At 39.3% G+C, this 144,179-nt stretch overlaps 1 protein-coding gene and 1 non-coding gene across 2 annotated transcripts; one reads left to right on the top strand and one right to left on the bottom strand.

The window, feature by feature from the left end:
* Positions 1 to 4,155: 4,155 nt before the first annotated feature.
* LOC126188406 (hydrocephalus-inducing protein-like) lies at positions 4,156 to 82,385 on the bottom strand. Its single transcript, XM_049930008.1, has 8 exons — positions 82,203 to 82,385; positions 82,018 to 82,103; positions 81,750 to 81,936; positions 69,727 to 69,962; positions 48,121 to 48,243; positions 43,514 to 43,597; positions 17,936 to 18,117; positions 4,156 to 4,478 (listed from the first exon to the last, which is right to left on the bottom strand). Exons 1-8 carry the CDS (start codon positions 82,383 to 82,385, stop codon positions 4,156 to 4,158), a joined length of 1,404 nt encoding a protein of 467 aa, XP_049785965.1.
* A 36,973-nt stretch (positions 82,386 to 119,358) lies between these two features.
* Positions 119,359 to 119,433, top strand: Trnas-uga (transfer RNA serine (anticodon UGA)). The gene has a single exon. It is a non-coding gene; the product is annotated as a tRNA-Ser (tRNA).
* The last annotated feature ends 24,746 nt before the right edge of the window (positions 119,434 to 144,179 follow it).

A 144,179-nucleotide genomic window follows, 5' to 3' on the forward strand; every position in this document is an offset into this window, starting at 1 on the left:
CAGCGTTGCAGCTTCTGAAAGAAGAATGTGGTATGTGTACAAACATAACTATGCATATAAGCATATTTTCATGGGTAGCATTTAAGACTTTTGGGGGTTATTTCTATTTTGTGTAAGGATTATTACCGATTAATTTAAGATGTATGTGATAAAACATCGAGGCACAATTTAGTGCAACGGATGAGGAAATATTGGCCATACAAATTGGAGATTGGAAGACAGTAACTAAATTCATTCTTTACAAAAGTGCAGAATTTAAGTTGTATTGTACTGGTATATAAGAAGATTTGGGGGAAATTTTGAGGTGTTATTTGAAGGTGTCACTTTTTTTATTCTGAACAGGTTTTTCATGTTATATATGAAGTTTAACTGAAATTATTGCCCTCACATATTTTGGTGCCTGGAGGACATCAAATGTCATTAAAAATTTTGTCTGTTGGAGTGGAAAGTGTAGTTACAGGAAAAGTATAAGCAAAGTATTTTAGGGTACATATCTTTGGGTTACTTCTATAATAAATGTTAACTTTGAAGAGTCTAGGTGTATGTATGTAAATTTTGGAGATAATTTTGGATAATGTTTATGAGGGTAAGTTCTGGGGTAAATGCTAAGTTTCTGATTAGATACAGTAAAATAGTGAGAGTTGATAAAATATTACTTGACAAATGGTATTGACCAAATTTCCTAGTATGAAACACATGTCTTCTAGGGGAACATGAACATGGGAGTTTAAAACATATTTTAGTTGATATCAAGTAATAGACTGCAGACGGTGCATGCATTTGGATTTTTGTGCAATTATGAAGGGGAAAATGTGAACACAGTACATTAATGAGATGTGAGTGGTTCTACTCACAATGGAGAAATTGTTTACACTTTGCCATCACAGGAGGAGGTCTGGACGACTATGGTTTTGCACTGGACCAGAAGAAGCATGTTGAAACAATCTTAGGCTGATTTACAGACTCACCATGTATATATAATGTGATGACTGGACTTTGATGAAATAAAGCCTATGTGGTGCCTCGAGCTATGCTAAGACAGCTGCAGAAACCTATGAAAATTCATCTAGTGGTTTAGGAGAAGTATGTTTAAACAGACAAACAGGACAGCATTACAGTTTTGTTATTAGTATATAAATGTAATTTAATTTATCTACTTTTCGAGGCAACAGCTCAGTTTAGGGAATCAATACTAGAAATAAGAATAATCTTCACAAAGATTTAAAGTCACTTACGTTGGTCCAGAAAGTTGTCCATTATTCAGAAACACGCAATTTCAATAACTTGCCAACAGCCCTGAAAAGTTTAATTATTACTTAAGTTCATTTTAAGATGAGCCCAAAGAATTTATTGGTGGCCAGTTTCTTCTACCACAGCAACTAAATTTCTTAGTAGAGCCAACTGATGTGTATATGATACACAAATATATCAAATAATGCATGTCTTATGTACAATCTGCCATCTGTACAAATTCTCTGAAGCATATAAGTGTTGCAAAATTATTTTTCTGTTTGGTTATGCATGGCTACAATAGCCTAAAAATTATCATATGTGCCTCAGTGTAGAGAACATTGTTTTCTGACAAGTTCTGTATCCCTTTTTAAGTGAAAACATATCTAAGATTTTTTGACTTATTCTGCACCCACCATTCACCTGGAATCTGTGGAAGATATATTAACATATCTGTTTTCCTCTGTCAATATTTTTGCTTATTCCTGTTTCCTGACAGAGGATCTCCTCACTATGGATCTATTGCAATGAGAAGTTTATCTAATATATCGTAAGGTGTAGATTAGGTCTGGGTGCATGAGCTGCACACAAGGCCATATGTGGGCATTGAGGGCATGAGTATTGCCATGCACGCACAACATGCATGCAGCTCATATTCTCTTATTTGCAGTTAGGACCAAAGACTGTCAATAAATACACAACCAGCAAAAGACACTTGAGTTTCTAGTCACATTAAAAGTATTTTTTCATTTCTGTAATTGTTACTTATTATGGCATGACACGGAAATGAATACTTATAATGGAATATAACATATGCATAGTATCTGCGGAAGTGTAGCGTTAAAGACCAATCCTGTGATACACAAAAGTGTCATCAAATGAATAAGTTATAACACTCAGTTGATAACACTTCTGTGGTCATGAAAAACAAATGAATTTATGCTAATGTGCATGCATCTATGAGCCGTCTCGTCACAAAAAACTGTGTATGTCATTTATAAGGCTGTAAAACAGTAGTGTTTTCCTATGTTTATCGGGGAGTGAAATTTTGTCTTTGATCTTTTACTCTGTTGACCACTTCATAAACCTTGTTCCACTTACTTCTGAACTCAAATGTACTGTTCCTGTGTTGATCAAAAGAGAATAAGGCAGGTACAAATGATCTTATGATACCAGCAGATGACAGATAAGCAACTGAGTGTCTGCAATTCTGTAGAGGTACTACACAGTCACAAAGAAACAAATTAAGAATAGTCTTTTCACTGTGCAATGACATAATGGACACAACAGGGCTGCAAAGTAATACATTGCATAGGTTGACAGCAGGTACAAGCTGTATGAAACATTCCGCAGCACAAATTTTAATTCATTTTGTCTGCTTTGATCATTACTGTAGATAATAAAAAGAGACTTAAATGTCTCATGCAAACATTTAATTCCAAATTCTGTTGTTCACTTGTGGAGGGTGGTACAGGGACCTCAAGAAAAAGGGAATAGAATATCACTCATGTTGACATAATTTCCTGGCACAAAATGACCTCTACATAAAGCGAGAAGCAAATATATCTACCCTAACTGGGATGTGTTAGAGCTGGCCTACTGATGTACTTATGAAAAAGAAATAAACATCTGCTTTCATCACTCTATAATTGTCTTTCAAAGTTTTTATACTAGCATCTGTATGTTGGAGTGAGATTGCTGACCATCAGTTGCCTCACTCCAGTCAGATGAATGTCAGTAGGCTATTACCCAGCTTCAATATTGTTAATTTCATTGTTGAAAAAACACTTCCACACAGATATGTGGCCCCAAACACTCTGCAGGCTTGAGCAGCTACTGAAAGCAACTGCCGGAAGCTTTCTTTAGGGTATTTCTTGTAAAATATTTCAATATTTTCTGCAGTGTGATTCTCTCCCTGAGCACATGACTGGAATAAAAGTCAATTAGCGCCAACTGAATTTCAGGAGGTGTACTTTCACATCAACTGCAAAGGAGTTGCAAAATTACTAAAATCAAAATTAAATCAATTTAAGTCACTAAATCTACTATAAAAGTTTCCCAACAGTACCTGTAGCACCATAACAAATTCATCTGTTCACTCATTGTTTTTCAAGTTTACTTTATTTCTAACTAGGGCAACATCCAAAAAAAGTGCAAATAACCTTTTTGAATGTTGCTTTATCCCCAATGATAACTTTCTTTTAAAAGCCAAATATGTGTCAAAAACACCAGTGATTAGTTGACGTCTACCCTGCTAAGCTGCGTTCAAGGCATTCAGGGGCTCTGTAAGTTCAGTTAGAAATGCAAAGTCTACTATGCACATGGGATCATCAAACTCTTTTATTGGCATTCTTTCATGTCCATGAATAATGTTATGTATTTATACAAGTTGAGGAAATGATCTACAACATCTCGACTCAATCAGTGTACTTCACAAAAATGCAACAGACTGCCATAATCACACTTCAGCTCAGCCAGGAAAGATTTAAGCTGTTTATGTCCCATACTGTGCGATCTCAGTTTATTAACTGTTTTTACATTAATGCCCATGATGCCTCTTATTTTAGCACATTTTGCCAGCAAATTAACATAATGTAGGATGGTATTTCCTAATGGACACTATCTTCTTTCACCTTTCTTCTGATCAAAACACCGCATTACAAAACAACACTAAGGGCTAGTATGCATTTCAATAAAAAAGTAGTTGTATTCCCACTATTATACTCAGCCATTTTTTATGTAGGGATCTTAGCTCTTCCTCAACCATTTTCCTCTCACTAATTCTGACCTACCAGGAATGCCAAAGAGACTTCAGCACTGACAATACTAATAACATGAAGTAAACTGGCCCACCCTGCTGTCTTGCCACACATGTTGATAACAAGCAAGCGATGTTAGCAGGGAGGTGGAGGGGAAACTGTTGGCCTAGATATCATGATCTTCCAACCAAAATACTGTTTTATCTAATGTATGCTTAGTAACATCAATTTTTATCACTATGTCACTGATTGCTACCTTGAATGGTGTTTCCTTAGAAGTGACAATGAGAGAGCTCTTTATTGTCCTGCAGTATTTATCATCCTTAAAAGCTGGATCAAACAGAATGAAGACCTCCAGTAATGAAGATTTTTCAAGATACACTAAATGATCTGAAAGTCTTCTGTTATCAACTGAGAGGTAAAACGGATACTCCACTTGCAGTGTAATAGTGATCGGAAGGTCTGTCACATTGGAAAGTATTACTGAATCTGGAAACATAAAAAAACAAAATGAACAATCTGACCAAGAATACTTAACTCTAACAACAACAAAATTAATTATCATAACAATAAAAATAATGACAAACATCATGAAGAGACCCAACATTTCTTCCCAGTAGTCATTACAGATAAAAAATAATGCTTGAGTACCCAATATACATAGCGGTATAAAGCTACCAATAAAAAGGCAGTCTGATGCAGTAGATTCAAATACAAATGCACATGATGACAATTTTTAGGGTGATTAGAAGAGCACCAAAGGGAAAAGTGAGTAGTGGTGGGTGGCTATTTATATATGTGATCAGATGAAAAAGGAAAGGACTGCTCAAATTTATAATTAAAAATAAATCTGAAAACTTGTTCACCAGGAATAAAAAGAAAAATTACTCAAACTGACACTGTGCAACGTTTACTACTGTAGTAGGGCTGTACAAGTAGTAGTTAAATTTTGTACCATTTGTAACTGGTATTGCTGATGTGCAGAACTGTTACAAAGTATTTGTTGGCTACTTTTGCTGTGGACCCTTCTCTTATTGAGTGTTATAGTTGACACAAATTACAGTTTACTTTATTTTAGAGCTCTTCTATCACACCATTTGCTTCATTTCCACTACATGAGGATCACAATGGAAAAAGTATTGCATTTTCTTAATGTGAACTCACATGGATAGTATAAACATTCGTAAAATAGAACTAATCTATTCATTCAGCTTATATCATTGTTTAATTTAACACTCCAACTAAGCTCTGTTCTAAGAAATACAAGTAACCTGAACTGATTGATCTTTTGACACCATCTGGACTCAATTCACTTATCCTATCTATTGCCTATGCACAATGTTTGAATTCACAGGTCTAGATCTGTTTCACATGTTACAGTTTCCACTCTACAGAAAACTGCTCTGTGCCATGTCTCCAGTTGTTGATTTGCACATTCAGCTTCATTGCTCAATCCAGCAGCTAGAAATTGGTTTTTCTGATTTCACTGCTGCAATAACATTTTTGTGTTGATGAAAGTATGCTAAATCTGGTACTGGAGTTTGTTTTTTAATAAATATATTACACTTCATATGAAGAAATGAAAACTTTAGTTTATCAAATAGCTAGTACAACAATAAACAAAAGTTTTCATTTTTTTCATCGGAAATGATGAACTATGGCCCTTGCCATTGCTGGGGTGGTTTTTGTACCTCAGTAATACAGAGAGCCATACCATAGGTGAAACAGTATTGGAGGCATATCTGTCTGGAGGTCAAAGAAATTTATGCCTCCTCAAGAGGGGGAACAGCCTTTTCAGTAGTTGAAGGGGCAACAGTCTGGATGATTGATGGATCTGGTCTCATAACATCAACCAAAATGGCCTTGCTGTGCTGGTACTGTGGACAGCTGAAAGCTAGGGGACATTACAGCCATAATTTTTTCCAAGGGCATGCAGCTCTACTGTGTGGTTAAATGATGATAGCATCCTATTGGGCAAAATATTCTGGAGGTAAAGTAGTCCGCCATTCAGATCCCTGGGCTGGGACTACTATGGACAATGTCATCTCCAAGAGGAACAACTTGGCATTCGAGTGTGGAATGTTGGATTCCTTAATTGGGTAAGTACATTAGAAAATTTACAAAGTGAAATGGGCAAGCTGAACATGCAGTGAAAATTAGTGAAGTTAGGTGGCAGCAGGAACAGGACTTCTGGTCAGGTGAATTCAGTGCTATAAGTACAAAATCAAATAATGGTAATGCAGGAGTGAAAATAAGAATGTGGGTAAGCTACTATGAGCAGATAGTGAATGCATTATCTTAGCCAAGCTAGACACAAGGCCAACACCCACCACAGTAGTACAAGCTTATATCCAACTAGCTATGCAGATGATAAAGAGATTGAAGAAATATATGATGAGATAAAAGAAATTATGCAAATTGCTCAGGAATTGTGAGGGGGGAGTGGAATTCAATAGCAGGAAAAGGAAAAGAAGGAAAAATAAAAGACGCATACAGGCTGGTGGAAAGGAAAGAAGAAGGAAGCCATCTGGTAGAATTTTGTACAGAACATCTTTAACACTTGGTTTAGTAATCATGAAAGAAAGCTTTATATGTGGAAGAGATCTGGTGACACCAGTAGATTTCACACTACTTATATAATTGTAAGACAGAGATCTCAGAACCAGGTTTTAGACAGTAAGAGATTTCCAGGGGCAAATGTGTACTCTGACCACTATTTCCTTGTTATGATCTGTAGATTGAAACTAACAAAACTGAAAGAGGGTAGGAAACTAAGGAAAGGAATCTGGATAAATTGAAAGAACCAGAAGTTTTCGAGAGTTTAAGAAGGAGCATTAGGGAACAAATGACAAGAACAGAGAAAAGGAATACAGCAGAAGATGAGTGGGTAGCTCTGAGAGGTGAGACAGTGAGGGCATCTGAGGATCAAATAGGTAAAAGACAATGCCTAATATAAATCCCTTGGTGGCATAGGAGCTATTGTAATTAACTGATGAAAGGCGAATACATAAAAATGCAGCAAATAACACAGGCAAAAGAGAATACAAACATCTAAAAAATGGACTCACAGGAAGTGCAAAATGGCTAAGCAGGAACGGTTAGAGGACAAATGTAAGGACTCAGAAGCCTGTATCACTAGGGGAAAGATAGACACTACCTACTGGAAAATTAAAGAGATATTTGGAGAAAAAGAGAAGCAGTGGTATAAATATCAAGAGCTCAGATGGAAAACCAGCCCTAAATAAAGAAGGGAAAAGTGGAAGGAGTATAAAGAAAGTTGGTTTTGAAAGGTGTGAATGTTATCAAACTCTCAGTTTAATAAGTCATGGTTGCAAACCACTAACAGAAACTCTTTACAGAAGAATGGAAAAACTGCCAGAAGCTGGCCTTGAGGAACATCAGTTTCGATTCAGGAGAATTGTGGGCCCACATGAAGCACCACTAACACTATGAGTTACCTTAGGACACAGATTAAGGAAAGGCAGACATACATTTATAGCAGTGGTAGACTTAGAGAAAGCTTTTGACAATGTTGACTAGAACACTCTCCTTGAAATTGTGAAGATAGCAGGTGTAAAATACAGTGAGTGAAAGGCTATTTACAAATCATAGAAAAAACAGACGACAGTTATGAAGAGTCAAGGGGCATCAAAAGGAAGCAATGATTGAGAAGGGAGTGTGACAGAATTGTAGCCTATCCCAATGTTAGTCACTTGTATAATGAACAACCAGTATGAAAAATTTGGAGTAGAAATTAAAGTTCAGGAATAAGAAATAAAACTTTGATGTTTGCCGATAACACTGTAATTTTGTCATAGACAACAAAGGACTTGGAAGAGCAATTGATATGTATGGACAGCATCTTGAAATGTGGATACGAGATGAAAATCAATAAAAGCAAAACAACAATAATGGAAGTTAGTCAAATTAAATCATGTGAAGCTGAGGGGATTTGGTTAGGAAATGGGATATTTGATGCAGTATATGAATTTTACTATTTCAGCAGAAAAATAACTGATGACGGCCAAAGTAGAGAGGATGTAAAATGTACACTTGCAATTGAAAGCATAGCTGACAAAGATAAATTTGTTAACACTGAATATAGATTTAAGAATTAGGAACTCTTTTCTGAAGATATGTGCCTGGAGTGTAGCCCTGTACGGAAGTGAAACATGGATAATAGATAGTTCACACTAGAAGAGAATAACAGCTTTAGAAATGTTGTGTTACAGAAGAATGTTGAAGATTAGATGGATAGATCATGTAACCAATGAGGAGGTACTAAACAGAATCGGGGAGAAAATAAATATTTGGCACAATTTGACTAAAAGAGGAGACTTGAAGGTACCACCACTTGAGTACTGGAGGGAAATATGGGGGTAAAAATTGTAGAGGAAGACCAAGCGATGAATACAGTGAGCCACCTCAAAAGATATAGATTGCAGTAGTTATTTAGAAATGAAGAGGCTTGCACAGGACGGAGTAGCATGGAGAGCTGCATCAAATCAGTCTCTGAATTGAAGACCACAACAACAACAATAAAATGATTCATAAAACAGATCTAACTTATTAATTCAGCTCTGATCACCATTTAATTTTACAATTTATCCAAACACTATTCTCAGAGTTGTTGGTAGGCTAAACTAGCTGATGCTGATGACACAGCTCAGGCACAATTCACTCATCCTATTTATTGCTTACAGCCCAAGATTTCTCACATGATTTTGAAGGTTTATCTGCTAAAGTTTTCTGAATTTTTCACCTGTGATAGGATAACTTCTTAGCTTTGTAATTAATTTCTTGGCTTTAATTTTTTATTATGATTTTTGTGCAGTCCCACCAGTACTCAAGCATACACACTTGATGCAGGAACACTGTATTCCAATAGTACTACTCCATGTAACTCACCATTTGCTACATTTTACACAATACACTACAGCAGATAAAACCAACCTGGAAGTTCAAAAGAGGTTCTAATCTTAGAAATTGATATCTAGTGTCATTCATTAATGAAGGGATATGACATTCAGCACTACTATAGGCTAGTGTGGACAGAACATGATGCATAACAATTGTTAGTTCCTATCTCCACAGAAATTTGGTTATTCATCATCATCATCATCATCATTATTATTTAAGACTGATTATGCCTTTCAGCGTTCAGTCTGGAGCATAGTCCCCCTTATAAAATTCCTCCATGATCCCTTATTCAGTGCTAACATTGGTGCCTCTTCTGATGTCAAGCCTATTACTTCAAAATCATTCTTAACCGAATCCAGATACCTTCTCCTTGGTCTACCCCAACTCCTCCTACCCTCTACTGCTGAACCCATGAGTCTCTTGGGTAACCTTGCTCCTCCCATGCGTGTAACATGACCCCACCATCTAAGCCTGTTCGCCCTGACTGCTACATCTATAGAGTTCATCCCCAGTTTTTCTTTGATTTCCTCATTGTGGACACCCCCCTGCCATTGTTCCCATATACTAGTACCTGCAATCATCCTAGCTACTTTCATATCTATAACCTCAACCTTATTGATAAGGTAACCTGAATCCAGCCAGCTTTCACTCCCATACAACAAAGTTGGTCGAAAGATTGAACGATGCACAGATAACTTAGTCTTGGTACTGACTTCCATCTTGCAGAAGAGGGTAGATCGTAGCTGAGAACTCACTGCATTAGCTTTGCTACACAGTTCTTTCACTATGTTTCCATCCTGTGAGAATATGCATCCTAAGTACTTGAAACCATCCACCTGCTCTAACTTTTTTCCTCTTGTCTTCGTAGATTTTCCTGGCCTACATGCATTACGCGGGCAACATATCTGGAAAAATAGGCAGGATTCTAGGACATCATAACATCAAATGTGTCTACCACCCGCTGCCAAAGCTCAAGTCCCTTGTAGGGACAGTGAAGGACGACTTAGGACTCCGGAAATCTGGAGTTTATTTCATACTGTGCGAGTGTGGGAAAGCATATGTGGGGCAAACCATTCATACGATCGAGGAAAGGTGTACTGAACACAAATGGCACACCGATCTCCAACAGCCTACAAAATCTGCAATCGCAGAACATTGCCTTGAGACAAATCATCGTATTAAATACGAGAACACAGAAGTCCTGCACAACACATCCTGCTTTTGGGACTGTGTATACAAGGAAGGAATTGAAATCCAGCTGAACGAGAACCTTATTAACAAGGACAACGGATTTCAACTCAGTCATGCGTGGAATCCAGCAATAAAAGTTCTGCAAGAGCAGTGGAAACGGGGCACCACACCCACTGAAGGTGGCATGCGTAATGACGCCCATCAGTCATCTCGTCAGCACAAACTACCCCCACCACTGCGGCCTGCAGATCCCTTGGTCCATATGCGGAGTCAGTGGAGGGGAGAGGCGACAGGTATATATACTACACCACCCACCAGCCTAGGACATCAGTCAACAGGAGTAACCTGATGATGATGGCACGTTACGCCGTCGAAAATTAGTTCTACAACGACCAGTCAACCCGGCTGCATGCCCGAGAGACCTTCAAGCATTTGTTCCTCCTATTTGGCACTCAATCCATTTACATCTCTTTCCCACTGACATTACTTTCATTTGGAGATCTGATCTAGGTCTGAAATACTATGGGCAAATATTTTTCATGAGTTTTTAAATTTCTACTAAATGCCTGTTGCAATTTTTGACAAGATAACTGACTGAGGAAATGTCTATAACTGCAAAATTCCATGGTAAATTGTATTCAGCCTTATGAAATGCTGGCAGTTACAATAAGGTAAGCAAAAATATTGAAAAAAATTAATGCAATATTGAAAGGATGATCATTTTCAATGAAAAATTACAAATTCATTAATCATAAGGCATGTCAAAACTAAGGTCAAAATTAATGCAAACTGTCATGAAATACATAGACACAGGTGCTGATGTACGTGTAAATAAGTTGATGTGGTCAGTAGCTTCTTCTAGTGCTTAAGTTTTAAGATACTATACTTTATTTTAAAGATACAGTGGGACTTGTTTTTTCAGAAAAATCTCCACAAACTTCTTTATTAAGAACTGTACATACTTCATCTCCACAAAATTCTTCATTAAGAGCTGTACATACTTCATCTCCACAAACTTCTTCATTAAGAGCTGTACATACTTCTCTTTGGGTGTTTATTGTGGTATTGTGATCTCTGTCTCTGTAATCTGTCTCATAACACAGGGCATTCCTGAACCAATACATTTAATTCCTCCACATACACTTCAGCAATTATTTTCCCTGAAGAGTACTACACACACAATGAAGAATGAAAGTAGTAGAGCAGGCGACAACTGCACACCACTTGGATTTCACAGAATTGTTGAAGACCACCACTGAACAAATTGTCCATTCTGCCACTCAACACCCAACCTCTGCAGTGGCAAGACATGGCAACATCAGGTCAGTGGACATCATTTGGCATATTCTGGCCAGTTGCTGTATTGTAAAATAATAATAATAATAATAATAATAATAATAATAATAATAATCCCCGTGGAGGCCCGGGAGAAGAATAGGGCTCCGGTATGTTCTGCCAGTCGTAAAAGGCGACGAAAAGAACAAACCACTAATAGGGCTAACCCCCCTTTTAGTGTGATTACTTGGTTCAGGACAGAACTAAAGAAGCCTCGGACAAGTGCCGTCATGGTCGGGGACGACACTTGAACCCTATGCCCGCCCACAATGGTAACGACACTGCTAGCCAACTGGAAAACGATTTAAATCCGAATAGAGGTGTTTTGCAGGATATGCTTCCTGCAACCACCCTAGAAGGAAAACAAAGACAGAGGATGAGATGGTCAGATGAAGTTAATCGACACCTCATGTTCTGTTATTACCAAGCAACAAACCTAGGAACCAACACAACTGGATACAGATCACAAGTATACACAACATTTATTACCAGATACCCGGAATTAAAATTTTTAACAGAACAATGACTAGCTGATCAGATCCGTGTAATAATCAAAAATAACAGGATACCCCAGTCAGAATTAGAAAACATCAAACAACAAGTACAACAAATACTGGAACAAAATAATGTGCAATCAGAAGAGGAAGAAAACACAGTAATGGACTCAAACATCCCAGAGCAAACAAACAAAGACCAACACGCATCAATTAAACAATCAGAGGAAAACGAAATCTTAAGACAGCCACCAGAACAAGCACAAATAGAACACGAAGAGAGACACGTGTTAGATATAGAAGAGAAATTTCAGCTGACATATATAGAATACAAAGACACAAATACAGACATTAGACCATTCTTGCATAGACCGCCAAATAACCCACAAGTCGAAACAACAATAAAAACTATCAACACAATCATACACAACAAAATAAATGAAAACACAACTATGGAAGAATTACAACTACTGGTTTATATAGGAGCACTCACTACACTAAATATACACACTAGGCAGAGATCAGAACAAACCAACACACAGAAGAAACCCACAAAACCAGCATGGCAACACAGGCTACAGATCAGAATAAGAAAACTGAGAAAAGACATCGGACAGCTAACACAATTTATAAGAAATGAAATATCAGACAAAAAACGAAAAAGGTTAGGTAAAATCTCACAACAAGAAGTGATAGAGCAATTAGGTGAAAAGAAGCAGAAATTACAAGCATTGGCCAAACGACTTAGAAGATACAAAAAAAGTGAAAATAGAAGGAAACAAAACAAAACATTCAACACAAACCAAAAGAAATTTTACCAGACAATAGATAACACACACATTAAAATAGACAATCCACCAAACATAACAGACATGGAACACTTCTGGAGCAGCATATGGTCAAACCCGGTACAACATAACAGACATGCATGGTGGATACAAGCAGAAACAGACGCATACAAGATGATACCACAAATGCCTGAAGTGATAATTTTGCAACATGAAGGCACCCACGAAATTAATTCTACGCACAATTGGAAAGCTCCTGGAAAAGATAAAATAGCAAATTTCTGTCTAAAGAAGTTCACCTCAACACATTCACATCTAACTAAATTATTTAACATAACAGCAGGAAACATTCCACGTGGGAAAAAATATATCTAAAAACAAAGATGATTTGACTTACCAAACGAAAGCAGTGGCACGTCGATACACACACAAACAAACACAAACATACACAGAAAATTCTAGCTTTCGCAACCAACGGTTGCCTCGTCAGGAAAGAGGGAAGGAGAGGGAAAGACGAAAGGATTTGGGTTTTAAGGGAGAGGGTAAGGAGTCATTCCAATCCCGGGAGTGGAAAGACTTACCTTAGGGGGAAAAAAGGACGGGTATACACTCGCGCACACACACACACACATATCCATCCACACATATACAGGCACAAGCAGACATAAATTATTTAACAGTTACATTGCAGACCCATACACAGTCCCTGATACACTTACACATGGAATAACTTATCTGATACCTAAAGATCAAGCAGACACAGCAAACCCAGCAAAATATTGCCCCATAACATGCCTATCAACAACATACAAAATATTAACTTCAGTCATTACACAGAAATTAATGACACATACAACACAGAACAAAATTATAAATGAAGACCAAAAAGGCTGCTGCAAAGGAGCACGAGGATGTAAAGAGCAACTGATAATAGATGCAGAGGTGACATATCAAGCTAAAACTAAACAAAGGTCACTACACTACGCATACATTGATTACCAAAAAGCTTTTGATAGTCTACCCCACTCATGGTTACTACAAATATTGGAAATATACAAAGTAGATCCTAAATTGACACATTTCCTAAACATAGTAATGAAAAATTGGAAAACCACACTTAATATCCAAACAAATTCAAATAATATCACATCACAGCCAATACAGATTAAGTGTGGAATATACCAAGGACACTTACTAAGTCCTTTCTGGTTCTGCCTTGCTCTGAACCCACTATCCAACATGCTAAACAATACAAATTATGGATATAATATTACTGGAACATATCAACACAAAATCACACATTTGCTATACATGGATGATCTAAAACTACTGGCAGCAACAAATCAACAACTCACCCAATTACTAAAGATAACAGAAGTATTCAGCAATGATATAAATATGGCTTTTGGAACAGACAAATGTAAGAAAAATAGCATAGTCAAGGGAGAACATACTAAACAAGAAGATTACATATTGGATAACCACAGCGACTGCATAGAAGCGATGGAAAAACAGATGCCTATAAACATCTAGGATACAGACAAAAAATAGGTATAGATAATACAAATATTTAAGAAAAATATAGACAAAGACTAACAAAAATACTGAAAATGGAATTGACAGCAAGAAACAAGACAAAAGCTATAAATACTTACCAATATTGACCTATTCATTTGGAGTAGTGAAATGGAGTAGAACTAGAAGCACTCAATACACTTACACGATCACAATGCCATGAGTATACACTCCTGGAAATTGAAATAAGAACACCGTGAATTCATTGTCACAGGAAGGGGAAACTTTATTGACACATTCCTGGGGTCAGATACATCACATGATCACACTGACAGAACCACAGGCACATAGACACAGGCAACAGAGCATGCACAATGTCGGCACTAGTACAGTGTATATCCACCTTTCGCAGCAATGCAGGCTGCTATTCTCCCATGGAGACGATCGTAGAGATGCTGGATGTAGTCCTGTGGAACGGCTTGCCATGCCATTTCCACCTGGTGCCTCAGTTGGACCAGCGTTCGTGCTGGACATGCAGACCGCATGAGACGGCGCTTCATCCAGTCCCAAACATGCTCAATGGGGGACAGATCCGGAGATCTTGCTGGCCAGGGTAGTTGACTTACACCTTCTAGAGCACATTGGGTGGCACGGGATACATGCAGACGTGCATTGTCCTGTTGGAACAGCAAGTTCCCTTGCCGGTCTAGGAATGGTAGAACGATGGGTTCGATGACGGTTTGGATGTACCGTGCACTATTCAGTGTCCCCTCGATGATCACCAGTGGTGTACGGCCAGTGTAGGAGATCGCTCCCCACACCATGATGCCGGGTGTTGGCCCTGTGTGCCTTGGTCGTATGCAGTCCTGATTGTGGCGCTCACCTGCACGGCGCCAAACACGCATACGACCATCATTGGCACCAAGGCAGAAGCGACTCTCATCGCTGAAGACGACACGTCTCCATTCGGCCCTCCATTCACGCCTGTCGCGACACCACTGGAGGCGGGCTGCACGATGTTGGGGCGTGAGCGGAAGACGGCCTAACGGTGTGCGGGACCGTAGCCCAGCTTCATGGAGACAGTTGCGAATGGTCCTCGCCGATACCCCAGGAGCAACAGTGTCCCTAATTTGCTGGGAAGTGGCGGTGTTGTCCCCTACGGCACTGCGTAGGATCCTACGGTCTTGGCGTGCATCCGTGCGTCGCTGCGGTCCAGTCCCAGGTCGACGGGCACGTGCACCTTCCGCCGACCACTGGCGACAACATCGATGTACTGTGGAGACCTCACGCCCCACGTGTTGAGCTATTCGGCGGTACGTCCACCCGGCCTCCCGCATGCCCACTATACGCCCTCGCTCAAAGTCCGTCAACTGCACATACGGTTCACGTCCACGCTGTCGCGGCATGCTACCAGTGTTAAAGACTGCGATGGAGCTCCGTATGCCATGGCAAACCGGCTGACACTGACGGCGGCGGTGCACAAATGCTGCGGGTCTGACACACCGGTGTCATTGTGTTCTTTTTTCCATTTCCAGGAGTGTAGAATACATCACATACATTCAGCAACAGAACGATTCACATTAAGCAGAAAGGAAGGAGATGTACAATACTAGCAAATACAGAATACACCAGAAGACATGACAATGTAGCAAAAATAATACATCAACAACTTGCCATACAACATAAACTAATAAAACAACATGTTCCCACATACAAGTATGCACCACAAAATGTATTGGAGAATGATGAATACAAATTATACTGGAACAGAACCATTATAACAGATAAAACAACACAACATAACAAACCTGACATCATACTCACCAATAGAAAGAAGAAATTAACACAACTAATCGAAATATCCATACCCAATACAACAAATATACAAAAGAAAACAGGAGAAAAAATTGAAAAATACATCCAACTGGCTGAGGAAGTCGAGGACATGTGGCATCAGGATAAAGTTGACATTATACCAATTATACTATCAACTACAGGAGTCATACCACACAATATCCACCAGTAGATCAACACAATACAGCTACATCCAAACATATATATACAACTACAGAAATCGGTAATTATTGATACATGTCCAATTACCCGAAAGTTCCTAAATGCAATGTAACATATACTGTACAGTTAAAAGGAAGTCATGCTTGATCAAGATCCGCTTCACTTTCCATTTTTAACCAGACATAACGTCTGAGAAAGGAAATAAATAACAATAATAATAATGACAACAACATGGGCAACTGAAAACATAGTGATATGCCATATGGCAGAAACTGTGGCATAAGAAACAGTGTAACATGTGACTCGTATCTGGGAGGAAGTAATCGAGATTTACAAATACTGCTGACCTGGCTCAAGCTGGATACAAACTGCATGGGGGGAGGGGGGGGGGGAGGAGGGGGGACCATGGTCAGTGACAAAATATGTTTGGTGCTCCATGTCACTACTAACTTTGCTCACGGAGAATAGAAGACTGGACGACTTTGAAAACTACCTATTTAGCATGAACTGCATGTGGAGAAGCCAACATGCAGGTACTGTAACAGTTCTGTTACTCCAAGTCTATGAGATAACAACTTGGAGGAATACAAAAACTGCCACCCCAACTCGAGTCATACACTAATTTTGTGTGGGAAAGAAAACATGTAACTAAATATTTCCAGCAGTCCAGCAGTAATGACACAGCACCTCAAGTCACATGGCATATTCATTAATTGGTAACAAATACATATAATATCCAACAGCTTTATACTGTAGATATCATATTGGTCTGCAATTCCCTCCAAAAATGAAACAGACATCATAGCAATAGGAGGAATCTTTTATTCTTGTATCAAAAATAAGAAAGTTGATTTCACCTGCAAGAAAAATTCTGGCTTCTGGTTTCTGTGATGCAAATGGAATTTTTGTTATTGTTTACTTTGCTAAAAGTAAAATAATAAATTGTGAATACTCCAAAAGCCATCTGGAGGAACTTGATGCAGAAATGTATAAGAAGAGACCTAATACTTTGCTAAAATCGAAATAATAAATTGTGAATACTCCAAAAGCCATCTGGAGCAACTTGATGCAAAAATGTATATGGAGAGACCTCATTTGAGAGAGAGAGAGAGAGAGAGAGAGAGAGAGAGAGAGAGAGAGAGAGAGAGAGAGAGAGACTGAAGTAAGTAAAGGCTTTGGATGAGGTGAGGGGAGAATAATCTCCATTTAAGATAATACCAATGACCACAACGCTACAATGGCAATTTGAAAACCGAGATACTACAAGTACGAATCACTTTAATATTCTCAATGTTCATAAAATGTGGCTTCCTCTGACTTCCATCTACTTTCATATCACCTTCAAACTTGCAGCAGAAAAATGATTAGAGTTAAATGCAGATGTTGTTACAGCCTTAGATCTGTATTTTGATGACTTTCCAGAAGCATACTTCAGGAATGGAGCCTCCTCTCCAGACAAGATATATTGGCCTAAACAGGAACTACACCAAAAAGTAAGTGTAGTATTTTCCTAAAAATACAGACAGTTAAGAGCAATAAATTTCTGCTCTTTTCTTGTACTGTCAATGTGGCCTTGGACCCATCAAACACAGCTTATCTTCCCCCTCCGGATGGCTATATGAGTGTTGGTACCATATACAGTGAGAATTCTACAATGGCAAACAATATAAAAGTAACACTGTATTACCTCTTAATATATCCAGGGTGTCGTCTGGCCCCATATCAACACGAAATGCCACATTTTCTTTGGAAAATTTCAGGACTGGTTCAATAAATGTAGCTGTAATTTCACACACTAGCAGTGACTGTTTCTTTTCTTTGTAATTAATTACAGCATGGCAGTATATCTTTTCTGTTTTCCTGCAGATTCTGAAAAAATGCAAGTCAGTAAAGTGAATAACTACAAAAAAACTTACCCTCAAAGTATGTATTGTTGTCACTCATTACTCACTTAAAATTTGGAACAACCATTAAAACCATAATTTGTGATGAATTCTACCATGACAGACTCTTACTTTTCTGATTGTAACTGTTATGGTGAACACTAATGATTGATATATTTGGAGGCTTTAAAGATATCATAGCTGAATATTATTCAGTATGTTATACATATTGCATTGATCCAACTGAGGTCAATCTCTGCAGTGTTCAAAACCTAGTGGGGAATCAAGTGTTTTGGAAGAAGAAATGTTAACGACCGATGCCAACATCATACTGCAGGTTACAGTTGTGTGATATTTGTCAGTCAAATGAAATTATAATATTTATTGAGAAAACACGTTGCCAAATCATTTGATATTCCTGCTCATGTTCACTATTCAGTACACAATTATAAAAACAGTTTAGTGACAAAATACACAAATTACTTAAGAGTCTCATCAGGTGAAATTACTTCAAATCACTTGTGTAAATGGTTCTAGAATATTGCTCAAGTGTGTGGGATCCATACCAGATAGGACTAACAAGGAAAACTGAATGTATACAGAGAAGGGCACCATGAAAGGTCGCCAGATTGTTTAATCCATGGGAGAGTGTCACAGAGATACTGAAGGAACTGAACTGAAAGACCCTTGAAGATACACGTAGACTGTCCTGAGAAAGTCTATTAACCAAGTTTTAAGAACCGGCTTTAAATGATTAATCTAAGAATATACTGCAATCCCCTACATATAGCTCACAAAGGGATTGTGAGGATAAGACTAGAATAATTATTGCACTCACAGGGACATTCAAACAATCATTCTTCCCATGTCCCATTTATCAATGGAACAGGAGGAAACCCTAATAACTGTTACAATGGGATGTACCCTTTGCCATGCTCCTCACAGTGGTTTGCCGAGAGTAGATGTAGATGTAAATGTAGAGGTAGAGCTGAATTCTATGATGAAATAGATGGGCAGGGACCATCCTTCTAACTACCAATAAAAGTGTCTGTGATAATAACTGATTTATTTTTTACCTTGCAAACTTTACGCCCAAGAGAGGTAAGTTCACAGAGTCCTGACGTGTGTGCCTTGTTGCACTTGCAACAGTACCTGTGGGGAAACTGCAAACAATCTACCCCAGGACATCCCAAGCTATTTTTAGATATTGAAAGATTTCCATAAATAGATCTGTTTCCAATGGATAATGGGCCAAATTACTATCAATGGCTTGCAATTAAGGTAAGGTCTCAACAGGTAATGCTATGTAATGATGACTAAATTCAAAGGAACTTGATACTGGACTATCCATTAGATTATACACACATTAAAACAAAACACGTTTCCCAGAACTCCTGAAGACAGGCGCTGACTATGGATATTGTATCATAGACACAGTTCCTTTTACTGTTCAGAGATGTCACTAAACCCACCCAAATATGTAAACAACCATGCACGAGCAGCACCTATTAGACGGAGGGGGTCCGATAGCTGATCAGTTCCAATCATTCCATCAGGAAGGAGGTACATGGCTCATGTTGTCTGTAGTTCAAACATGCCTAGATGGTCAATACCATGGTTTGATCATGTCAGCATTGTTACTTTGTGCCAGGAAGGGTTCTCAACAAAGAAAGTGTCCAGGCATCTCAGAGTGAATCAAATCGATGTTGTTTGGACATGGAGGAGATACAGAGAGATAGGAACTGTCGATGACATGCCTTACTCAGGTCACCCTAGGGCCCTACTGCAGTGGATGACCACTATGGATTATTGCTCGGAGGGAACCTGACAGTAAAGCCACCGCGTTGAATTATGCTTTCTATGCAGCCATAGGATAACGTGCTATGACTCAAAATGAGCACAATAGGCTGCACGATGAGCAACTTTACACACAATGTCCATGGCGAGGTCCATCTTTGCAACCACAGCACCATGCAGTGCAGTACAGATGGGCTCAACAATGTGCCGAATAGACTGCTCAGGATTGGCATCTCATTCTCTTCATGCACGAGTGTCCCATATGCCTTCAACCAGACAATCGTCGGAGATGTGTTTCAAGGCAACCCGGTCAGGCTGAACATCTTAGACACACTGTCCAGCACCATAACGACTGTACAATATGTTAATGCCATCCTCTGACTGATATTGCAACCATATCGGCAGCATATTGGCGAGACATTTGTCTTCATGGACAACAATTCGCACCATCATTGTGCATTGCTTGACTAGAGTGATCAGCATATTCTGCAGATATGAACCCTATCAAACATGCGTGGGATAGACAGAAAAGGGCTGTTCATGGAACGTGACCCACCAACCACTCTGAGGGATAAATGCGGAATTGCCATTGAGGAATTGAACAATCTGGACCAACAGTGCCTTGATGAACTTGTGGACAGTATGCCACGAAGAATACAGGATTGCATCTATGCAAGAGGACATGCCACTGGGTATTAGTGGTACCAGTGTGTACATTAATCTTGACCACCACCTCTGAAGGTCTCGCTGTATGGAGGTAAAACGTGCAATGTGTGGTTTTTATGAGCAATAAAAAGGGCAGAAATGATGTTTATGTTGATCTCTATTCCAATTTTCTGTAGAGGTTCCACAACATCTCAGCCCTACAGTTTGTAGTTTCGTATTTATTAATCCAAAAAAGTTTACAACTGGATTTTCAGTTTTGTGTGAAATTTTAGTTCAAAAGTAAAGTTTGTAACAGCACACAATGAAGTTTTTAAGAGTTAACAAACAAAAGCAGGTAGACTGCTAAGTATATGAAGATATACAAAAAATGAATGAGTTTGCAAAAAGAGATGTCAGTGTGCCAGGTTGTTATGAGAGTTAATAAAGCTTAACATGAAAGCCAATGCAGGAGCTGTTCTCAGTGAGCACCAGATAGTTCAGTGTACACTACAGACATAGAAATGCAGATGAGGAAAGGAAACTGCATCTCACCGACTGAACAGACTTCAGACTTGTTTGACAGCAAGTACCAATTGAACTTTTCACTGGAAATTTTTTGTATGCTTCATTGGATAGGATCAGCCGGAGTGGCCGAGCAGTTCTAGGCACTACAGTCTGGAACCCCGCGACTGCTACGGTGGCAGGTTCGAATCCTGCCTCGGGCATGGATGTATGTGATGTCCTTAGGTTAGTTAGGTTTAAGTAGTTCTAAGTTCTAGGGGACTGATGACCTCAGCAGTTAAGTCCCATAGTGCTCAGAGCCATTTGAACCATTTGATAGGATCAGGAAAGACTGAATGAGTACGTTTCATCTTAATAAAATGTACAACATGATGTCATGTGGCCATATACTAAACTACCAAAAGTAAATACTACGACAACAAAAATTTCATTATGAGAACAGACAGAGTAAAGTAACCACTCAAATACGGCAGACTAATGCAGATCAAGTAGGCAACATAACAGCACAGAAAACATCACTACTATTTTAGCTAGCTACGACTCTTTTTCCAGATTAAGAATGGGAGAGTGTTGTACCTGGAAGATTGTGTACCTAGGAACACATGATGTTTCCTGATCACTGTTTCAATCTAGTGACTAGTTTTAGAATCACATGAGGGAATGCACATTAGAAACCACTCTAAATAGTTTCTGGCATTATCTACAGTTTTTAGTGTTGTCAGACAAGAGTTTGTATGTTGCACAGCATTTGTAAATATCCCAAGTTCTACATGTCTAAGTGCTTTATAATGTAATAAAGATATTTGGAGGATGTTGTTAATACTTCAGTTACAGCATTTATGGCAAGTAAAATTCTGTATATTTTTAAATCTAGTTACATAACATATGACCAGGTCTGAGTGGTCTAAGATAGCAGACATGTGTGTGGTGGGTGTTCTTCCTTGTGTGAATGTGTGTGTGTTTTTGTATTCTGATGAAGATTTTGGCCAAAGCTTAGTGAGTAACAGTCTTCTTGTAGTGCCTCTCTGCAACTCAAAGTGTCATCATTATGGTTAGTAGCAAACTACCCTTTCCATAATTGTTCATTTTTTCTGGTATTGTAATTGTGTGCAATATTTCTATTCATTTGCAGGGGATTACTTACAACAAACCTCATGAGGCAATAAAAAACACTGTGAAGCATAGTAAAATGCCTAACTCCTTCAACACATCTAGAAGATGAATGTAAGTGAGCATCAGACATTACTCTTGCAGCACATTTTTAAGCAATAAAGGTTCGATGAGTTAACCCAGAACTTATTCAACGTCACAGCACTGAATCAAAATATGAAAAGCACATCAACTTAGCGATTTGTCTCTTTCAAAAGATTGGCAATTATAAAAAATGGAAACATGGCTGAAGTACATTTAAATATCTGGAAGTTTCCACCACAGTTATTTTCCTCAGCACATGGTTACACTTATAACTGGTGATGTAGTCCCTCTCGATGTTGACTCTTTTTGAAACTGAGTATGAGAACATTCACAGACAACATTCAATAATACTTCTCAGAATATTATTTATCACTTCTTCTATTGCTTGATGTATGTTTGGATTAATTAGAAAACTACTGACATTTGCAAAAAGAACTATTTCTCTTGTACATTAGCTGGAAGACAAACATTAGTGGACCTAATATTGAGCCTTGCACAAGCCCATAAACCATTTCTCCAAGTTAGAAGAATCTCTTCAACTTACATTAGTTGAATTATTAAGTATCAGATTTTGTGTGTTTTTTGTCAGATATGACATTATAAACTAGTTGGCAATTCTGTCAGTTACATAAAACCTCAGTTTATCTAGAAGAATATTGTGGTTCACGCAATCAAATGCCTTAGACAAGTAACAAAAAATACCAACTGGTGGAATTTTATTATTTAATACTTATAAAATTTAGTGAGTGAAAATGTAAATAGCATTCTCAGTTGAGCAAATGTTGTGAAATCCGAACTGTGTTTTAATGAGGATATTACTGTTGCTTAGGTGCTATAGAATACATCACCTTGTCAAATATTTTGGGAAATGATTGCATAAGTGAAACAGTCTTGTAGGTATTGATACCTCTCCTATCACCTTTCTTAAAGAGTGGTTTAACAAAGTCTTATTTCAGCGTCTCTGGAAAAATGCATTAAGCTGGTGATGCATTACATATTTCATATTAGATGGCGATATTATATGGGAACAAATCTTTAGTACTCTTTTAGAAACACCATCAATACCAGATGAGCTCTTATTTTTGAGAGAATTTATAATTTTCTTAATTTCAAAGAAGTTGGTGATAAATTCATATGACTGAATTTTGTACAAGTTGCTTTTTCACCATGCTGCTGCAATTATTTTCTTGAACTGTTTGTCAATATATTTTCTACCATATTTACAAGAATCCTGGAGATACTAGAAGGTATCAGATAGATTATATAATGGTAAGACAGAGATTTTGGCCGTGCGTTTCTAGGCGCTACAGTCTGGAACCGCGTGACCGCTATGGTCGCAGGTTCGAATCCTGCCTCGGGCATGGATGTGTGTGTTGTCCTTAGGTTAGTTAGGTTTACGTAGTTCTAAGTTCTAGGGGACTTATGACCTCAGCAGTTGAGTCCCATAGTGCTCAGAGCCATTTGAACCATTTTTTTGAACAGAGATTTAGGAACCAGGTTTTAAATTGTAAGGCATTTCCAGGGGCAGATGTGGACTCTGCCCACAATCTATTGGTTGTGAACTGTAGATTAAAACTGAAGAAACTGCAAAAAGGTGGGAACTTAAGGAGATCGGACCTGGATAAACTGAAAGAACCAGAGGTTGTACAGAGTTTCAGGGAGAGCATAAGGGAACAATTGACACGAATGGGGGAAAGAAATACAGTAGAAGAAGAATGGGTAGCTTTGAGGGATGAAGTAGTGAAGGCAGCAGAGGATCAAGTAGGTAAAAAGACGAGGGCTAGTAGAAATCCTTGGGTAACAGAAGAAATATTGAATTTAATTGATGAAAGGAGAAAATATAAAAACGCAGTAAATGAAGCACGCAAAAAGGAATACAAACGTCTCAAAAATGAGATCGACAGAAAGTGCAAAATGACTAAGCAGGGATGGCTGAGGACAAATGTAAGGATGTAGAGGCTTATCTCACTAGGGGTAAGATAGATACTGCCTACTCGAAAATTAAAGAGACCTTTGGAGAAAGGAGAACCACTTGCATGAATATCAAGAGCTATGATGGAAACCCAGTTCTAAGCAAAGAAGGGAAAGCAGAAAGGTGGAAGGAGTATATAGAGGGCCTATACAAGGGCGATGTACTTGAGGACAATATTATGGAAATGGAAGAGGATGTAGATGAAGATGAAATGGGAGATATAATATTGCGTGAAGAGTTTGACAGAGCACTGAAAGACCTGAGTCGAAACAAGGCCCCGGGAGTAGACAACATTCCATTGGAACTACTGACAGCCTTGGGAGGGCCAGTCCTGACAAAACTCTACCATCTGGTGAGCAATATGTATGAGGCAGGCGAAATAACCTCAGACTTCAAGAAGAATATAATAATTCCAATCCCAAAGAAAGCAGGAGTTGTCAGATGTGAAAATTACCGAACTATCAGTTTAATAAGTCACAGCTATAAAATACTAATGCGAATTCTTTACAGGCGAATGGAAAAACTGGTAGAAGCTGACCTCGGTGAAGATCAGTTTGGATTCCGCAGAAATGTTGGAACATGTGAGGCAATACTGACCCTATGACTTACCTTAGAAAATAGATTAAGGAAAGGCAAAACTACATTTCTAGCATTTGTAGACTTAGAGAAAGCTTTTTACAATGTTGACTGGAATACCCTCTTTCAAATTATAAAGGTGGCAGGGGTAAAATACAGGGTGCAAAAGGCTATTTACAATTTGTACAGAAACCAGATGGCAGTTATAAGTGTCGAGGGGCATGAAAGGGAAGCAGTGGTTGGGAAGGGAGTGAGACAGGGTTGTAGCCTGTCCCCGATGTTATTCAATCTGTATATTGAGCAAGCAGTAAAGGAAACAAAAGAAAAATTAGGAGTAGGTATTAAAGTCCAGGGAGAAGAAATAAAAACATTGAGGTTCGCCGATGACATTGTAATTCTGTCAGAGACAGCAAAGGACTTAGAAGAGCAGTTGAATGGAATGGACAGTGTTTTGAAAGAAGGATATAAAATGAACATCAACAAAAGCAAAACGAGGATAATGGAATGTAGTCGAAGTAAGTCGCGTGATGCTGAGGGAATTAGATTAGGAAATGAGACACTTAAAGTAGTAAAGGAGTTTTGCTATTTGGGGAGCAAAATAACTGTGATGGTTGAAGTAGAGAGGATTTAAAATGTAGACTGGCAATGGCAAGGAAAGCATTTCTGAAGAAGAGGAATTTGTTAACATCGAGTATAGATTTAAGTGTCAGGAAGTCGTTTCTTAAAGTATTTGTATGGAGTGTAGCCATGTATGGAAGTGAAACATGGATGATAAATAGTTTGGACAAGAAAAGAATAGAAGCTTTCAAAATGTGGTGCTACAGAAGAATGCTGAAGTTTAGGTGGGTAGATCTCATAACTAATGAGGAAGTTTTTTTTTTTTTTTTGTTTGTGGTTTTAGGGTGCAAAACTTATATGGTCATTAGCGCCCAGTAATGAGGAAGTATTGAATAGAATTGGAGAGAAGAGGAGTTTGTGGCACAACTTGACAAGAAGAAGGGACCGGTTGGTAGGACATGTTCTGAGGCATCAAGGGATCACCAATTTAGTACTGGAGGGCAGCGTGGAGGGTAAAAATCGTAGAGGGAGACCAAGAGATGAATACACCAAGCAGATTCAAAAGGATGTAGGTTGCAGTAAGTACTGGGAGATGAAGAAGCTTGCATAGGATAGAGTAGCATGGAGAGCTGCATCAAACCAGTCTCAGGACTGAAGACAACAACAACAACAACATTTACAAAATGATTATTTAATATATCTGCTATGTTGTACTCATCATTCATAGCCCTTCCACTTAGTTCAGTAGCAATATTATCCTGTTTTGTGGCTGGTTGTCCTGTCTCTTGTTTCACCATGTTCCATATAGCTTTAAGTATGTTGTTGAACTAGCTGTCTTCTGACATTCCTGGTTTTGAATAACTTTTCTTAGTAATTTTGAGTAATTTTTGTAGTTGACAACTCCTGCAAGATCTCTCAGGATTCACTTATGACATTTGTTATTTATTACCCATCTCAATTCAAGAGCAATTGCAATGTGCACAACTTCAATGCTAAGAGAAAGGCTGATCTTCACTATTCTGGCTTAAATCTAGCTTTGATATAGAAAGGGGTGGCATACGCTAACATAAATGTCTTTCGACACTTGACAACCAGCATTTAAAAAAAATTAAAAGAATTTCTGGATGACGACTCATCCTATTCAACAGATGAATTTTTGGGTATAATATGGTAAACACATTGTCATAAAAAATAAAAAAAATAATAAAAAAAACCTTGATTATGACGGATAACGAAACTGTTGTTAAACTGACATGTTCCACATCATTATGAAGCTTCATATTCATGATCTGTGGAATAAGTATTAATCAGATCTAATCTAATCTCACCAACCGATACATTTCCTTTTCCATTCACAAGATATTTTATTTTCTCTAGTGATGCGTGTATTTTTTTTTTATTTTTTTAATGTTTGTTTAATGTCTTCTCTGATTTGCTTACTTGGAGAGCTATTTCCAAATACAGATATGAATTCATCATAGAAAGATTAAATTTTATGGTAGTATTCACTTGAATATAAATTTTATTCCAGGTTATCCCTTGTAAATTATTCTGAAAAACATTAATCCCAAAGCCATGATTTATTCTTGTAACCACTAAAGAGTATCTATACCATAATGTACTATCTTATTTATCTTAACAACTGTGCATCATGATCAAAGTTTTGTTAGTGGGCTATCAAATGCTTGCTGTGCTTGCTGCATCTGGCAGATATCATAGTAAAAACAAAGATGATGTGACTTACCAAACGAAAGTGCTGGCTGGTCAATAGACACACAATACAGATAGCCGCACTGTAGGTGCAACCACAACGGAGGGGTATCTGTTGAGAGGCCAGACAAACGTGTGGTTCCTGAAGAGGGGCAGCAGCCTTTTCAGTAGTTGCAAGGGCAATATTCTGGATGATTGACTGATCTGGCCTTGTAACAATAACCAAAACGGCCTTGCTGTGCTGGTACTGCGAACGGCTGAAAGCAAGGGGAAACTACGGCTGTAATTTTTCCCGAGCGCATGCAGCTTTACTGTATGATTAAATGATGATGGTGTCCTCTTGGGTAAAATATTCTGGAGGTAAAATAGTCCCCCATTCAGATCTCCGAGCGGGGACTACTCAAGAGGATGTCGTTATCAGGAGAAAGAAAACTGGCGTTCTACGGATCGGAGCGTGGAATGTCAGATCACTTAATCGGGCAGGTAGGTTAGAAAATTTAAAAAGGGAAATGGATAGATATAGTGGGAATTAGTGAAGTTTGGTGGCATAAGGAACAAGACTTCTGGTCAGGTGACTACAGGGTTATAAACACAAAATCAAATAGGGGTAATGCAGGAGTAGGTTTAATAATGAATAGGAAAATAGGAATGCGGGTAAGCTACTACAAACAGCATAGTGAACGCATTATTGTGGCCAAGATAGGTACGAAGCCCACACCTACTACAGTAGTACAAGTTTATATGCCAAGTAGCTCTGCAGATGATGAAGAAATTGAAGAAATGTATGATGAAATAAAAGAAATTATTCAAATAGTGAAGGGTGACGAAAATTTAATAGTCATGGGTGACTGGAATTCGGTAGTAGGAAAAGGGAGAGAAGGAAACATAGTAGGTGAATATGGATTGGGGCTAAGAAATGAAAGACGAAGCCGCCTGGTAGAATTTTGCACATAGCTAACACTTGGTTTAAGAATCATGAAAGACTGTTGTACACAAGGAAGAACCCTGGAGATACTAAAAGGTTTCAGATAGATTATGTAATGGTAAAACAGAGATTTAGGAACCAGGTTTTAAATTGAAAGACATTTCCAAGGGCAGATGTGGACTCTGACCACAATCTAATGGTTACGACCTGTAGATTAAAACTGAAGAAACTGCAAAAACTGCAAAAATCTGTATATTGAGCAAGCAGTAAAGGAAATGAAAGAACAGTTTGGAGTAGGTATTAAAATCCATGGAGAAGAAATAAAAACTTTGAGGTTTGCCGATGACATTGTAATTCTGTCAGAGACAGCAAAGGACTTGGAAGAGCAGTTGAATGGAATGGATAGTGTCTTGAAAGGAGGATATAAGATTAACATCAACAAAAGCAAAACAAGGATAATGGAATGTAGTCCAAGTAAGTTGGGTGATGCTGAGGGAATTAGATTAGGAAATGAGACACTTAAAGTAGTAAAGGAGTTTTGCTATTTGGGGAGCAAAATAACTGATGATGGTCGAAGTAGAGAGGATTTAAAATGTAGACTGGCAATGGCAAGGAAAGCGTTTCTGAAGAAGAGAAATTTGTTAACATCGAGTATAGATTTAAGTGTCAGGAAGCCATTTCTGAAAGTATTTGTATGGAGTGTAGCCATGTATGGAAGTGAAACATGGACGATAAATAGTTTGGACAAGAAGAGAATAGAAGCTTTCGAAATGTGGTGCTACAGAAGAATGCTGAAGATTAGATGGGTAGATCACATAACTAATGAGGAAGTATTGAATAGGATTGGGGAGAAGTTTGTGGCACAACTTGACCAGAAGAAGGGATCGGTTGGTAGGACATGTTCTGAGGCATCAAGGGATCATCAATTTAGTATTGGAGGGCAGCGTGATGGGTAAAAATTGTAGAGGGAGACCAAGAGATGAATACACTAAGCAGATTCAGAAGGATGTAGGTTGCAGTAGGTACTGGGAGATGAAGAAGCTTGCACAGGATAGAGTAGCATGGAGAGCTGCATCAAACCAGTCTCAGGACTGAAGACCACAACAACAACAACATGTGACTTACCAAACGAAAGTGCTGGCAGGTCGATAGACACACAAACAAACACAAACATACACACAAAATTCAAGCTTTCGCAACAAACGGTTGCTTCATCAGGAAAGAGGGAAGGAGGGGGAAAGACAAAAGGATCACATCCTGATAGGGAATAAGGAAAGACGACAGTCAAAGTTCTGAATGGAGAAGAGGAAGATTGACAATACGGAAATAGTATTTGTCAATAACTTGAGGACCAAGTGTTCATCAAACACTTAGCATTGCATAGAGTGCAATGCCCTCTGAGGCTTCTTCGTTACTGTTATTTAATTGATTCTTCCGTACATACCTTTCTAAATCAATAATGTTCCTTAAATCCAGTAATTTGTGTGATTTTACATTCTCTAGTCTGTAAGCAATTCCATGTGGGTGGCTACAGTCATAAAAGGTCCCAAATATTCATCAGTAGACTTTTTTGTCCCAGCTGTAAGTTTTTTTTTTATTTCTCTTTGGTTTTCACAAGCACTTGTTCACTGATTTGAAAACAAGCTGGACTTGCCCTCGCATCATGTCTCCTTTTCCTCTCCTCTCTCTTATATTTGCTCATGCTAATTTATGTTCCATTGCCAATTCAGTATGATTAGGGAACTCTATCATGTCAAATAAGAGGTTAATAGGTCTAATTCCACACATTAATTCTACTGGAGCAAAACGAGTGGCTTCATGTTTTAGATGGTTAATCACTTCTTCGAAATATACTAAGTAACTGTCCAAAGCAGAACGCTTCTTGTGACAGTATGTTCTACAGAGACAGTTTAGTTCTTTCATGATACTTTCACACATCTTACCCAGTGGAAAATATGCAGAAATTTTTATATGTTCTATGTTTCTTTTGTTTAAGCATTCTGCAAAAGTGCTTAGAAATAAATTGTGGCCCATTATCAGATAATACTGCTTTCAGCACCCCAATGTTTACAAAAGAGTCTTTCTCTAGTTTATTCACAATTACTTTAGCATTGGCCTTTTTAAGAGGATAAGATCTTGCATACTTAGTAAAACCATTTGCTGGCGCAAATATGTACTCGCAACCTCTCCTTGAAACTGGCAAAGGGCCAAACAGGTCCACAGCTACTAAATCCAACCTATTCTGAGATTCCACTGAATACATTTGCCCCTGAATAATTATATTATTTGCTCTCACCTTTTGACATCTGTCACAAGATTCTAGTCTTTTCTGTACTCTTTGCCACATATTATCAAAAATTACTACTTCACTTAACCTTGCAATACATTTCCGAGCTCCATAATGTCCATATTTCTCAAGTACATAATCAATAAGTAAGTCCACGGGTTGTTCTGGGAAACAAATAGGCCAATTTTCATCAGTGACCTTTCTTCACCTAAAAATTATGTCCTTGTGTATCTGGTAATACTCTTGTCAACTTTTGAAAGTCAGGATGACCTAACCTGTTTTTTACCAACTTAAGATTATTATCTTCGTTTTGTTCCCACCTGAGATTTTTACAAATCATTTTATTGGTCCCTCTTCCTGTAACTGAATGACTGCCAGCAAAAGTTCATCACAATCCCATGTTTCCAAGAAATCTCCATCCTGCTCATTCTCCTTTACATATTGAGATAATACATCTGCCACAATGTTTTCACAGCCTTTTATGTGTTCTTTGTGATAATAAAATTGCTGGATATACATGGCCCACCTCCAAAGTCTGCTGTGTTTAAGCTGGCACATCTGTAGGTGAGTTAATGCGCTATGGTCACTGAAAACTAAAACTTTAGGGCCCAACAGGTATTGTTCAAATTTCTGTAAACCAAAAATGATTGCTAATGCTTCTAACTCTGAAATGCTGTAATTGTTTTCAGCTTGTTGCAATGACTGACTAGCAAAAGCCTAATTTTCTCTTACTGTTTCAATTCAAAATAATTCAACCCCCAAACCATAAACACAGGCATCAGATCAATGGTTTAAAATCTGACTATTCACCAGTGCCTCTTTGAGTTCTTCAAATGTCCTTTGACACTCATTAGTCACTGGCCACTGTGGCTGAGCTGTTCTAGGCACTTCTGTTCAGAACAGTGCTGCTCCCATGGTTGCAGGTTCGAATCCTGCCTCGGGCATGGATGCTGTGTTTAAGCTGGCACATCTGTAGGTGAGTTAATGCGCTATGGTCACTGAAAACTAAAACTTTAGGGCCCAACAGGTATTGTTCAAATTTCTGTAAACCAAAAATGATTGCTAATGCTTCTAACTCTGAAATGCTGTAATTGTTTTCAGCTTGTTGCAATGACTGACTAGCAAAAGCCTAATTTTCTCTTACTGTTTCAATTCAAAATAATTCAACCCCCAAACCATAAACACAGGCATCAGATCAATGGTTTAAAATCTGACTATTCACCAGTGCCTCTTTGAGTTCTTCAAATGTCCTTTGACACTCATTAGTCACTGGCCACTGTGGCTGAGCTGTTCTAGGCACTTCTGTTCAGAGCAGTGCTGCTCCCATGGTTGCAGGTTCGAATCCTGCCTCGGGCATGGATGCTGTGTTTAAGCTGGCACATCTGTAGGTGAGTTAATGCGCTATGGTCACTGAAAACTAAAACTTTAGGGCCCAACAGGTATTGTTCAAATTTCTGTAAACCAAAAATGATTGCTAATGCTTCTAACTCTGAAATGCTGTAATTGTTTTCAGCTTGTTGCAATGACTGACTAGCAAAAGCCTAATTTTCTCTTACTGTTTCAATTCAAAATAATTCAACCCCCAAACCATAAACACAGGCATCAGATCAATGGTTTAAAATCTGACTATTCACCAGTGCCTCTTTGAGTTCTTCAAATGTCGTTTGACACTCATTAGTCACTGGCCACTGTGGCTGAGCTGTTCTAGGCACTTCTGTTCAGAACAGTGCTGCTCCCATGGTTGCAGGTTCGAATCCTGCCTCGGGCATGGATGTGTGTGATGTCGTTAGGTTAGTTAGGTTTAAGTAGTTCTAAGTCTTAGGGTACTTATGACCTCAGATGTTAAGTCCCATAGTGCTAAGAGACATTTGAACCATTTGAACTAATTAGTCCACTTATAGGATATATTTTTCTTTAAGAGTTCCCTCAGACAAGGTGCATTAAATAACTGACCAGGTACAAATTTTCAGTAAAATCCAAAAAGGCCAAACATACCTTTTAACTCTTTTTCTCGTGGTCAGTGCTGCATAATCTCTAACGGCTTTTATCTTTTCTGGATCAGTCATGATCCCATTGCCACTGACAATATGTCCCAGAAATTTAATTTCTTCCTTCACAAATTCTGTTTTGTCCAGTTTCAGTTTCATTCCCCCTTTTTTAATTGCATCTAATACTTTGTCTAACAACATACAGTGCTCTTGCCAAGTAGGAGTTGAGATTAATACATCGTCCACATAAACACTAATTCTCCTAACCAGTTGGTCTCCTAGAACCCGGGACATTGCCCTAACAAATGCCCAAATGCAAATGTTTAATCCAAAGGGCACAACCTTATACTGATAACATCTCCCCTAAAACCGGAAATCTGTGTATTTTCGAGATTCTTTTGCCAAAGGTAGGTTCCAGTTACCACACGTTACATCAATGGACGTAAAAAATTTAGCACTTTTAAATTTTTTTAATAATTCTTCTATGTTCTCAGGCCTAGCTCTTTCTGGCAATATAATTTTATTTAACACTCAGGCATCCAAAACAAGCCTAATGGAACCATCCTCCTTAGGTACTACAACCAATGGGTTATATATACACTAATTGCCATCTCTATGACTCCCATTCAAGCATTTCATGAATCATATCTCGAACTGCCTCTTTATGTACTTCCGGAACAGCAAATGGCTTTGGAAAAAATGTGCATCCTCTTTTACAGTCAAATAGCTCTCATAATTCTGAACTAGTCCCAGTAGGTCTGAAACACTTCACAATGATTGTTCAAAATTTTTCTCAAATCATCCTTTTGTACGTCAGTCAAATCCGTTATTTCTTCTAATTTTTCATCGATCCTAAACCTGACATTATCTATCTCAGAAGGATCCACTTCCTTTATTATGTCCTATTCATTAAAGCCTTCGAGTAAAATAGCCACCCTCCAGTATCGTATTGGAATGTCATTGTGTTCTTCGTTTACACTTCGTCTTTTTCCAATGAATGGAATAACTACAGATTTTTCATGTACTCTAATAATCATATCATCTGTCCCTAAATTAACCCACCCTTCATATTTGTGTAAGAAATCAACACCTACTGTGACATAACATGCTCTTTCGCACATTCCACCTACCTCAATACTGCTGAAGATCTGCACAAATAACTCCTGAGTGCATAGACTTAAGAGATCTCAGAAAAGCAGTGTTGAAGAAACTGAGATTTCAAAACTACACGTCGGAGGCCGCTATCAGTACAAAAAGCTGAAAATAGTCTTGTGAACTCTAAAGAATAAATCAAAAATTGGTTGCTGTTCGAATTTCTAAGTTCAAAGGTCCTTTTAAACTTGCATTAGGATTTTTTATTGCTATTAAGCAAGATCATCAGCCCACATACATTTAAATCATTAAACTTTCTGTTCACAGTCCTCGTCACACTCAAACAGCCAGAACGTTTCCTACCCAATTCCGAAATCATTTACAAGACTAGCACAGTCAATAAACTGCTATTTACTTTTGCACTTGGCATTCAGTGGTTGTCTATAAATACAGTTTTTGGTCACCATAAATACTCAGTAAAAAAAATTTACTTAGTACTGCCATGCTTTTAGTTCAAAGTTTATACGCGCGATTTTCTCCAGAAAAAAATATCTCTCGACTCTTAAAATTTCACAAATAGTTAATGGTAAACACCAGCTACCTTTATCACTGTACCGAAACATGGGAGTCTCAATATCACTTCATTTCACACATAATGCGTTTGGACACTTTCAGCATGACTGGCTCCCTCGAAAGCTAGTCCACCACTTCCTTCTTCTCTCTGCCTCTACAAGCACCTCTATCTAATGTGTTAGGTGGCAAACCATCTCACTTCTTATTGGCTGTACAGAATTATGGCCAATCACAAGTGACTTTCAGGACGTGCCTCGTGCCAAAATCTAGCAAGAACCAAGCACTGCTCTCAGCTCATTGATGTCATTAAAATAAGCAACTCAGAACTCTCTTGTTAAACAAATAAAATGAAATAAACTTTATTCAAACATGCTTGGACAACTGTCATCCACTAGTAGGGGAACCACTGGTGGATTTATTCCCATGATACAAAGCTGAAACACTTGCAAGTTCCTATACAGAACTACAGCAAAATTATGAAAGATTTTCTAAAATGAGAACTTTCCAAATTTGAATCAAAACACTGAAGGTGTTATCATATCTTTTCATATAGTCATAGTTGGTGAACTATTAACATATAAAAACAGTTATTGACTTAGAACGTTATGTACCTAATATGAAGTTCCTCAGGCTATTTCTAGATCAGTTATTAATTTTTATAATTCCAGAGAATGTAACTACTCTGTAAGTGCCTCTCCGCTACTTTCACACCCTACAGTCACACCATATAGTCTTGACACACGTCTACAGAACACAGCTCGCCCGTTGCAGATCGTATAAGATTCTGACTGCTTACACTGGAACCCACATACGTTCATACAAGAAAGCTTTAATAGACAAATTGGTGATTGTGCCCTAGCTTAGACACCTCATTACCAACATTTCAACACTGAGTCCACTAGTAATCAAAAAATTTAATTCTATTTGTATTCCACTTACTATGATTGGTAGCAATATTTGCTGTTTAACAATCTTCTTACTTTTCCCAGAGGCCACCACAATTTTCAGCCCACTCACAAGCATTATAACAATTTTCTTACTTTTAGGGGGAGCATTCACAAAATTCTGGGACACTATACAAACTTCAGAACCAGTATCAATTAGACAAGGAAACTTTTCTTCAAACACTGTCACCTCAATTATAGGTTGTCCAATACATTCTTTTCTGACTACAGACTCAGGTTCATCTAGTTCTGTGGAAATTACACATACCTTAACTGGGTCCTCTTTCACTTCATTAGGAGGGGCACTATTGATAAATCAAAATATTTCTCTAGCTTCTCACCCTCTTTAATAACCTCTAATACCCCAACCCTCTCCAAGGTGTTGTCAGAATTTTCAAAATCATTTACTTCTTCCTCTTCTTCTGACCCTTCTTCCTCACTATTTGAAATTACTTCATTCAACCTATATACAATCTCCTCTGCTCTATTATATTCTTCCTTGGGTACCTCCACAACAGTTTCCCCGATAATAATGCTACTTCCATCATCTCTGGTAGGCCTCTCATCTGTTTTGCAGTGCTGATTCTCCCACACCTCCTGATCTAAATCTTCGCTTTCTGTACCTGGTTCCTCACTAACATGGTTCCTACGGTCTCTATTTTGACTTGCCCTTTCACAAGATGCTACTTCATTTCCTAATTAAACAAACTTTGTTATACTGCCACTCTCCCCTGTCCCATTGTTTTCTATAATACTCCCCTCCCCCCCCCCCCCCACCACCACCCACTATTTATTTGGTGCCTTCTTTACAAAGAGTGTCGCTAGTGGGTTTAACTTACGTGATTTCAGTCTGTAAATGCTAGCGCCATTACAGACTGCTTTCAGTTTCCCTCCTGTTTGACGTCACTGCCTCTGATGTTTCCTTCACCTGTCAGGCTGGGCCTACCCATTATGTCATTAGACTGCAGCTGACAGCAATCAAAGTATTGTACTTGGTCATTGAATCTATTTCCAACAGAGCCCCCTCTCCCCCTGTATCTGCCTCTATAACTGTTCGTACGCTGTATGCCTATTCTGTTTACATTTACTTCAGCTCTGTTGTCATTTGGTCTAACAGGAGACCTAAAATCTCTCCTAGTACTTTCTTCCTCTTTTAAAATTTTTTCCACCCTTTCCAAATAATGGATAAACTGGTCAATGTCATCCCTGGATGCCGATATTATCTTGTTCCTCCAATACAATGGTAACTTGTTTTCAATTCCCATGATAATTTGTTCTGCTTCAATCTTGGCATTTAAATATGACAAAGTAGTTACCCATTTCTGTACAAATCTTTTAATGCCCTCTCTCTTTGGATCACACTTTTCCCCTGACCAAAATTTATTTAAAACCTGCATTTGTTTCCGTTTTCCCCAATACTCTTCAAAAAAGGCTTGCTTAAATTCTGCTAATTTATCTTTTTTATCTGCGGCCAAGTTTCCTCAAATTCTTGCCTCTCCCATCAAATTTGAAGTAATGAATCCAATATTCTGCTTATCACTCCACACTTCTGGCAAAACCTCATCTAAATCACTCCAATATTCGTTAAGGTGAACATTTTTACTGAGATCAAATCATAAAAACTGGTGATGAGTAACATGGGCAATTTTAGATGAATCTACAACATTGTTAGATACTTTACAGCCACTATGGTTGTTAGCCTTTTGCTCTACTTTTGTTAGTCTACTTTCATGCTCAAAGAATTGCTCATTCACATCTGTACTAAACTGTTGGAGGTTAGTTTCAGTGTTTGTAATTTGACTTGCTATTTGCATGCCAAACTTCGCACATACATCTTTTCCATCTTTGATTTGACTTTCTAACATCGTATGACTTTCCTCACAGTGCTTTTCTACAAGATAGAACTGTTCATTAATTATGACTAATTCTAAACATAACTGCTACTTTGACTGTTGGTTGTCCTCAGCAACTTGCTCAATCTGTATAGTTAGTTCACTTTTCACTGTCACAATAGCAATATTACATTCTTGTGTGACCTCATTAATGTCACTTTTAACATTGTTACTGAACAAAGTCAGGTCATTTTTCCAAGACTATCTCAAATTCGAAATTTTATCCTCCATTTCAGCTCCCATTTCTGTTGACAAGTTAGTAAACCCCTGATCAACTTCAGTGTGTAACACATTTATTTCCAAACCTAATTTATTCATTTTGGTATCCATATCCATAGTTAAATTATTCATTTTAGCATCAATATCATTAGCTATTTTAATAATTTTTGTGTGAATATCAGAACTTACTGAAGATTTAATATCTATATCCATCTCCTTCATATGTTTGAGAATCTGAAACACTATCCTTTGGTTCACAAGCCCCTGACACTAGTTCTTTTTTCATTTCTTTAACAGTAACAGGTATATATTTAGCATCGGCTTCCACCACTCTCAGTTCATTATGTACACCACAGTTAGACAATATTGACTCAGGTAAACCACTGTCCTCTGTTCGTGATACATCAAAACTGAAATTACCTATCATTGAATCATCTTCATAATTTACATTACCTAAATCTACCTTCAATTTCTCATCTACTATTTCCTGATTCCTTTCAGCCATTCCGCAAAGTTTCTTCGCACACTCACACAATTTAAGTAAACACTACTTATCTTTGGCCTCGTCTGGCTGACTGCGCAGCGGGTCCATCTTCTGAGCTCCGCTTATGTCTGACCAGATTACAGGCCACCGCTTCTGCCATGGCTCCAACTGCTCCAGATGCTGGTCAGCTGCAGCTGCAATGCTGTCTCTCGAAGTTCCGTGCTCACCAACGTAGCCTGCCACCTTGTTCCACTGGCCGCCAATTCTTAATGAAAGTTCATTTGCACAAGTGTCTATTGTCCTATATAGTTCCTTTTACACATGCGTGTGAAAACTTCATGAGTTCAATGGACACTTTTCCCGGCTGATACACCAATTGCGGTGGGGCAGGGGTTTGCTCTCTTTGCAGGCTGCACATTAAAATTCACCTAACTCAGAATGGCATCTGCTCAGTCTCCCTTCACTCGGCAACATAGATATTTACAACATGATGTAAAAGCAGTGTTGATAAAAAACACCATCTAATATCAACAATTACTGAGGCCATGCAACTCTAGTAATGAAAGAAAGATCTGTAGAAAAACTGTCACTCAATTTTATCAGGCAGTAAGAAAATGGATTAGCTTCTGGGAAATGATGTCTGAAATTTCCATACAAAAATGCTTATTTTGTCCTTATAGCCAAAGAAACAGTAATATTCAGTCCATATTTAAACTGTTGGCTATTTTCTTCCAGTTCACAATTCATACACACATTTCATATGCACAGCAACCAGAAATCTGTCCAGACCCGACCTGAATTAAACAACATTTTCACAGTCATAAATTTCACCGCTAATTTGAGTTATTACATTCAGTCCTTCTTGTGGATTTCTAAAAAAGAAATTGCTCACCTAAAATGCTGCATGGTTGAATACTGAAACATGCCACATGGATACTATGAAGGCCAAATTTTCACACACAAATATCTTTCCAAAAAAACAATTCCAAAACTTGCAAACTTCACTAAACTGTCCATAAATGCAACAGTTATATGGCCAAGCAATCTGGACACAAGAAGCCAAATATTTCTTCATTTTACACATTATTTTGACTCACTCTAGTAACATGACTGTCCGCATTCAAAGCTAGCAAGCGACCCCCTTCTTCCAGCCTCACTCCCAGTATAACTATCAGGTAATGAGTGGGAACCATCTCAATTCTGATTGGCTGACCATACTCACTGCCAATCAGAATGCTCGCTCATGATCATACTTATTCCAAAATTGCCCTGCATCAATTCTTATACACAGACACATTTGCGTCAATCGGACATGCAAATATGAAAGTAATGTTTAATAAACGAAAACAAAATGACATCAATTCTGGAAATATCCTTTAGAAATAGTTTTTACTCCAGCTGACTTTCTGGCTGCTCTGTTACAACAGCAAACACACCTAGGCATACATCATCAACCAAGTGAGTAAATCCCTTAGGATCATTTTCTCACGACAGGCCTGTGTAACTCTTGCAGGTTACTTAAGATGGTATATAATGCAACATTGAAATTAAAGAAATGTCCCACTTACACACTCTCATTTACGCACATTTACTCCCACAACCATATTAGACACAAATAATAACTTTGTCTGATTTTTATATTATAAAAACGAAAAATAATTAAAGTTTTAATATGAAAATCTCAATTAATTCTGCACACTGAGAGTTCAGTTTATGTTATCCAGTTATACCAAAAGATAAACTATCATATTTCTTAACTGAATTTAATTCTCTAAGTGTCAGTTTTTTTACTTTTCAGTAATTTTTTTATCTCCAAAACTATGATAGTTACAATGTTGAAATTTTTATACAATATCTCCTGAATAACAAAAGGTAGTGCACCAATTTTGAAAATGATTAAATAATATTTAATATGATTTATTTATGTTCTTATAGGTGGTGAACCTACACATCCAGTAAGAGACCCTGAATAGCTTTCCCATGCCAGGCCTGTGTGTCTCTCAGTTAGGACTCTAGATGTCAGCTCCCAAAGTTACATGCAGCAAGCCATCCTAAAACAAATGTTCGCTCGGAAACAACTTGCGATGCTACACAGTCTCTGTAGTAAACAAAAATTAGGTTCCAGTTTCTGTAATAACATAACACTATTACTTATTACTTATTTCCAAGAGTAAACAATGAAGTCCAGCTGGCTGGACAGATGGTCACAGCTTTGTTCATTTTTGATCCCTGGCTAATTTCTCTGAGTACAGTATCTACTCTAAAAGATGCCTGTGCTCCTCATTACTTTGTGATATGTATAAAATTACCTGTTTATTGGAAATTACCATAGTTCCTTCATAAATATTAATTTTTAATTAGCTTTAGAAGTTCACAGTTTTTTATTTCTATTTATTTATTTTTTTCTCCCACCTAATGCAGGCATGAATAGACCACTTACGGAAGCTGATATCAAAAGACAACTGCTAAAAGTAATACAGGAGGGCAGTGATTTGAGTGACATAGTGGACTGTTTAGACAAGGAAGACCTTGACATTACCATAAATACTGACCTGTGTGTACCTGAAGCACAAAATGACAGTTCATCTGATTTCAGAAATATTGATGACTGAAACTGCTTTTCTTGTGTCATACTTTAGTGATACTCTGTATATAATGTATCTAGTGTTAAATAAATACTAAAGAACATAAATTTGTCTAATTACTTTCATGGTCAAATATCATGAATAGTCACTTTGAGTAGCAGGGTCCAGCTGGCTGGAGACAGGAAAATCTCTGCCCAGATGAGCAATAACAAAAATATACTTTTACAATGCTCATTTATCACATGTACATGCTATGTCTTTCTCAAAAAATATAAGAAATTATAGAAAATGTTTTTGCATAGGTATCAAGAGAATAAATACTGAAAGTTACGATGTTTCCTATAACTACTTAAAAGGTTAATATCCAGTTATAGCTTCATAAGTCTGTAAGATTCATGCACTCTTCCAAGGAGAATTTCTATATCTATTATTATAAGTGACATGGCTTCTTTTATGGGAATTTTTCTACAGAGGGTTTCGGTAATTTAGCCCATGAAACTAGTTTAATTTCTCCCAAGAGACCAACTGGAAGGCCTCCCTATTTCATCTGATGAACAGGTTTTAGGTGCTATTATTGCTGGTTGATGAAGTCTCTGAGCCAGGTTCAGTTTCTCAACCTGTTCCAGAGAAAGTCTCTTGGCCCGTGATGCCTGGGCATTCACAGATGGTGGGATTACTGGTAGCTGTAAGCTCTAATGTTAGGCATGTAATGGGGATCCTTAGGTTACGGCTGCCAAGGAGGGGAGGGAATCCACTGTGCACTCTGTTGTGCATACCATGAGGAGATATTTCAGATGAGGAATGAGTGTTTCCAGATGCCATGAAGGGTACAGGGTCCAGCCACCTGCAGGTGGTGACTCATGTTGGAACTAACAATGTGTATCACTTTGGATCGCAAGAGATTCACTCAGGTTTCAGGCAGCTAGCAGAAGTGCTGCAGATTGCCATTCTTGCTTCGGAGATGAAGGCAGACCTCACTATCTGTAGCATCATCAACAGAACTGTGGTCCTTTGTTACAGAGCTGAGTGGAGGATAAAGGCTACAGATTCCTAAACTTGCATCATAGGGTGATGGTTTCCAGGTTCCACTTAATAGGCCAGGGGTCAACTACACACAGGAAGCAGCTACATAGATAGCAGGGGCTGTGTGGAGGGGACTGCATGATTTATTATGTTAGAAGGTCTAGGAAAAATGCAGAAAGGACATCAGTCTGAATGTGTTCACAGTAAATACAGGACAGTAGACCTAATGACACTTAGTACTGTAGTTGTAAATTCTTGTACCTGTGTTGGGAAAGAACCAGAGCTATGAGCACTAATAATGGAAGCACTGAATCTCATATCTTTATAGGTCAACAAACTTCATTAAAGCATGGAATAAGTTGAGCTGAAATTTTTACAATGCGTCAAATATGAGGTGCATTCAAGTTCTAAGGCCTCCGATTTTTTTTTCTCTGGAGTGGAAAGAGATAGAAACATGCGCATTGTTTCAAAATGAGGCCGCCTTCATTGTCAATACGTCCCAGAGATGGCAGCACTGTATGGCAGATGGAATTTTACCGCCAGCAGCGAGAATGAGAACCGTTTTAAATACTTAAAATGGCGACGTTTTCCTTACTTGAACAGCATGCAATCATTCGTTTTCTGAATTTGCGTGGTGTGAAACCAACTGAAATTCATCGACAGTTGAAGGAGACGTAGTGATGGAGTTATGGATGTGTCAAAAGTGCGTTCGTGGGTGCGACAGTTTAATGAAGGCAGAACATTGTGTGACAACAAACCGAAACAACCTCAGGCTCGCACAAGCCGGTCTGACGACATGATCGAGAAAGTGGAGAGAATTGTTTTGGGGGATCGCCGAATGACTGTTGAACAGATCGCCTCCAGAGTTGGCATTTCTGTGGGTTCTGTGCACACAATCCTGTATGACGACCTGAAAATGCGAAAAGTGTCATCCAGGTGGGTGCCACGAATGCTGACGGACACCCACATGGCTGCCTGTGTGGCATGTTGCCAAGCAATGTTGACGCGCAATGACAGCATGAGTGGGACTTTCTTTTCGTCAGTTGTGACAATGGATGAGACGTGGATGCCATTTTTCAATCCAGAAACAAAGCGCCAGTCAGCTCAATGGAAGCACACAGATTCACTGCCACCAAAAAAATTTTGGGTAACCGCCAGTGGTGAAAAAATGATGGTGTCCATGTTCTGGGACAGCGAGGGCGTAATCCTTACCCATTGCGTTCCAAAGGGCACTACGGTAACAGGTGCATCCTACTAAAATGTTTTGAAAAACAAATTCCTTCCTGCACTGCAACAAAAACGTCCGGGAAGGGCTGCGCATGTGCTGTTTCACCAAGAGAACGCACCCGCACATCGAGCTAACGTTACGCAACAGTTTCTTCATGATAACAACTTTGAAGTGATTCCTCATGCTCCCTACTCACCTGACCTGGCTCCTAGTGACTTTTGGCTTTTTCCAACAATGAAAGACACTCTCCGTGGCCGCACATTCACCAGCCGTGCTGCTATTGCCTCAGCAATTTTCGAGTGGTCCAAAACAGACTCCTAAAGAAGCCTTTGCCGCTGCCATGGAATCATGGCGTCAGCGTTGTGAAAAATGTGTACATCTGCAGGGTGATTACATCGAGAAGTAACGCCAGTTTCATTGATTTCGGGTGAGTAGTTAATTAGAAAAAAAATCGGAGGCCTTAGAACTTGAATGCACCTCGTAGCATTCAGAAAGGACAGATTAAATACAGTTGGTGGTAGAGTGTTTACTGCTATCAGAAGTAGTTAACCTTGTTGTGAAATTTAAGTAGATAGTGTTAGGTACTTTAAATGTCCTACACATATAAATAAATATTCATGCTGTCTCTGTACAGCAAAGATACAGACATGTCACCACAGGGGCTGGGCAATTGTTTATTCGAAACAATTGACATCAATGGGGAGCCTACCCCCAAGGTAATTAGTTTCGATAGTAGGACCCTATCTGAAGCTGAACAAGCATATTCAGTACCAAACAGCAAGCTCTCATGAGCCGTGCTTTACAGATCTGATGATGGCAGCATAGTGTGCTGAAATCAGTCATCACAATAAATGCTGTACAACAGTGATCTCGTCTGTTTAAATTCTACTTCCACTTCTAAATGAATCTAAAGCATCCCCTATCTGGCCTCAGCAGCCAGAGAATGTGGTCATGTGTGTGTGAGTTGCATTTGTGTGATTGTGTGTGTGTATGCTGTCTGTTTCTGATGAAGGCCTTTTTGGCCAAATGCTCACTTTCTGACAGTCTTTTTGTCCTTTAATGTGACTCAGCATCTCCACTATATAGTGAGTAGTAACTATTCTTTTCATAACATTGATAAATTCATTAATCCTAAGTCAAACATTATCGTATTACAAAATATACATACTCTGAACACTCAACTTTCAGCAAAAGGATTTCTTGCTCTTTTGCAGCCAAATCAAACTTGCATGGCTCTACACAGAATACTGAACTGTAAAAGAAACAAGGTATTAACATAAATCCTGAAGAACAAACTTTCAGTGCAAGTAAAAATGCAAAAATGCAATTTTAAATCCACATCACTCAGTTATACTCCTTCATGATGAACAACTTACACCTTTTGTACATGATGTTTTACACTTTTATCTGATTCCATAAACTATTGATTTATTCACAAAAAAGCAAAATTTAACATGTTTCAGAGAAATAAGACAAGCCCTTTTGAAAGTAAAATATAACTATTTCTAATACAAACCTCATGGCAAACATACCAATATTCATTAAAAACTGATGATGCACAAAAAGTTCCCTGTACTATAAAAACACGCATAACTCATGTATATACAGCCACTATTTCCTTCCATATTTAGGCTTGAATAGGAGGCACCACCCGAAAATGGCTGTGCATGTGTGAGCTGTGCACCTGGTTTATAATAGCTTTCCAGAAAGACTCTGTTCAAAAGATTAGCAATTCACCATGCTTTCTACATACCTGTCTGTTATTTAAAAAGTAGCATTCAGTCTTTATATACAAATAATTGAAAATGTAAGTTTGTCATCAATCCAAGGTTGGCTTGAACACAACATTGCTTTACTAGACATGCACCAATTTTAGGTGGTGTCATTAATAACCCAATGAAAGAGTTGAAAGAAGTGACAGGTACCAGAAAAAAATCTAGGGCCAGCTGGATATTCAATGCCAGATCTTTGCATCTATAGCCTGGCACTTTCTCCCTGAACCACATAGCTACACATGAATACCACATTTCAGGAAGTAACACAGGAATGGGAACTGCACAACAAAGCAGTTAGAAGAATATAGGATGAGCAGTTCCACCAAATTCAATCACTATGTCCTAACAGTGTCAGTAATTATGGTACCTAATGAGTATGCATCTGTACTCATACATACTACTTAAGAGGAGTGATGCATATCACTGTGTCTCCTTGCCGATGAATGATACTGGCAACCAAATATTATTTATGCAATAATAAAATAGTAACATAACATGCTGAATATCTATGTACAGATACTCTTTGATGGTTTTATTTTTCTAGCAGAGGTCTTCAGCATGGGATGGCAATCATGGCAGCTTCACAAAGTAAGTATTTCATGGGTCACCATCTTGCCCTGGAGATGCACAGACATCCACAAAATGGTTATATTAATGACAGATTCATGCTGTTAGACACAGGAAATGAACTCTGAGGAGATTACTATGATTCTCTCAAGTACACTGAATTAGGGTGGTTGTTTAATGTAGTTTATGTATGCAGAACAAAATTTTCACTCTGCACCAGAGTGTGCACTGATATGAAAGTTTCTGGTAGATTAAGACTTTGTGCCAAACCATGATTCAACCTGGGGACCCTATGCCTTCATCAGCAATTTTTCTAGCAACTAAGTTACCCAAACATGACTCTTGATCCTTCCTCTGAGCTTTATTTCCATCAATACATCATCTCCTACCTTCTAAAACACACAGAAGGTCTGCTGCAAAACTTGCAGGACTAGCACTGCTAGAAGAAAGGATATTGTGGAGACACGACTTAGCCACAGCCTTAGGAATGCTTTCGGAATGAAATTTTCACTCTTCAGCAGAGTAAACATTGAAAGAGTGTTGTTTCCCATTATATACGTGAACTTAACTTACTGACAGGTTAAAACTGTGTGCCAGGTCAAGACAAAAGGTCCTGGGTTGAGTCTCAGTCTGGCACAGAATTTTTATCTGCCAGGAAGTTTCATATCAGTGCATACTCCATTGCAGAGTCAAAATTTCATTCTGAAAACATCCCCCAGGCTGTGGTTAAGACATGTCTCCACAATATCCTTTCTTTCAGGAGTCTGGTCCTCCAATTTTTGCAGAAGAGCTTCTGCAGTGGATTGTGCACTAATATGAAATTTCCTGGCCAGTTAAAAACTTTATGCCGGACTGAGACTTGAACTCGAGACCTTCGCCTTTCACAGGAAAGTGTTCTGTCAACTGAGGTACCCGAGAAGTTTTGTAACAGCACACACCTTGCTGCAGACTGAAAATATCATTGAGGAACCACCCCCAAGTTGTGGCAAGCCATGTAATATCCTTTTCTCCAGCCTTTCAAGTTTTTCAGCAGTGCTTCTGCGAGCTTCAGATAGTAGGAGATGAGGAACTGGCAGAAGTAAAGCTGTGAGGACAGGTCGTGAGTCTATGGGAAGTGTGCTTGCCCATGAAAGGCAAAAGTCCCAAGTTCAAGTCTCAGCCCAGCACAGAGTTTTAACCTGCCAGGAAGTTTAGTTCATGTATATACTGAAAAAAATGTATAATATATGATTTGTTAACTCAAAATTAGCAGAGGAAGTTCTTTACAAAACTTAGATATCAATTCTTGATTTTAAAGTAATCATGACAGATCTGAAGAAGAAATCTTAGAGAAAAATAATCACACACAAATAAAGATGATGATAAAGCACTGGACAAAGTAGTTACAACACAACATGAATACCAAATCAGTCGGTTTCAATCCAAACATGAAAAGATAATAAACACACAGCTTATTCCTGTTGAATAGTGCTAAAGGGACTTTTACAGATTTCCATCTGACAGTTGAATCACCAATAACAGTAATACCACATGCCCTCATTCCATGAGTCATTGCATAGAGTTCTGTAATTTAACCCAGGGCTTCACACAACACCAGATGGGTTGCCACCACCTCTCTATCTGACAGCCAAATGCTGGCAGTGAAAACTTCTTCCATCGTTAGGATTCAAAATGGCCACCTCCAAGTTGATCATCACTGCATCAAGTTGTATGTCATCTTTGGCTATTGAAGCAAATTGTGAAGTAGGTAACTGTTCATCTTGCGTGCACTTAAAAATACGCAGCCTGAATAAAAGAGATAATCTTTGTGCTTATGCATTCTTGTACAAAGTTCTTTTAACAAACTGGTGGCAGATATAAAGTAAGAAATTAGGAAACTCTGTAGACTAAAATAAGAATTAAAGATCTGTCTCATTAGCCACTACCCTGACAAATATTTATCCACATCCACCATCTAAGATGGGTTGATAACTGATGTGACTGCATAAGAAACTTGTTCTAAAATCTTATTGTACACAACGTTATTCATACACAGATGAACTCTGTACCAGAAATCCATCACTTAACTGAATATGTCTGACTAATGAAATTTTGTGTCACAGTGGACATCAAATGCAGACTTCCGGCTTTTCATATTCTGAAAGTTCAACACTGTGTTGTTCACTCAGACAAATCAAGTAGTGAAGTGCACATTTATCGGACTTAGTTCACAGTTTGAGTGTTTCTTCTGATCACTCATAGTTGTTCTTGCTACAGCAATAATATTCTTTCTTGCCTCTCACTCAACAGGCTCTTGTGGTACAATGTAACAAGAAAATAATGAAAAAAGAAAGATTACCTGTGATCTGCCATCTGCTTCTGAAATCTCAGATACGGTGTTGAAAAATAGCTGTATCTTATGGAACCTGAAGGTAAACAGAGCAAAAGTCTGTTTTCAGGTACCTAAAAGTTTACCACTGACTTAAGAACTCCTGCATGGATAAATAAATGCAGACTTATTCAAGATGTTCCACATGTAGATGAGCACTTTTCATGATTTAACAAACAGTATTTGTTGGAATTGAAAGGCTGTGATACTTCCTTAGCTCAACACAATTATTCAAAAGCTGCAGACATACCAAAATGATCAGGTTATGGCCAAAGAGAATGCTGTGGTGATGTGGGACTGTTGTTTGATTACCAGAGAAATTGCAGAAGAGGTGGCCATCAGCACTTTTTCACACATTCCACTGTGAGCAAAAATTTGGCCATGAAGAGAGTGTCGGAAAAATTTGTGCTGAAGCCTGCTGACAGCAGAAAGAGCAACTTCATGTTGAAGCCTCACAGGACATACTGGACTCCACAAACAGTGTACAGTAATGACCCAGAAACCAAATCCCAGTCATCACAGTGGAAGCACCTCATCACCAAGACCAATGAGGGCCCACCAAGTGCACAGCAATGTCAAAGTGATGCTGACTGCTTTCTTCAAACTCCGTGGTGTGGCACACCATGAGTATGCAACACAGTGTCAAACAGTACCAGGAAGTGTAGTTCTTAATGAGTCTTTTCTACATATGTAACAACTATTTACTACCTACTTTATTCAACAAGTAGTGAGATTTATCAACACAAGAACTGATGAAAATTATTAAATGACAAATACATGACACAGAAATGAAACATTACATATAACTTACATAAGTTCTTAAGCATTATTAGTAACTTGTGGTTCAGAGACTCTTTTGTATAATTCATACTTCTTTCTGTAACTTCATTGATAATAACACTTTTGTAGTTGTAAAAAGAGCACTAAATGAAAAATGTTTAAGCATTGTCTTTTAAGGTAAAAATTAATTAACCTTGTAAGAAGCATTAAATTCTAATAATTACTGCAACTCAAGTTGTAGCAAATTAATTTAAGTATAATTATGTATCTAAAAAATACACTCACTGTTTTGGGAATTCGACTGCAGATTTTGCATTATCTTTCATATCTGCCACTGGTGACCACACAAGCTGATGATGCCTTGTGCCCTTATTCTCAACAACAAACTCTTTTACAATCTTTTGTGATCTGAAACCAAAACATACAAGAAGCTAACAAAAACCACAATTGGTATCTCACACAATGTAATCTAAAGAACAACTGAAATACTGCAATAAAAATTTATATTTGTTTACCATGCATAAGTCCGTGTAAAGAAGGATGCATCATAACACAACTAAAAAGTCAAAAAACGTTAATTTAAGAGGATCGCACTAAAGGTAAAGCTGCATTTATGAATTTTTCAATGGGTGCAATGGAAACAAATTCCTTAATTGAAAGCAATAAATACACTTACACACATGGACATGATTTATTAATTAGGGATGCAGCACAGAGAAGAATGTGTTGAGAAAATATTACAAAACACAATGCAGATATGGTTACGACATAAAGAGAGATGCCGCAGAAATTGCATTATGCAATGAATTGATCGCCTATTTTTCATACAGTGTACATTTTTGGTTTTCATGGTATGATTGTCCTTTCCTAATGTATACACTGACTAACTCCACATCTCCAAATATTCTCTACTCAAAGAGAAGCTATATGATACTCTGATAAAGAAATATTACTACTCAGAGGTAGAATTCACAAAGGACAAACTAAAAATTAATACAGACTTTCACTGACCAATAGCGTTATTACATAAATATAATTGTTCATTCACAATAAACAAATTAGTGACTTTAGAATACTGCACTATCCCATTACTAGATTTTTACATGTGTAAGTAAACTATATTACAATTATTTTACATGTTTCTGTAGCCTCATCAGAGGAGTAATACCTGTATGTTATGAGATTAACAAATAATTATTCACTGATCTTCTTCTTTACTGGATCTGCGTACCACCATAAATAAATGAATGAAAAAGAAAAAAAGATGTAGCTTGAGGGAAGAAAGAAACACAGGTATCTGGTAAGCAAAAGAAAACAACTTTTTGTGCAAAACAAAACAGTTATATGAGAGAAATAAAACAACACACATCAATTGAACCGAACACAAAAAGGGTAACAAAAGAGACAAAAATAAGCCTCATGGTGGGCACAGAAGCCAAATGACTTAGTGAAGAATCAAATAGTCATGGCATGCGTACACCATTATCTCCAGTGTACTGTGTATAAATAGTTTATATGTTGTCATCCACATTTACTGATGAGTTTATATTGGTCACACCATAATGAAATGATGAGTATAATTTGCTAGTATTTTTACAAATTAAACATGTTCTTCCACAAGATAGGCTCACAGTGTCCATTTATTCAGCACCACTTGGAGACTGAAAATACATTACAAGAGTGTATATTATAAGATTTTAGTATCAGGTATGTTAAACAGAAACCACAGACCAATTAGCATTGTACTGCTATTACTTGCATGCTCTAAAACAAGTTGATATAGGGCAGTTTACTCAGAAATGAGATTATTTTATTTACTTAAATGAAATGAGCATGTGGCATAATTTTCCAGGAGACCCATCCGGGATTGTTGCTTTTAATTATGAAAATAAATGGATTTCTGCTGGGAGAAAGTTCTGATAACATTCATGCTATAATCAACATTATCAGCCATTCAGCACATTTTGATACAACCAGCCCTATCAAAATGTAAGGCACAGATGATACAATTAATACAACAGCTTTATGAGGAAATAAAACTGCGTATAAGTAGTTTACAATGCCACTTGCTAGTAAACTTATTAACAACTATGTGTAGGTTCTGGAATATTTATTTAACATACATATAAATGCTTAACTACAATAAATTACATTCATTTACATGCAATTATTACCAACATTTACAGTTTACAATTACTTATGGACTCTTTAAGCAATGACACTGGTATGCCTATTTATGGGCATATAACTGAATATTTCTAATTGTATGACTATTAGACATGACAGTACACCTACTCAAAGCACAGTTCTTGAAAATCACTCTCCATGTGAATCTCTTTCCCTTTTAATATACTTTTTAAAACCTTTTCAAACATGTGAAAGGGAATCTAGTGTGCGGTTTTCAGCATTCTTTTGAAGAATTTCAGGTATATATGTTTATGGCTATTTGTGTGTGTGTGTGTGTGTGTGTGTGTGTGTGTGTGTGTGTGTGTTAGAGAGAGAGAGAGAGAGAGAGAGAGAGAGAGAGAGTGAGAGAGAGAGGGGGGGGGGGCAGATGTAGCTATTTCATGCATCTAGTGCATCTATTTCTTGTAGTGTGTAAATTAACATTATTTTCAGCATTCTTTTGAAGAATTTAAGGCATGTATGTTTATGGCTATTTGTGTGTGTGTGTGTGTGTGTGTGTGTGTGTGTGTGTGTGTGAGAGAGAGAGAGAGAGGGGGGGGGGGGGGGGAGATGCAGCTATTTCATGCATCTAATGCATCTATTTCTTGTAGTGTGTAAATTAACATTATTTTCAGCATTCTTTTGAAGAATTTAAGGCATGTATGTTTATGGCTATTTGTGTGTGTGTGCGTGTGCGTGTGTGTGTGTGTGTGTGTGTGTGTGTGTGTGTGAGAGAGAGAGAGAGAGAGAGAAAGAGAGATGTAGCTATTTCATGCATCTAATGCATCTATTTCTTGTATTGTGTAAATTAACATTATTTCTTAGTCTAAGTATGTGATTTTATAAAAAATGAAAAAACTGAAATGACATCTGCAATTCTCTTTTGGGAACTACGAGAAATATATTTCTTCTGCCATTGGAAAATGTATGTCGAATCTGGGTACTTCCGCAAAGCATTATTCCTTATTACAGAAGAGTGTAACAGCAGTTTCTCACTGACTTTTTGTTTCAATTTACATAATAAGTAATACTGTACCTAATTTGTATATCCATCCCACAACAGTCTTTTGTTTATCACAAGCCCATGTAATTTCATGTTCTTATTCTCATACTTCACTGCTCTGAGACTGAAATTAAGTTCATCTGATTTTGTTTTGTTAATGGACAGCTGGTTGGCCACACAGAGTGATTAGTCATTTCTATTATGTTGTACTTTTTAACACTTTGTAAGAGTGATGCCAACATACAGCTTATTCTCACGAGGTATATGACTTGAGAAATCATTTATATAAACAATGAAGAGCAAGGGTTGAAGAAGCGACACCTGTGGTATTCCACATTTTATTTTCAACAACTGTGTTTATTGGCTATTGCCATATACTTGCTGAAGCCTGTCAGTTAGATAGGTTCAAAATGTCCTTAATAATTTATCTGTAATGCCATTGTGTGCTAATTTTATTAATGTAGTATTGTGTGACACAAACTCAAAAGTTTTGCTCAAGTCTACAAGTGCAGAACATGAAGCTTCTCTCTTTTCAACACCATCACACATAACATCAAATAGATTTGCTACCAATTTCACTGTTGACAAATTTGATTTAAATTCAAAAAGCCAAACTTATTACTATTCAATAACCAGTTATTTTTAAAATAGTCATATATCTTTCTATTATTTTTATACCACCAAAACAATCAATTTTTGACAATATAATGTAATTGGATGGATAGAAAATCTAGTCACTGAGTGGCAGCATAATATGCAAATAAAGAAGTTCATAATTATGCAAGCTTTTGGAGCCCATGGCTCCTTCTTCTGAAAGAAGGGTTGAAGAGAAAGGAATAGGAGTGAACGAAACTGACTGGAGTGGTCTAAGAAATGGGGTAGATTTCAGAAAAGTCACAAGGAACTGCTGGTTAAAGGAGACTTACACAACGAGATGACAGTCTTTCTTATGAGGAAACAGCAAGTCAAGGTGTGACCACAAGTAAATGACTTCACCTGCTGTGGGCGGAGTCTTTTACGTTTTGGCATCACGGCTTGGTGATGACCGGACCACCAAATAGGAACCACACTCTCCAAGGTTGAAAACAAAAGACAAAACAATTTTGTGACAAATGAACTATATGTTGTGTTCTACACAAATTCATGAGTCACTCTTAATGTTCTGTACACCCATTCAAGGAAACATATGTTTCTAAAAGAAAAGTATAGATATGAGTGGAAGCTATCTTCTTTCACCCCAATAACAGCTGCAGAATGTGAAGAAATCAAATCTTTCCTCAGTCACACATGGGATTTCAAGGGCACTGATTAGCCGGACCTCTACTTCAAATGAATCAACTACAGTGACCAGATTAAAAGAAAAAGGTAAATATGTCAGATATTACATCAGGTGACAGATCTCATGAAGTGTTCTGAATCAGCTTCAATTGCAAGTACCGAGCCAGCAGCAACATAAAACGCTAAACGAACATGAAAAATCACTTCATTTGGCTCCCAGTGTACAGGATGCAGAGCACTGGAGCAAAAGGAAGAAAATACGGGCTAAAAATTTGTAAAGTTTTGAAATTCAATGAATGATAAATTGTGGCATTGCTAAGAGCAACAAGAATTAAACAAAAGGAGAAACTATTTTTGGAGTACTAAACTGAGCAGTAGCTACACAGTGTACAGTTATACTAAGAAATATTTAAAGTCAAATGCATATCTGTAATATCTATACCCAAGGAGCCTCAACCACTATCCTCTCCTGTGGCTCCTGTCTCCGCTGCAGAAAGTATAGGATCTGTCATTACCCATCCACTTGACTGTGAGCGGCATTTCAATGGTAGAGTTAGACTTCCTGTACAGGGTGGACAGGGACCAGGGGGACTCGGGGTGTTTTACCAATCCCGCTAACCAACAAGTTTGAGGTGCTGTCTTTCACAGAAACTGAAACTGACCCAGTGAGACTCACCTCACCTGTTGTGGGGAAACCTGTTTTGCCAGGTGTCAGGTGGCGGCAAACGCAAAAGGGTAGGGGTCTATTAATTGTCGGCAGTTCAAAGATATGAATGACAAATAATGGTACTCCTTAGGGAAATGGAAGCAAGCGACAGGAAAGAACACCAGGTGCACTGAGCGTGTATGCCTGGGTGCCTCATTCAACCAGCTGAAGAGGCTATTCCAGCAGCCATTGATGGAAAAGGTTGGAATCAACTTCAGATTGTGGTACAAGTTGGAACAAATGATGCTTCTCATTTGGGCTCTGAAGCCTTTCTTGGGTCACTCCAGTGACTGGCAAAGAAGGTTGAGAAGATGTGCCTTGCATGTGGCATTTCAATAAATCTCACAATTTGCAGCATTGTCCCCAGAGCTGATAGTGGTCCTTTGGTTCTGAGTTAAGTGGAAGGACTGAACCAGAGACTTTAAAGTGATGTGACAAGTGAGGCTGGGATTTCCTGGACTTGCGTCATAGGGTTGAGAACTGGAGAACTGTAGGGTCCCCAAAAATAGGTCAGGTGTGCACAATTTTTTTTATTTTTTTTTTTTTATTAAGTCGACTCTCCAACCAATCCAAATATTGAAAGAAATGCCTCCCACAGGTGAGAGAATTAAAATCCTAATGGTAAACTGCCACAGCATTCGCAACAAAGTGCCCGAATCTGAAGCACTCATGAAAAGCAGTGAAGCTCGCATAATACTAGGTACAGTAAGCTGGTTGAAACCTGAAATTGATATCAGTAAGATTTTTGGGAAAAATTTAAGTGTATATCAAAAGTTTAGGCAAAAGGGAAATGGAGATGGTGTATTTGTCACAGTAGACAAAAAACTCGAATCCACTGATATAGAAACTGAAGCTGCATCTGAGATTGTTTGGGCAAGACTCAGTATCAGGGGTGGACATAAAATGATAATTGGATCCTTCTGTCACCCATTAGACTCATCTCCTGAGGTAACAGAAAACCTAAGTTCCTCAATCATACTGTGATCGTTGGCGGAGACTTCAATAATCCAACAATTAACTGGGGAAACTACAATTTTGTTAGTGGTGGCTGTGGTAAGACATCCTGTGATAATTTACTAAATGCCTTCTCTGAAAACTACCTAGAACAGATAATTAGCAACCCTGCTCACAATGGAAATAAATTCGATCTAATGGCAACAAATAGACCTGACCTCTTTGAGTATGTTCACATCGAAACTGCTATCAGTGACCATGACATGGTTCTGGCAACAATAATTACCAAAGAACAAACGACAACTGAAGCAAGCAGAAAGATTTATATATGTTCAGTAAACTAGATAAAAAAATCAGTAGTGTCATACGTCAGTGAGGAACTAGAAACTTTCAGCACAGGACTGGAGCATGTAGAGGAACTCTGACTCAAGTTTAAAAGAATAGTTGACCTGCACTGGATAGATATATATCCAGTAGAACAGTTCATAATAGAAGGGAACCTCTGTGGTATACAGGCAATGTAAAGAAACTTCTGAAGAAACAGAGATTATTGCATAATAGGTGTGAGACAAAGTATAGGGCTATAGATAGAGAGATGCTGAACAAAACATGTTCGGCTGTAAAGAGAGCAATGCATGTTGCCTTCAATGACTGCTGTATCAGAATATTATCAAATGACAGTTTACAAAATCCACATAAATTCTGATCACACTGGTAGCAGTTACTTCTGTAAAATACCTGGGAGTATGCGTGCGAAACGATTTGAAGTGGAATGATCACATAAAATTAATTGTTGGTAAGGTGGGTAACAGGTTGAGATTCATTGGGAAAGTCCTTAGAAAATGTAGTCCATCAACAAAGGAGGTGGCTTACAAAACAATCGTTCGATCTATACTTGAGTATTGCTCATCAGTGTGGGATCCGTACCAGATCGGGTTGACGGAGGAAATAGAGAAGATCCAAAGAAGAGCAGCGCGTTTCGTCACAGGGTTATTTGGTAACCATGATAGCGTTATGGAGATGTTTAGCAAACTCAAGTGCCAGACTCTGCAAGAGAGGCGCTCTGCAATGCGGTGTAGCCTGCTCGCCAGGTTTTGAGAGGGTGCATTTCTGGATGAGGTATCGAATATATTGCTGCCCACTACTTATACCTCCCAAGGAGATCACGAAATTAAAAATAGAGAGATTTGAGCCTGCATGGAGGCTTTCAGACAGTCATTCTTCCCGCGAACCATACGCCACTGGAACAGAAAAGGGAGGTAATGACAGTGGCACGTAAAGTGCCCTCCGCCACACACCGTTGGGTGGCTTGCAGAGTATAAATGTAGATGTAGATGTAGATGTAGATGTAGATCATATGTAAAGACTGACAGTGGGCCCAAAGTTAGTTTCCAGTCCCTAGCAAATGAGATGGTAACTGAAATTGGGTGCAGCAAAGCAAAAGCTGAAATGCGTAACTCCATTTTGAAATGTTCCTTTACAAAGGAAAACCTGGGAGAATTGCCCCAATTTAATCCTCGTACCACTGGAAAGATGAATGAAATAAGTATTAATGTCAGTGGTGTTGAGAAACAGTTGCAATCACTGAAACTTAACAAAGCTCCAGGCCCCGATAGAGCCCCTATCAGATTATATACCTAATTTGTGGCTGAGTTAGCCCCTCTTCTCACTACAATCTGTCGTAGATCCCTCAAAAAACAATGCTCAGTTCTTGGAAAAAGGCATATGTCACACCCATCTACAAGAAGGGCAGTAGAAGTGGTACACAAAACTACTGTCCAATATCCTTGACATCAATTTGTTGTAGAATCTTAAAAAATGTTCCAAGCTCAAACATAATGAGGTATTTTGAACAGAATGACGTCCTCAGTGCCAACCACTGGTTTTCAAAAATATAAATCATGTGAAACTCAATTTGCACTTTTATCACATGACATAGGTACCAAGAGAAATTTGTGACTGGATTGAGGACTCTGGTAGGGAGGAGACAGCATGTTATCTTGGATGGAGAGTGATCGTCAGACATAGAGGAACTTCGGGTGTGCCCCAGGGAATTGTGATGGGACCCTTGCAATTCATGATGTATATTAATGACCTTGTAAACAATATTAATAGTAAAATCAGGCTTTTTGAAGATGATGTAGTTATCTATAATGAAGTACTGTCTGAGAGAAGCTGCATAAATACTCAGTCAAATCTTGATAAGATTTCAATATGGTGCAGAGACTGGCAACTTGCTCTGTATGTTCAGAAATGTAAAATTTTGCACTTCACAAAATGAAACAATATAGTATTCTATGACTATAATATCAATGAGTCACTGTTGGAATCGGCCAGCTCATACTAGTACTTGGATGTAACACTTTGTAGGGATATGAAATGGAATGATCACATAGGTTCAGTCATTTGTAAGGCAGGTGTTAGAAGTCTGTTTATTAGCAGAATTCTGGGGAAGTGCAATCAGACTACAAAGGAAATCGTTTACAAATCACTAGTGCGATCCATCCTAGAATATTGCTCACGTGTGTGGGACCCTTACCCGATAGAACTAACAGGGCATACTGAATGTATACAGAGAAGGGCGGCAAGAATGGCCACAGGTTTGTTTAATCCTTGGGAGAGTGTCACAGAGATACTGAAGGAACTGAAATGGTTGACTCTTGAAGGCAGATGCAGTCACAGGAAACACCTGTTGACGACACAGACTTATGACATTGAAATATTGTGTTGGGAAGACGCAGACCACCAGCAGTACAACCGATTCCATGAGATGACAAGTTTTCTCTTGTCCCCTTTCGCAGTTAACTCTTCCTTTATGGCTCACATCATACCTCAAAACAGGATCCAACAACATGGAATTAACCACTCTACCAGCAGGTACTGTGAACATAGTAAAATGTCTATCATTGAACTAGCCTGCAGATGCACAATGTCCATCCTTTCCATAATGCATGTGCATAAATAAAACATACATCCAAACAGTAGGTTACAATAATTCATTAAAAAAAATAAACTTCTTAATAGTAATTATCAGCATTTGTCAGTTAGTAAATGCTTGTACAATGTATCATGTCACTGAACTGATATATTACACTACACATTGTTAAATGTCCACATCTGAAACACTTCACCGAAGTGATATGAAGGGAGTTACCACCAACTACAAATGGCGCATGACAGCTAGCCACCTAAAATCTACTGCCAAATTTAACAAATGAGAATTGTGACACAAGTTGAGGGACTAAATGAGAATGCCTCATAATTCTCATCAATCAGAATACAGTGAAATCTCGGTTATTTGAGGTAACTGGGACCAAGTACAGCTCAAATTTGTGAAAAATCAATTACACAAACACTGTCAATTTCAGAGACCTTTTATTTAAAACAGATTTGGACATTGATGTTATTACAGTACACACAGTTATTTCATCAGCTAATATGTCACTCAGAATTTGTTCCAGAAATATTGTTCTAGTAGAAACTCAGACTCTAGTAGAAACTGTAAACACATACCCATTATGTAACCTACTATACAATTGTTTATAATAGAAGGAAACATTCCACGAAGGAAAAACACATTTAAAAACAAAGATGATGTGACTCACCAAACGAAAGCGCCGGCAGGTCGACAGACACACAAACAAACACAAACATACACACAAAATCCAACAGATTCTATAAAATACAAACATATGACAAGTCATCCAGAAAGTTAGCTCTATTTAAGTACTATAATGACACTGCCGGGCTGCCACCTTTTTGGTAACAAGCTACAGAAAAACTGTTGGCTAAGCCAAGAATAAAAACCATTTGCAGTTGGTGAACTGTCTGCTAACAGTGACAGGCACTGACAGAATTGAAACTGCCACTACATATAAGAAAGTTCAAAATGACTGAAAGACATGTGGAAAAGATATAGTGATTAAAACGAGCAGACATTTTTCACACCACTTCGACATTTGGTGCAATTTTCATAAAAATTACTAATAAAACACTTTTACATAAAATACTGTTAATGTTAGCTGTAAGAGGATGCACTATGCCCCCCCCCCCCCCCAAAGAAAAAACCTTCATCTTTGCTTACTTTCACTACTGCACATATTTCATAAAAAATAATCAATAGATTTGGTTTCTGTAGGGTCTGTTCTTCACAGCGCAGTCCTGCCACCTTTGTAGAAGCCTAACATCAGCTGGTGTCCTCACATTGTGTTTCTCCACATAGCACAACACTAACTATAATTCCATCGTTCCACCAATATGACTCACTTTTTTGCACTGGCATCATCCTCTTCCTCATCATTAGAATTTCTGTTTCCTTTATTTACCATTTCCACATCAACACTGTCAGGCAATTCATACTGATCTTCTTTGTTCACCCACATTTGCACTTCATTGCCATCTGCATTTTTATACCCAGAAAGATGCTGAGTAAGATCTAAAAAGTTCATTTTTGTTTTCTTCCAAAAGAGTGCCATTGTTGCTTTCATTATTTTTTTGTTTTCATTAAGCTTCCCAGGACTTTTTTGGTGTTTCTGATTTTAAATGGCCCCAAGCTTGTGCTACTCATGAGACAACCTCCACCAAATTAATTTTTTCAGGAGCAGCTGCTTTAATTAGGGCTCGGTTTCCGTAGAGTGCAGAAGTGAATACAACTTCCGCCGACGCAATTTTTTCAAATACTCTGGCATTCCTTGGTCCACAGGTCTGAACAAGGCTATTAGTATTGGGAGGTAAAAAATTTGGTACAATGTTCTTAAGCCTTGGGGTGACATCTTGTGTTGCCTAGAGTAAGTATTGTCTTGAGTGGTGATTTTATAATTGTTATTAATTGTTATGTGTGTTTTTGTTTCTGGCACAAATGTGTCAATAAACCACTCCTTAAAATGTGAGACATCCACACATGCACGTTTTTTATTTTATACTGGTAAGGCTGATGTATATTTTTGAATGCTCTTGATTGGCAGATGTACCAGTTAACAAAAGTGGCAATGCAATTTATTTCCACTTTTGTGATATTCTAACATAGTAGTCACCTGTCATCCACCTTGAATTAAACAGAGACTGAGATTTCCGGGCTCATATTACCAATGTATTATTGTACCTGCAAAATAGCTTTTTGTAAGCTATGCCTCAATGTAGTGCTGCTGAGCGTTTACACAATATTGCCTGCTGAGTCACCTGCAACTGTCAGAGCCAGCAGGGCAGTTGGAAACACTCGATGCAGTAATGAAGTCTGCATGTCACTCCCTCAGCTCAGCTGACAATAGGCAAAGTGCTGACCTTTCATGAGCACCAGCTCACACTCAGTACAGTGAGAGTGTGGAGATCCCTCCATGCTCGTGGCAACTGCTTGCACTTCAAAACTTTGATCACTGAAACCGTCACGTTCACACCTTATTTCTTTTTAATATATCACAACACAGGACAAACATAAATTCTGGTACTTGTGAGAATAAACACCAGATGTTATTTACTACTTTTAACACACAAAGACATCATCTCAACAGTGGGCCAATATCAAGATGGTAGCCATCATGGCAAGAAAGGAACTATTAGTTCTGAAAGTTTTCTATAGGTGTCTATCAAACGACTGATATTTCTGCCGAAGATAAGTATTGACCATCAATTTGGTAGCACAATTTTATAATTTATAAAACTGGCTTGATGATCTTTAAAAAAAATGTGATATTGGAACATTTTAATATTATTGAATGACTGTGATTCAGACTGTTTATATTTAGCAGTTGTCAAGAAGTTAAAACAATCTTAAATTGGAAGTAATGTGACCACTATTCATAATTTATCTGCATCAACCACCAGGAAAAGTCAGGGAGTTTAAAATATTAAACAGGAAACACTTTCTCAATGTTCTGAAAAATATTATTTATTTGATGATGAACTGACTTTCAGTTTCTTAGGCCATCCTCATAAATTTCGGGTGTATTATATTATTTGAGAGTTGTAGCATCACGCTTCAGTACCTGAATAGTGTAAATTCACGTAGTTGTCTATCTTCTGTTTTTGTTTTGAACGGCCAGTGTCTGTTGGTCACAGCTAGTGTGCTCCTTGCCACCGCTGGATAAGCAGCTGCCAGCAGCAAGTCATATACTCCTAGCTGACTTATTTGTTACATAGTTTAATTCTTAATTTCTTTGCGTGTTTTTGGGTACTTGCATTGTTTAATTCATAAATTTCTGGCGTATTATAGTATTTGAGAGTTGTATCATCGTGTTTTAGTACCTGAATAGTGTAAAATCACGTAGTCTCCTTCTGGCGCCGAGCAGTGTGTCCCCAGTGTGCAAGTAACAGCATTACTGCATTTACAAGGCAATCTTGTATTTTAATAACTGTTTAAATTTTGTGTCGAATTGTTTGTGCTCTCTGTAGATTAGTTCAGACGTTCTTTGCACAACAGTTTTTAGCACAGATAGGGACTGCAACTGCTGTGTTCGGATGCAGGATGAGTTGGCATCCCTTTGCTCCCAGTTTCAGGTAGTCTTGGCTTCGGTCACACAGCTTGAGGCTGTTTCCAATGGGCATCACTGTGGGGGTCCAGATGGGGGTTTGTCAGGGAAACCAGCTTGTCCCACGCATCCCCCGATCGGACTACGGCTGTGGCTGCCTGGGATACTGCCCACATTGAGGCTGACCCCTCACCCATGGTAGAGTGGGAGGTCGTCTCGAGGTGTGGCAGGGGGTGAACGACATTCCGGAGGGCTGAACGGAAGGCCTCTCCGGTTTGTCTGACGAACAGGTTTCAGGCTCTGTCTCCGACTGATACTGATCTTTGGCCGGACATGGCTGCTTGTCCTGTTCCAGAGGTTGCCCCTCAGTCTGCAAGATCCGGGCGGTCGCAGAGGGTGGGCTTACTGGTAGTTGGGATCTCCAATGTCAGACGCTTAATGGGTCCCCTTAGGGATATGGCAGCAAGAGAGGGGAAGAAAACCAATGTGCATTCCATGTGCATACCGGGGGGAGTCATTCCAGATGTGGAAAGGGTCCTTCCGGATGCCATGAAGGGTACAGGGTGCACCCATTTGCAAGTGGTCGCTCATGTCGGTACCAATGGTGTGTGTCGCTATGGAATGGAGGAAATCCTCTCCGTCTTCCAGCGGCTATCTGATTTGGTGAAGACTGCCAGTCTCACTAGTGGGATGAAAACAGAGCTCACCATCTGCAGCATCGCTGACATGACTGCCTGCGGACCTTTGGTACAGAGCCGCGTGGAGGGTCTGAATCAGAGGCTGAGACGCTTCTGCAACCGTGTGGGCAGCAGATTCCGCTGGATAGGTCAGGAGTCGACTACACGCAGTAGCCCCCCCCCCCCCCCCCCCCAAAGGTTAGATGGCTTCAGTCAAGTACAGAAAGGGCAACAGCCTCAAAGGGTGCGGGGCAAAGTCAGGATGTGTGAATTATAATGGGTGGAGGTTACACCCAACAACCGAGCTAGATTAATAATTGGCTCCTTGTACTGACCCCCCCTCACTCAGCAGCATTAGTGGCAGAACAACTGAGAGAAAATCTGGAATACATTTCACATAAATTTTCTCAGCATGTTATAGTCTTAGGTGGAAATTTCAATTTACCAGATATAGACTGGGACACTCAGATGTTTAGGACGGGTGGTAGGGACAAAGCATCAAGTGACATTATACTGAGTGCACTATCCGAAAATTACCTCGAGCAATTAAACAGAGAACCGACTCGTGGAGATAACATCTTGGACCTACTGATAACAAACAGACCCGAAGGTTTGGACTCTGTAAGTGCACAACAAGGAAACAGTGATCATAAGGCTGTTGCAGCATCCCTGAATATGGAAATAAATAGGAATATAAAAAAAAGGAGGAAGGCTTATCTGATTAGTAAGAGGCATATTTCAGACTACCCAACAGATCAAAACGAAAATTTCTGTTCCGACACTGTCAATGTTGAGTGTTTATGGAAAAGTTCAAGGCAATCGTAAAATGCGTTTTAGACAGGTACGCGCCGAGTAAAACTGTGAGGGACAGGAAAAACTCACCGTGGTCAACAACAAAGTTAGGAAACTACTGCGAAAGCAAAGAGAGCTTCACTGCAAGTTTAAATGCAGCCAAAACCTCTCAGACAAACAGAAGCTAAACGATGTCAAAGTTAGTGTAAGGAGGGCTATGCATGAAGCATTCTGTGATTTCGAAAATAAAATTCTATGTACCGACTTGACAGAAAATCCTAGGAAGTTCTGGTCTTACATTAAATCAGTAAGTGGCTCGAAACAGCATATCCAGACAGTCCAGGATGATGATGGCATTGAAACGGAGGATGACATGCATAAATCTGAAATACAAAACACCTTTTTCCAAAGCTGTTTCACAGAGGAAGACCGTACTCCAGTTCCTTCTCTAAATCCTCACACAAACGAAAAAATGGCTGACATCGAAATAAGTGTCCAAGGAATAGAAAAGCAACTGGAATCACTCAACAAAGAAAGTCCATTGGACCTGACACGATACCAATTCTATTCTACACAGAGTATGCAAAATAACTTGCTCCCGTTCTAACAGCCATGTACTGCAAGTCTCTAGAGGAATGGAAGGTTCCAAATGATTGGAAAAGAGCACAGGTAGTCCCAGTCTTCAAGATGCGCAAAACTATAGACCTATATCTCTGACATTGTTCTGTTGTAGAATTTTAGACCATGTTTTTTGCTCATGTATCATGTCGTTTCTGGAAACCCATAATCTACTCTGTAGGAATCAACATGGATTCCGGAAACAGCGATCGTGTGAGACCCAACTCCCTTTATTTATTCATGAGACCCAGAAAATATTAGATACAGGCTCCCAGGTAGATGCTATTTTCCTTGACTTCCGGAAGGCGTTTGATACAGTTCCGCACTGTCGCCTGATAAACAAAGTAAGAGCCTACGCAATATCAGACCAGCTGTGTGGCTGGATTGAAGAGTTTTTAGCAAACAGAACACAGCATGTAATTCTCAATGGAGAGACGTCTACAGATGTTAAAGTAACCTCTGGCATGCCACAGTGGAGTGTTATGGGACCATTGCTTTTCACAATATATATAAATGACCTAGTAGATAGTGTCGGAAGTTCCATGCGGCTTTTCACAGATGATGCTGTAGTGTACAGAGAAGTTGCAGCATTAGAAAATTGTAGCAAAATGCAGGAAGATCTGCAGCGGATAGGAACTTGGTGCAGGGAGTGGCAACTGACCCTTAACATAGGCAAATGGAATCTATTGCGAATACATAGAAAGAAGGATCCTTTATTGTATGATTATATGATAGCGGAACAAACACTGGTAGCAGTTACTTCTGTAAAATATCTGGGAGTATGCGTATGGAATGATTTGAAGTGGAATGATCATATAAAGTTAATTGTTGGTAAGGTGGGTAACAGGTTGAGATTCATTGGGAGAGTCCTTAGAAAATGTAGTCCATCATCAAAGGAGGTGGCTCACAAAACACTCATTCGACCTATACTTGAGTATTGCTCATCAGTGTGAGATCCGTACCAGATCGGGTTGACGGAGGAGACAGAGAAGATCCAAAGAAGAGTGGCACGTTTCGTCACAGGGTTATTTGGTAACCGTGATAGCGTTACGGAGATGTTTAGCAAACTCAAGTGGCAGATTCTGTGAGAGAGGCACCATGCAATGTGGTGTAGCTCGCTGTGCAGGTTTTGAGAGGGTGCATTTCTGGATGAGATATCGAATATATTTCTTCCCCCTACTTATACCTCCTGAGGGGATCACGAATGTAAAATTAGAGAGATTTGAGCGTGCACAGAGGCTTTCAGACAGTCGTTCTTCCCACGAACCATACGCGACTGGAACAAGAAAGGGAGGTAATGACAGTGGCACGTAAAGTGCCCTCCGCGACGCACCATTGGGTGGCTTGCGGAGTATAAATGTAGATGTAGATAATGTCACAACCCCAGAGAAAGTTACATGCAATTTTTACAAATATGAGGTTCATTGAAAAAGTTAAGAGAACCTTTTTTGTCTTAAAAATGGTAACAAATTAAAAAATTATGAAGTATGGAAATGGAAGGTTAGTTCATATGTAAACATTACACGTAGGGAAATGGATAAACACACACACTGCCATAACGATATAGCACAAGAAAAAAGACAAAAAAAGTTTGTCATTGTAAACATATTTCACTGTCAATTGCAACAGTTTGCAATAGTACATTACAAACTATGCACATTCCATGGCATCAGAAGTCTCCCCAAGAATGCACAGCAATGTTAAATATGTGATGCTACATGGCAGCCCTTTACAGGCAAATAAAGCATGAAGAGAGACCACAGTGTGACTTGAGCAACCATTCAGAATGGCTGTTACCTGACTCAGAGTTCTTATGTAAAGACTGCAATTCAGCATGGAAGGAGTGCATCATTTGTTGTCATTTGGAGAGTGAAGTTTGATCACGGGTCACGTTTAAGGGCACGTGCATGTTAAAGGGCACACACACGGCGACTGGTGAAGCCGGTTCATCCAAGAAGGGGGTGAGAATGAGATGAAATATGGTAGCGGGAGAGTGGTCAGTGACAGGTCACCCCACGTGAACCTGTCAGTAATGTCATGAGGGTTTACATCATTCCAGCACGCAGCTTCAAGACTATACTTTATCAACTCTTGCACTGATTACACACAAATGCTAATTAGTACAACAAAGTACAAAAAGGCAAATGAATGAGGCGATTGACATAAATCAGCTGAGACACTGAAATTTATATGAATTTTACATTGAAAGATATTAAATAAACAAATCTGCAACATGTGCAACTTACTGAATAATTTATAACTTTTGAATGAACTCAAGTACAGAGCAGAGCAAGTGCTCATTTTAAAGATCTAATCAAAATGCAATGACTCACACACTTGTATATTTTGCAGCATCATTATTTCACTGGTAAAACACCAATTTTATTAATTTGTTGCTAATAATTAGGTAAGACAAATAATACAAGGCAGATACATGAACAGCAAGGCACTGTATGATAGTGTGTCATTACACACATTTCAACATGGTTATCTTGTGATATTTGTAATTATTATGACATGTTGTCTTTGTTTATTAATCATTTCTGCATAGTTTTGTCCGTATTTGTTTAACCTTTGTATAGATGTATATTCTGATCAGTGCTTCAGAAAGACTTATAAAGAACTGTAATGTTATTTAGTGGCATAAATGGACAAAACTATTTATGCATTCTGCAAAGATAATTGCAAAACATTAATTCTGGGCAAACTAATGCAGCTACAAATTTGTGAAATGTGTGGTTTTTTTTATGAGAATTAGGATGTGCATATAATGGTGCAAACAAAATTAAGATTGCTCTTCTATGTAAAAATTTATGCAAAGAAGTGGTGATCAATGGAAAGCAGTTACGTGATGTAGCTTGGATCAGGGGTATTTAAGCAGAACTGACACGAAGCTCCTGAACTGACTTCTGTGCGGCTTTTCCAAGGCCAGACCTGTGTTGTTCGATGCAACACTTTGGTGTTAGTTTTTTGCAGTCTCAGAATTGTTGAACTTCACCGAATTTTGCATATGCATCCAAATGGAAGATAGAACTTTTCGCAAAGAAACTGAACTTAGGATATTTTCAGAGTGAAACACACCAGGGACTTGTGTTTTTCACGTATTTTGTCTTTGGGTGATCATTTTTGTAAGGAAATGGGACTTTGCTGAAATGTCACAGCTGTGGAACTCTTTTTTCCATTCAAGGGCTGCCACACTAGCCGCTGAAGTGATACTGTGGGCTGTTGTTTATATATGTGCTAGTGTTGAGTGAACTTTATATCACTGAAATTAGGCTATATTTTAGCAAACTGATCAATTTTCTAAATATCACTCGATTTTTTTCAGCATTAAGCAACTTTTATTAAAATTTATACCATGTTCAGTATCACTACTGTGGGCTTGAGCAATAATTAAAATGGCATGTAACTGTTTGGAAGATACTACCAATGAACTGTATCCAGCTAAGAATAAAAACTTGTGAATTTTAAGGAACTTAACACACGCATTTGATTCATCATTTGACTTCAGTCTCCTAGGCTGTACTCTGGTTAACATTTGCTCTCGTTGGTCAGCAGCATCAAGAGTACTATATTTATGCACTTTAACAGGTGTTAAGACCACGAATCTGGAAAAAGAAATGGTAGGAGATCATACTAGAGTTAGATGATGAGAGCCAGTGAGCAGAAGCATTTGCAGCTCCAATCCATTCAGCTGACAGTCACAATGGATGCTGCAGAATCACAGCGCTATACTGGTATTGAAGAAGACAAGGATTTTACAAGAGGAGCTACACGTGTGTAATGTTGCTGCAACCAGTATGTGAAGTGGAAAAGTAGACATGTCAGTGCATCTAGAAGGTTATGAGGAAGGAGACAATATACTTGTAAGAATCATCACTAAAGATGAATTTTGGGCCAGGGACTATGACCTGGAACAGAAATGCCAGTCTGTAGAATAGCATCGTCCACTTGTATGACACAGGCACAAATTTTGTTGCAGTCCCTCTCCTGTCAAGTTAATGGTTAGCATAGCCTACGACATTACAGGACTGATTTTGTGCAATTTTGCCCCTTATGGAGGAACTGTTAATGCACTGTACTGTTGTTTCACTTTCCTGCAATGACACCCATAATGGGAGAAATGTCCTGAACATCTACTTGGTGCATTAATTATTCCGGACAATGCGAGACCCCATATGACAGTGTGTGTGTGTGTGTGTGTGTGTGTGTGTGTGTGTGTGTGTGCAGAATCTCCTCATGCAACAGGGATGGGAAATACAGGATCATTCACCATAATTGCCAGACTTATCACTTCACAATTCTGACCTCGTACCAAAACTGAAACAGCACACAAACTTTTGAACATGTGAAGACATTGCCACAGTAGTGATGCATGGGACCTGATGATTTACTCATGGTGAGGCCAAGGGTATTCAGCATCTTCCACTGCGTTGACAGTGTGTGATGGATTTGTTGGGAGGCCCTTTTGCAGGACTCTAAGGTGTCATAGGTCCATGTTGGTCGTCTATACTATTGTATACTGTTGCAACTGACAGTAGAACACATTTGAAATGACAAAATTTGTTTTGTATTTCTTCTCCTTCTAGATCTTTATTGCAGTGTGTGTGTTCATCCAGCTCCCTATACGTCATGTTTACGTATGAACTAACCTTCCATTCACATATTTAAGATTTTTTTAATTCATTACCATTTTCAAGACAAAAGATGGTTGCCATGACCTTTGCAATGACCCTTGGATTACTACTAAATATACAGAAAATGTATAAAATGATGAGATACTAAGCATTTGTAAAACACACTGTTACATTCAGAATTTTTTAATTCACTACCACTTTCAAGACAAAAAATAGATACCATGACTTTTGCAATGACTCTCAGATTACTGGTAAATACACAGAAAATACATAAAACGATAAGGTACTAAGTTTTTATAAAACACACTGTTACATTCACAAGTTCCACAGGCATCATTAAGCATAAAATTCAACTTTAAAAGCAAAATCATACAAGATTCCATTAGTCAGTGCTACCAAAATTTCACAGATAATGGATAATACAGTGTCATATGTTGACAGGCCTTTTGAAAAACCAAACTTACTCTGAAACAGAATGTTATTAATGTTCAGGTGATGTACAAGTACCCTGTGCCTCAGTTTCTCTAGTACTTTGGAGAAACTTGTTAAAAGAGAGATAGGATTTCAGTCTGAAACATTAGTTTTTCTTCCTTTTCGACAAGCAGCTTCGCAATAGCATGGATAAATGCTTATTGTTACAATTCAATGAATATAAGTTACAGAATAACACACATTAATTCAGAGCACTATTTTAGAATCTGTGTAGTAATCTGGTGAAATCCATAAGTGAAATAAGCAGGAAAGCAAATCATACATCTATACAGGGTACCTCAAAATAAATGTTTATATTTGATCTCAAAACAAAATAGGGGCCAAAGTCTATTAACAAAGCCTGTAATTATTATTGAAATACACAGTTTGGGAATTAACTTCTTAAAAATAATGTCATTTAAATGAAACCAAGCATGCTTATGGCACTTATTTAAATGATGAACAGAATATTGCATGAAGACGGCATGTAGACACGGGGATGGCTGCCACTTCACTCCAAAGAAGTCAGATTACATTTTAGATTTGACATACACACATAAAAAAAATCTATGGGGCTCAAATCTGGACTGTATGGAAGCCAATTTATGTCACCCCTCTTGGAAATCAATTTAGCAGGGAAAATTTTATGAACTCGCAATATAAACACATCGTATATGTATACTGCTGCTCCACCTTGCTGAAACCATGATCTTTGGTTATGTTGCTGTTGTTACGGTCTTAGTACAGAAACTGGTTTGATGCAACTCTCCATCCTACCCTATCCTGTGCAAGCTTCATCATCTCCAAGTACCTACTGCAACCTACATCCTTCTGAATCTGCTTAGTGTATTTATCTCTTGGTCTACTAAATTGGTGATCCCTTGATACCTCAGAACATGTCCTGTCAACTGATCCCTTCTTCCCGTCAAGTTGTGCCACAATTTTCTCTTCTTAATTCTATTCAATACCTCCTCATTAGTTATGTGATCTACCCCTCTAATCTTCAGCATTCATCTGTAACACCACATTTCGAAAGCTTCTATTCTCTTCTTGTCTACACTATTTATCGTCTATGTTTCACTTCCAAACAGGGCTACACTCCATACAAATACTTTCAGAAAAGACTTCTTGACACTTAAATCTACACTCACTGTTAACAAATTTCTCTTAAATGAGAAAATTTTGCAATTAAGTCACGAAAAATTATTTCACATTGTCACATAATGTTCCAAATTCACAGCAACTGCACAATTGGTCTCATCCCCCACTTATTCCTTCAGCCAACATCACAACCCATACAGAACCTACTGGTGAATGAAGGGGTTTCTCATGGTTCTGTTTAGGATTTGTTGCACTATGGTAGAGCAATTTTGCTTACTGACATAACCATTCAGGTGAAAATCAGCATAGTCAGAAAAAAATATGTTGTTAAATGAAGGACACTCAGTCATATCATTAACAAACTGCAGCCTATATCTGGCATCCTGAGGGTTTTATTTTTGCACCAACTGGATTTTGTAAGGGAGTAGTTTAAGGCCTTTCTGCAGAATTCAGTGGAGTATTGACCTATGCACATTTAAAGAACTTGCACGCTTATGAATGTAGAGGTTAGGATCATTACAAACAGACTAATTTACATCCTTCACAGATTTGCCCATTCTTGATGGCACTGAGCACCTGGATTTCAGCTTGGCCAGTGTTGGACCAGTCTCCTCAAACGTTTTGACCCATTTCCAGATAAGGGAAACACTTGGAGCATCATTTGCATCACACAATCCACGATTGGTGCAAAATTTTCTCCACGCTACAGTCCCCAAATCACTGTCTTTGTAAAATTCTTGCACACAGAGTGCAACAGAATGCACAATACACTCCTGAGAAGCACTCCATATCAACTAAATCCTAAAGGCCATAAACATATCCCGCCCCCCCCCCCCCCACCCACCCACCCACCCACCCACCCACCCACACACCCACCCACCCACACACACACTCCACTGATTTGTTATGAATGCACAGAGAACTCTTCAAATATGAACTTTCTTTTGAGACATCATGTAAAATTGTAAGACATTAACTAAGTGCACATAGCATTCAATCCTTATACAAACCAAACAATACTCACATGTACAGTAAGCCAAGATCCACAGTAGAAATAGGAGGTTCAACAGTTATACTGGTTCCAATTCCAATTGCTGTTAAGTTTACAGTAATGGTTCTGCTGTTTGTGACTTTTATCTCCATGGTGTCACTGTAGTTACCAGTATCAGTCAGATATATCACAACTTCAATAAGTTTGGTTTCATCTGGATTTATTATAAAACATGTGGGGCTGATGCTCCAAGGTGATTTGGTTTTGATCTAAAAATTGGAAAATGTGAAAACTTAAAAGATATTCACACAGACAAAGGAAAAAAATAGAATATCTCTTCTTTGCTCTTCTTAGAAAGTGAACATACACATACATGGAGAGAGGGGTGGGAAGGAGAGAGAAATGAAGGGAGGGGGGGAAAGAGATGGAGGGAAGGAGGAAGGGGAATGGGGGAGAGAGAGAGAGAGAGAGATGAATAAACAATATAACAGAGTCAGTCTGAAAGTTTTGAAAAGTTCTGTTCTTCCTAGAGGATACTTCCCTATATTGTCAACACATTTCCATTCAAGATGTTGTATTGAATGTTGCATTCTGTCACACCACCACCATCAAAAGTTTAATGTTAAGCCAACTCATAGAGACTACTCAGGAATGTATCTTACACAAACAAAACTACTTTCTGGGAGCCAAAACATTTAGAAGACGTCTTTTTCTCATTTCTGAAAAATGTAATAAATAAAATCACAACTTAATTGAGCAGTAGGATAGATATGAAGGTTTATCAAGCAGGATTTCAGTATTTATGACATGTTTTTCCTTGTGTTAAGCTGACTGTTTTGGCTACATTATGTACTGCAATACCTTTATTGATGAACAGATTGCCAACAGTCACTGGGGAATGATGAATATCATGAGAAGAGTTACAGATACATGAATGCTGTTAAGTTGCTGAGTCAACTGGTAGGCTGCATTTTGCACAAAGAACAAAGCCAAATTACAGAGATCAAATCTGTGAAGTAAATTGTGCCAAAGTTATAAATAATGAACCTTACACTCTGAGGTTTGAGAGTGTACTAACCAAGTAATAAATAAAACTGATCCACGTCACACAAATATGACATTACTTGTAACTTCTGAACAATATGCCTCTTCAGACTCTGCAAGACACAGAACAGCGGTGTGTATGATACAAACTAGAATAATATAGAGAGACAGTCAGCACTGCTCAGCACATATACATACCAAATTCACCGGTAGAATGTGTGGCAGAGACTGCACCATACACACACCACACACAGCAGCCTCCAGAAGCTGACCCACACTGACACAGCTGGCGACCGATTCAAACACACATATGTGGCGACACCACTCTCAACACAGACACCACTCTCAGCACACACACACTCACATGCACTAGTAACAGGATACTGTACAGGTGTGGTATTTTCAGCTGGGAAGCTTTCTAACATGAAAGCACATGAGGAAGATCTTAGGGATGTCTACCAATCGAATTCTGAGAGACTATATTGATCTGTTGTCAGGTACAGTAAGGACTCTCTCTGATCATTTTTTTCCTCAGTGGCAGCTGTAGCTGGAAGCTCAGACAGGATTCAATGTTCAAGAGAATTTCTTTAGCAATGGAAAGAGGACTAAAAATGCCATATCCAGTTTCTTGAGGCACTTATTAATATTCAAATTTTATTTTAAACATAGAATATTTACAACAAAACATTATTTCTCATGCTCCAGCTCTATGGATAACTACAATCAATTAGCACGTGGAATACAATTATTTCTCCAAATGTTCATAAATTGTTTAACTTTTTACAACAGATTAAATAGGCTATGGTTATCACTATTATATGGCATTCATGGAAGTGTGACAACACTCCAAGTCATTCTCAAAATATGCAGTGTGATGCTCACAAATCCTTTACACTGCAAATGGTATCCACAGAGTGCATCAGAAAAGTGTTTTCGCCATCTTAGCATGCTGACTGATAATAATAAATTAAAAATATAGATCTTGAAAGCAGTATGTGAAAGAAACTTCTGTCTTCTTATTGAAACTAATCTTACACAAAATACCCCACTATCATATAATAAGTTGACAACAAAACCAGAAGTGAGAATATTATTACACCTATGGATTAGTTTGTAATCAAATATGGCAAAAGAAACTGATGATCCACTTGAATACTACATATACTGCCACTGGTTTTCATGGAGGTAGTGATCACCTCATGATGTGCTAAAATAACTGTAGTTTCCACAACTGTTGCAGTCAGCTTTCATGATGGAGAATAGATTGTGGATACCGCTTTATACACATCATTTGAATAGGCTGGCAGCCTATATACTATGTTTTGTTTGGGTGACAGGATCAAAAGGTGTGCTGTTATATACCACTCCAGAGGAATTATGTGTATCCTTTGTGTCCTTACAAATGAATGATACCCACAAATGAAAATCCTAAAAAATGTTCACATAGAAGAGGGCCAAAATATTGTGTGCACTTGTTATTTTATTTGTATTTGGATAACCACACCAAGGGATGACACATATAGTCAAAATGCAAGAAATACTACTGCAGATACAGACATATAACCTCCAAGCATCACTGGCTTACTTGTAGAAGCACAACGTCCTCAATGAACATATAATTCTGACAATAGATATAATGATTAATCAAAAATGAAATGTCATTATGATTCTATCATTCTTTGGACAGATTTGTATGTAGAGGTTTAGTGTTGGACATTTTGACTTCACAGAAGCTCCATGGTATAGTTAACGTTGTATTCATTGACGGACTATATATACAGGGTGTTAACTAATATGTGGGAAGTTCATGGAGAATGTTTCTGCATACATATGGTCTTCTTCTCTTTTTTTTTGTAATTACAGACACTATTTGGTTTTTAAATGTTTGCTTCATTTCTATCTTCTCTTTTTTTTCATTTTGGTTCCACAGGTACTTTTTCTTTTTAAATGTTGTCTTCTGATGGCTAAACAAAATACTCAAAATGTCTATCATTAGCTCTAACACAGGCTTCTAAACGCCACATCGTGGTTTATCTTACTCGCTCCCACATTCCATGTAATGATTAATAAAACAAATGAAATGTCATTCTGATTCTGTCATTCTTTGGCTGGGTTTGTATGCAGAGGGTTTGGGTTGGCCATTTTGACTTCACAGAAGCCTGATGTTATCTAGTTAAGGCTGTATTCACTGATGGAATATATATACAGGACATTAACTAATATGTGGAAAACCCCTGGAAAATAGATAGAGGACTTGAAATGAAGCAAAAATGTTCCTGTACACATATTGTCATCTTTTCTTTTATTTTGTGGCTACTGAAATGGGACTACCTTCCCAATCCTATGTGAAATTCCTGCCTCATGTCAACATTCTCTGAAGAGGTCATTTTAGCTTGAATTTTGACTTTCTAGACTTTATACTATTATGTCTATACCCAATTCCAGAAGTGAACTGCCCTTTAAAAATTAGTACAAATGAGTTTATTATCCCAGATTAAATTTCATATTAGTATGCTATCCGATTAATATTTGCAGCTAAGAGGTGTAAACCGCTTGTTAATAACCCAACTTCCAAATTTTGTGATATGAACTGTGCAGTCATATTGCACCTCATATTCTTGAAAATTTACTTCTGTTCTATTTCTGAAAACCCATGATGTTTATTCATTATGATTATTTAAAATAATTGCTCTACTCGAGAGCAAACAAAAATACAAATTTTAATTCAATGTGATTTGTTTAGAATTTACTAAAATGTAATTTAAATTGTTGCACTGTAAAATGCATTGAAATTGTGTATAAAATTAAGTATACTTTTCCAAACTGAATATCAGGACTTGTAGGGCAATATAGGGCCCATTTTCTGATGTAAGTTAATAAAATCATCTCATGCCTTTTAATTGTTATTTTGTAAATCTTACATTTAACAATGTATTCAACTGTTTAGTTTTATATAAAAGGAAGTGGTGCATGAGCTATGAAGTCAGTCTGCATGATCGTCTTTTGGAAGCTATTTGTGTGAGAATCTTTCACAGGCTGTCAGATGTCCAGTGTATATTCTGCCAATGTACATGATATTCGGTCACAATATAAGACAAGAAAAGTGTTATACTCTGTGTTTTATTTAAAAATTAGCACAATAGTGATGCTGAATGCTGGACTTTCTAACACAACAACCCCAAGGGTATCAGAGCTGAGTATTTCATCATATGGAGCAGCAAGTTACTGTGTGAACAATCATTAACTGTAACTAAAATTTTCTAATTTTCGTTCATCTTTGTACTTGGTAGAGGCCCAAACTATTAAGTTGCTCCAATGGTATGATTGAGAATTCATTATTACTACTGTTGAACTACAGACACAACTAGAGAAACTGTATATTTTTTCTCACTCAGCATTAGTGGTAATTAAAATGCTTCCCTCTTCTCACACATTTACGGATGGCATTTTACTACAGACACTATTTTGTTTTCAAATGCTTGCTTCACTTCTGTCTTTTTGTTTTCAAATTTCCATCTAGTTTCCACAGGTGGTCTCCCCCCCCCCCCCCCAAAAGAGCTAAAGAGCTGTCTTGTGATGGCTAAATGAAATGCTCAAAATGACTACCATTAGCTCTAAAACAAGTTTATAAATGGCGTACTGTGGATTATCTTGCTTGCTCCCATATTCCAGGTGTCTGCTGCATCAGATAAAAACCTTCTTGAATACAGTGGTGAAGAGCTTGAACATTTGTAACATCACACTATGTCCTTCAAATTCCTCCAAAGATAAAAGTCCGATAGATTCGGGTCACAGCATTGAGCAGGATAAGATGTTGTCACCCCATGAACAATGCATTTACTTCAAATATGGAGATTTAAAACTGTTCTTGCTCGCAGAGCAAAATGAGGGAGAGCCTTGCCATGCATGAACTACACACTCTGATGTAAGTGTAGTGGGAAGTCTTTCAGCAAAATATTTAAACATTTCTTTAAAAATTTCTTGTAAGATGCTACAGTCAGTGCTCCACAGAAAATGAAATTTCGAATGAATCTGTCTCCAGTTACACCAGGCCATCCATTATGGTAGTCTGTTATTGACACTTTATTTGCGACACTGCACAAGGACTGTCATTCGCCCACACATGAGCATTGTGAAAGTTCTGCACTCCATTCCTGGTAAACTTTGCTTCATCAGTGAATAGTACAGTAAACACAAAGTGTTGGCCAGGAGCACACATCCCCAGTAACCAAATATAAAAGAGCTTTTCTGAACCAAAAATGTTTCAGTAAAATCTTGTAACCTCTGTAGTTGGCAAGGATAAAGGAGTTCCTTTCATTAGACTTTACACACTGTCACATGACTAACATTCGCAGTTTCTGCATTTCCGTGCTACTGCTGTCATTATTGTCCTCAATATGATGAAGTACTCAATCTTTTAAATCTGGTGTTTTAACAATGAAATGATATTTTCTAGAAACAGCCTGTATCCATAATACATTCATAAATTCTTTGAAGGGTGTTACTGTTTGGTAAATTCCTACTAGGAAATCTTCTAGCTTTAGATAAATTGCAATCTGCAGGTTCATACATTGGGTGCATGGCAATTAGAATACATTTTAGCCATAAATGTACAGTAAACATTAGTCCAATAAGAATTTGATCAAGCAAGCACCACACCCATGACCGGAAGTAGGACATAACTCATCAGTCACAAGCTGAAATCAACAACACACGCTTGTTCGGGGCTGCCCCTGTCAGAAATAGGTAACTCGATTCCTGGTGGGGGAAGAATGTTCAGTACACACTAAACACTAGTCCAATAAAAACTGCAGAGTTTATTTCCACTACTGATTGTGTTTGCAATACTAAAAGCATTTGCTTATTTCCTATAGTACAATGGTTAATAAGATAAACATAACAAGACTTTGACTTAACACATCCAAAAAGAACAACATTTGAAAAGAAAAAGAACCTGTGGAACCAAGCAGGAAATTTAAAAACAAAATGAAAGAAATGAAGCAAACATGTAACAACAAAAAAGTGTTTGTAACTACAAAAATCAAAAAGTCTTCTACCCATTAACTAGAGGTTTCCCACTTATCTGTTAACACCCTTTTTATATAATAGGTGTCGGTCTATTATTCAAGTAACTGGACCAAGTCTTTCATCATTGCATTCAATGCAACAGTTGGGAAAATAAGAGGTAAAGAAGAACAATATTAAACCTTCATTGAAAAAATCATGCCCAGGCACAACCAAGACCTACAGGTGTGGGGATATCAGCTGCTTATTGCTGAGAATATTTCACATGAATTTTTAATGGTAGTTGAGTCAGAGGGGAGCTCCTAACATACTGTAATGCTGCTTGGATATTAGCTGGTGGCACCTCTGGCACATCAAACTGACATAAAAGTAATTTAAGTTTGACTTATTAGTGTACATGTTCTTAGTTCCTTTGCTGTAACTCTGCAAGCCATACAGAATGCTGAGAAATGACAGGAAGCTCATTTCATTGGTCAAATGTAAATGTGTAATCGGAATTCTCATAGTATTAACAGGTCATAAATAACTTGATTCTCACTGGCCCTTTCACACACTGCAGCCACCAAGGGTTGAAGTTACCCATAGGTGTTTCCATAGATCATACATATGGACCTACTCCTCCTCATCTCAGAGTGCCTAGCTTGACATGAGAACTCACATCAGGTAAATGGCTTTAACTCTATTAAGCTCCACTTTCCATCCTTTGTGCAGCCTGCTGGCTCCTCCTCTACTCAACCACTGTTATGATAGTCATGTAACAGACCAAAGTGGATCTGCCCTACCTGTTCTTAACCACTTCTGACATTAATACAATTTTTTTCTTTATTCTATCTTGTACTATTAATACAACATATGTGATAATTACACAAAATAGCAACTTTCTAATTCATATTTTCCTTCATTAATATTTATTATCCACTCAATAGTTTTCACACTATGGATGATAATACCCTTTGATTTTTCTGGAAATATTTTCTTTAAAGGAATACTCACGATATACAGTACAGGAAAACAAGACAAAATTGTCAGTGAGCAAATAATTGTTTATTTCTTAATAGGGATGGACATGATCAGCCAAAAATGGTCACATACCCCTGCCATTTTTCACACTATGGATCTAAACTCAGTCTGAAGTTGGAAACAGTGTGAAACAAGACTCATCTGACCAAATGACTGACTTCCATTGTTCAATTGTCCAGGTACCATGATTTCTGTTACAGGCATTTGCATGCTTCATGTACAGTCTTTGAATTTCAACTTGCCCTACAATTCCCAACTTATAGTGCTTCCTATCAACTATTTTGGTGCTGAGAGGATTCGCAAATGTGACATTCAGTTCTGCAGCGACTTTTGCAGCTGCCATTCTTTTCATTGACTTCTTCTTCTTCTTTTGCTAGTGCATTTGCCCCACATTTTGCGCAGGGTCAGCACAGTTAAGGATGGATTTGGTGTGGTTAATTTTAAGGGGTGGCCAGATGCACTTCTTGCCGCCACCTCGTACAGCCCAGGACAGAATGAGTGTACCCCACCTGTCTGCGTCTAGTGTAAGCCATGGAATAGTGCAAACATGTCCAGATGTCTGCGAGTCATGTAACTGAGGCGGGACGTGGGGACCAATCCAGTATTCAGCTAGTGGGATGTGGAAAACTGCCTAAAAACCACACCCAGGCTGGCCGGCACACCGGTCCTCATCAGTAATCCGCCGGGCAAATTCGATCTAGGGCTGGCGCGCCTACCCCAGTCCAGGAAGCAGTGCATGCTCTAGCAATGCAAGGGGTACCCAAACTTGCTATAGAAGTCTGTAAATCACTCAACGGACAGTATTTTCCAGTACAGGTATTTAGTTCATTCTAAGCAAGTGACAATTCGTGATGTCATAATCGAGACATGAGTTGACTGTAATCTGAATCCGTTTTAGCAAATAGTTTCTCTCAGGTGATAAATTTTATTGATTATGAAATACAAGTTCTTGAAGTTTATTCAGAGTTGGAAATGTTTAATTAATAATTGCATGCCATAATTTATCTGTTTAATATAAAGGTGTTCTGATTTTTGTAAGCATAAAAAAAGTGTGAATTTATGTATGGCTTTTACTCTGAGATGAGTTATCACTTGGAGTGCAAAAGTGTGCATGTGCAGTTGACTGACTTGTGTGTTGGATTTTATTTTTAGATTTTCACTCGGATAAAGACAAATCCAGTTCCAGTTAGACTTTGCATGGGATTGCATTATTACAAAGGATTCATTTGGCCCATTAGGAATGACTGAAGCTTGCATGCTTGATTTAAAGTGCGTATCACGCCAGTGCATAATCAGGCTGTCCTGTGAGTCACATGCAATATTTGCCAATGTGCTTGGACTTAATGCACTAAGTTGATTTTGAGACAAGTACTGATTTTGACAGGGATGGACCAAAAGTTTCTTTAAAATGTTACTTTTTAATTGAGACACATATCACCATTTTGATTATGTTGCCTAGCAACACTTTAATGCAGCTTAATTAATTTATCAGAATGATTTGCGATGCAGTAAGTCCCATTACATACACAAAATGTTACACGTGACCGCATGAGAGTATGAGAGTGTTTCTCTTTCCATAAATGCCAATAAACTGGCAAGTGTTGTTTTGTCCTCAGCCAGAGAAGCTGCCTGTAATGACTACAACACAATGTTTGACTACAAAAGTGAGAAGTGTTAGTATTTAAAAAAGCCAGTGGCTAAATTTTATGACAGGCTATAAGGAAAATGGACTGTATGTGCTGGATATGTGTGGTCACCAGAAAAGAATAATCAAATGAAATTCATGACGTCCTCTGAAATATTGTAAGTGTATCATGAAAGTTTTTCTCAGCAAAATAAACAACACATCGAGAATATCTTCAAGAAACTAAACATCAATATAGAAAGCTGAATCATGCATTTTGTGATGGTCATGCAGTACATAAGATGCATAGTAAATCATTCCAGTTACTAGTGAATTAATCCAAATATCAATGGAGCAGTGAGTACAGTTGTTTGATGATTTTTGTCAAAAATGAAGAGCATGATCTGCATAAACAATTTTTGAATGAAGCTCAAGCCAAAAGACATGCTGTTAAACAATTTACATGTAATGGAGACAAAGAATTTCATAACAAGACAGTTAAGAAATTGCTCATAGATTAGTGAACAAAATTACTGATTCCTCCATTATACACTGATTAATGAAATGGTGTGGCCAAACATAAAAACAGTACAATCATTGAAGCTGCATATTTGATGCTGAATGTAAGTGCACTACTGAGAGGATTGAGGGCAGAAGCTTGCAGTTTAGAATTCTATATCTCAAATCATACAAGAAGATCTTCAATTTCAAACAAAACCACTTAGAAAATGTGGTAAGTCTATATCTCAAATCATACAAGAAGATCTTCAGTTTCAAACACAACCACTTAGAAAATGTGGTAAAACTGACCAGTTCATCATCTCAGAATTTTTGGCACTGATTGCTATGTTCATATAATCAAAACTATCCATTCAAAGTTTGTGACAAAACTGTTTTTGGACAGCTTGGAGGTGTGTCAATGACAAAGATTTATAATCAGGATTCCTTCTAAAAGGAATGAGGTCTTGAGTCATGACATAAAATTTAAGCCAGAAGTAGTTTGTAGTTTCTGCAGTGATCATGTTAAATTCAATATTTCTCTGCAAGAATTCCCAGGACTGAAATGGTTGGATGTGATATCCAAAGCAGAAGAGAGCAAATGTTATAAGCAATCTGCTTCCAAAGTAAGTCAAAGTGAAGAAAAATTTGGCAAACTTGATTCTAGAGGAATCCTAATATAAAGTATCAGTAACACAATCAACACAATCCTTGAAAGCAGAAGCTTCTAAATTTCCTGAAGACTGTAAACCAGAGAACAGTAGACAATGAAGAAAGCCAGCCTGCACAGAAGGTGGTGAGTTCTTTACGCTAACAAATGTTGGTGCTGGTGAATACAGAGATACAAACTTGCTCTGAAGCACTTCAGTCACTTGAGAAGGAGAAACAGATGCGAACTACTAATGAACAAAATGAATCACTTAATAGAAGCAGTACATGGGTGTTTGTTAGGCATCTTATGAAAAGCAGGAATTGATTATGAAGTTGACTTTAGTCCTCTAGCACTCTATGACACAATTCTTTGCTATCATAGCTGGCTTTAAGGAAATGCTGTTAAAACAATTTTGTGTGACAACAGCCTTTTTAAATGGAACAGTTGAAGATGAAGTGCATAAGAAACAACTAGATGATTTTAAAGATAATACAGATTGCATGTGTCTCTCAAAATGAAGTATCTATGGACTCAAACAAGCACCACACTGATCAAACCACCGTTTTATGGAAGTCATGGAAAACGCCATGTTCTGAAAACCGTGCTTCAGATCATTGTTTGTTTTTAATCACAAGCAGAAATTACCACTTTTCTGAAGACTTTACAATGTGTATTTTGTACAACAACAGCTACTCTTAACAGTTTCCTTGGCGTAAAAATAAAACAAATTCGAGATGGAGTGATAATGCTAAGTCAAATAAGATTTTGAACGGTACATTTCAATATCACTTTAACTATCATTGGATGTGTAGAGAATGACCAAAGTAAAGGACTTCTGTCCTCTGTCCCCTATCACAAGGCCAATGGACATTTCAAGTTTTCTTTCAAGGACCTCAACCAGACATAACTTTTGCGTTGAATCAACCAGCTCAAGATATGGGAAAACCATCATTGGAGACGTGTACTAAGTGAAATGCATATTCTGAAATCTGAAAGGGACTTTAAATTATGGAATTACTTAAGACAGAGAAGAAGATTTGAGAGCTTACGGTGACACTCAGTTCACTGGAGACAATTAGATAAGTTATTACACAACCAGCATTGTGGCAAAGTACTCTGGTGGGACAATATCATCGACAAGTCAGTTGCACAAGGTAGTGGCTATGTCCACCAGTTAAGCAGAAATTATTTCAGCAACTGATGGAGCCAAAAAACTAATTTGATTGTGTCACTTAACAAGTAAATTAGCTGAACTGCCAGAGCAACATCCAACACTTTACACTAATAATGCCAGTGTATTAAAACTAGCAAAAATCCCTAAATGTTGTTGACATTAAAATCATAAAGAGGTCCAACAATCCAATGTCCATGAAAGATTACTGAATGGTGAAATACATTGGAATATATAAACAGAAAGAACCAGTTAACTGATAAAATCTTCTGACAATGCCACTTAAATGAGTTCAGTTTAATTTGCTACATGCAGAGACTGGCATGCAAGGAGTCAAACAGTAATTCTTTGTTTCTATGTTTGATTGACTTTTTTTCCTTCTGAGAAACTGTTGAAATAAACAAAAAAGTTTGAGGGTTCACTGTAATGTGCTACTTCATATTATTTTTGAAACATCCTAGATTTTTATTAAAAAGCTCTTGAAATATGTTTTGGTATGGGTACCTAACAGTTCATATCCTGTGAATAAAACCATTCAGAAATGAAATTAAATTGGCCAGACTTAAAAAATTTTGCAATGACCACCACAGAAACCTTCACGGACTTGAGCATTCATTGTAATCAGGTGAATGGTATAGGATCAGATGCATAGAAGACAAAAAACAAAACATTCATTCTTAAATATTAATGTTCTGTCCAGTAACTGAAAAAACGGTATCAGCACCTGCATTGGTGGAGGGGAGAGGGGGGTGCAGGCACAATAATACTCTTACAGAATTATAAATTACTTGCTAGTACTTTCAAAAGTATTTAATGTAAATTGACATATGGTCATAACTAGGGTGACTGATTGTACAAACTATAGTAGCGCGCATACGTGCAGGCACCATGCAATTTTTTTTATAAAAGCAAAGTGTGCTAATTAAGTTTACTCCCCTATGTACTCTCAAGGGATAACTGTTTTCCACTGATATCACATCCTACTGCTTTATTTGTATTGTAGTAAAATAGATGCAACTCACAAGAGTAACTTCAATAGCAGCAGGAATTGGTCCATCATTTATGACTTTGATCTCTTTCACAGAAGGCTTCAGGAGAAGAGTTTCATTCCAAGGCAAGTCAAGAGGCACTACAGAAATGACTGGTCCTTCACCAACACATATAATGCAACAAGACACAGATGGGCGAGAGTTTCCCATAATTAAAAAACTGAAACAGACAACTGTTAATGAAAGACACAATACTGGCATGAAAGAAGGTAGTAAAGTAACAAAAATAGAGTTGGTATACCAATAATGTTGACTTATGTCATGACTAAAAATAAGATTTTTCTTAGAATTCTGAGTATTTGTAAGATAATAAAATTCAGATAGATGCTAAATCACAATGAGCATTACAAAATGTGGTAATAACAGGGACTATTAAAACGTTATAAGAGATGCATATCACAGGGGTAAATAACATTTAAATAATACTGGAAGACTCGATTGCAGAGCAGTAAACTTGGGGCAAAATTTAGTTAAGAGATGCAATTTAAAATCTGTTTTCAATAAAAAACACAATCTATTGCAAGATTCATCAGTAATAACAGTTCTTATCTTTAAAATTTTAACACATTCACCATAAACTGACCTCTCCTTATCAGATTTGCACCACATTTCAGAGTTTCGCCTCCATCACTGTTAGTGGTAATTTATGTAATTATTGTAAATGGTACAACACAAAACTAGTATAACTAAACTGTATCTTATGACCTCATCAGTAGAACATTAAAGCCCAATCATCCTCCCATCCCAGAATCACATATAATGAAAAATACACATGGTATGGTATTTCTGTGTTCTTAGAGTGGCAAACAGGGGAAAACTGAAGTATCTGCTTGCATATTAAGGCCTTTCTGGGGACCAAAAATGTCCTTCTAAGGATCAACATGGACTCCCCAGGTAATGACTGTATGAATCACAGCTCGCACTGCTCATCCACATGACCCAGGACACAGTTGATACCAGCACCATGGTTCATGTCACGTTCACTGACTTAAAAAAGGGTGTGACAGAGTTATGCATTGTCAGATAGTGAAAAAATATGAGCATATAGATTATCAAATCAGCTTTATGATTTGAATATAATAGAGGGAAACATTCCACGTGGGAAAAATATATCTAAAAAGAAAGATGATGAGACTTACCAAACAAAAACGCTGGCATGTCGATAGACACACAAACAAACACAAACATACACACAAAATTCTAGCTTTCGCAACCAACGGTTGCCTCGTCAGGAAAGAGTGAAGGGGAGGGAAAGACGAAAGGATTTGGGTTTTAAGGGAGAGGGTAAGGAGTCATTCCAATCCCGGGAGCGGAAAGACTTACCTTAGGGGGAAAAAAGGACAGGTATACACTCGCACACACACACATATCCATCCGCATATACACAGACACAAGCTTGTGGCTTAGGGGGAAAAAAGGACAGGTATACACTCGCACACACACACATATCCATCCGCATATACACAGACACAAGCTTGTGTCTGTGTATATGCAGATGGATATGTGTGTGTGTGTGCGAGTGTATACCTGTCCTTTTTTCCCCCTAAGGTAAGTCTTTCCGCTCCCGGGATTGGAATGACTCCTTACCCTCTCCCTTAAAACCCAAATCCTTTCGTCTTTCCCTCTCCTTCCCTCTTTCCTGACGAGGCAACCATTGGTTGCGAAAGCTAGAATTTTGTGTGTATGTTTGTGTTTGTTTGTGTGTCTATCGACCTGCCAGCGCTTTTGTTTGGTAAGTCTCATCATCTTTCTTTTTAGATATACAGCTTTATGATTTGATTGACGAGTTCCCTGCAAACAGAACACAGCATGTTATTCTCAATGGACAGGGATTTTCAGGCACAAAAGTAACTTTGGATGCATTCTGAGGTAGTGGTGATGATAGACAGGTGGACAACATCAAAGGCTGTGCACAGATTGTTATTGCTCACAGGCAAGTTATTATGCTGGAAAACTAAAGTGAATTACTGGAAGATCTGCACAGGATCAACATTTTATGCAAAGACTGGCAATTGACACGCAACATAAACAAATGTAACATATTGTGTGTAAATAAGCAGAAAGACTCATTACTGTATGATTACATAAATGCTAAACGATCACTGGAGGAAGCCATACCCATGAAATGTCTGGGCAGCATTCTTATAGAGAGGTTTAAGGAAATGACCATATAAAATTAATTATAGGAAAAGTATGGTTGATGCCAGATTAAGATACATCAGTAAACCACTGATTCTTTAAAGAATTTAATTCTCACGTAAAAAATATCTTGAAATATTACGAGGGCAGTTCAATAAGTAATGCAACACATTTTTTTTCTGAAACAGGGGTTGTTTTATTCAGCATTGAAGTACACCAGGTTATTCCCCAATCTTTTAGCTACACAACACTATTTTTCAACGTAATCTCCATTCAATGCTACGGCCTTATGCCACCTTGAAATGAGGGCCTGTATGCCTGCACGGTACCATTCCACTGGTCGATGTCGGAGCCAACGTCGTACTGCATCAATAACTTCTTCATCATCCGCGTAGTGCCTCCCACGGATTGCGTCCTTCATTGGGCCAAACATATGGAAATCCAACGGTGCGAGATCGGGGCTGTAGGGTGCATGAGGAAGAACAGTCCACTGAAGTTTTGTGAGCTCCTCTCGGGTGCGAAGACTTGTGTGAGGTCTTGCGTTGTCATGAAGAAGGAGAAGTTCATTCAGATTTTTGTGCCTACGAACACGCTGAAGTCGTTTCTTCAATTTCTGAAGAGTAGCACAGTACACTTCAGAGTTGATCGTTTGACCATGGGGAAGGACATCGAACAGAATAACCCCTTCAGCGTCCCAGAAGACTGTAACCATGACTTTACCGGCTGAGGGTATGGCTTTAAACTTTTTTTTGGTAGGGGAGTGGGTGTGGCGCCACTCCATTGATTGCCGTTTTGTTTCAGGTTCGAAGTGATGAACCGATGTTTCATCGCCTGTAACAATCTTTGACAAGAAATTGTCACCCTCAGCCACATGATGAGCAAGCAATTCCGCACAGATGGTTCTCCTTTGCTCTTTATGGTGTTCGGTTAGACAACGAGGGACCCAGCGGGAACAAACCTTTGAATATCCCAACTGGTGAACAATTGTGACAGCACTACCAACAGAGATGTCAAGTTGAGCACTGAGTTGTTTGATGGTGATCCGTCGATCATCTCGAACGAGTGTGTTCGCACGCTCCGCCATTGCAGGAGTCACAGCTGTGCACGGCCGGCCCACACGCGGGAGATCAGACAGTCTTGCTTGACCTTGCGGTGATGATGACACACGCTTTGCCCAACGACTCACCGTGCTTTTGTCCACTGCCAGATCACCGTAGACATTCTGCAAGCGCCTATGAATATCTGAGATGCCCTGGTTTTCCGCCAAAAGAAACTCGATCACTGCCCGTTGTTTGCAATGCACATCCGTTACAGACGCCATTTTAACAGCTCCGTACAGCGCTGCCACCTGTCGGAAGTCAATGAAACTATATGAGACGAAGCGGGAATGTTTGAAAATATTCCACAAGAAATTTCCGGTTTTTTCAACCAAAATTGGCCGAGAAAAAAAAATGTGTTGCATTACTTATTGAACTGCCCTCGTACTTTAGTTAAAATTAATTTAATGTGCTAAATATTTGACTTTAAGCATATAAGCAAGAAAAAGATTAGAAAAGGTTTGAAATCACTGTATATAAAAGGCAACGTCCTGACAGACTGACTGACTGAGTGACTCATCATTGCCCAGCACAAACTGCTAAGGACAGAAGCTTGAAATTTGGGGAAGGTGTGGATCTTACAGAACTGGCAACATTTAAGAGGGGATTTTTCGAAATTCCAACCCTAAGGAGGTGAAATAGGGGATGATGCACTTTTTTAAAGAATTTTGCTATTAAGGAATGGGTGTAAACTTGCTTTGAATATATATCGGTATTAAAGAACTACTGAAGTATTTTTAAAGCTACGTGTATGAACATTGGTATTTGACTTCTCAGTTACAAATAAAAAGGATGGTATTTGGTTTCTCAGTTATAAAATAAGAAAAAAATATGCGTTTCAGCTTTTTGGGAAATTAAACCATTTGGGGGACAAAATAGTGAGACTGTCTCAGTCTTGGAACTTACTCTGAGGATGGATGGATGATACACGTTCGAAAAATCAGTGGAAGAAATTTTACTTGCGTGGCTGCATGCCTGAAATTTAATGGACTATTCATTAGACCACAAAAAGGTATTTGACTTTATAATGGTACAGCCTCCCCCAGGACTCATATGAAATGTCTGATAACACAGATAGTAATTGGACAATTCAGGGTTTCCTAAGGGCTTGTATGTGTGTCTTTATATATATCACTCTGTCCTATTTGATAAAAAAAAACTTGATATTCATAGAAAAAGCATGTGGAATGTTCCAGAAGGACATGCATTGTCATAATTATTGGTGGATTGTTGTCACTAATACAATTATGTACATATACTAAATTAAATAACTAATCAAGAAATTGAAGTAATACGTCCTTAGCAATAAATAACTAGAGACTAAAGAGATGTTAGCATGAAAAATAAATGCTTCTAATTCACAAAATGGTAATCTAAAAATCCAATAACAGAAGACCTCACTATCTTGAGAAACAGCTTAAAAGTTATTACCAAACAATGCATTTTCATTTGTTATTTACTTTTATGTCTTCCTCTGCAATTAATATTCTTTGTAACTACATTCCTAATTAACACTCCGATTGTTTACATCTCACAGTTCTCCAATTTCCAGAATTTGAGGTCTTATTTGTGCATTTTATGTATGTAATCAGATAAACCATAAGATCTGTACTACCACTGAATGTTAGTAACCAAATCCAAAATGTAATTGATTATGTAACTAAAAAAATACAAGAGACATTATTGTAATTAAAGTTCAGAATGATTTTCCTATGGAAAACTAAAGATATTACTATAAAAGGTTCTCATTCAATATTGTATTTTATACCTTATTCAGCTGTAACATCAGTTTCTTTACATTTTGTAAATTTTAATTGTAACATCAAAATTGCACAAAATTAATAATGCTTTATTTTGGAAGTTATTGTTAAAATTATATACAAAGCGATGCCGCGACAAGTCAGTTTTGAAGTTACTTTTGGAAGTCAAAAAGATCAGTGAAGTCTGTCCATGTTTTGTTTACATGACAAGTGTGTAGTTCGGATGTCAATTAATGTGAATAAATTTTGTGAAGCATGAAAATTTCGCATTCATTCATCAATTGACCAGGCAGAAGAAACTAAGTTAAGTAACATTCAGCATGAATAATTACAACTTCTCAGTCAGAAATAAAAATATACATATTTCAGTAATTCTGGAAATTCAACCCCTAAGGGAGTGCAATAGAGGATGAAAATTTTTGAGAAAATGTTTTGTTACAGTAAAAGAATTTAAAGCTAAATTTATGAAAATTAGTGTTTCATTTCTTGGGTAAATAGAATAAAGTATTTATTACGGGATGAAACTTGCTACTGAAATATATCCACAGAAACACAAAAGGCATGTTTAATAAAAACTTTGCACTCCAGTCACAGGAATCGCTTTTTGGTCAGAAGTTCATTTGGAAGAGAGTTAGTGTGAACAGCTTAGCAATCTGATAACAACATAAAGATTCAATTAAATGAGAACAGAAAAGTCTCTGCACGTCATACAGTCTATGCAAGCGAAGCAGTGGGCGCTAAGCTAGTCACATACAAAGTTTGTTGGAATTTGCTAGTTCTCTTGCTATGGGAACACTGGATGGATCAAGTCTGAGCAATTTGTGCTTCATTTTGAGCAAAAGTTAGTTTGTCATGCAGCTTAATATTTATGATGTCATATCTCTTGAATTAGGTGTCATATAATAACATAACTTTGCGGACATACTCACTGGCATATGTAGATACTATCTAAAAAATCTGTTGTAAATATACTTAGTGATAAAAAAGTAACTAATAAAAAGTTGATGCTGATGCTGAAGTTTCACTGCACGGGCAGAAAAACTATATAAGGGATAAATTTCTTTCCTTTTATCATTCATTGGATGGATATAGACTGGGTATTTGCACATGGAGAGTTATGCTGCCTTTAGGACATTTACATAGTTTCCAGCTGTAATAATTGTCTTACTGTGTTAAACCTTTAACATACAATTATACTTCTTAATGAGTAGATTATGAAATCATTTTAAGTTTTAGAAGTCACTCAGTAATTATATGAGGTACTGAAAATCAAATTTTTGTTGCCCTTGGAAGCCATTAGATAGGGAACCTGCAACTGGGTCTGGGAGATCATTCACAGGGTTATTGTGTTCTGTGGTTTATTAGTCTCATAACTTACATAATGTAAATCATTTGTTTCAATTACAAGAGACACATCAAAGTTTAACTAAAATTTCATTGTCAACAGAGAACAGCTGTTAAAACAGCATAATAATAATAATAATAATAATAATACAGTTTTGTTATATATATGTATAATAATATCTAACACTTATTTACCCTTTGCTCAAATTACCATTTCATCCTTTACAAATTCTTCTACTGAATAATAGCACTTCTCCCACACAATCTCCTGTAGCCTTGTTTTTAGAATATCTGGCTTCATATTAAATATATTTTGCCCATTAAGTTGTTATGCAGGGGAACATTAATAATACCAACATCCTGCAGGGCCAGAATCCTCACTGGAAATGGAGGAAAAATTTCCTATGAACATGTGTCCAGAAATGCATCGTTGCCACAGTAGATGGTGCTGATGACTGACTGTTCCTCTGACCATGTGCTATGTGCTCCTTGTGTGTTGCAGGTTGTGTGGTTGACACAGCATTCTGTAAGCAGCACAATGGTCTGCAATTCATGTCAGGAACAAGCCGAGATGGTGTCTGTGTTTAGATTATATTAGATTTACTTCCATTCCACTTGATCCATAGTAAGGAGGTCCTCCAGGATGTACAACATGTCAGAGAAACAATAATACATTACATATATTTACAACTAAAATAAATAAGTTTTTTTATGTGTGTGGCCAATCAGATGGAAACAGACAAGTGGCAGCATGAACATACCAAAACAAGTCCCCTCACTTACACCACCGACATTCCATAACATTTAAAGCCCTTTTGAAGCATCTGTATCAGCACGAATCCTTTCAGACAGCTATGGTGTAAGCCAAGCACAATTACGTGTAACCTGCATGACAACCATCACTATTCCTATCACCTGCAATCCCATGGAGGCCACTTTGAACATGTGTTGTGATGTGGATGCGATGCAGCTCTGTACTCTGTTAAAGGACATTTTGTTTTTGTTCCAATCATACTGTCCATTTCCAGACATAAGTCCATAGGACCTTTTTTCCTCTATTTCCTGTCAGGAATCCATCCCTTCAGTTTGTCAATATTATTAATGTTCACCCTGTACACAGAGTGTTATGAAAAGGTACGGCCAAACCTTCAGGAAACATTCCTCACACACAAATAAAGAAAAGATGTTATGTGGACATGTGTCCAGAAATGCTTAATTTCCATGTTAGAGGTCATTTTGGTTTCGTCAGTATGTACTGTACTTCCTTGATTCACTACCAGTTGGCCCAATTGAAGGAAGGTAATGTTGACTTCGGTGCTTGTGTTGACATGTGACTCATTGCTCTACAGTACTAGCATCAAGCACATCAGTATGTAACATCAACAGGTTAGTGTTCATCACAAATGTGGTTTTGCAGTCAGTGCAATGTTTACAAATGCGGAGTTGGCAGATGCCCATCTGATGTATGGATTAGCACGGGGCAACAGCCATGGTGCGGTACATTTGTATCGAGACAGATTTCCAGAACGAAGGTGTCCCAACAGGAAGACATTTGAAGCAATTGATTGGCATCGTAGGGAGCACGGAACATTCGAGCCTATGACTCGCGACTGGGGAAGACCTAGAACGATGAGGACACCTGCAATGGATGAGGCAATTCTTCATGCAGTTGACGATAACCCTAATGTCAGCATCAGAGAAGTTTCTGCTGTACAAGGTAACGTTGACCACGTCACTGTATGGGTATGGAGAGTACTACGGGAGAACCAGTTGTTTCTGTAACATGTACAGCATGTGCAGGCACTGTCAGCAGCTGATTGGCCTCCACGGGTACACTTCTGCGAATGGTTCATCCAACATTGTGTCAATCCTCATCTCAGTGCAAATGTTCTCTTTATGGATGAGGCTTCATTCCAACGTGGTCAAATTGTAAATTTTTACAATCAACATGTGTGGGCTGACGAGAATCCGCACGCAATTGTGCAATCACATCATTAACACAGATTTTCAGTGAACTTTTGGGCAGGCATTGTTGGTGATGTCTCGACTGGCCCTCATGTTCTTCCACCTTCACTCAATGGAGCACGTTATCATGATTTCATATGGGATACTCTACCTGTGCTGCTAGAACATGCGCCTTTACAAGTACGACACAACATGTGGTTCATGCACGATGGAGCTCCTGCACATTTCAGTCGAAGTGTTCATACGTTTCTCAACAACAGATTCGGTGACTAATGGATTGGCAGAGGCGGACCAATTCCATGGCCTCCACACTCTCCTGACCTCAACCCTCTTGACTTTCATTTATGGGGGCATTGAAAGCTCTTGTCTACGCAACCCCGGTACCAAATGTAGAGACTCTTCGTGCTCATATTGTGGACGGCTGTGATACAATACGCCATTCTCCAGGGCTGCATCAGGGATTCCATGCGACAGAGGGTGGATGCATGTATCCTCACTAACGGAGGACATTTTGAACATTTCCTGTAACAAAGTGTTTGAAGTCACGCTGGTACGTTCTGTTGCTGTGTGTTCCATTTTTCAAACTTTTAATTTTGAAATGTACCATATGGGTTTCTGACTTGTTAAGTTTCAACCCATTTAACTGGAACCAGTTTTCTTGGGTATCCAGTGTGCTTACAACAGAGCTCAAAATTTTTTCTGCATTATTATCTTCAATTAAAACACAAACACTGTCTGCAAACAATATTGATGGGCAATTTAGATTTATGGGTAAGTCATTTACATACAATAGGTGCAGAATTGATCCCTAAACGGAGCATTGAGGTACACCTTCTGATACTGTACTCCATTCAGAATAATAATCCATGGAATTGAAGTGATAGTTACCCTTTGTTTTCTGCTGTGTGAGTATGAGATGAGCCAATTCAGAGCATTGTCCTTAATCCCATATTTGTCTTAGTTGCAAATAAGCACGGCATGGTTCATGGAGTAAAATGCTTTTGTAGGACCACAGGAGATACATGCAACTTTATTCCTCTGATCCAATGATTTGCGTAACTAATAAAGTTATTCACTGCACCTAGAGAGTTTTTTCCTGGTTGAAATTCAAATTGCTTGATTATAATAATACCACTTTTTTACAATAAGATATTTGATGTGGTATAGAGTTACTTTCACTAACACTTTTGACAGGGCTGGAAAAATAGAAGTAGGGGAATAGTTTCCCATGTCTTCCCTTGACCCTTTCTTGAACCTAGGTCAGCCATCAGCATACTTCAACACATCATGAAAGCATCCCTGTTCAAAAAATTGGTTGATTATTTTAGTTAGGGGTGGTGATATGGCATACATTGGTTCAATCACTTTATTGGGTATCACCTATGAGAAGTCATAGGGTCAGTATTGCTTCACATGTTCCTACATTTCTCTGGAATCCAAACCGATCTTCCCCAAGGTCAGCTTCTACCAGTTTTTCCATTTGTCTGTAAAGAATTATTGTTAGTATTTTACAACCATGACTTATTAAACTGATAGTTCAGTAATTTTCACATCTGTGAGCACCTGCTTTCTTTGGAATTGTAATTACTATATTCTTCTTGAAGTCTGCTGGTATTTCACCTGTCTCATTCATCTTGCTCACCAGATGGAAGAGTTTTGACAAGGCTGGCTCTCCCAAGGCTATCACTAGCTCTAACAGAATGTTGTCTGCTCCTGGGACCCTGTTTCAACTTCTTTCAGTGCTTTGTCAAACTCTTCATGCAGTATCATACCTCCCTTCTCACCTCAATCTACTTCCTCCCCATTTCCATTGTATGGTGTATAATAATTGTGTGTAGTAATTATGTGTTATCTGGAGTTGTTCAAAGCAGAGATCTGACAGAAAAATATGTAAAAACTTCTTATTGATTAAGTGAACAATTTAGAGATTTTGACACGTTAAGCCACAATATTTGGATGTGACAGCAGTTGAACAAGGAGGCCGATGACCAGAGGAGTTTGCACTGCAGCAGTCAGCACTTCAACAGATCAACAACCAACCAGATTGGCAATGCTTCCAAGGAGAACGACCGGTGCAGTTCACACATCAGTGGTCAAAGCTCCAGGAACTGTCAGCAGACTGAACTCATGTGAATGACATATCTGATGATGTAGAGGAGGATGACAGGGCAATGCATGACCATTCCAGCACAGATGTAACACAAGGCATAGAAATAAAACATTGGTCATGTTTCTGCCCAATGTGAGAAGCATAGATAAATGATGAAAGAGTCAGTCACTGCCCTACAAACTTTGTGACATTGGTGAAAACACCAAATAAATATCTCTGATAAATTGGCATGAGGTGGTCCTTTGAGGGGAGATAGAAGAGACAAAGAAACATTGCCTGGACAGACAGACTGATGGTTAGTTAGAGAACGTCATACTTTGCTGCAACGACTTGGTCACTACACTGGTCAACAGAAGAACATGTCAGTACTGCACCAATTGGTCAACGCAGAAGATGCCATCCCAGATGTTACCAAAAAGAAGTTTGTGTGGTACTTACCCTGGTGGCTGGTGAGAACAAAGGGACTGCTGCTTCACCAAATGGGTCACCTGTGAACATAGAGCTTGATGAACTCTACCAGAAGACACAAAACCTGAGGGTTGCTGGTTCAATTCCAGGACAGAGCACTCCGCACCATGCCAGAGCCACTTGTTAAAAATGCAATCAGCAAATTCACAAGGAGAAGACCATGCCACTGCCACAGAGGGTCACAGATACAATAATGAGTGAAAGAATAGTATGCCACCTGGCATTTGCTGCAACACGAGACATCACTGTACCAGTGGTCACTGGAATTTGCATGCTATGTCTCCTTGCAGTACCATTGCTTTCAGGAATTGAGCAAGTTAAAACATATTGTATTACTCTGTTTCTGTAAAGTGTCTTGGGTGTCAATAAAAGACTGACAATGGAACCACCAATGTTTCACTCACCCCTTAACCACTGAGCCAAGAGCCCAATCCACCATCCACAAAGTGACGTTTTCCCTCCCACCATCCCTGACAAAATAATGACTTTTGCTTCCCTCTTTCACCGATGCTCAGTATCTAGTGACACTACATCCTGAGCCACAACGCCATAATATTGCCCTCAAGTACATCTCCCTTGTATAGACCCTCTACATACTCCTTCCAGCTTTCTGCTTTCCAATCTTTACTTAGGACTGGTTTACCATTTGAGCACTTGATATTCAAACAGATGGTTCTCTTTTCTCCATAGGTCCCTTTAATTTTCGTGTAGGCAGCTTCTATCTTATCTGTAGTGATATAAGCTTCATCCTGACATATGTCCCCCAGCCATTCCTGCTATGCCATTTTATGCTTCCTGTCAATCTCGTTTTTTAGATGTTTGTATTCCCTTTTTCCTGCTTCATTTATTGCATTTTTATATTTTATCCTTTCATCAATTAAATTCATTACCTCTTTTGGTCCCAAAGGATTTCTACTAGCCCCATTTACCTACTTGATTCTCTGCTGCCTTCACTATTTCATCTCTCAAAGCAACCCACTCTTCTTCTACTGTATTCCTTTCCCCTGTGCTTGTCAATTGTTACTTAATGATCCCTCTGAAACTCTCTACGATCGCTGGTTCTTTCAGTTTATTGAGGCCCATCTCCTTAAATTCCTGCCTTTTTGCAGTTTCTTCAGCTTTAATCTACAGGTCATAACAAGAAATTGTGGTCAGAGCCAAAATCTGCCCTTGGCAATGTCTTACAATTTAAAACCTGGTTCCAAAATCTCTTTCTTACCATTATATAATCAATCTGAAACCTTCATGTACACAACCTTCTTTCATGATTCTTAAACCAAATTATAGCTATGATTAAATTATGCTCTGTGCAAAATTCTACCAGGTGGCTCCCACTTTAACTCCTTTTCCCAGTCCATTTTCACCTACTACTTTTCCTTCTCTTCCTACTATCAAATTCCAGACCCCCATAACTATTAAATTTTCATCTCCCGTAACTATCTGAATGATTTATTTCATCATGCATTTCCTCGATCTCCTCATCTGCAGAGCTAGTGGGCATATAAACTTGTACTGCTGTGGTGGGTGTGGGCTTCATGTCTATCTTGGCTACAATAATGTGTTCACTATGCTGTTCATAGTGGCTTATCTGCATTCCTATTTTCCTATTCCTTATTAAACCTACTCCTGCATTACCCCTGTTTGATTTTGTATTTCCAGCCCTGTACCTCCTGCCAGTGAACTTCACTGATTCCCACTACATCTAACTTTAACCTACCCATTTCCACTTTTAAATTTTCTAACCTACCTGTCCAATTAAGGGATCTAACATTCCACACTCCGACAATAGAATACCATATCTGTTTCTCCTGATAACGACATACACCTCAGTAGTCCCCACCCAGGTATCTGAATGGGGGACTATTTTACCTTTGGAGTATTTTACCCAAGAGGATGCCATCATCATTTAACCATACAGTAGAGCTACATGTCCTCAGGAAAAATTATGGCTGTAGTTTCCCCTTGCTTTCACCCGTTCACAGTAACCACACTGCAAGGCCGTTTTGGTTGATGTTACAAGGCCAGAACAGTCAATCATCCAGACTACTTCCCCTTCCAACTACTTAAAAGGCTGCTGCCCCTCTTCTGGAACCACACATTTGTCTGGCCTCTGAACAGATACCCCTCCTTTGTGGTTCCACATATGGTACAGCTATCTGTATGGGTGAGGCACGCAAGCCTTCCCACCAATGGCAAGGTGCATGGTTCATGGGGGCAGTACTGAAATATATGACATAAATGACTGCATCATTTGATTCCACAGACTTAGAAGCTTACATTTATTATACTGCCAGGGGACTATAGACCTGAGTATGCAACATAAATTTCAAAACAAATTAATAATTTTCAGGTTTTTTTCCTTTTGTTATTGTGTCAAATCTTACTTCTTGTCGAATTTCATAATCCTAAGTCATCAGGAAGTATCCTAAAGATTTTGATGAGTAAGTCTGCAACTATCAAAATCTGTTACATAAACGGCTGTATCTTTTGATTGCCCCTTTAGAAACTTCAATTTTTTACTGCACCAAGGGACCATATGTGGCATAAATTTCAACTTGATATGTCTAGCTGTTTCTAAGAAAAAGGATTTGTAACAGTTGGACCGATGGACAGTAACATTTGGACAGACAGACAACAAAGAGATCCTGTAAGTGTTCATTTTTACCAATTAAGGTATGGAACCCTAAAAAGGAAATAAACAGATTGCACAGATTGGAAACATAAGAAAATTTTGAATACTAATACTTCATTCTCCTCCTGTAACAGGTACTAGCACTTTTCACCTCCCCTCACACCTGTAACACACAAACAAAATTTGTTGTACTGTTGATATCCATGGTAGGTGAATTATGGAAGGTTGGGATGGGATATGGGCTCTCTTACTTCAGGATTAAATCCCCAAAGAGACGAACAATGTGGCAGGGGGAAGTGTTTATAACCACCACAATGCTGCTTCTCCCTCTCTGTTTTCTTACTCTGCACATAACTCCACACCTGCCTTGTTTGTTATGCAGCCCCGGACTACAGTTACAAAAACCACAACTGACTCCTGCAAGGGTATCTTAAGGCCACCGTTTGCCTGACTGTGAAATGATATTAAAGTTTGGCCAATCCACAGAATTCCTTCCTTTACCCTTTTTAAGTGAGACAATATAAGTGTTATTCCTGCAAAAACATTGGAAGCATTTCCATAATTTTAAGAATATTTTAACAAATTAACACAACATAAAACTTTATTTGTAGATGCTTCAAAATTTTGATTCCATCCCTGTTCCAAGAGGTATCACACCCAATTTACAACTTTCAACTTAATCAATACTTAATTTAATACGTTTTGTTGCTTTCTATTCCATAATTGTTCTTGTGGCCATTCAGTCCATTTGTTTTCAAAGCCTCAAGGAGAGGTCCCTGTGCAGTTAAAACATATGTTGGAAATGATGTATGCTGGCAGTTATGGAAGTATGAATCCAGTTAATTTTATTGGAAGACTCTTTTTGCAGAACTGATAGTTATATGCTTCTCCCATTGTCATTTACTTCAGTTTTTAAGTCACAATGCGTGTGCGAGCAATTGTGATATGCTACATATTTTGCTGCCCCCCAAAGAAAAAAAAACATAGGCTTTTGGGATGACAATTCCCTAAAAAACTTCAAAAGATGCACAGTGTTTTTCACTGTGTGAGCAGTAGCACCATCTTGTTGGAATTGTGAGTAGTTGCTTTCACTTTTCTTTACCTGGCCAGTAAAATTGTGTCATTAAATAATAATGTTCACTGTTCAAAGTTTCTTCAAAAATAAAGATTCAATAATTCGCTGTCTGGATAACGCTACTCACTTTGCAGTTTTCTAATTATGCAAAGGCATTTCATGCAAAGCATGAGGATTCCCCATTGAACATTTGCATTTGTTTTGTGTGTTAACATGACTAGAGAGGTGGAATTAGGCCTCGTCAGTGTAAACGGTGACATCAACAATATCAATGGTGCTACTCCCATAAAAGATGCAAACCACATAATGCATACACTTTTCATGATCCACGTCTTTCAATCACACACTAGTGTCACTTTACACAGGAACAACTTCAATCTCCCCTCCTGCATTATGCATAGCTGCAGGCCCAATAACATTTTATTCTGCCAACTTGCCCAATGACTTTGCAGGACTCTCCTGCAAGGAGTCGGAAATATCCAACAACTTCTGTTCATTTAGTTTAGATGATCTTCCAGTTCGTTCAGTGTCTAACATCAGATCTGTCTCTTGAAATTTACCAATAAGTAGATGAACCACATTATGGTGAGAAAAAAGCTCTTTACATGAATTTCTCATCAAATGCCTCTGGTACTAAATCTCTGTATTTATCACCTTGTCGAAACACGTTTTATAAGAAAAATATGTTACCCAGTTGAAAGTCTGTAATTTAAAAACAAACTGAATGTCTGAACACTAGACATCACAGTCAATAGCTTACACCAACTGAACTAAATAGTTATAGGTTACAAAACAACAGAACAAATTAAAAGACAGTGCATTCTACTAACTTGTGTTCTACCAACTCTGATTCAAACTAGAAAAGTAATCCACACCCACAGTCAGTAGCTCAGTGCACAGCGACTTTCCGAATGCACTGTAGATTTATCATATACACTAGCATTTGTGGCACCTAATCCAGTTGCTTTCTCTCAACTTCAGGGATTACTTAATGGTAATATTATGTTTGAAATGAATGTGGGCACGGAAATAACATGTGACTGCCAAGTTTCAACCAACATGTGTAACTTCCAGTTTTGTAATAAGTTTTATAATGTCTAAGATATTATGAAAAGATTAGATTGGTTCTCTCTGTAAAGATGACACACTGAGCTGCAGACAGACACAATGAAAAGATTGTTACACATACGCTTTTGGCCTAAGCCTTCTCCACAAAACAACAATGCAAACACATTTACACAAGCTAGCACATCCCACACACACCATGTATCTCCAGCCACTCCAACCAGACTGCCAAAGAAATGTGTCAAATGGGAGCAACAATCCAGAGCACAGCAGGGAAGGGGAAGGGATAGCAGGGAACAGATGGTGGAAGGAATCGGCACTGCCTACCGGAACATGCGTGGACTAGAGATGGTAGGACTGGTCTGCCTGGCACAGCATCAGGAGATGTGGGGGAGGGAAAGTGGGGTGGTGGAAAATGGGAAGCAGGAAGGAGAAGAACAGAGAAGGAGAGAAGACCGGTGGGTGCACCACCAGAGGGCAGCGCACAATGAGGGCAAGGGCAGGTGAATGACGATGAGATTACAGGACAGAGGGGGGTGGAAACATTTGGGTGCAGGGTGGAGGCTCAGAGTGCTACTGTAGGTTAAGGACATGATGATTTTGGGAGCGGAGAATGTGTTGTAAGGATATCTCCCATCTGTGTAGTTCAGAAAAGCTGGTGCTAGAGGAGAGGATCCAGATGACTCGGGATGTGCTGTGATCTTTGAAATCAAGCTTGTTATGTACAGCTGCATGTTGTGCCTCATGGTGATCTACTTTGTTCATGGCCACAGTTTGCTGACATCCATTCTTTCTGGTGGACAAGTGGTTAGAAGTCATACCAATACAAAAAGTTGAGCAATGATTCCAGTAGCGGTAAGCAACATGGTTGCTCTCACAGGTGGCCTGTCTTCTGATGGGGTAGGGTAAGCCTTTGACAGAAATGGAATAGGAAGTACCGGGTGGGTGGATTTGGCAGCTCTTGCACCTGGGTTTTCCACAGGGATTTGATTCCTGTGGCAAGGGGTTGCAATTGAGAGTGGCACACCAATGGACTAGGCTATGGGTGGCTGATGGGATGCCACTTTGGGAGGGGTGGGAAGGATCTTGGGTAGGATGTCCCTAATTCCAGGGCATGATGATAGATACTCAAAGCACTGACAAAGGATATGGATCAGTTTGTTTGAATCTGGGGTGGTACTGGTTAATGAAGGGGGCACTCCTTTGTAGCAGTTTCTTGGGGGTGGTGGGAAGACTGAATGTGTATGGGTATATGGACAGGAAACTTGTTTGCAGACTAGGTCTGGTGAATAGTATCTGTCTGTGAAGGCCTCTGTGAGATCTTCAAGATACTGAGTAAGGGAGCTCCCATCACTGCAGATACGCTATCCCCAAGTGGCCAAGTTGTATGGGATGGATTTTTTGGTGTGGAACAGACAGTAGCTGTCAAAATCCAGGTACTGCTGGTGGTTGGTGGGTTTAATGTAGACAGAGGTGTGGATAGAGCCCTCACAGATAAGAAGAACAGCATCCAGGAAGGTGGCACGTTGGACTACGGAGGACCAAGTGAAGTGGATTGGAGAGAAGATGTTGATGCTATGAAGGAATGAGGACAGGGTTTCCTGGCCCTGCATCCAGATCATGACGATATCATCAACAAATATGCACCAGACCAGGGGTTTTGGGTTTTGGGAAGCTAGCAAGATTTCCTCTAGACAGCCCATGGACAAGTTGGCATAGGAGCATGCAGGTGCCCACAGCTGTACCACAAAATTCTTTGTGTAACTCCCCTTCAAAGGAGAAGTAGCTGTGGGTTAGTATATAGTTAGTAAGATGTATGAAGAATGAGGTAGTGGGTTGGGAGTCTGTTTATTCTTTCTGCCAACCTCCTTTTCCATAAGTTCATCTGCTCCTTTGAAATCTTTCCAAACTTCACTAATTTCACTTTTGAAAGTATTACACAATTTATTTAGTTGTTGCCCTACTTTTACTAGCAGATCATGGTGGTTAGTATCAATTTTATAATTTAAACTATTCAGTTTTGAGGTCATTTCATCCTTTAATGCTTCATTAGTAGACTCCATCTTACTTAAGTGTTTGCTATTGGATTCTATTTTATTGCACAATTCTTTATTATTAGACTCAATCTTACTGTTCAGTTCTTTATGATGCGATTCAAGTTTAGCAAACAGCATTTGCATTCAATTTGGTGCCTCTACATTGCCACTTGCCATTTCCACTAGTTGTAAAGGAGTTTCTATCATTCCCTGACTTTGATCAATTTCAGACATACTGAGCTCAGTTTCATGATCTGATTGCTCTATTAATTCTACCATTTCCGTTTTGACCTCAACTTCAATTACCTTGTCATCAGAAAATGCTTCTAATTCTGCAGTAACACTGAAATTCATTTCAGATTCTCCTTTTGACAAATCATATTCTGATTTTGCATTTATTATTTTGATGGAAGCATCCAAGTTAATTCCAGTTTCTGATTCTGATTATTCATCATCAGAGACTGTATCCATCTTAATTTTCACATTATTTTCATCAATATTTTCCATTTTTAGTAGCCTATTAGCAGCAACTAACAAATACTTTAAATATTCTCAAATTAATTACTTGACTTTAATGAATGGTTGCCGGTGCAGTGCACCAGCAAAAGTGATCTGACGAGTCGCGACGTAATGCAGGCAGCAGAAGCAGCAGCTGTGAAAGTGAGGATGGCACCTAGTATCACCTACTGCAGTAGCTTCAGGGGAGATGACGTGGGACTGAGCACCAGTGAACTATGATTATAAATGAAAGTTCTGAGTTCTAACTGATTGATACATTTCATAAACTTTCACATGCACAACATAGTAATAATCCTAATAATAGTAATAATAATCATAATGTGTAGGCTTTCACAGCCAGCATCTTCATTAGTTAAAACTTCCAGGCTGAGAGGCCATTGAGTTTTACAGATTGACAACGGCCTCTCCACCCAGGAAGTTTTAACTAATGGGTAATAATAATGTCTCTATCATAAACAGCACTATGAGAAGTTCAGAGGTGACCTCTACAATAAGTTCCCATTAAATGGTCTTTCACCCTGACTTCTAGTAAAGTTAATTGCTCACAACAAAAGTGGAAAATAATGTCACCACTTGCCACACAGTTTTGTTAACATTATGAGCTGCATACAAACAATTACTTCCATGAAATCTAAGCGTTCCAGGATGGTGTACAGTCCTTGTGAGTTCCATTCCTATTTGTACCGAAAACAGGTGTTTAGTTGCCTCCTGACTGTGATGTCACCCATAGCAGCACGTGAGCCAGCATTTGACTGACATGGATCATATGGCAGCTGAATGCAAAGTCAAGTCATTTGTGAAATTTAAACAATCCAGGACAGTGTACAGTCCTCATTATTACTAAAAACATGAATTTATTAGTGGCCAGGTTATGACATCACCCAAGGCAGCGCATATGCCTGCATTTGACTCATCCGGACTGTATGTTAGCTGGGTCTGAAGTTAAACTGTCTTTTCAAAAATCTAAGTAATCCAGAACAGGTTACAGTCCTTGTGAGTTCCCTTTCCACTCTTATTGAACACACGTTTACTTGCAGCCTCGCTGTGACATCACCAGAGGCAGCACATTTACCAACTTTTGACTGACACGGATTGATTGATAGCTAGGTGCAAAGTGAAGTGAAGTCACTGCCTCTCAGGTTGTATTTATATATGGGTGCAGTGGACGGCTGAAGGGAACACCTGCGATCATCCGCTCTATGCCCCAGTACCAGTACCTAAATGACCGATTTCTCAGACTAGTATTATTTAATAACTCAGTCATGAATTAATTTAGAATCTTTGTAATTTTGTATGAATGGAGTTAAGTTCGTTTAGACTGCCTGCATTTAATCTTTGTCATCTAGAATTTTTAGAATGGAACTGGCAGTAGAACATGACCTCTGAACTACATCTTTAGGAGACCTTGTATTGATTGGTATTGCATCAAAGTTTTGAAACTTGTTATATCTTCATTATTTAATACATGGAATCAACTGCTGTAGTCAGAACTGTCTATAATTAATATAACTGATGAAACTTCCTGGCAGATTAAAACTGTGTGCCGGACCGAGACTCGAACTCGGGACCTTTGCCTTTCGCGGGCAAGTGCTCTACCGACTGAGCTACCCAAGCATGACTCATGCCCCATCCTTACAGCTTTAATTCCACCAGTACCTTGTCTCCTACCTTCCAAACTTCACAGAAGCTCTCCTGCGAACCTGCAGAACTAGCACTCCTGGAAGAAAGGATATTGCGGAGACATGGCTTAGCCACAGCCTGGAGGATGTTTCTAGAATGAAGTTTTCACTCTACAGCAGAGTGTGCGCTGATATGAAACTTCCTGGCAGATTAAAACTGTGTGCCGGACCGAGACTCGAACTCGGGACCTTTGCCTTTTGCGGGCGAGTGCTCTACCGACTGAGCTACCCGTACACGACTCAAGCCCCATCCTCACAGCTTTAATTCCGCCAGTACCTTGTCTCCTACCTTCCAAACTTCACAGAAGCTCTCCTGCTTCTGTGAGCTGAGCTTGTCACCACAGTGCTTGAGATGGATAATACACTTAAAGAGTTTTGGAGTTCATTTTGCAATCACAATACAACGAAAAAAATTTCCATAGGGATACATATACATTTGTTCATTATGCATATTTCTTTGTATACAAAGGAGTATTTGAAGCTGCATGATATCTGCACTGTGAAAATATAAGAAGTTCCTGAGGAGTATTTTGTTTGTATAAGGTGTCTGTACACACCCTGAATACAGAATTGAAAATATGGTCTGTAAAGAAGCAGAGGTAGGTTCTAAAAAGATAATAGCCTATCTCAACAACCTTCAAGAAGCACACCCTGAATACAGAATTGAAAATATGGTCTATAAACAAGCAGTGGTAGTTTCTAAAATGGTAAAAGCCTGTCCAGACAACCTTCAAGAGAGAACAGTGGAATATAAGTAAATATATACAGAAAAAAGAACACTATCAGAATTGCGGTCAGGAAAACTCATGCAGAGTCTTGGGAAATGTTTGCACATACTAAGTGAGAAATCACTTTTAGGAACCACATAAAATAAGTGAAACAAGTTCTTGAAAACTTTTCTCAAAGCTTTACATCCCCTGTAAAGACTGAAGTTTTGCAGGTAAAATCCACATATATTATAAAAATGGTGGTTTGTGTGTGTGGGTGGGGGAGGGGGGGGGGGTGCCATCTCCTCCTGCACCACCAGAGTCACTTCAACCAAATGTGGTACACATATTCCTTACTGTCAGGCAACAATCAGTGTGGGAGTAAGAACCTCCTACCTATCATAGTTCAGCAGATCTGATGTCATAAACAATGGGTTGTGTGAGAAATTGTCACATCATACATGACATTTGAATGTTATTACTTATTTGCAATAAAGTTTTCAGGCAGTAGCCACATATGCCGTTAAATGCACCTATATAAGTATATCACGGTTCCATACATAGTTCAGAGGATACAATGTCATAAACACTCAGATGCAAGGAAAACTGCTGTATTATGCATGACATTTAAATTTATTAATTCTTTCCTCTAATCACAACACATTCTGCAGACAGCATCCACATATGCCACTGAATGTACCTACAAAATTATATCTTTGTATGACACACAGGTCAGGAGATATGATGGCTTAAACTATAGAGAGGCATGAAAAACTGTCACATCATGCTGGACATTTAAATTTATTACTTCTTTTCTACCAACTCAATTTGCAACATATTTCACAGAGTATCCACATATGCCACTATATGTACCTACTTAAATACACCATTTTATAACACATAGTTTGAGAAATATGACATCACAGACACTGAGATCCATGAAAAAAATGCTGCAACACACATGACATTTTAATACATTTATTCTTGACTACCAAGACACACCTACAGTCAACTTAAAGAAATCGCTGACACCTGGGAGTACTTATAACAACTTTCAACAGCAAAGTGCAAACTGGTGTAGCCAAAAAGCAATAGCCATCTACAGAGCTATAAAGAGGCATTGCCAAAGAGATGTTTACAAAATCGTGTCATACACATGCAACGCAACTGTGAACAGTGTACAGAAATTGTCTGGGATCATGTTTCTTAATGCGGATACTGTACTTAATACATATGTACATTATGCATAGTTCTTTGTGTGGCTGTTCCATATTTCAAAGGTGTCTTCAGGAATACATCGAAATGAAGTTTTCTTTTACACTTAACTATGAATATAGCTCAGGCTTTTGTTTAAATTTCTAACAGAAAACTGGCAAAATCAATATCTGGGCAATGCTGGGTTTGTGAGTTAGAATAACATCTAAAGTAAAGAATGAAGAAGAAACTGGTCACACCCTAATAGACAAAACAGAAGCAAAATATTGCACAGAATACATTAAAGAGACTTTTGAACAAACCCAGCTATAAACATTAAACATGGAAGATTGGAATGTGTGTTAAAATGTACAAAAAAAATTGAAAGGAAGGAGCTCAGATGCCATAAACCCCAAATTTCATATACAGTGTGTATACGTGATGAGCTGTTAAAATACATTCAATATTTCCTTACTGCATCTAATAAGCAAATAAATTAGTTAATAACTGTTTACAAAGTCTGATTAACATATGAATGAGCACTTTCATTACTAGCTGTTGTTTTTTTTATCTTCGCTGCTGTCGTGGCCTTCAGTCCAAAGACTGATTTAACGCTGCTCTACACATTACTCCATCCTGTGCAAACTTCTTCAAATCTTAATAACTACAGCAACCTACACCTTTTAAAGCTGCCCACCATATTTATATCTTGGTCTCCCTCTACAACTTTTACCCAAATACTTCCCTCTGAAACTAAACTCCTTTAAGTCTCCTTTTTTACTCAAGTTTTGCCACATATTTATTTTCTCCCCAATTCTTCTAGTATCTCCTCATTGGTTACTTGATTTACCCATCTAGTTCTTGGAATGGAATAGAAAAAAAGTACTTACATCATTGAAACTTTTTTTTATTTTCAGTGTAGTCTCCTTGTAGATTAATGCACTTGGTCTGATGGTATTCCAGTGCTGTGATCCCATCTTGAAAATCAGTTTCCTCCAGCGCTGCATAATGGTTGTCTACTCCAGCTATCAATTCTTCATTTGAAGTGAATCTTCGTCCACCAAGAAAAAGAAGTCTTACAGAGCTTTCAGAGTCATATCAGGTGAATAAGGTGAGTGTCACAACAATTCATACCTTAGTTCATGTAATTTTGCCCTGGTGATAACACATGTGCAGGCGCGTGTCAAGAGTCACGGCATCCATTGTGAAGGTATTTTTTTTCATTTATAACATCACTTAAAATGTGATATACCCTTTCAGAACATCTGGCAAGCATGACATATTTCACACACTTTCAATTGGCAATCCCCCATGACCATTTTGTGCACTTTTGCAGCGATTTCTGGAGTAGTGACACATCTTGGCCAACCACTGCGTGGATCATCATCTAAGCTCTCCCGACCAAATTTAAATTCATTTGTCAACTTGGCAATGGTTGAATATGAAGGAGCAGAGCCCCCAGTATATTCTGGAAATTGGCATGAATGTCCTTTGCTTTCATACCTTTCTTTACGAAATACTCGATCACAGCTCGAATCTCGGTTTTCTCTATCTTCGCAAATCACTACATGGGAACAACAACAGAGCCATGTCTCACCACAGCTCTCTTACAAGAGCACTGACATGACACATGTTTACTACTGATTACATGGTACATAGATGTATTAGTGTGCCTTTTAAGTGTACCACTAAGGGTTTCATTTTTCTGTAAGTAATATAGCATAAAACGCGAAAAGATTGTACAGTCGGATTTTCTGTATATGTTTTGCTGCAGCAAATCTATAGAATTTCATTTAGTTGTTCTTTGCTCTCTCTAGCAATTTAACTGTAGCATACCTCTTCATTATTTAACTAGAATTTCCGGAAAGTAGCATAAAGTTTAAGTTGTTGTTTCAGAAACTTTGTTTACACACAGTTGCGTATATCCCAAATTTGTGGAACCATATTTTCGTGTTTATCTGTAATTTAACTGACTTATTCTTAATAAACTATTACGTTTATCATGAGTGAAAAGTGCTTGACTTGCCATAGAATTGTTAGGTCGGGGCTTTGGTGTGATGGATGCTGTAGTTTTTTTTCATGTGGGTTATTGTAGTGGTGTGGGAATAGGGGAAGTAAATGAGACTCATCAGTCGTTTTGTAGGATTTGTAGTAGAGATAGGAAGATACTAGAACAGGAGGGAAAAATTGCCGCTCTTCAGGCTGAGTTAGACAAGGCCAGGGGAGATCTTGACAGGTTAAGGAGGGAGAAGGGTAAAGAGAGGTAGGAAGTGGCAACAGGCAACATGAGTAACATGCCTAGAACTTTGTCTGACAGCTTCGTGGTGATTGTGGAAAATAGATTTGACCTGTTGCTTCAGTTAGAAACTGTTGAGCCTCAAGCAGTTGCAGGTGAAGACAGGGCACAACAAACTTTCAGCAGCAAATTGAAAAGTAAGAAAGTAGGGAAATCAGTAAAGAGAAAGAAAGTGTTGTTGTTAGGTAGTTCCCATGGAAGAGGTGTTGGCCAATTTTTGCAGGATGAACTAGGATCAGAATACCAGGTCACCAATTTTTTTAAACCTAGTTCTTGTCTGGAGCTGGTGACAGAGGATTTAGGATCACTTTGCAAAGATTTCACTATGGAAGACACTTTGGTTATAGTGGGTGGGGCAGGTAACAGTATTAACAGAGATCCATGTTCCAGTCAACATTGTCAATAACTTCCTCCAAGTCCTCAAAACATATAAACATAGGTTTTTCTTTCCATAACCTATCTTCCAAGATAAGTTGTAGGATCAGTATTCCCTCATGTTTTCCTCCATTTCTCCAGAATCCAAATACATCTTTCCAAATGTCGGCTTCTCCCAGTCTTTCCATTCTTCTGTAAAGAATCAGTGTTTGTATTTTGCAACCATGAACTATTAAACTGATAGTCCAGAGCTATTCACACCTGTCTCCACCAGTTTTCTTTGGAATTGGAATGATTATATTATTCTTAAAGTCTTAGGGTATTATGTCTGTCTCTTACATCTACCACACCACATGGAAGTCTTGTCACAGCTGGCTCTCCCAGGGCTATCAATGGGTCTGACAGAATGTCATCTCCTCCTGGGGCCTTGTTTCAACTTAGGTTTTACAGTCCTCTGTCAAATATGTCTTGCAATTTCACACCTTCCATCTCGTCTTCATCTACTTCCTCCTCCATTTCCATAATACTGCCTGCAAGTTTGTATCACTTGTATAGACCCTCTGTATACTCATTCTATCTCCTTTCATCAATTAATTTCAATATCTCTTGTGTTACCGAAGGATTCGTATTAGGCCCTCCCATTTTACCTATTTGATCCTTAGCTGCCTTCACCATTGTATCTCTCAAAGCTACTCATTCGTCTTCCACCGTATTCCTCTCTCCTGTTCTAGTCAATTGTTCCCTAATGCTCACTCTGAAACCCTCAACAACCTCTGGTTCTTTCAATTTACGCAGATACCATCTCCTCAATTTACCACCTTTTAACAATTTCTATAGTTTTCATCTACAGTTCATAAACAATACATTCAGTTTTTCTAACCAACCTACCTGATTAATGGATTCAACATTCCATTCTCCAATTCATGTAATGCCAGATGACTACACACTCCTGAGTATTAGCCAGAGATCTGAATGAGGAACTATCTTACCTTCTGAACATTTTACCCAATATGATGCTATCATCAGTTAACCATATATTAAAGCTGCATGCCCTCAGGACAAAATATGGCTGTCATTTCCCCTTGCTTTCTGCCATTGACAGTGCCAGCACAGCAAAGCCATTTTGATTGATGTTACAATGCCAGATTAGTGAATCATGCAGGTTGTTGCCCCTGCAACAACTGAAAAGGCTGCTGCCCTCTTCAAGAACTACATGTTAATATGATCTTTCAACGGATAATTCTCCTATATGTTTGCATCTATGGTACAGCTATCTGTGTCGCTGCACCATGCAAGCCACATCACCAATGGCAAGGTCCATGGTTCATATTGAGGGGAGGGGGGGGGGGGGAATGAAGCATAGATTTTCTTTATTTAACACATCTTCTAAAACAAATCTTAGCATCAGTATTGCCTTACTTGTTCCTACATTTGTCCGGAAGCCAAACTGATCTTCCCCAAGGTCAACTCCTACCAATTTTTCAGTTCCTCTCTAAATAATACATAAACGCACCAAAATCTTCAGCATTCTTCTGTAGCATTTCAAAAGCTTCTATTCTCTTCTTGTCTAAAGTGTTGATCATCCCTGTTTCACTTCTATATACACTATGTGATCAAAATTACCCAGACACCCCCAAAAACATACACTTTTCATATTAGGTGCATTGTGCTGCTACCTACTGCCAGGTACTCCATATCAGCGACCTCAGTAGTCATTAGACATCATGAAAGAGCAGAATGGGGCTCTATGCAGAGCTCACAGACTTCAAATGGGGTCACGTGATTGGGTGTCACTTATGTCATATGTCTGTACATGAGATTTCCACACTCTTAAACATCCCTAGTTCCATTGTTTCCAATGTGGTAGTGAAGTGGAAATGTGAAGGGTCACATACAGCACAAAAGTGTACAAGCCGACCTCATCTGTTGATTGACAGAGATCATTGACAGTTGAAAAGGGTTGTAATGTGTAATAGGCAGACATCTATCCAGACCATCACACAGGAATTCCAAAACACATCAGGATCCACTGCAAGTACTATGACAGTTAGGCAGAAGGTGAGAAAACTTGGATTCCATGGTTGAGTGAATGCTCATAAACCACACATCGTGCCAGTAAATGCCAAAAGATGATTGGCTTGGTGTAAGGTGTGTAAACATTGGGCAATTGAACAGTGGAAAAATGTTGTGTGGAGTGGCGAATCACGGTACACAATGTGGCGATCTGATGGCAGGGTGTGGGTAGGGCAAATGCCCGGTGAACATCGTCTGCCAACTTGTGTAGTGCCAACAGTAAAATTCGGAGGTGATGATGTTATGGTGTGGTCGTGTTTTTCATGGAGGGGGGTTTGCACCCCTTGTTGTTTTGTGTGGCACTATCACAGTACAGGCCTACATTGATGTTTTAAGCATCTTCTTGCTTCCCACTGTTGACAAGCAATTTGGGGACGGCGACTGTATCTTCCAGCACCATCGAGGACCTGTTCATAATGCACGGCCTGTGGCGGAGTGGTTAGGTGACAATAATATCCCTGTAATGGACTGTCCTGCACAGAGTCCTGACCTGAATCCTATAGAACACCTTTGGGATGTTTTGGAGCGCCGACTTCGTGCCAGGCCTCACCAACTGACATCAATACCTCTCCTCAGTGTAACACTCCATGAAGAATGGGCTGCCATTCCTCAAGAAACCTTCCAGCACCTGACTGAACGTATGCCTGCAAGAGTGGAAGCTGTCATCAAGGGTCAACACCATACTGAACTCCAGCATTACCGATGGAGGGCGCCACGAACTTGTAAGTCATTCTCAGCCAAGTGTCTGGATACTTTTGATCACATAGTATATGGCAACACCCATACAAATACTTCCATAAAAGACTTCCTGACAGTTAAATATATATTTGACGTTAACAGATTTCTCTTCTTCAGAAGTTATTTTCTTGTCATTATCAGACTGCATTTTATATCCTCTGTACTTTGACCATGATCAATTATTTGGCTGACCAAACAGCAAAACTCATCTACTACTCATTCTTTAAACTAATTCGCTCAGCCTCAACTGACTGAAGTTGACTACATTCCATTATCCTAGTTTTGTTTCTGATGATGTTCATCCCATATTCTCCTTTCAAGATACTGTCCATTCCATCATTCCATTTGATTGCTGTTCCAAGTCCTTAGCTGTCTCTGACACAATTACAATGTCATTGGCAAACTTCAAAGTTACACTGAAGTGCCAAAGAAACTGGTACAGGCATACATATCCAAATACAGAGATATGTAATTAGGCAGAACACAGTGTTGTAGTTGACAACACTTATATAAGACAATTGTCTGGTGCAGTTGTTAGATTAGTACTGCTGCTACAATGGCAGGTTATCAAGATTAGTCAGCACACAAGCGGTGGCACACAGCATCTCCGAGGTAGCGATGAAATGAGGATTTACCCTTACAACCATTTCACGAATGTAGGTAGCAATGAAGTGGAAATTTTCTTATACAACCACTTCACGAGTGTACCGTGAACATCAGGAATTTGATAAAATATCATATCTCTGACATCACAGCTGCTGGAAAAGGATCCTGCAAGAAAGGGACCAACAACAACTGAAGAGAATCTGGCAACATGACAGAAGTGCAACCCTTCCACGAATGCTGTATTTTCAATGCTGGGTCATTAACAAGTGTCAGTATAAGAACCATTCAATGAAACATCATTGACATGGGATTTCGGAGCTGAAGGCCCACTCGTGTATCCTTGATGACTGCACGACACAAAGCTTTAGGCCTCGCCTGGACCTGTCAACACTGACATTGTAGTGTTTATGACTGGAAACATGTTACCTGGTCAGACGACTCTCATTTCAAATTGTATTGAGCGGACGGAAATGTACAGGTATGGAAACAATCTCATGAATCCATGCACCCTGCATGTCAGCAGGAGACTGTTCAAGCTGGTAGAGGCTTTATAATGGTGTAGGGTGTGTGCAGTTGGAGTGATATGAGACCCCTGATACATCTACATACGAGTCTTGACAGGTGGCTCGTACATAAGCATTGTGTCTGATCACCGACATCCATTCGTGTTCATTGTGCATTCCACAGGACTTGGGCAATTTCAGCAGGACAGTACAATGCCCCACACATCCAGAATTGCTGCAGAGTGGCTCCAGAAACACTCTTCTGATTTTAAACACTTTCACTGACCACCAAACTCCCCTACATTAACATTATTGAGCATATCTGGGATGCCTTGCAACATGCTGTTCAGAAGAGAACTCCACCCACTCACACTCTAATGGATCTACTTCAGGCAGTCAAATCCATGCCACTTCATGTTGGAGCATTCTGTGTGCTCATGGTGGCCCTACACGATATTAGGCATGTGTACCAATTTCTTTGGCTCTCCAGTGTATTTCTCCTCCTTGAACTTCAATTCCTTTTCTAAATAATTTTTTTTCCACTCTACAGATTGAATGACATTGGGGATAGGCTTCAACCCTGTCTCACCCCTTCTCAACCACTGCTTCCCTTTGACGTGCCTCCCCCACCCCCTCACCCAACTCTTATAACCGGCGTTTGGTGTCTGTACAAGTTGTAAGTAGCCATTTACTCTATGTATTTTACCTCTACAACCTTCAGTATTTCAAAAAGGGTATTCCACTCAACATTGTCTAGAAATGCTATATAAATGTAGGTTTTCCTTTCCTTAGCCTTTCTGCTAAGATAATAGCAGTGTCAGTGTAGCCTCATGTTTCCCTACATTTCTCTGGAACTCAAATTGATCTTCTCTGAGATTGTCTTCTAGCAGTTTTACCGTCCTTCAGTAAAGGATTCATGTTAGTATCTTGCAACTGTGACTTATTAAACTGATAGTTTGGTAATTTTCACACCTGCTTTCTTTCAGAATTGGAATGATTATATTTGTCTTGAAATCTGAGGTATTTTACCTGTCTCAATCATCTTGCACAGCAGACGGAACAGTTTTGTCATAGCTGGTTCTCCCAAGACTGTCATTAATTCTGATGGATGTCATCTACTTGAGAGGCCTTGAATCAAATTAGGTCTTCCAGTGCTCTATTTCTCACAGAATCATTTATCTTATTGCATCTTCATCTATGCCCTCTCCCTTTCTGTAATATAAACCTCAGGTTCATTTCCCTTGTATATCCCTTCTATATACTCCTCCCATCCTTCAGTTTCCCTTCTTGGCTTAGTCCTGGCTTTCCATCCAAGCTCTTGATATTTATACAGCTGTTTTTCTTTTCTCCAAACGTTACTTTAATTTTTCTATATGCAGTACCTATCTCTCTCTTAATAATATATGCTTCTATACCCTTACATTTGAAATACAGCCAATGCTGCTTAACCATTTTCCCTTCCTGTCAATCTCATTTTTAAACACATTTGTATCCCCTTCTGCCTGGTTCTTTTACTGCATTTTTATAGTTTCTCCTTTCACCAAATCAATTTAGTATCTCCTGTGATATCCAAGGATTTTGCTAGGCCTTGTCTTTTTACCTATCTGGTCCTCTGCCTTCAGTCTTTCCTCTATCAAAGCTAACCTTCCATTTTCTACATATTCTACTGTATTCCTTTCCCATTTCACTCAATCATTGCCTAATTCCTGCTCCAAAACTCTCATCAATCTCTGCTTCTTTTAACTCATTCATCAGCTTTAATTGAAGGTTCATCAACAATAAATCATGGTTGGAGTCCAGATCTGCCCCTGGAAATGTCTTACAGTTTAAAATATGGCTCCAAAATCTCTTACCATTACATAATCAACCTGAAACCTTCTCCACACACAACCTTCACTAACAATTCTTAAACTAAGTGTTAGTGATGGTTAAATTATTCTCAGTAGAAAATTCTATCAGACAGCTGCTTCTTTCATTAATTTCCCCCAAGCCACATTTACTTACTACTTTTCCTTCTCTTCCTTTCCCTGCTATCAAATCCCAGTCTCCCATTGTAATTAAATTTTTATCTACCTTAATTAGATGAGTAATTTCTTTTATCTTACCATAAATTTCTTCAATCTCTTCATCATCCAGGGAGGTAGTTGGCATATAAACTCGGGACTACTTCTTTCCCACATTCCTATTTTATTTTTCATTATTAGACCTATTCCTACATTATCCTTATTTGACTTTGCACTTGTAACCCTGTACTCACATAGCCAGAAGTCCTTTTGATTGTGTAACTGACATCATTTGGCAATACCATAGAGCTGCATGCCTTCAGGGAAAATAATAGCACCCCACCACAATATGTTCATCTCTGCTCTCGACTACAGTTTGGCAAAGGCCATCCATCCTCAGGAATAACTGGGCCATTCATCCTGGTGGATGATTGGTTTGTGGTCATGCCCACATAAAATGCTGTGCAGAAATTTGCAGCAGAGCTGGTACATGACATGGTTGATTTCACAGGTGGCCCTATCTCTGATGGGATAGGATCAGCCTGTGACAGGACTGAAGTAGGATGTACTGGATGGGTGTTGAGACAAGTGTTACACGTGAGACTTCCACAAGGACATGATCATGTGTGCAAGATTGGGAATGGCGTGGCACAGTGATGGACCAGGATGTTGTGTGGATTAGACAGGCAGCAGTATACGTCTTCAGGATGGCTACCATTGGTTGTGGGTAGAAAGTTCCTCATTCCCAGGCATGTTAATAGTTCAAAGTGAATATGGTTGAGTTGTGTCCACTCCAGGGTCACATTTGGTGATTTAATGGGGTGGGAGGTGGGGGAGTGTTGAATCTTTGCAGATGGTCCTTGGGGGTAGTGATGAGATTTAGGGTGTGTGAGTATATGATGTGGAAAATCTGTCTGCAAACTAGGCTTGGAGACTACTACCTGTGAATGCCTTTGTGAGACTTTCAGCATATTGGGCAAGGGAATTCTCGTCACTGAGGACTTTTGGCCGAAAGGTTCTGTATCTTTTGTTATGCTCTTCTGTGACTCAACATACCTTCTATATGGTCACTATTAATCTCTGCTTTTCATAATATTGATGCAATTTGTCAGATGTATGAAATGGTGGGTTTCAAGCCAGGTGGGTGTCAGGAGAGGTATAGCAGCAAGGCCATGTGCATAGGTGATGATGGTGTAAAGTGTGGTGTAACAAGTTTTTCCACATCTTCCTCACAATCACATGAAAGACATCAGTGTAATAATGTTGTTTAGCTACTTACCATACAGAGAATTTCATATAGAGAATTTCCACTGTGTGCACTTTGTGTTGACATACGTGCAGAGATGATGAAAGACGCATGGGCACAGGACATCAGCAAAGTGTGATGGTGATCGTGCATCTCAACCTGCTATGAAGTGGTTGCTTATGCTTTGGAGTCATGGTTTCATGATGTTTTGGAAGGCAGAGAGAAAGAGGTGCAGCCTACAATGTCAATGTCCAGAAACAAATGTCATCTCTTCTGTGCCTAGAGAAAACAGAAATAAAGAGCAAAGAAGATAAGGGTTGAACACACACTGCAGTGTCATCTGAAGTAATCAAAATATTGAAGAAGAAGTAATTTTTTATTTGGTACAAACCACGTAGGAATTAGACAGGATAAAGTAGATTGGTTGGCCATAGCAGTGTGGTCAACAACAAGATATCTTTACATGTCAAAGAGACCTTCGACCTGTGAATCCAGAGATATTACGTCAATGACGCAGAAGATTCCTGAATGCTGATTCCAAGTCTATGAGGGAAATTGCAGCCACTGAGAGGGACTCTGAAGTACTCAACCAATGCAAAAGCTGAATACAGCAATAACTACATAGCGGCTTATGCGGACGTCGCTGCACACACATACAACACATCCGCAGAGCAGTGCAGTTAGAACTACAACTCATTAGGTACACTGTGGCAGCCCAAGTGGAATTCCTAACATACTATTGCTACTTTGTTTCAAAACAAAATTACAGAATATCATGGTCCTTAAGAGATCGTTGTTATTAATAGATGCCCATTACTAGAAATAACATGAAAAACACTTTAGCTGAAATATTAGAAAACCTGAAAAACGTAGAACAGCTAGGCAAGCTCTCAAACATTATTAAAAATTAAAAAAACACTAAGTGAGTAGGTAGCTACAAACGTAGACTCTTCAAATAGTAAAATATCCAATATAGTAGTGACCTTTAGTAAACATACCTAAGAAGTTACATACTGAGCTAGAGAAATCTTCAAGTTCGGAAGGTGAAAGTTTAAGTAAACAAACCTCAGATACATATGTAGGGGCACACAGACATTGTAAAGAAGAAGCAGATAGTGAGACTAGTGCTTTCACTAGTTTGGAGGAATGGAAACCTACATTAGTGGATGGATGGATGGATGGTTTAGGGGAGGAGACCAAACAGCGTGGTCTTAGGTCCCACCAGGTTATAGAAGGATTGGATTGGATTGTTTGGGGGAGGAGACCAAACAGCAACGTCATTGGTCCCACCAGGTTAGAGAAGGATTGGATTGGATTGTTTGGGGGAGGAAACCAGACAGCGAGGTCATCGGTCTCATCGGTTTAGGGAGGGACGGGGAAGGTTGTCGGCCGTGCCCTTTGAAAGGAACCATCCTGGCATTTGCCTGGACCGATTTAGGGAAATCACGGAAAACCTAAATCAGGATGGCCAGATGCAGGTTTGAACCATCGTCCACCTGAATGCGAGTCCAGTGTCACATTAGTTGAACAGAAAGTATAACGTAAAGTTGAATCTATCCTTGCTACATTTGGTTCTTTGTGCAGCACCATAGGAAACCAAACAGAAGTTCTATTTCACAGTAAATATATTTAAGTAGTTGTCATCAAACTACAGCCTGTGGTCTGAATGCAGCCTGAATCAAGTTGTCACACAGTCCCCTGTTCTCAGCCATATTTTATAATATTTGTCCAGCAACTAACAGCCAAATCCAAAGACATCAACTAACATTTAGAACTTCTTAAGTGTGTAGTTTGCCTGCACTGGAACAAACACAATTATTTAAAGGAACAGTAATATTTTAAGAGGTGCTTAATTTTAACTGATGCTGGCGAATTCAGTCATGTTTTACATACCGCTGGCCATGTACCTCAAGGGCAGAGAAGTAAGTAATAGGGTCATTGAGGGACAGAGGATGTGAAAGGGAGAACATATTACTTTTCATCTTCCAGTACTGACAACTCATGAGAGTGTGCAATGTGTACTGACCAACTAAAACAAATTAGCTCCTCACCACAACCTACATGCCCACTGGATGTACACTAGCTGCCTTGTCATCCTCTGCCTTACATCATCATGCAGACGCAGTATGGAGAAGAAGCATGCGGTGAGCACACCAGTCTCCTGGACATTTTGCACTTTCCAGACAGTGGAGCCACTACTACTCAGTCAAGCTGCTCCACATTTGGCATCATGAGGCTGAGTGCACCCCATACAAATCCTCCTTGGCAGTACTGGCAAGCAAGCCCGGGTCTAAAGTGACATTTGACATCAAATACAAAGAACATGTAAGAGCATGGAAGTATAGGACAAATCATTCAACTTTTGCAGAACACTTACACCAACACCAACATAAAATTACAACCAGAGACACAGACATGGAAATCAAAAGGATAAACGACAAATAACACCTCCTCACCTTACAAGAAAACTACCACATCCAAAAAAACCATAACAGAAAAGAAACAACTCATAAACAATCAGATCAACTCGGCAAACCACACACTCTTTAAACTGATTGACCACTTAATATAACATTAAAATTACAAATATAACCACAAGCTCCATTTACCACTACCATTTTCTCCCAGATCTATCCCATAATCACTGTCTAAGGCCATCCCTGTTATTCTCCCCCCCCCCTCCAAAAAAGAAAAACACCCCTCTCCCATCTCTATCTACATACAAGACAATTTGTCAATTTCACTAACTCTCTCTCTCTCTCTCTCTCTCTCTCTCTCTCTCTCACACACACACACACACGCACACACACACACACACACACACACACACACACACACACACACAAAATCGTTTCATAGGTTGGCAACACTCACAAGATGAAAAAAAAACAAACAAAAACGCTGTAAAACGCTGTAGCAGTGATGAATGTATAAACGCTGTAGCAGTGATGTGTGAAAAATGGTTACGAAAGTCAATTATGAATAGTGCAGCACAGGAAATAATGAAAAATGCCAAAAACTGCAGATGTGAAATGAAGTCTGTTGATATCAGCCACTGCTAGCAAGAGGGGGAGGGGCACACCGTAAAGAAACACCGTAGGTAGCTTACAAAACTTCATAAAGAAAATGCTGTTTTTAACCTAAAAGAATCAAAAAATAAATGTAAAAACGTATGTATCCAATTTACAGAATGCCACAGAAGATGCTTTATAAATAAAAGCAAAACATTTCTGGTGTAATTCTTTTTAATTACGTTGCAGTCAGCTCAAGACAGATAACCTATAACAAGAGATGTTGACAGCTGCTGCGGAAGATGGCCACACAAATGTACTTATCAAAAAGATTAACATTTAAGTTGTAATAAGTTATTTAATTCATTTGCACAATATTTTTCATCTTAGTGGAGGTCCTGTGGTGTAACAAATTGTTCCACCTCTTCCTCACAATCAGATGAAAGGTGTTTGTGTAAAAATGTTGTTTAGGTAGTTATCATATAGAGAGAGTTTCCACTGTGCGTGCTTTGTATTGATATATGTGGATAGATGATGAAAGAGACATGGGCACAAGACATCGGCAAAGCATGACGGCGATCAAGTGTCTGCACCTGTTATGAAGAGGTCACTTATGCTTTGACATAATGGCTTAGTGGTGTGTGGAAGGCAGGGGGAAAGAGGTGCTTCCTACACTGTCAGTGTCCAGAAACAGTTGAACAAAGTAGAAGAAAAATATCACTCTCTTCTGTGATGTTAAGGACTTTCACTTCAAAAATGTTTTTCAAGTTAATATGAGGTTGGTTCACCAAATGTATATAAATGTTTCATAAGAACAAGAAAACATAAAAGAATCGTTTAAAAGGCCATTATATCATTTTGCAGCTTGAAGACTACAGAGCTCTCTTACAGTCCTTGACCCTTTGCAAACAGAAACAAAATCACACAGCAAGATTTAATGGCACTGCACAGTATGTCCACAGCATCACCAAACTACAAGAAGGCCACCACGAGAAAACAATCAATGAAAGAACTCATGAATGACATCAAGGTTCTCTTATCATTAGTGAAGTTGTTGGTTCATTTACAACACAAGACCAGAGCCTTTTAACATTTCAAAAGGGAGAGGCATCAGTAGTGACAACAAGGGATACAGTTGGTAATAGGACTGAAATGGTTGAGAAACAGTGACGAATGGGGATCATATCGTTGATATAAGAGGCTAGGCTATGGGCAATAAATTGGAGTTGTTGGCAGACAACAGTGGAACAGTGGAAGCAATGTAGACAACTACAATGAGGCTTTCAGGGTTGCTGGATTTACAGATTTTGAGGAGCATGTAGCAGGTGGATGTGCAGGAAGCCATTAGGGTAAAAAGGATATTGATTTGGAGAAGAGGTTCTGGGATTGGCCTAAGGATTTGAGTAAAGTTTGGAGGCTGTGCTCAACTTCTGTGATAGTACACTATGGAAGAGCTTGTAGGTGGAGGAGTCAGATGCTGCTGGTGGGTGCCTTCTGTCATATAACTGGCCATTAAGACAAGGTGGAAGCCTTGTTTTCAGGGAGGATGACTGTGTTGAGGTTTCTTATGGCTGTTCTTTCTTCCATTGAGAGTTTTGTGTTCCTGGGATGGGACATGAGGAAGAATGGTGGGGCCTAGTTGGAGGTAAGAAATTCCTGGAAGGCAATCGGCAGTTGGTTGGGTGGGAGTTGCAGAGGGTAACATCTGGATGGTGGTATGAACTAGGAGAAGTAAGGTTAAATGATGGGGTTAGGTTTGCTTTGGTGGAAGGGAATGGTAGCAAAACAGTGTTTTCACTGTAAGAATCATTAGGAGAGTAAGGTCTTTGATGAGTCCAGCACGACTTCCCACCAACAGCCCTTTCCAGCCACCCTAAAGTGGTCTGCTGCCCACCCAATCCACACAACATCATCGTTCATCCCTATGTCACACACATTTCCAACCACTTGCATCAAGGATCATATCTCTATGGAAAATCCAGGTGCAAGATCTGTCCAATTCACCCACACTGCACATCTTACTCCAGGCCCATCATTGGCTTATCCTATTCCATGAGGCAGGGACACCTGTGAAAGAAGCCATATCATATACCTGCTCTGCTGGAATTTCTGCACAGTATTGTATGTAGGTATGACCATCAACCATCTATCCACTCAAATGAAAGGCCACAGTTGTCCTTGTAACACATTCTTAGTTCCATAATCCTCCTGTCCTCAGTCCCTGCTAGCCCCTTGCCCCACATCCATACCCCTGGCTGACTATTCTCATCCCGCACCCACACTTTTTCCCCCACAGTTATTGCTTTCTCATTTCTGCCACCCCACCCCCCCACCCCCACCCCACCCCCAGAAAAAAAATTCCACTCCTCTATGGCAATGCCATTGTGTGCTGCATAAACCAGCCAGTGCTGGTGCCTGTGTGTCACATTCTTATCCTGTGTCCATGCTGCTTCTCTCTCCCTCACTCCTGTCCTCGCATCTGCTGCTTCCCTCCAACCCTCTGTCACCCTCCCCAGTCCTCCCTTCTCCTCCTCTCTCCCCTCTTGCACTCCACTCAACACATCCCCCAACCCCAGTCAACCAGCAGAACTGGAATCATGGCACTGTATATTCAGCCAACACAATATAGTGTATGTGTGTTCTAGCTCAAAAAAGGATTCACCTGAAATTTCCCAAAGTTTACAGTCTTGTCTATGAGCCTGTCAATGACTCAATATCTCTACTATTTGGTTACCATCATTTCTAACTCATTTACACTCTGCCAGAAGTATCATTTTCCATATAATTATGCACTGTGTTAGAAGCACTTCTTTTTTCCACTGATCTCCTGCAAGATCCATCTCCAATATGGAGATGGTTCGCAGGAGAGCTTCTGTAAAGTTTGGAAGGTAGGAGACAAGATACTGGCAGAAGTAAAGCTGTGAGGACCGGGCATGAGTCGTGCTTCGGTAGCTCAGTTGGTAGAGCACTTGCCCGTGAAAGGCAAAGGTCCCGAGTTCGAGTCTCGGCCGGGCACACAGTTTTAATCTGCCAGGAAGTTTCATATCAGCGCACACTCCGCTGCAGAGTGAAAATCTCATTCTGGAAACATCCCCCAGGCTGTGGCTAAGCCGTGTCTCCGCAATATCCTTTCTTTCAGGAGTGCTAGTTCTGCATGGTTCGCAGGAGAGCATCTGTAAAGTTTGGAAGGTAGGAGACGAGATACTGGCAGAAGTAAGGCTGTGAGGACCGGGCATGAGTCGTGCTTCGGTAGCTCAGTTGGTAGAGCACTTGCCCACGAAAGGCAAAGGTCCTGAGTTCGAGTCTCGGTCGGGCACACAGTTTTAATCTGCCAGGAAGTTTCATATCAGTGCACACTCCGCTGCAGAATGAAAATCTCATTCTGGAAACATCCCCCAGGCTGTGGCTAAGCCGTGTCTCCACAATATCCTTCCTTTCAGGAGTGCTAGTTCTGCATGGTTCGCAGGAGAGCTTCTGTAAAGTTTGGAAGGTAGGAGACGAGATACTGGCAGAAGTAAAGCTGTGAGGACCAGGCGTGAGTCGTGCTTCGGTAGCTCAGTTGGTAGAGCACTTGCCCGCGAAAGGCAAAGGTCCCGAGTTCGAGTCTCGGTCGGGCACACAGTTTTAATCTGCCAGGAAGTTTCATATCAGCGCACACTCCGCTGCAGAGTGAGAATCTCATTCTGTTTAATATTGTTTCCTACAACCACTTTTTCCATTGCATCAGTGGAAGCCAATTGTTAGTATCACCAGTTGTATCTGCTTTTGAATGGTAACAATATATTCTTTAATCTTCCTTTGATTGTGTATAAATGAGAAAAAATTAAATGATCATGTGGCACTGTTGGCCAGGAGGCCCCTTCCAGGGAAGTTCAGCCACTGTGTTGCAAGTCTTATTTTAGGTGATGCCACATTGGTGACTTGCATGTTGATGGTGGTGATCAAAGGATGATGAGGACAGCACAACACCCACTCTACGGGTGGAGAAAATCTACAACCTGACTGGGAATCTAACCCAGGCCCGCTACATGGTACGTAAACACGTTACCGCTCAGCTAAACAGGTGGACTAGGGGTGAGAAATTGGAACATATACTGGGACATCTAGGTGAAATTATTTATGCAATAGCAAAGAGAGTAAGAAGGAACACTTAACGGGACAATTGTATGACTATGCAAGTATCTGTAAACACATGGGAGAGCATGGCCACAAACAAATAAACAAACACACACATACACACACACACACACACACACACACACACACACACACACACATACAAACCTCACTGATGTTTTCTGCCTTCCCAGAGCATTTGTCATGATGAATACTGGTATTTTCACCTGTCCTCCAGGTTTAACTATACCTTGTCTTCTTGGAAGAGAAACAATTATTGCACTGTCATTATTAACCTGAAAAGAGAATGTATAACTGTAACATTTAACATCCAATAAATGCTCAATATTGAGAACTATGTACCAGTGTCAATTAGAACCACAATAAACAAATATTACCATCACACAAAAAGTAACATATTGTACAAGATTCACACATGCAAGCAACCAGAATATTTTACAAATGCCATTGCAAAACAAAACTCATTTCCTCACAGCATTTCAACACATTATGGTGAGAGTATCTTCTGCTAGGTCTCCTTCCAGCTTGCTATGTTTAACCTAAGATACATCTGTATAGGTTTCACAATCTCATACTTAGTCTTCGCACAGATATTCTCTGCTTCATAAAATAAAGTTTGCTTTGAGGATCTTGGTACAACATATACACAACATGTTTACTCCATTCATTCCGTTTTGTGATAATTTTTCTGTTGGATTTCACAACTAACTCTACCATTCTGTAGATGTTGTCGATCTTATCCTCTTTGCTAACAGTGTTAATTTCTAAAACATCAAAGCTCTTCCAATATTGCATGATTTGACTATTCATGTCTACATGACTTCAAACAGTTTCTTCATTTATGTATAAATTATATTCTTCTAATATTTACTCATTCAACATTTTCATTCAGAACACAATAAAAACAAACAAAAGACTGCTTTAAGTATAACACAATACAAATGCAAATAATAATGTCTACAACAACGCTTAAGTTAAACTTGGGAACTACTTTCATTAATTATTTTTGTGATCACTTTATGAATGTTTAAAAATACCTTCCACTGCCTTTGATGCAAGAGAAAAAGCACTTAATGATGTATTCTTTCTTTCTGCAAATAGGTCACAACAAAATCTTACTGGATTGTGATATATTTTTACCATGTATGATTCATTTTAAAGAAGGAAAGTTCCATTAACACTCAACTCGTTGGAAACAGACTTAAGGAGTTGGAGAACAATAGAGAAAGGAATCAGCTATGGCTTATTTAAGGAATCATTCTAATAATTGGCTGAAATGATTCAGGGACAGAATGGGAAATCTGAGAATGATTATAAGATTTTGTGCTACAGTGCAATTCTGTTCTCCATCCTTGAAAACTTCATTAATTCATTAACTCATATTTAAATTATATACTCATCTGTATATGCCCAGTTGCCATCCATACAAATATATCTGCAATTGCATCTTAATATATAAATTTAAAAATTTCGTACGACAAAGATAAATAAACTGCCTGTCATTACTCACAAACAAAGAAAAGTTTCTGTAATTATATTCCAAAACCTTTGCCATTGCACTTCAGATATCCATTCACTAATATTCACACCACTGAAACAGCTATTGAATCACTGAATGTCCACTCTTCATGGAATATGTGGCATAAGGTTCCTCAACTGCAATGCATATGAGCTCAAAAGCTTACCACCAGAATTTATTTGCTTCACTTAGTACTTATGGGGTCACAATGACCCCAGCTAATTTATACGACATATATTCTCAGCATTTTAATGAACTCAGACAAACACAGACATTACAGCTGTTCAATGTAACTATTGTCATTCTATTTTCTTAAACGGTATATTCAAGAAACAAAAAGGAATTTAGTCTGAGGTCGTTTTGACCCCAGTCATACTCACTGCAAAAGACCACAATAAATTTTAACACATTGTAAATATAAAACTGAAGTAAGCATCATTGGATACAACTGACTAAGAGGGAGGAAATCATATATTTTGAAAACAACAGCTTTGAAACAATGGAGATATAAAATGTGCTTATAGGGTGATATAGACCCCAGAGGTACCGGGAAGAGCACAACAGTTTTGGCAGAAAACCTTAACAATGGGTACAAAAATAAAAGGAGGATAATATTTTCACTGTTGTTGATTTGTCGTATAACAGGTGTTCAACATACCAATCATCATCCTATTTTCATAAATGTTACATTCAAGAAACAAACAAAGAATTTAAATTGGGGCCATACTGACCTCGGTAGTACTTAGTGAAAAACCATGAATAAATTTTAATGTGTTGTTAATATAAAAATGAACAAAACGTCATTGGATACACTTGACTCAAGAGGTACAAAATAATGGAGATACATGTTTCTAATGTGGTCCTGGAGTCATATTGACCTCAGTTGTACTTGGAGGGTTAATGTACATATAGGATGATTCAGAAGGAATGTCACATAATTTGTGAAGTGATTCTACATGTGAAAATAAAATGAAAAAGTATTATGAATGTGTGCCTGATTTTCGATCACTACCGAACTGGAGAGGGTTGACAACTACACACATCCATGAGTAATTAAGTGTGAATATTACTTACCAAAATGCTGTGTAGATGCTCTGGTGGACAGAAAATGGTGGGACAGATAACTGACCCATCCTACATGAGGTGTTCAACAAGTCCCCCATCGATCTCAATTCCATTGTCAATGGACTGTAGGATGTGTTCTGTTATACATCAGACATCGTCTTGGTGGGTTTTAATGCAAACAACAGCAATGATAATGACACCAACAAGTTGTTCATGTTTCCACCTTTGTAGCATCCACGTCCCCCTTTAAACAGCCCCATAAACACAGAAGTCTAATAGAGTTCGGTCAGGTGATCTGGCAGGACAGTTAATGAGTCCGCCACAGCCAATCCACCACTGAGGAAATGTGATATTCAGATACTGGGATACTTGTCTGGTACAATGTATTGGTGATCAATCTTGTTTCAGATACATTTACCATCATTGCTCTGATATCAAGTCTTGCACATGTGCAAGTAGGTCTTCTAATACGAAATGTGTGTTTGTTGCGGCTGCCAAACAACTTGGCAGGAATACGGGCCGTATCACCAGGTCATCAATCATACCACACCAAACGTTCACTAAGAACCTAATTTGGAATCTCGTTTCTGTAGTGTCCTGTGGGTTCATCATCATCTATATATGGGAATTGCAAGTGTTCATGATACCACTGTTTGCAAATGTTGCCTCATCTATAAAGCCAACCATTGACAAAATTGTTGTCTGCTTGCTGAGTCACCTGGATGCAGATGTTGCACAGGCTGCACAAGGAATGGGTACAAGTCTTCAGAATGTAACATATGCCACACTTGCATTTGTGGAATATTGAGATGATGGGTAATGCACCATGCACTGGTGGTGGTATTCCATTATACCATTGCAATACTGTCATCCCTTTCTTCAACTGGCTGGATGGCCTCATGTTCTGATGTTACGTGTACACTGGGTAGTGTTCCAGATTTAAGTAGTGTCTGAAAAATCCTGGGAAATACCTCAGCACAGAGGTTTGTTTATCAGGAAACGTCTCTGATATTCTGTCACAGCCGCATGGGCACTGCTATTACAGTAGCCGTACACAAACAACATGTCTGTATATTCTGCAGAGGAAAATGTATGTGCCATATTGGTACTCATGGGCACAATGGACGTGCTCAATTAAACAATGTTCAAGCAAGATACATACATGGCCTCATGTCTCCTCACTGATCCAACCCACAATTGCACAGTGGGTAATCTTGCAGCCTCAGTGCAACATAACAGTGGTGCCATCTGTTGGAGCACTCCCACACCTTTTGGAAGACGGATCAATCATCTGTCCAAGCATAATTTTGCCCACCATAGCCCCTACACAGCAGTTTGGTAAGTAATATTCACACTTGTCTTCATATCAATTCATGAATGTGTGTAGCCCTCAACCTAGTCCAGTACTACAATGATAAAAAAATCAGACATTTGTTTCATAGGCCTTTTTTCGGTTTATTTTCACTTGTAGGATCACCTCACAAATTATGTGACATTCCTCCTGAATTGCCACATATTATTTGTCATCCCTCTTTTTAATATCACCTTCCACTTTGGTTCCTTCAATTTCCTTTCCTCATCTTCTTTTTCCGTTTTCTTTTCTGCTGCACCTTGCAGCCATCTCCTCCTGGCGCTTCTTTCCTTCTCCTTTTCCTTCTATTATAATCATCCTCTTCTTCTTTCACTTCCTTTGCTCATCTCCCATCTCTTATCATCTACTTTGTGCATGCCTTTCTTCTTCTCTATCTTGAACATGTGTAACATCCCCCCTCCCAAAATATAATAAATAAATAAATAAAAATAAAATCAAGTACAAAATTTCAAATATGTTAATTAATAATACATCTGTGTGGCATTGATACATATACACTTAAGCATCTACCTCTATTTGTACATTTTACAGGCCAATTATGGCTGATGAAGTATTGGATGACAGCAGATGGGATAAATTCTTTGGGTACAAACAAAGTGAAAGTTTGTCAATTACATCCTTGTATGAACACTTGTATGAAAGCTAGTGGTTTGAATGACCATTGTATATAGCTTGCAGTTTCATACTGCTTACTAGAAAAAAATATCATACCTCCACTTGAACAAAGAGTAAAAAAGACAGTGCCCTAGTAATGAAAGTAAGAAGTTAACATTACTAATAAAGGTTACAATGTTGGACATATTGTAGGAAGGATCTGTTATCACATAATATCCCTACTTATAATCATTTATTGCATCCCCACCGCTAGCCATCCATATGGCCACTGATGAGATGGCATGTGTATCACAGTAAAGCAGTGTGGAAAGCTATTCCAGATGGCTTGCTTGAAGCGCAGTATGGACACAATTGCTGACCCAGATGATTACTTGCGAGCAGCTATAGGCTGGGCCAGTCATTTCCTACACTGACAACGAGATGGACTAACATGCAGCTGGCTTTCAAACTGTGTGTGCTCCAAGTTCCACATGCTAGTTGTTTTGCTCATTTGCACTGGTCAAGTTTTGTGTTTTTCTCTGTGTTACAATCTGTATGGTGTTCAGACTCTCTGTTCCCTCACAGACTGACCTGGATGTTGAGTTTTTCCTCTTCTGGGAATCCAGCTCCCCAGCTTCTGCGCCAAACACACCACTCTTGGCTAAAGTAGTGACATTTCTTTAGACAATATAGATTCACAGCATTGTCACACCCGTGCAACTAAAAAAATGTGGCAACACTTTTCTCTTTTCCCCATAGTGTTATTTTGTGGGTACCACATAGCTGGCCTTTTTGTAATCCTTGCAGAAAAAGTTGTGACTCCAAAATCAACAACAGCAGCTGCAGCATACGCACATGCAGGAACTACTCAAATAGAATTCGAATTGCTCAGCTCTCATGCTGCACTGGTTGCAGGTGCCTGCAAAGAAGCCTTCCCCTCCAAAATCCCTGATGCCGTTTGCTGGTTTTGATGGCTCTATGAACAGGTAGAAAAATTACCTGTGCCATTTCTTGCTGCACTGCCAGGTAAGCCATATTGTCATACAGCAGATATGGCAGCCCTGTTATGGCCCAGCAGTTTGAGGTAGTGCAAAATCATGCAAAATTTTAAGCCTTTTACCAAGCCTGAGAAACATAACTTTAAGGAACTCTGTCAGTTGCTCATGCAGCACTTTGGGCATCAATTCCATGTGATTGTGGTATGGTTTAAGGTCATTCAGAAGTTGTATGTGGCCTGGATTACCAACTTGTAAGATCTCGTACACAAGTGTCAATTTGAGTCTCCACAATTAACTACCGCATATGTAGACTCACTAATTAGGGATATGATCATCGGATTAGCACCTGACCCTAAGGTCAAATTTGCCCAGATTGTTGAATCACATGAACTTACAGCAGCAACAAGGGAAGTACTTTCCACCAACTGGCAAGTGGTGAAGTTATACGCGAACTGTAAACAGCCTCTGATGCCCATTTGGGTTGCCCGGGTAACCTCGCCTTCTGCTGAGCCACTACGTAAAACTACCATTGACAATTCGAGTGTAGTGACGTCATGGCAGTGCCCATCTTTGCCTGCGGCTAGCTCCGTGGGTGAAACTAAGTTGAAGAGCCATGACCCCCAATTGCAACATTTTTTGAGCTCTTGGCGTCCCTCTCATTCCACATCTATTTCCACTCGATGTGCATGTCTGTGGTCCTTTCCCAGTTGTCATTTCATGCATATTAGACAATAATGCCTATATTTAGGTATCATACATGGGGTATGCCAAACAGTAGACCATCTGGCATCAGTTTGTAACAGTTGGTGAGTTGCAGTACAGTCATCAGGGCCCCTGTGCTTCCCATGGACTTGGAGGCTGTCTCTGATGGTCCACGAGCATTGCCCCAGTAGGTTCTGCTAATGATGGTCATAGATGGGTGACTGATTTGAGTTTCAGATAGAAATGTGGGCAACAGTCAGCCTACTTGATCTAGACACATATAGACTCTCGAGCCTCACTTTATTGCAAGGGCCTCAGCATCAAGTAGTATTTTACACATGGTCCAGTCACATTAATGTGACCACCACCTCATATCAGACATCAACATGTGATAACCACTTACAGGTATCAGGTGGCAGCACTACCAGCAGAGGGTACATAAAGTGTGTTGGTGGACACAGAAAACAGTGCAGTATACGTTTTAAAGTGGAAGTGGTGCAATTTATCTGACATCCACAAGGGCATGACCAATGTCTTTTTCACTGAGGGTGGAAGCATTTCTGAAATGGCTAAGTTCGTTAACTGTTTGTGTGCCACTATGGTTAAAGTAACCATGCATTACAAAACTTGTGCACCACAGACCATAGATGATGGCTGCAGAGATGCGTGTGAGTGAATAAACATGCAACTCTTCAGCAACTGACCACCTAGGTGAACCAAGAGGCTAGTAAAAATGTCTCTTCAATGACATCAGAAAACATTTCCGTGTATGGGCCTGTGCAGCAGGTGCTTGATTCATGCACTCATGCTCACTACTGTTCATCAGTGCAAAGACTGGAATTTGCATGCCAGTACCGCAAACAGAGGCCCACTGAGTGAAGACAGGAGGCCTTTTCAGATGAATCATGTTGTATGCTTCATCAGACCATTGGTGTGTACAGCTCTGCAAAAAGCACTGAAGGTGTCCAGGCCAGAGTATGGGAGTGTTGTAGTCTGGTGTACGTCTTCATGGCATTCCCTGGATGATCTTGTCATTCTGGAAGGCACAATGGATCAACATAAGTATGTATGTTTACTTGGGGACCGTTTCCAGCCCTCATGCAGTGTGTTCTTCCTTGACATGATGGCATCTACCAGCAGGGCAGTGCATCATGTCACAGCTCACAGTATATGTGTGTATTTTGTAGGGCACCAAGATGAGTTTACCATACTCCCCTGGCCATGAAACCTCCTGGGTTTAAATCCAATCAAGCATCTGTGGGTCCACATCACCCTCGACTGTGTAACTTATACTCCATACACTGAGAGAAGAGCTCCGACAAGTGGCAGCACAGCTGTCAGTATTAGACACGGACGGGGAGAGAGCCAGCGGTGTGGGGAGAGCAGGCAGACAGACCTTCCCGTCCCACCCTTCGGCCCACAGCAACACTCGGCTCCCTCAGAACCTAACAATGCCACGTCATTCATTGCAGCATTCCTGTAGGGGCAGCATTCTGCTGACCGATGTGTTCCTTGACGGAATATTTTTTCACATGCTTTACCAGTGTTTGTCACCTTACATGAACACACACATAAATATTTTCTTTAATGATGTTGCAGCCATTTGACTGTAAAAATTTTTATTTTATCATTATACGGTTCAGATTTCAACGTATTTCATACCAGTCTGATCTCTTTTGACATATAAATAAGTTATTGTACATGAAAATGGCCTATGGCTGAACTCTGGATCGTATAACTATAAAATAAAAATTATTACCATCAAACAGCAGTAACATAATTAAAAAAAATTAGCATGACTATGGTTCTAGCCAAAATAAAAATTACACACAATCAGATTTTCAACATTAACAAGGTAAAAAAAAATTGCCCAAATGTTACGAGTAAAATATTGAATAAGGAAACCCCAAGATTATCGTCATCTGATTCGTTATCTCGTCATGATCACACAGTATTCAGTACCTCCGCTGCTACTGTTCTCATTGTCTGATAAAGAAATTACAAATTATGAACGGAGTCTTCTCTTACACCTTCTTCTATGTCTGACCTTGTAATCCCTTTCCACATGTGGTTCACGACTTTCTTCCAATTTTCTGGCATTATTCATGTGACAGCCTCATTTACCAGCCCTTTGTGTCTCGCAATGTAACGGTTCTGTTTCCCTCTGCAACATCTGCTTTTATTTGAGCCCAGATGAGTTCAATAGCATTGTAATGGCCATGCTACGATGGAAGACATAAAACTTTGTGTCCATGGTTTTCTGCTAATGAATCCATCACATAATGTGTCTTCTGTGGCTTGTGTCATTTCACTAACTCCAGAAGTTCAGCTTTCTGCATATTCTTTTCAAAGCCTATTTCATTATCTTTCAACCAGCTGACTATTTTGTCACTCCTTGCAGCAGCCATTGGTGATTTATTTAATTGTACAGAATGGTATGGCACATTGTTCATTACAAAAACGCTATCAGAACTCACGTCTGGTATCAAACAAGTAATGAACCAGTCTTTGAATGTATCTGCATTCATCTTTTCATGGCACCTGACAGTTTCTTTTTTTTTTTGACTGAAACATCATCATACATAGAACTGGGCACAAAATCGTTCATAGAGCCAGAATGAACTATAATTAGTCATCCTCCCTTACTCATAGTTAAGTGGTGCATTTCGTCTGTCCATGCAACGGAACATGCATGATGCACGTTGACCCCTGTTTTGTCAATCCATATTACATTTTCCAGATTCACTTCTAGAAACTCGTGCAGGGAACAACATCTGCCTGCTACGTCTCCATGTTCCATTAATACCTTTCATCCTGAGAACTTCCTCCAACAGAAGCTAATTTCTTTCAAAACAATGGAGAGACTTGTCATTCTGCCGGTTAACAAACCACTGTCCGACAGTGATGCCATCAACTTTTTAAGTGTCAGATACTCCTTCCTCCTGTAGTATGCTTATGTGTTGCCTGATAGCACTTTCATCAAAGTTGTCTGTTTCAGTCACACAACACGATCTCTTCCCTGACTTTCCAGGCACCACAGTAACAGGGCTCGCAGCTGAATTGGTAGGCTCTTTATCATTTGTGACTCTCTTCACTGTCGCTGTAGAGATGTTCAATGCTTCTGCCACTCTGTTAGCCACTTGACTCACTGATATCAATGGCCCACCATTGTCCCTTTCCCTTTCAAAGTAAACATGCAATCTGTAAATAAATTCATTTGCTTGGGATTCCAGCATAACTCCTTTCCCAAAAGCCCTCTGCTCTGCACTACAGGCAGTCATTTTCCACTTACACACACTTTTCCACTTGCACACACAGCACGTAGCAGAATGCACACATGTACACATGAACCTCAGCATAGCATGTGGCACAATTGACTGAAAGCAGCAGTCGCTGAGCACTATGGTAGCACTGGGGCATTGCCACGGTATTGTAAACAAAAGCTCACGATCTGATTGGTTGTCATGGATGCACGAAGCACATCCACCAAGGATGTTAGAGAATCCCCTCCCTAGGCCCGACAAGACGCCTCCTGAGACGCGGCAAGATAGGAGTAGGCAAAATGCAACAGGGAATAACAATATTAATGTGCTAATAGTAAACTGCAGGGGCGTCTATAGAAAGGTCCCAGAACTGCTCTCATTAATAAACGATCACAACGCCCATATAGTACTAGGGACAGAAAGTTGGCTGAAACCAGACGTAAACAGTAACGAAATCCTAAACTCAGATTGGAATGTATACCGCAGAGACAGGCTGAACAGTGAAGGGGGAGGCGTGTTTATAGCGGTAAGAAGTGCAATAGTATCGAAGGAAATTGACGGAGATCCGAAATGTGAAATGATTTGGGTGAAGGTCGCGGTTAAAGCAGGCTCAGACATGGTAATTGGATGTCTCTATAGGCCCCCTGGCTCAGCAGCTGTTGTGGCTGAGCACCTGAAGGATAATTTGGAAAATATTTCGAGTAGATTTCCCCACCATGTTATAGTTCTTGGTGGAGATTTTAATTTGCCGGATATAGACTGGGAGACTCAGACGTTCATAACGGGTGGCAGGGACAAAGAATCCAGTGAAATTTTTTTAAGTGCTTTATCTGAAAACTACCTTGAGCAGTTAAACAGAGAATCGACTCGTGGCGATAACATATTAGACCTTCTGGTGACAAACAGACCCGAACTATTTGAAAAAGTTAACGCAGAACAGGGAATCAGCGATCATAAAGCGGTTACGGCATCGATGATTTCAGCCGTAAATAGGAATATTAAAAAGGGTAGGAAGATTTTTCTGTTTAGAAAAAGTGACAAAAAGCAGATTTCAGAGTACCTGTTGGCTCAACACAAAAGTTTTGTCTCAAGTACTGATAGTGTTGAGGATCAGTGGACAAAGTTCAAAACCATCGTACAATATGCGTTAGATGAGTATGTGCCAAGCAAGATCGTAAGAGATGGAAAAGAGCCACCGTGGTTCAACAACCAAGTTAGAAAACTGCTGCGGAAGCAAAGGGAACTTCACAGCAAACATAAACATAGCCAAAGCCTTGCAGACAAACAAAAATTAAGCGAAGCGAAATGTAGTGTGAAGAGAGCTATGCGAGAGGCGTTCAATGAATTCGAAAGTAAAGTTCTATGTACTGACTTGGCAGAAAATCCTAAGAAATTTTGGTCTTATGTCAAAGCGGTAGGTGGATCAAAACAAAATGTCCAGACACTCTGTGACCAAAATGGTACTGAAACAGATGATGACAGACTAAAGGCCGAAATACTAAATGTCTTTTTCCAAAGTTGTTTCACAGAGGAAGATTGCACTGTAGTTCCTTCTCTAGATTGTCGCACAGATGACAAAATGGTAGATATCGAAATAGACGACAGAGGGATAGAGAAACAATTAAAATCGCTCAAAAGAGGAAAGGCCTCTGGACCTGATGGGATACCAGTTCAATTTTGCACAGAGTACGCGAAGGAACTTGCCCCCCTTCTTGCAGCGGTGTACCGTAGGTCTCTAGAAGAGCGTAGCGTTCCAAAGGATTGGAAAAGGGCACAGGTCATCCCCGTTTTCAAGAAGGGACGTCGAACAGATGTGCAGAACTATAGACCTATATCTCTAACGTCGATCAGTTGTAGAATTTTGGAACACGTATTGTGTTCGAGTATAATGACTTTTCTGGAGACTAGAAATCTACTCTGTAGGAATCAGCATGGGTTTCAAAAAAGACGATCATGTGAAACCCAGCTCGCGCTATTTGTCCACGAGACTCAGAGGGCCATAGACATGGGTTCACAGGTAGATGCCGTGTTTCTTGACTTCCGCAAGGCGTTCGATACAGTTCCCCACAGTCGTTTATTGAACAAAGTAAGAGCATATGGACTATCAGACCAATTGTGTGATTGGATTGAGGAGTTCCTAGATAACAGGACGCAGCATGTTATTCTCAATGGAGAGAAGTCTTCCGAAGTAAGAGTAATTTCAGGTGTGCCGCAGGGGAGTGTCATAGGACCGTTGCTATTCACAATATACATAAATGACCTGGTGGATGACATTGGAAGTTCACTGAGGCTTTTTGCAGATGATGCTGTGGTGTATCGAGAGGTTGTAACAATGGAAAATTGTACTGAAATGCAGGAGGATCTGCAGCAAATTGACGTATGGTGCAGGGAATGGCAACTGTATCTCAATGTAGACAAGTGTAATGTGCTGCGAATACACAGAAAGATAGATCCTTTATCATTTAGCTACAAAATAGCAGGTCAGCAACTGGAAACAGTTAATACCATAAATTATCTGGGAGTATGCATTAGGAGTGATTTAAAATGGAATGATCATATAATGTTGATTGTCGGTAAAGCAGATGCCAGACTGAGATTCATTGGAAGAATCCTAAGGAAATGCAATCCGAAAACAAAGGAAGTAGGTTACAGTACGCTTGTTCGCCCACTGCTTGAATACTGCTCAGCAGTGTGGGATCCGTACCAGATAGGGTTGATACAAGACATAGAGAAGATCCAACAGAGAGCAGCGCGCTTCGTTACAGGATCATTTAGTAATCGCGAAAGCGTTACGGAGATGATAGATAAACTCCAGTGGAAGACTCTGCAGGAGAGATGCTCAGTAGCTCGGTACGGGCTTTTGTCAAAGTTTCGAGAACATACCTTCACCGAAGAGTCAAGCAGTATATTGCTCCCTCCTACGTATATCTCGCGAAGAGACCATGAGGATAAAATCAGAGAGATTAGAGCCCACACAGAGGCATACCGACAATCCTTCTTTCCACGAACAATACGAGACTGGAATAGAAGGGAGAACCGATAGAGGTACTGAAGGTACCCTCCGCCACACACCGTCTGGTGGCTTGCGGAGTATGGATGTAGATGTAGATGTAGAGGCTGCGTCAACTGTCAGAGCTCTTCTCTTGCCATATGGAGTATAGGGCCACTGGCTCTACATCCGTGTCAGTACCTTCGAGAATCTCACTGACACTCTTCTTGCATGTCTGCACTGTTAAGAATGGTTATTCAGGGTTCTGATAGGTGGTCACAATAATGTGACAGGACCATATCGTAAACAGTGTATTCCACTGCGGGGGTAAATCCCTGTCTCAGCTCATTATAAGAATGTGGAACAGCAACTTACACTGTTAGCGGAAAATTCACCATTGATGTGAAATATTTTTGTGCTAGACTTCATTTCTGCTTTTGGATTCCCAGTTGTTGACAAAGTTCATTTAGTGTCCCACTGAGTTAAGAGTTGGATTCTTTACCAAGGTTACACAACCAAGTGCTTGAGAATACTCAATGGTGGGCAGAAAATTTCAAGGCTTGTTCTCCCTTATTCTGTCAGCAATACTTAAATTTTGTCAATCCCACCCCATTCCTTTTGCCATTTGCAGTAAGGTCATGACCAAGCTGCATTGTTGGCTTGAACTTAGCATTAATTCTCCTGTCTTGTCTATTCAGTGTGCCACCCATTCGGTGGTGATTCAGAAGCCAAATGGTGTCGTATGCCTTTGGGGCAATTTTAAACACACAGTCATATGTGTACCGTATTTACTCGAATCTAAGCCGCACTCGAATCTAAGCCGCACCTGAAATATGAGACTCGAAATAAGGGGGAAAAAAAATTCCCAAATCTAAGCCGCACCTGAAATTTGAAAATCAAAATTCAAGGGGAGAGAAAAGTTTTAGGCCGCACCTCCAAATCGAAACAAAGTTGGTCCATTGTAATATGAGACACAATTTAGGTCGAATGAATGACGATACAGCTACAGTAGTTTGGTTCGAGTCGAAAGCTTAGCAGTTAAGCTTTACCAGGTAGCCATTGCCATGCATCAGGCGCTCCGTCCGTATTTATACGGATACCCTTCCTTTTTCACGTGCCTCGTCTGGTTTGAATCGATTGCTTATTTTGCTTTGATCTGATAAGTGCCGTTTTCAATGTTATAGGTGTTTACGTCAGTCACTCTAAGCTGAAAATGCATTACTATACTGTGTCATGCATTGTTTGTTGCATTCTGATAGTGCGTGTTTACGGCCTGTCGCTGCTCGTGGCATGGATTGCTTTTGTGCGCGCTACCGCCGCCTACAATTAAAAAAAGAGAGGAATCGTCACATTAGTGAAACAATGGCAAGAGACTGCTATTTGTTGTTACCTACACTGCTGCTTTCTTTGATAATGATCAACAAGAACCAAATAATAAACTGCGTATGATATAACATGTTCTGAACGAAAGTTTGGCGAAAAGTTTTCTCCGTTTGAAAATCTTTGCGGCCGCTTCTTTAGTACATCAAATTCTGCACAGAAATTAGTCATCTTAGATTTAAAAATCTAGGCAGTTGCCGTGCTTCATTTCTGACTGTATCACTATTAAGCATAAGAGTAATACGAATATAAACATGACACGATACGTATACTCTTCCGCGTTTGCTGTTGTCTCACTCTAGTTTCGTAGTTTATTTGGCAGACAGGATTTAAATGAGATAGAAGCAAACACAAAAGAATACATGGCAAAATGTTTATATTCATATTATTCTTGTGGTGAAGAGAATACTGCATGTGACTCACATTTCATCAGGTTCCTATTAGCAACCATCTCTTCTCACAGATAGGAAAAAATTCAGAACGTAGAGTTGGCCATATTGACAAAAATCCCAGTATTACCAGTCGGATTTTCATAGTACAGTGAAATTCGAAGATGATGATTCGTTGGATAATGTATGAAAATGCAGTGGTCGAAACTCAGGCGGAGAAAAATGCTCGTCTTCCAATTTTTATTTTTATTTTTTTATTTTATTTACTGATGCAGAGGTTTTGGCGCCAGTATTTATCTTTGTGCCTACAAAGGATGCCTGTGTAGCGCTACATATATTCGACGGCAGAAGTTAGTTGTGGCGGCACCTATCAACATTTTTCAGAACTTCTGCTTGCTTTGCACTCGATTCTAGGCCGCAGGCGGTTTTTTGGATTACAAAAACTGGAAAAAAAGTGTGGCTTAGATTCGAGTAAATACGGTAATGCATCATCATCTCATATCCCATCCCATGTCCAGAGAAGTTGCTGGTAAAATTGTCAGGGGGCAAGTAGATTTCAACTGTCAACTTACAGAATGCTGTAGATGCTGCTCCTCAGCATTTCTTTTTGTGCTCAACAACCCCTTTGGGTTTTACTAGTTTGATCACCTGTCCATTGGAATTTCATCTGTTCCAGGAATTTAAGTAAGATATATGGAGTATTTGATTAAAGACATTCCCTGTTGGGCAACTACCTCAATCACAGGTCCACAGAAGGAAACATTTACATGTTCTCCAGGCAGTCTTGTAAACTTATTGGAGAATGGCCTTCATTGCATATTGGAAAAATTTAGTTTTTTTGGCGCAAAGGTGCATTTTTGGGCCTTTTCTTAGTAAAAAATATCATTCCTATCTTCAAGTATGTCAAAGTTATCATCAGCTTGCCAGTGCCTAAGAACCTGAAGAAGCTCCAGTCCTTAGTTATCATCAGCTTGCCAGCGCCTAAGAACCTGAAGAAGCTCCAGTCCTTTTTGTGCAAGATTTTTTTATGCTAAGTTTATTCTACAGGCTGTGTTCACCTGCCATCCTCATAACTGTCTTTACCAAAAGGGCATGAAATTCATGTGGTCTGAGGACTGTCAGCAGGTTTCTCAGTTCATGAAGCAGGGTTTGTGCTTCGCTCCCTGTTTGGCTTAATTTTACACTGGGTAAGATGTTAACCTTGTCCATCAATAAGTCCCAGTATAGCACTGATGTGGTCCTATAGTATCAGAACCCAAATGGCACTGAGCAGCCCATCACTACTCATCAAGGACACTTTCAGAGGTGCAAAATAACTATTTGCAGGTGGAAAAGGAGAAATTGGCTATTGTTTTTATCATTAAACACCCTCATGTTTCATTGATGTAGCAACATTCCTACTCATTACAGACCATAAGCCATTGATTTCATTATTCAACACTCGTCCTAATCTACCAGACAGGAATGGCAACCAGTTCCATAGGTGGGCATTCTTTCTCAATAATTATTGTTACTGGTCCAGTGCCCACCATACTAACTCTGATGCTTTAACACTGTTGATGAAGGACCTAATCCAGGGTTTGATAGACAGGAGGCTTTAATTTTTGTATTGCATAATACCTTGTAGCAGTTGTTGATGGATTTTCTTGTGATGGCACAGGAGGTCGTTGCCACTATGACCGCTGGTCTACTATGGCCCTGACCCACTTTTCCAGAAAATCATTTCAACAGATCAGATAGGATGACCTGAGCACACTCCTTCAGGAGCCGATTTTGCGTGTCATAAGTTTTTCCTGCAACAAAATCAACTCAACACTGTCGAGGGAGACTTGATGCTTGCCATGGAGGACAAAAGCTGTCAAACAGTTGTCCTCTGGAGTTATATCTTCACATACTCCAGCTCCTGTGTACACCGTATTGGTATGGCGACATGTCTACAGTGGCTGACAACTGATCACTACTTTGTACATCTTGTGTGGACTTACATGGCCTGTGCTCAAAACCAGACAACAGCACCACATCAGTTCTCCCCTCTGACAGTCCTGGAGCACCCTTAGGAAAGTTGCATGTTGACTTTGATGGCCTTGGTGTAAGCACTCACATATCTCCCCTATGTCAACTGTCCTCCATGACTTTGAGGGCAACTGTTCACCCTTTGTCAGTTATTTTTTCTATCGATGGCATTATACAGACATTCATATCCAATAACAGCTGGCAATTTGTGTCATGGGAGTTTCAAGATTTTTGTGCTCACATTGTTATCCAAGCATCTGACTACTACTCATTTCCTCTCCAGTGGGACACCTCCTTGTAGAAGCATTGTCTGTGTGGGTGGAGAGGCTTGCCTGTTCACAAGACACTGGGGGGCTCGCCAGTGGTAGCACAGCTATTGGCAGGATCTGTCATTCTGGACAGGCCTCAGTGGAAGAACCAGACAGAATAGTGTCTCACAACGACCCATCTCTCCCCTCTCCACTTCTATACACCTTCCCCAATTCCCCAGATACCCAGCAAAAGTTAAGGCACGATCTGTGCCGAGAGGTGCATGGCACATGGGTAGAGCTGCCATTACTGAAGCCTCAACAGTACCAGGTGACTTACCTGAGTAATCAGCCTTGCATGGCGTGGCATTCTGAGGTGTCAGCGAAATCAATCCCCACTTCTTCTGGGACCAAAGTGGAGAACACAGAAAATAAAATAAAAAACTGAGGGTCTTGATGAAACTTCAGATACCCAAGCATTGGGGTTGGAACTGAAAGAAGCTGTTCCTGCAATTGATTGGGTGATGTGTCAGTGCAAGGAAATGGAGATTTTTACTGAGAAGTTCGACCAAGTCAAGATCAAATCATTGTCTGGAGCTCACAGGAGGAAACCATTAAAGGAACATAAAGAAAAGTAAGATAAAGAATGGCTTCCTAAACATAAATGGATGGAACTAGAAGATCTTGAACCTACAACCTCAGAAAAATTAAAAAAAACTGTCTCAGAGTGAAGGAGGTAGACCCTTTTTACATCTAAGGCAGGGAACTACAGAACAATGGAGGATTCTAATACTTCCACTCTACAGGATAATCAGATCCAGGAAAAGCCAAAGCAAGAAATAAGGATGTAGGCCTTCAGTACTGCAATCTCAGTTTTTAGGATGGTGGTTATCCAAGTGGGAGATCCATTGCTCAGAATGTCCTTGCAGCAGGTGGTGCTTGTCAAGATGGCTGTTGAGATGGATTTTTTGAGAAGGTTGGTGGGGGAGGCAAGTCCAGGCTCCAAATACAGGGTGGTCTATCTTCACAAAGGTGCTCTAATATTTGCCTCTGATGGGGTAGGAACATGGACTGGCTTAAGGAGATGGAGGCCAAGATATCTTTGTGACTGGAGGTGAAGCTGTTGGTAAAGACAGTGGCTAATCCCTTCAAAAATGCAAAGATATCAATCTGGGTATCAAAACTGCTTAAGAATACTTTTCCAAAGACTGCATTCAAGAAAGTGTGGTCTTGACAGAGCACTGGAGGGCAATCAACTGAAAGGCTGTTTTAAACAGCCAAACCATTGTGATGGAAGCCAGTAAAGAATCCCTGAATGTAATGTGAGAAGAGGTGGTGCAACTGTATTTAGGATTGCAACAGGTTACTGCCAGGACACTCCAGGATAATGGTAGCAACCATGGTGGCAAGCTGGAGGCTGCAGGTTGCAAGTATTGTACACAAACCTGCAACAAAGTGAAGGGGCAACTGCCACACTGAATCGTCCTCTGGGAAGACATCAGTTGGACATGGCCATGAGTCAGGGACCCTACCTACATAAAGGGGGCATTTCAGATGCCAGAGGAAGAGTAAGTTGATTTATGTGACTCTTCAAGCTTTCCTGGAGGATGTGTTGTAAATAGTCTTCATGGGTTTGCCACTGGATCACGTTGTGCAAATTCCACAATATTTCCTTGGAGCAACTGTCCAACATCTTCAGATGGGTCAACCTTGCTCTTGGATAGGTACAACTGACAGTATCTGCACACCGAAGCCCCATTTTTAGAACATGCGCATGAAGAATGCGCAATCGTGGAAATCGCCAATGCACAGTGATTTGCCCTATTCAGACTCACTCTGCCGAAAATTGCAAAGCGGCTCTCCTGCACATGCACTGTACACTGAGTTTGTCAACAGTGCGGCCAGATGTTAGACACCAATGGCTGTACTAGGCCAGTGTTATGACGGGCCTGTTATTGAAGAATCTCGATTTTCGTGTCGTGATCCAGAGGAAAACTGTGGAACTCATCAGGAAGGGCTCGATTCCAGCAAAAGTCACTAATGGTTTGCGTCAACAGGCTGCAGTTCCTCCTAGACCCTACAGCCTACCCAAGATTCATAAGAATGGGGTGCCTCTCCGTACCATTGTAAGTAACATAAGAGCACCTACTTATTTTGTTGCCAAATACCTGACATCCCTATTGAGACCTCTCATAGGCAAGTGCAACCATCATATTCGAAACTCTGAACATTTCATAGGTCACCTTAAAACTCTTAGATTGCAATCATCGGATCTGTTAGTAAGTTTCAATGTTGTGTCTTTATTTACAAAGGTGCCCTTGCAGGACTCTTTGGAGCTCATTAGCAACAAGGTTGAGGAGGACATAGTACAATTGTTCAAACAAGTGCTTACTTCAACATACTTCTTATTTCAGACTAATATTTTGAACAAGTGGACGGTGTTGCCGTGGGAAGCCCTCTGTCTCCTGTGGTGGCCAATTATTTTATGGAGGACTTTGAAGAAAAAGCACTACAGTCAGCCACTCTCAAACCCTCTTGTTTTCTGCGGTATGTGGATGATACATTTGTGGTGTCGCCACATAGACTTGATACTCTACCTACATTTCTTCAGCATCTGAATTTGCTCCATCCAAATATAAACTTCACAATGAAAGTGGAAAAAGATGGTACTTTACCTTTTCTTGATGTCTTGGTATGAAGGAAAACAGATGGAACATTGGGGCACAGCGTCTACCACAAGCCAATGCATACAGATCTATATCTGAAGGCCACAAGCTGCCGTCACCCTGCACAATGCGGTAGTGCATTACATACGTTAGTTCATAGAACACATGTGGTATCTGATCCTGAGAGCCTGTCAAGTGAAATACAACATTTGAAGACAGTGTTCCGACAAAACGGTTATTCTGAGACACACATACGTAATGCATTCATGCCCAGGTGAGTTCAATCTATGGGGCAGAATGAAGATACAAAGACACCCACTACTTTGACCTTTTCACCATATTTTGGTGCCATGTCGTCAAGAATCAGAAGAGTCCTTGGACGATACAGAATTAAGTGTGTTTTTCAACCATCTGCAAAACTGAGAAACCTGTTGGGTTCAGTTAAGGATGATCTTGGACTGAGGAAATGTGGTGTGTACAAGATTCCTTGTCAGTGTGGGGCAGAGTATAAAGGCCAGACACACCGTACAGTACAAGAACGCTGCGATGAACATCAGCGTCATACACGCCTTTGTCAACCGGAAAAGTCTGCAATTGCGGAACACTTGCCTGAATACAGGACATCATATGATTTATGAAAAGAAGGAAGTTTTATCCCCAGCATCATCTTTCTGGGACTGCGTCATTAAGGGAGCAATATATATCTGTACAGCTGTCAATTTCATCAACAAGGATATGGGATTTCAACTGAGCACAGCCTGGAACCCTGCATTGGCTGCTATTAAATCACAACGCGAAAATCAAGATTCTTCAATAACAGGTCCATCATAATACTGGCCTAGTATGGCCATTGGTGAGTAATGTCTGGCCGCACTGTTGACAAACCCAGTGTACAGCACATGTGTGGGAGAGCCGCTCTGCGATTTTTGGCAGAGTGAGTTTGAATAGGGCAAATCACTGTGCATGCACGATTTCCGCAGCAGTGCATTCTTCGCGCACGTGTTCTAAAAATGGGGCATCGCTGTGCAGATACTGTCAGTCGTACCTAGCCACGAGCAAGGTTGAACCACCTGAAGATGTTGGACAGTTGCTCCAAGGAAATATTGTGGAATTTGCACAATGTGATCCGGCAGCAAACCCATAAAGACTATTTACAAGTTGATTTATGCTAGAAATCTACACAATTCCCGAACATGCATTTATGTTATGAACAAAATTTCATTCTTAACAAGCTCCACCATCAAGACAAATCAACGTGAGGACAGAAGCATGAGGGAAATTGTGTTGGACTCAGCTTACCTTCCTTACAAGGACCTACTCCTCCTTTCCAGAAAGTGAGGATAATGGTCAATAGGTGCTCACAGCTGAATAACAACTGCTGGTGGGTTGTAATTCCAATGCCCAAAGTCTGGTGTGAGGAAGCAATGACACCAACAGCAGAGGTGAGCACCTATGCAAATTTCTACTAGACAGTAGCTAGAAATCTTGAATAAGGGTAGGAATCTACCTTCAGGAGCAGAAGACGGGAAGAAGTAACTGATATAACTTTAGGGTCCACTCTAATGGGTAATTATGCTAAAGTATACGATGTTGCAATGGAGCCATCCTCATCTGACCAAATGTATGCCAAGTCTGAGGTTGATACGGGTGTTAAATAGGCCATGGCGTATAGGAATCCTAGGAAAAAAGACTGTAACCCTTATAGAAAACACCTACATCACACTTATCTGAAGTCAGAACTTTGATAAGAAACTCAGAAGATTTTGAAGAAATGACAGAAGGTGTGACATCTGCCATTATGACACTATATTTAGAAAATAGAAAACTGTCCAGTCACCAGGAAGTGCACAAATAGAAATGTACCTTGGTAGAACACCAATCTGGAAGTGCAATGGAACCAGGTAAGATGACTATCCAAGGAGAAAAGGAGAAAAGGACAATGGGCAAAATCTCGGGAGGCTCTTGTCAACTACAGTCTTGTGATCAATCAAGTAAACCAATCGCCCTGGAAGGTACTCAGTGAAGAAAAGGGACATACAGCTACTTGCACTAGACTGCACAAAGTCCTCACCAGTATACCAAATAATCCAGGAGGTCCTTTAAGGAAAGAGGATGGTGAGTATACAAGGGCAGCAAATGAGATGCTGGAGATGCGCTCCTCCTCTACACTCACTTCCCTCAATGTACTCTGGCAGATAACACAGAGACACTGGTTCACAGGTAAGCAAACTGAAAACTGGGTGTCTGACAGAGAATATATTGATTACAAAAAAATTCCAGTGCAGTTGCAATGACCACTGTGTCTGGATGGTGCAGTGGTCAGTGCATCTGTCTAGTAAGCAGGAGACCCAGGTTCAAATCCCAGTCCAGCACTAACTTTCCCCATTAATTTAAATCAATGTAATCTTTAATTTTCGAGTACTAGTTATAGTGTTCCACAGATTTTGTGTTTGTTTTGAATACAGTAAGAGAGAGTCCCTTTAGTCAGATGTAGTGCCAGTACTGCCAGTGTCATTGTAACTGCTGTCTGCTTCACATCTCCTGTGCAGCGAGCTCCGTAAATTTAAGTATTAACTGTGTTTTTCTTACTTGTCACTTCTTTTTCTGTGTGTTATTGCTTTTAGGAAGCTTTAATTTTCGAGTACTATTAATAGTGTTCCATAGATTTCGTGTTTGTTTTGAATACACTCCACAGACAGATAGTGCTCATTTTCATTGTTTGCAACAAGATGTGTCTAGTAACCAATGTTTAGTCAGTTACCAGCCGCCTTTAGTCAATTAGCAGTCTAGTTAAAAGTTGATTACTTAACTCTCTACAGTAAATTGTTGATTTCTTAGGATGAATAGGATGTGTGACTGCTGTGTACGGATGCAGGAGGTGCTGGCCACTGTTCGTGAACAGCTGAATGTGCTGATGGCCATGGTCAGCCGTCTTCAGGCTGCTGCCTCGGAATGTATCGGTAGTGGGGAGTCTGGTGCATTGCATGGTACACCCCAGGTGTAACATGCTTCACCCACGGACCATGCTGTCAAGACATCTTCATGGGTACTGGGTGCAGTTGGGCCACACTTTCAACAAACCCTCTTCCCAAGGGGAGTGGTGGGTTCAATGGCGTTCGCGCCGCACGAGGCGGAGGGTCAATGTTGAGGCTGGCCAGGTGGCATCACTGCTCTGCCTGTGAGAGGACATGTGGTAAGGTCTGAGCAGTAAGGTCTGAGCAGGCACATGGCGGGAGGAGTTTATTAGTGATTGGGAGCTCCAATGTTAAGACAGGTGATGGATTCCCTAAGGGAAATAGCGGAACGGTCAGGGAAGAAGGCCAGTGTTCACTCTGTCTGTTTGCTGGGGTGTCTCATCCGAGATGTGGAGGAGGCCCTGCCAGCGGTGACAGACCACTAGGTGCATCCGACTGCAAATTGTTACTCATGTCGGCACCAATGACTCCTGCCATCTGGGTTCAGAGGTCATCCTCAGTTCATACAGGCGGCTGGCGGAGTTGGTGAAGGCGGAAAGCCTCGCTCGCAGGGTGGAATCTGAGATAACTATTTGTAGTGTTGTTCCCAGAACCAATTGCAGTCCTCTGGTTTGGAGGCAAGTGGAAGGCTTAAACCAGATGCTCAGATAATTGTGCAGAGATCTGGGATGCAAATTTCTCGACCTCCGCTATCGGGTGGATAAATGTAGGGTACCCCTGAATAGGTCAGGCGTGCACTACATACAGGAAGTGGCTACACGTGTCAGTTTTTAGATTAGAGAATTCCCTTCCTAGGTCCGACAGGACGCCTCCTGAGACACGACAAGGTAGCAGTAGGCAAAACGCAACAGGGAATGATAATATTAATGTGGTAATAGTAAACTGCAGGAGCATCTATAGAAAGGTCCCAAAACTGCTCTCATTAATAAACAGTCACAATGCCCACATAGTACTAGGGCCAGAAAGTTGGCTGAAACCAGATGTAAACAGTAATGAAATTCTAAGCTCAGATTGGAATGAATACTGCAGAGACAGGCTGGACAGTGAATGGGGAGGCATGTTTATAGCGATAAAAAGTGCAATACTATCGAAGGAAATTGACAGAGATCCAAAATGTGAAATAATTTGGGTGAAGGTCACGGTTAAAGCAGGTTCAAACATGGTAATTGGATGTCTCTATAGGCCCCCTGGATCAGCAGCTGTTGTGGCAGAGCACCTGAATCAAAATTTGGAAAATATTTTGAGTAGATTTCCCAACCATGTTATAGTTCTGGGTGGAGATTTTAATTTACCAGAAATTGACTGGGAGACTCAAACATTTATAACGGGTGGCAGGGACAAAGAATCCAGTGAAATTTTTTTAAGTGCATTATCTGGAAACTACCTTGAGCAGTTAAACAGAGAACCGACTCATGGAGATAACATATTAGACCTTCTGGTGACAAACAGTTA

The sequence above is a fragment of the Schistocerca cancellata genome, chromosome 5 (genome assembly GCF_023864275.1).
Source record: "Schistocerca cancellata isolate TAMUIC-IGC-003103 chromosome 5, iqSchCanc2.1, whole genome shotgun sequence".
Taxonomy (NCBI): domain Eukaryota; kingdom Metazoa; phylum Arthropoda; class Insecta; order Orthoptera; family Acrididae; genus Schistocerca; species Schistocerca cancellata.

Excerpts from the sequence above, each read along its gene's own strand:
- LOC126188406 (XM_049930008.1), bottom strand. The coding sequence starts at position 82,385 with ATGTGGTGCAAATCTGATAAGGAGAGGTCAGTTTATGGTGAATGTGTT. Across the intron at positions 82,104-82,202 it reads CTCTGCAATCGAGTCTTCCA|CATCTATCTGAATTTTATTA; the intron begins GTATTATTTAAA and ends ATTGTGATTTAG. Across the intron at positions 81,937-82,017 it reads GACATAAGTCAACATTATTG|TTTTTTAATTATGGGAAACT; the intron begins GTATACCAACTC and ends TGTCTGTTTCAG.